This window comes from Amphiprion ocellaris, chromosome 1 (genome assembly GCF_022539595.1).
Source record: "Amphiprion ocellaris isolate individual 3 ecotype Okinawa chromosome 1, ASM2253959v1, whole genome shotgun sequence".
NCBI lineage: Eukaryota > Metazoa > Chordata > Actinopteri > Pomacentridae > Amphiprion > Amphiprion ocellaris.
This window is the reverse complement of record NC_072766.1, coordinates 39,423,640-39,567,818: the sequence shown is the minus strand read 5'-3', so window position 1 is coordinate 39,567,818 and position 144,179 is coordinate 39,423,640. Positions and strand designations below refer to the sequence as shown.

Here is a 144,179-nt window from a genome sequence, read left to right as displayed (position 1 = left end):
ATAAATTATAAAATTTTCCACTTTTTTTTTACAGTTTTTTGGGCCAAATACACAAAAATATAATTAGAAACAAAGCCAGTTTCTTTACCAGCAACATAACATTTAATAAGTCTTTGTTTATTACTTATTTAGCTCATAATTTACCATTTAGCTTAATTGGTAGGATAAGTTGGACCAAGATTCCACTGTATATTCTCAAAGCTTTGGAACACTCTGCAAGTTATTCTCTTTATATGTGTCTGATTCACTTCAAAAAATCATCTATTTTACATCTTTGCCTGTAGTGTCTCAGAAAAGCTTTTTTTCTGCCATTTTATTGCAGTTTTTTTCTCCCACGAGCTTTTTGATCTTCATCTGCTGTATCTGTTGATGTTTTGTCCTTCAGTTTCTGTCACTTCTCCTTCTGCACTGAGTTTATTGTTATTTTACTGAATACAATATTAATTCAATATTAAATGTCACTCGGAATTTAGGTATTTCTCCTCCGAGTATCTCGAAAAATGACAGAAAAGCAAATTATATGGCTACGTTTGTCTTTTTTTATTACACTGACAAACACTAACCAACCCACAAACGACATTCTCGGCTTTTAATGACAGAATGAAGTTGCAGAAAGTGTTCACGAGGGAGTGTTTACACGCTTTACACTGTGCTTTAATGGCTGTTTATAGACTCCAGAGGTACAATGCGTTCAGAAATAGAGGGTTTCAGATTGGCTTTGGTTGGAGAGCATCTGAAGAGGATGCTTTGTCTGTGAAGGATGCGAGTGCTGGAAGATGTGAAAGGCTTCTCGAAAAATCTACAAAAAACCCTCCCAAAACAGGGAATGCTTTCCGACTGTTCTGTGCTGACATCAAATATAGAAATAACTGCAGCTATCACCACACAATCCTTCATCAGAAGATTCAGAAGGGAATAAAATAGATAATTGGTAGTTTATCAGCCTCTTTCCACGAATCCACAAAGACGCATCTTGCTCATCTTTTTTTACTAAAACTTCATAAAAAAAAATACCTTCAGCAATGTCATTAAATGCATATGAAGCTGAATATAACTCAGTATTTGAAGATTTTTACACGTGTGCTGGAGTCATACTGACAAAGTAAGTTTATATCCAGTATATATACATATGAGATGAAGAGTGAGGCTCACTTGTATTAAAAAATTAAGCCTAAGTTTGTCATCTGGACCTTTAGGGAAGGAAAAAAAAGCACAGAAAAGAGCTTCCAACTCTATTGACAGATGGTAACAGATGGAGGAAGAAACTCTTGCAAGTACAGAAAGTTTGTAGAAGACATAAGTAATAGATTTTTTAAAAAGGTGAGATTAATAGAGCTTTACTGCTGCCGTTGATGTGATCCTTTATCGCCACCTAGTGGACATTTAGGGTGCAGGGAAAAATATAGTACTGATTAGGTCTCAGCATCATTATGCAAAAAGCCATTGAAGTGTTACAACTGAATCTTTGGACAAGATTAGTTTATTTATACAAGGCAATTCAAAGTTGCTATATAAGACATCAAAATAATCCAGACAGAGTGTAAAAAGGACATAAAGCAATTTTAAAATGGTATTTCAAGTTATTAAAATGCAGCTTAAAAAACTCAAAAGCCTTAAATTTGACTGAGTTTCTCACTAAAACAAATGAGATCTGCAGTTTGCTAGGAGTTTGTTCCAGATTTATGAGCTGAAAAAATGAGTATTACCTCTCCGTGTTTTATTTTGACATTGGGGACAGAAAGTAGCCAGGAACAGCAATAATGTCCGTAGGGCATGTTGAATTATCCAAAAGTCAGAAACCAAAAAATCCAAATAAACATTACTTGTTGATTACTATGTTTCATTACTAACTCCATTACTAATCATTTCAATCAATATGTAGTGCAGTCATGTTCTTTACCTCTCACCGATCATGATTCAATGAAGATAATTCACTTGTTTTTCATTGAAAAAAAATGTTCAAACTTTTTTAAAATGTACATTGGAAATAGCTACATATAAAATGCAATAGTTTTAAATGTGCTAAGAAAAGAACTTATGCCAACAAAATTTTTTGTTGATCTCATCTCTCACAGCCTTTTAGAAATGTTTTGCATTATGATTAACATTTTTCAGCTTTCAATTAGTCAGTTTTTTTGATTTCTGTCTTACTAGTATTATGTTAATGGACAGTTAGAGAATTCATTATATGTGTATTGAGACTGTTGTTGCAAATTGAGTTATGCTGATCCTACAGTCTGCAGCCCAACAGGTGAAAAGGTGAAGCAATGTCACCATCTAGTGGAAATAATCTGAAAAGATAAATATGAAGTAGCTGCTCAGCTTGAAGCATTTTTTAATCAGTTTATTGTTATGCACTCCTTTAAAACAACAAATAAATACCCATATCTTTATGAATATGATCTGGGTAGATGCTGACAATTTCAGGAAATCTCAGATCATGCAATCGATTATGTAGCATTAATCACGGCAAAGCATGGGAGCAGAAGTTATAGAATATTAATGTAAACACAGCGTAAAATTTTAGCCAAGTTATTTGACAATGCAGTATGTATGAAAAGGCAGCTACAGGAAGTCAAGAGGTGGCCCCAGACTCACCTCTGTGAGGAGAATCCCTTCACTTGGACAATAATCCTGTTAGGGGCATGTTTGACTGTTGGCTAAACATTATGGAGGATCAGCCGACACATCAAAACCCACAATTCACCCCTAGTGATCCTCCACCAGTGTGTCCACTTCTGCTTTGCTTTTCTTTTTCATGAATCTAAGCCACATAACATTTAATTTGTTCATATATGTGGTTTATTTTTGATCACCAAAGCACTGGTTAAATATTAATTAAAACTAAATCTCATTTTTATTTTGGTAGGTGTAAAGAATTGGTATGAAAAGTCCAGATACAAACGCGGCAAAATATCTTCGGTTTGTGCAATGTAATTTTAAAAACAATAAATATTAAATTGCTCTACAGAGTGATGTAATGGGAAAGTTGCTTTGTGCCCTCAGTATAACCCCTGTTCTGATTAACCTCAGTTTAACCCCTCAGTGTAACTTTCACTCTTGTAAACTTTTGAACTCATAAGTCTTACTTCTGGGGATAATTAATGGCTCACAGACAGATCCAGTCTGAAGCTTCTGTGTCTCACCTTGTTGTTCCACAACAGTGATGCGAAAACAGACATTATAATATCATATACAATCACAAACTTTATTGTTCTTGCTTTCACCCTTCCGCCTAAAGACATGAATAGAAAATCCCATGATGCCTTTCATTAAATCTTCTTAGAGACACACCAAGTAAACCCTTTTCTCAACTTGATCACAATGCTAATTTTAGATGCACCCTAAAGGTTCACTTTAAGTCTATTTAAGACAACATTGTCCTGCTTTTAGCTGTGTTGTCTGGGATTTGAAATAATAAAACCATATACAATTTTTGGAACAACATGAAAGTTAGTTAGTTAAAAAAAAAACACACACACACACACACAGACGGGAGAAAGTATTGTAGCTGTCTTACAGATAATACCGGATATTCAAGGTAATTTTGTGTGGTATCGGTATACATATGTAGAGTAACAGTAAAGGCGGGGCAAAAAAACAAAAATACAACCACACAATTAACACAAATTAACCCTCAAATTAGGATCTGGGATTACAGGGCAGAGCTCTGCTTATTTTTACAGGTTAACTAGGCAAGCCCATTACCGGGCCCTGACCTCATCAGCTTCAGTTAAACGGTTCAACAAAGCAGAAGTGTTTGGTTGGTAAAACGCATGGTAACATCTTCACAGTGGAGACCGAGCAGTGGCTTGTTGTGATTTTCTTCCTCTCCTATTAGAGACAGTCAGTAGGACAAAGAGAGCATGGTTTTAATTCCTTGAAGGACGTTTGTCGCTGTAGCACCGAGGCAGAGCAGGAAAGAAAACACTGCAAGCATGAAGACAATACAGACGACAGCCACAGTTTTGAGAAAAACAAATACAAGTAGCATTAAAAGTGCTGTTTTATAAAGATTTCTATTTGTAACCTGCCCTGGTTGTGAGAAGCATTGCATTCAAGTCTGTGTTATGGATAAAATTAAAATGCCAAATGTCCTCTATCGTCCTAATCTTACATTTATGGTTTTCACACACAGACACAAAAATAGCATCAAGCACATAAAACAAATTTCTGTTGGACAAAAATGCAAAGAAGAAGAACAGTCCTACTTACATGTACAACTTGATCATTTTTCACATAGAAACACTTCAATTTTGGATTTAATATCCATTTAAATGCATTCTTGAGCCTCAAATTTATAATTTTCCTTTATTCTAGGGCATTTACAGTATGCATATATTACTTTTAACATGGGTATGTACTACAGTGCGCTCAAAACCTTCTTCCCAGAGTCTGTTTCTGCAGCACTTTGGGAAGCATCTCAGGGCGAGAAAAGATTTACAGATCAAGCCACATAATCAGATCAACAGAAGGAAAAGTAGCCGAGTTGTTTAGGATCACAGCACAGAAAGAAGGAGGAAGTGGTGAAGTGGAATCAAAATATGTTAAAGAAAAAGCAACAAAGTGTTTAAATTGTTAAAATGAGATATCGGGCTACCTTTGACTTTCTGTTTCGGAAATGCTGTCAGAAAAGAATAAAGCAGTAAAATGTTAATCTCTGCTGCAACGTCCAGCATTTGTGCAGTAAATATTGGACATATGCACAAAGAAAGACCATCATGAGAAATGTTGCACATTTAATCACAGGTGTTTTAATTTCCTGATGTCCTTATCTAGGCCTCACGCTGCGTGATAATCTAGACTCAGGGATTTAAGAGTGGATCACACTGTTAATTCAGTGACCACAATCCAACAGACATCAGCATGAAAGGAATCCAAAACTGCTTAGCATTTTAGCAGGCCCCTGTCAATCCAAACTACTTGGGTTTTTTCTTGCGTTTCCTCCCCAGAAACTGCAGTTTCACCATCATGTTACAAAGAAAAACACACCAAGCACCCTACAGTTGCCACCGGCACTATTATATTTCATCAGATCATCTGAAAATGAGAAGAATGATGCAGCGTAAGCCTGAATCTCCTCCAAAGGATGACAGCAAACAGCCGCTAGCAGCTAAGGCTGACTGACAAGCTGCAAGCTCATCCACCAGGCACTTAACATGAGGACTTCATGCTGGCGAGGACGACTTCACTTTGAGGTGCTTTTAGGTGAAATAAGGAAAATTAACACACATTGGCAAATACTTTAAAATCTCAGAAATGGATATTAAGTCTGTGACATAGTAGGAGCGCCATAAAGTTATGAAATTGGAGGGCAGGTGGAGTCAAAAGTCTCCAACATGAGTCTTACAGTAGGTCAGCTGAGTTTCATTTTCACTTACAATCTAGTTATGGTTAGAAATATATCAAGGTTTTTGGGTAAATTGTTGCACCATATGTGAAGTCTTTTCTTCATTTTCTGGGTTACAGACTTTTCTATGACACATCACAAACTGGAAAATATCTTTCCCACAAAACATAACTGAGAATGCATTTTAGTTGTATAGAAATGTCATTTGTAGGCGTCAGAGCTAGGTTTAGGTATGAAAACTACCTTAGAAAAATGTTTTGCTTTGGATCAAAACTGACCCTTTCACAATGTTTACTACATGTTAGGAGCTTCATTGGGTTTAGGTGCCAAAATTACTTGGTTAGCTTAAGGAAAATATAATGCTTTAGGTTAAAATTGACTCTTTTACAATGTTTACTACATGTTAGTAGTTTAGTTAGGTTTAGGTACCAAAAATACTTGGGTAGCTTTGAGAAAATATCATGGTTTTGGTCAAAGAATGATCTTTTAACAACACCATTGTAGCTTCTCATCCATTTTCAGGGTTAGAAACTTTTCTGACACAGATGTTATCCAGAAGAAAATGCAGTTTGGTTGCACAGAAATAGATTTTTAGGAAACCGAGCTGGGTTTAGGCGCCAAACTACCTGGTTAGGTTTAGAAATGATCATGCTTTGAGTTACAGTTTTTCTCAATTGTTAAGACACTAAATTCCATTCACTGCATTCAGCCTCCAACTGACGGCACACATTTCTCAAAAACAGGACTCTGCTGTCCAAATTTTGGACACTATTCATGGTTTGCACACAGTTTCCAAAACTCTTGCACTCTGTTTACAAAAGACGGAATAAGTTTTTTGCTCATTCGAACACACCTTTTTCCACTCATAGTACACATTTTTCAAACCGTGAACACTAGGAAGCAGAATTGGGACACTGTTCCAACACTGCTGTCACAATTAAGACACAACAGGTCAAAACTGAAAACACTTTTACCAATGAACTGCACACTATAAAACCTGCTGGGAAGCAGAATTAGCTGTTCAGAATGGATGTCCCTTTCCCAACATTAACTATATGTTAGGAGTTTGGTTAGGTTCAGGTACCAAAAGTCCTTTAGGTTTGGGAAATTATTGTTGTTTTAGGTAAATGATGACAATTTCACAACATATTTTAAGTTTCTCCTCCATTTTATTGGTTACTAGGGTGACAAGTCCCACCCCATTTAAAATATAATTGGTTGGCCGAAGAAGAGTGACAGTCAGAGTTTAGTTATATAAGAATGTGATTTTTGGGAGACAGGCTGTAGTATGAATTACTGCAACATAATTGCTGTTTCAGGTTTGAATATGAAATAACTCACTAAAATTCTGTAGCATCTAATGAGTAACCAACAGCTCATCCTAAACTGTTGCTGGACACTCGGTTAATTTGCACCCATTGAGGGATCCTGTCACTCAGCAGCACTAATGTAATTAAATGAGATTGATATGCCAATTCCAAATTAGCATGACCTAGAGTGTCTTAATCTCTCAGCTTCTTCTGAGCAGAATAGCAACACTGAGACTGATTAAGGACAGCATTAGATTTGGACATCAGCCATTTGGCAGATAGATTCACAGACACAAGTGTTTATAAGACAGGTGGACAAACACAGTATAGTTTCTCATTCATTAAAGCACAAACTACAGCTAGTGCTGCTGGAAGCATCATTCACTTTGCAGGTATTTTTTCATAAATCAAAGAATTAGGCAAATGTGATGATGGCGATAGAGGAAAAGTTGATGGATTACCAAAAATGAACTAAATGCGATTGATTTTTAGTGCTTTTCATCCTCTTTTGTTCTGGTTTTGTCTGCAAATTAGTGCCAAAAAATGCTAAACCAACACTACTCGATCCAAACAAAACAACAGACAGATGGTTAATAAAGAGGGACATCCAGCAACCAAAGAGCCAGAGATTTTTCTCAGAAGTAACCAAAAGAGAGGAAAAATATGTGTAATTTGGTCTTACAGAAGTGTGTAAAAGTTTTTGGCACTAAAGCTAAAAGTGAAGATACTTTTGAGCATAATGCTGCACAGTTTCATGCAAACAGAAATTAGATAAGCAGCCACTTTCTGTCTGTAAAATGGCATAGCACCAGTTCTCACTTCCAAAGGGATATTTGCACAGTTATTTAGAGTCTCGGTTTCTTCTGTGTCTTCATTTTAGCCCAGACAGAACCACACCATGAATTGCATACCATTCATTTGCATGTTGGGAAAAATGCATGGATCCTAAAAAGTGTGGCCTAGACTCACATTTAGCAGCAGACCTAATTAACCCATTGAGAGGAAACCCAGCCAACTTACCACCACAGTAATCCTGAGGCCACACTAATCACCTCCCTCCTACGCAAACCTGCGCTTTGGGATTCCACGGTGTTATAAAGAACAACTAAGGGTTTGAGACGCCCATTTCAAGGCTGGACACTCCACCGTGGAGACCACACCCAAACACTTCAGCACTATGGACTATTAAATGACAGAGCAGCCATGGGGCAGGCTCAGCAGACAGAGAACAGTGAGGAGATTGATGTCAAAGTGCTGCAGGATATGTACAGGAAGTTTGTCTTAGAGTGCCCAAGTGGAGTACTTTATCTGCACGAGTTCAAGCGTTTCTTTGGTGTGGATCCGACTGGAGAAGCGTCTGAGTATGCGGAGAACATGTTTCGAGCGTTTGACAAAAATGGGGTGAGAGACCAAAGGCAGCTGTTACAGCCTGGTTTACTGTGTTTGTACACAAAATTCAACATGTAACCCAATTTTTCCTCATCGTTTAGGACAACACAATAGATTTCCTCGAGTTTGTGGCTGCACTCAACCTTGTTTTCCGAGGAGACCTGGAGCACAAACTGCGCTGGTCGTTCAAGGTGTACGACAAGGACAGCAACGGCTACATAGACCGGGATGAACTACGATCCATAATAGATGTAAGTGCTTATGTCAACTACAAAGAAATAACTCATAGACTAAAATAACAAGCAAGTAAGCAGATGGTTTCCTGTTCACAGAATGGCTAGATTCCAAATTCCAGAAGCCCCCTGGTGTATTTTCAACATCTTAATCTAGGATGCAGTGTTGTGGATTAGGAGCAGACTGTGGAGTTTGGCTTCACCTCAAGTGTTCCCACATTCACTGACATTCTTTAAATTGCCAGATAACTTCACTTTCTTGCAATGTCACTGTACTTAAATAATTAATGACAGCTCGAGTCCAAAAAGTCTTTAACTTAATTATATAATCCTGTGCTTTTCCTGCTAAATCTAATTTAATCATGTCCATATTTCAAACTTTAACACATGCATCATAATTTAACAGTTAGAAGCCTCATGCTAAGGAAAGATGAAGACGACAAAAACAAACAACTCCTCAAGAATGAATTACACTGCCAGTCAAAAGTGCTTTTTATTTATTTGTGTTATTTTCTACATTGTAGATTAATACTGGAGATTAACACTTTTGTGTTTACAACATATTTTCATATGCATTCTTTTATAGTTTTGATGTCTTCAGTATTAATCTACAATGTGGAAAATAATTAGATAAAAACCACTGAATGAGAAGGTGTGTCCAAACTTTTGGCTGGAATTGGATATAATTAATATAATGCTAATTATATATAATTATTTTTTGTTTTTGTTAAACTGTTCAAACCTTCACTTAAAGTTAGTATAGGTGTATTTTTTCTTCGTGCGTTAGTGATTACATCTTCAAAAAGGGATCAGTAAAAGAGTAATCAAGATGTTTTCTGGATTTATGCCAAAGTGAGCATAATGCTGCTGCTAAATCCTCAGTCATTCTGTTATGTCATTCCTCTAAATAAGCTCCTGTCTTGAACAGTTAATGAAAAGGTCATGCATCCTCATTGCAGTAGCTTTTACTAAAATGGTAGCTGATATGATGCGATTTTCTCTTGTCTTATTAAAATGAAACATCACATTTCTTCATCTTCCCCATTCCAGAGCATCTATCAGGTCAAGAGAGGCTCCAAGACCAACACAGAAGACTCGAAGCTTACAGTCGACGAGGTTGTGAATCGAATATTAGCGGCTGTAGATAGTGATGGAGATGGTGAGCATTTAGTCACATTTAGTGACATTTGCACCACAGTTAAAGACAGACGACAAACCGAATCTGAGAAAATATCAGTCCTTTTTTCTGTTGCCTTTTTCTTGTTCCACAGGTACTATCACCATGGACGAGTTCATTAAAGGTGCACAGGAGGACCCCTGGGTGCTCAGTATGTTGAAGCTGGACATGAATCCGGCCCAGTGGGTCATGGAGCATAGGAGAAAGAGTGCACATTTCTGAAGCATCAAAACACCTCAAGCCTTTCCCATGTGGACAAAAAGTGGAACAATCACGGCTTCAATCCAAACATTTAATTACATCTGAAAAGTATGTCACACGCACAAGTTAACACTCATCTGAAAATCTAGGTTCTTCTTGTCAGCATTTGCAGTTTCATATTTACAGACTGGTCATTGTATTGTTCATGTTGCCATCATTTATCTTTTAGCAAAGGAACACTTATGGATGAGTATGAGCTATCTTACTGAAAAGGGTACATTCACTACTTATTCCTTTGGGTACCGTATTCTGTGACAGCTATACTAATGGTCAAGCTTAATTATGTTATCTTTATTCAAGAAAAACATTGCTGTAATTTTAAACAAGAGGATATACAGTACATGGCATGCTAACTCTAAGTGAGCCTTCCTGTTGTAAAGTGTCAATGTGTAAATAATCAATTATTTTGCTTTTTTATTGTCTTCTTGTTGTTCTTGTTTTTTTTACTATTTTTAGTTTTGCTTGTTGTTAAGCGAATAATGACATTATTGAGACATAATATATCATCACTATGGATACTGAATTACAGTACTGTAAGTAACATTGTTGTACTTTACTTTTAAAGGCATATTTCATGACATATAAATTCAAGTTCAATAAAGAACACGTTCTCATGTCCTGCTTCCAGCTGTACAAATGACTGATTCTCTGTTAGCATTGAGCTGAAACGCTGCTCTTTATTAGATTTTCTTCAATTTTCCTATCTAGAAATAGAGAAGAAAAGAAGCATGCTCTCAGATCACGTGGGACTGGCTAACTGTGTTTAAATGACATGTTTTTATGTGTTAGCATTGGAAAAGTCTAGAAGAACTACCTTAAAGCTTCACTCAAATTTGTTGTTGAGCGCATGGACAAAGAAAAACAGGGCCGTGCAGAGGCCTTTGCAGGGGCAGGCGCTCAGAGTTCAAAGGGGCCACATGGAGCACGAATTTAAAACACCAGACAGAAACATACCTGACAATATAACCGGCTGAATTATAGCAACCCATATTCATAAAGAATGTAACATGGAAGTAGTGGTGCAATAGTGACGTCTCTGGACTACTGAGCAGAAGGTCAGTGGTTCAACCCCTGATGTTGCCACCATCAAGTTGTTATCATTTTGAAGTTGAATTTAGATCACCATTAGACACCGGACTGTCTTTGATAATAAAGTGTGACAGACATTGTAAGTTCATCGCAACCACCTGGTCCCACCTGGTTACAGGTGAAACACCTCGCGAGCTGAACATTTGCTTATCTGGGGAAATTTACCGATTTTCCCTGAACGCCTCGCAGCGCAGACTGCGGTAGAAGCTGCTCAGTGGCTGGTGAACAGACACGTGTGAGAGCAAAATTTACTTTGAAAAGAGTGAGATAAAGTGTCTTCATTTCAGATTAGTCCAAGATGAAAGCGATTGATTTTATCCATGTGTTGTTTTCTATGAGCGGAGAAAACAGTTCATGTGTTCTACGTCTTTTAAAAGCGCAGCACATTTTAAAATTTTAAAGGCCGCAGTCAGTTGTTTTCTTATAGTGGTTAGAGTCTAAAAATCGTGATTGTGATGAATGATTATTTAATTTTGTACAGCACTTGTCTTTCTAATTGTCTCTGGTTCAGTATCTTCCTGCCTGTAGTCTGATCTGTCATCTGCATGAATGAGATGAGCTGCAGGACGTGGATCATTATTATTATTAATATTACCTTTATTTAACCAGGTTTGTCCCACTGAGATCCAAGATCTCTTTTACAAGAGACCTGGCCAAGAATGGCAGGACATACAGTTAAACACAACAATTTTAACACACAATCACATTTAAACATAGACATAAAAAATACAAATAATTAATTTTATAAGATTAGTTAAAATAAAACATGCAAACAGGAATGAGATTTGCTTGGTGAGCTATTTATGGAGGACTAGTGACCTACCTGTTGGAGACCCTTAGCCTATACCCACATTTAGCAGCAGACCTAATTAGCTCAGTGAGGGGAAACCCAGCCAACTTAACACCACAGTAATCCTGAGACCAAACTAATCACCTGCCTCCTACGTAAACCTGCGCTTTGGGATTCCACGGTGTTATGAAAAACAACTAAGAGCTTGAGACGCCCATTTCAAGGCTGGACACTCCACCGTGGAGACCACACCCAAACACTTCAGGACTATAGACTGTTAAATTACAGGTTGTGGAGTGTGGCTTCACCTCAAGTGACCTGGTGTATTTTCAACATCTTAATCTAGGTTGCAGTGTTTTGGATTAGGAGCAGACTGTGGAGTTTGGCTTCACCTCAAGTGCTCCCACATTTACTGACATTCTTTAAATTGTCAAATAACTTTCTTGGCATTTCACTGTACTTCTGACCTAATAATTAATGACAGCTTGACTACAAAAAAAACTTTAATACATTTTGACTTGTCATAGTAAGACAAGCAAAGTCTTTGCCTTAATTATATGATCCTGTGCTTTTCCTGTTGTGAATAAATCTAATTTAATCAAATCTAAATTTCAAACTGTAGCAGGTGGTTTGCAATTTTTAACACATGCATCATAATTTAAGTTAGAAAATTCATGCTAAAGAAGGTTAAGACAGCAGAAAAGAAATCTCCTTCAGAATGAACTCTATAATTAGAATAGTGTTTCTTTTTAATTGACAATTTAGTAAGGCCCTAATGAGGATTAAGCAGTATATAGATAACGGATGGATGGATCGTCATTGCAGTAGCTTTTACTAAAATGGTAGCTGCTATGATAAAATTTTCTTTCTTAGAAAAATGAAGCATCATCTGATGGTGTTAATGATGTGTCGATTTTACCAGGTGACAAGCTATAGATAAGGAAATGTATTCTGACGGAAATTTCCTGGATTTGAACGAACTCTATGCATGTGAGATATGGATAAGTCTATCCCTTAAGATGAGTGCAATTATTATAGGTACACAATATACTGAGGACAACTTCTTCATCATGCTTAATGTGAATGTACATTCCAGTGTTGCTGAAGTTTACATAATGACCACAATATCTCTAACTTAAATATTTATGTAATTAATATAGCAATAATTTAGTATAATTATTCTTTCTCTTTCCTTCTGATGTTGAAACCTTCACTTAAAGTTAATCAAGGGTTTGTTTTTCTTTGTGCTTTAGTGATTACAAACGCATTCAAAACGTGATCAGTCAAAGAGTAATCAAGATGTTTTCTGGATTTATGCCAAAATGAGCGTAATGCTGCCGCTAAATTCTCAGTCATTCTGTTATCTCATTGCTCTTCATAAATTTACATCTTGCGCAGTTGATGAGAAGGTCACGCATCCTCATTGCAAGGCTGCATAGTGCTTCAGTGGTTGGTACTGCCGCCTTGCGGCTAGAAGATCCCCGGTTCGCGACCCAACCAAGGATCTTAGCATGGAGTTTGCATGTTCTCCCTGTGCATGCGTGGGTTTTCTCTGGGTATTCCGGCTTCCTCCCGCAGTCCAAAAATATGCTGAGGTTAATTGGTGATTTGTAGGTGATTCGTAGGTGTGAATGTGAGTGTGATTGTTTGTCTCTATGTGTAGCCCTGTGATAGACTGGTGACCTGTCCAGGGTGTCCCCTGTCTTTGCCCTAAGTCAATTGGGATAGACTCCAGCTCTCCCACAACCCTAATGAGGATTAAGCAGTATATAGATAATGGATGGATGGATCGTCATTGCAGTAGCTTTTACTAAAATGGTAGGTGATATGATGTGATTTTCTCCTGTCTTATAAAAATGAAATATCACATTTCTTTATCTTCCCCATTCCAGAGCATCTATCGGGCCAAGAGAGGCTCCAAGACCAACACAGAAGACTTGAAGCTTACAGTCGACGAGGTTGTAGATCGAATACTGGAGGCTGTAGATAATGATGGAGATGGTGAGCATTTAGTCACATTTAGTGACATTTAAAGACGACATACTGCATCATATTGGGAGAAAATATCTATCCTGTTTTGCCTTTTTCTTGTTCCACAGGTACTATCACCATGGACGAGTTCATTACAGGTGCACAGGAGGACCCTTGGGTGCTCAGTATGTTGAAGCTGGACATGAACCCGGCCCGATGGGTCATGGACCAGCGGAGAAAGAGTGCATACTTCTGAAGCATCAAAACACCTCAAGCCTTTCCCATGTGGACAGAAAGTGGAACAATCATGGCTTCAATCCAGACATTTAATTACATCTGATAAGTGTGTTAAGAACACAAGTTAACACTCATCTGAAAATCTAGGTTCTTCTTGTCAGCATTTGCAGTTTCATATTTACAGACTGGTCATGAAATTGTCCATGTTGCCATCATTTATCTTTTAGTAAAGGAACACTTAGAAATGGGTATGTGCTGAGTAAAAAGTGTATACTCACTACTCATTTCTTGAAGTATGTTATTCTGTGACAGCTATACTAATGATCAAGCTTAATTATATTATCTTTATTCAAGAAAAACATTGCTTTAATTTTAAATGAGTGCATATACAGTTCATGACATGCTAACTCTAAATCTGAGCCTTCCTGTTGTAAAGTGTCAATGAATAAATCATGGATCATTGCGCTTCTTTATTGCCGTGTTGTTGCTGTTACTGTTTTTTTTGTGTGTTGAGTTTGGACGGTACAATGGCACTTAATACTGAACTAAAATAAACAAACAGGATTCTCAGCATTCTTCAGGAAATCCTCAAATGATCAGAGAGAAGGTGAGACCAGTGATGTTATCTGTTTTCTTCGCTCACAGAAAACAACACGTGGATAAAACCAATAGCTTCATCTTGGACAAATCTGAAATGAGGACACTTTATCGCACTCTTTTCAAAATAATTTTTGTTCACACACCTGTCTGAGCACTGCAGCCACTGAGCAGTATCTACCAGTGTGCACTGTGAGGCATTTAGGGAACATCGGTAAATATAGCGTCTGTCGATAAGCAAATATTCAGGTGTTTCACCTCTAACCAGGTTAGGTTAGTCTAGAGTATCGTTATCGGTATCGATATCAGAGATACTGGCCCTGTATTTACTTGGTATTGGATTGATACCAAATCTGGCAGTATCGCACACCACTACTGAATGGTGTGATGAGCACAAAAACAACGCACATCAAATGCTACATGGCCTTTATAGTCACCAGATCTAAACATCGATGTGACGTGTCAGACACATCTCCACCATCATTAAAATACCAAATTATGAAATACCTTTTGGAGGAATTGTGTTCATCCTTCCACTAGATTTCCAGAGACTTTGAGAATCAATGCTAAGGATTCTTGAAGCTTTCTGGTACGCGGTGGCCCAGCATTAAATGTGTTATATCTGTCTTAGGTTATGATGGAATGAAAATATTCTAATGCTGATGATGTTTCTTTTTGTCATGTGGAAACATTATTGTTAAGGAAACCAAGAAATAGACCCAGCTGTTTTAAAGGGGCAATACAGCAAGTCATAATTCAAGAGTTCTTATTTGTCCTATGAATAATGAGGTTAAAGTTCAGTGCAGAGCAGTGTCATTTGGTAGGGAGGCAGGGGAGAGATTCAAAAGAAAGTCAGAAATCAAAGAAAACAAAAGAAGAAATTGTGAGCAGAGAGCAAAATATGATTTTCACTGAGGTTACAAAAACAAACAATCCTTTATGTCATAGAATTCATTCCTTTGAAAATCCTTTTCAACTGGCAAACATGCATGTATTTTGAACCCTTTGTCTCTCTTTGCAAATGCAAGTTTTTTTCTGTCACGAAGACCAAGATAAAGTTTTTTGGGGGGTTGTTTTGTATTTTCTCTGTGACTTTTCAGTGTGACATGTAGAAGTGGAGCCCGTTTAACCCTTTGGTGCACAACATGGGACACTTTTGATCCATGTTGTGCATCAAAGGGTTAAACTCTCCAGAGATTAAGCTAGAAATGCCAGTATAAATTATGTATATACACCAAACTACACCAATTGTGCTTACGCAAGGATATATGTATGTATATCTATATACGCACACTTTGTTGGATGCAGTGATTAGTCTCTCTTTGTGTCTACTGCACATGATCACTAAACATAGACAGTGTTTTTTAAAGCCATATGTATTTAAATCTTGGATTCCTTTGCACAGTTAACAATGAATTAAAAATGACGGCATTTCACTTGTTAGTCTTCGTGTGTCTTTTGTTGTTGTGCATCTATGACACCACACTATAGTTTAGTGTTGAGTTGAATAGGATGTCACAAAGCAACTTTTCCAACTTCTTGCCTCACGTTATGTGTATAATGCCAATGATCAATGCCACACAACATTAAATAGGATTTACAAGAGTCACATTTTTTTGTGGGTTGCACAGTGGCTTGGTAGTTAGCACTTGCAACTAGCAGATCCCCAGCTTGCGTCCCAGAGTTCCTGGGATCTTTCTGCATGGAGTTTGCATGTTTACCCTGTGCATGCATGGGTTTTCTCCGGGTTCTCCGGCTTTCTCCAACCGTCCAGAAACATGCTCAAGTTGATTGATAATTCTAAATTGTCCATATGTGTGAATGCGAGTGTGACTGTTTGTCTCTATATGTAGCTCTATGATAGACTGGTGACCTGTTCAGGATGTCTCCTGCCTTCACCCCAAGTCAGCTGGGATAGACTCCAGCCCCCTGCGACCTTAACGAGTATTAAGTGGTGTATAGATAATGGATGGCTGGATGTTTTTTGGTTGTTTTCTTTTATTTCAGTGCAGAAATAAAATGGCAGTATATATTTCTCGCCAGATCTACACTGGTGGAAAAAAGTTTTTGGACACCCCATACATTTCGGATATATTACATTAACAATCACTCTAAAGTGCGCTCTTCAAGTACAGTTTCTTTTAGTACAATCACAGCCATAATACTAAACAAATCCTTTAAAAAAAAAAAAAAAAACATTAAAAACTTAAAATTGTCTGGTTCCATAAAAATAAGGGATTTTGAGTATTGGGTAATTTCAGTAGAATTTAATTTTGTTACTTTTTCTTGTAAACAATAAAGAAAAAATACATAATTTGTATGTGTTTATGTCTGTCTAATGTAGTCACACCTTTTGAAACACAAAAAAGATTTTTCCACAAATATTTCCTGATAATATTTGAGATAGTGTAAAATTTTAATGGAGTCCGAAAATTTTTTTCCACCATTGTAAATAAAGGAAAAATGACTCTGCAATCCAAATGATAAACTGTTGTAAGACAATACCAACATATTTTATAAAGCATAATATTTCAACTTAAACTCAGGTTTGCAACTGCTATTTAAGATGGTACTGTAAGTATAACAACTTCAGTATACATTCTGTCATTTCTGTACTATTTGCTCTAATGCAAATGCATATTTGGCTCCTAATTCCTAATGTGCCGTGATTCAATTTTACTATCAAGAACACATTATTTTGCTTCACAACTACCTTTCACCAATCATTTTTTACAGGCTCTGAAGCTGAAATTGTCCAGTCTCATAAGTACCTGGTAAATTGACAGAACTGAAGTTTCAATTTGAAATAGCAGGTATCTCAACCGGAACAGAAAATGAACATGAAAGATCTGTTTCTTACATTAAGTTTACCTTAACACAACTTGATGTATTCCATCATTGTGCTTTAGTAAATGGGCAGACTTGCATACACTAGCAAAAACAAAAATAACCACATTCTGTTGGTTTTGTTAAAAATAAAATCTCAGGCAAAAGCTGCCTCACCTCTGAAACATATTGATGCTTCTTCATTGGTCACTTGGTAAATTGCTCCCCCTACAGGTGTTAAAGGTTTACACACTATGTATACAACAAAGACACAGTCCCAGTCAAGTATAATACCTATAAAACCAGTTAATGCCACCAGAGCAGCTTAAGGAGAGCTTTAGAAGAAACAGATTAAGCAGATTCTAAAACAAACACCAGTTGAAGTCCAACCTGCCAAATGCAGAAAAACAGTCTTGAACTGCAGCCGATCTAAATAAAATTGGAGTGTATCTGTTCTGAAACCGTTTCCAGGTAGACACAACTTCTAGAGAATTAAATCAACAGCATGGCCTGATTTCTAGTTTGACTCTGTGCAGTTTACCAGACAACACCGTAAGCTTAGTTTTTGAAGCAGTGCCCAGATTTTAATCAAACTATAAACCTGCTCCATAAGACAGGAAACAGTTCTGTGATCTGTCAGGGCAGAAACTGAAGTTCCTTCCTCAGGATTTTCTGTCACATTACTGCAGGTACAAGTGTGGATTTGCAGAGGAATAAACTGAAATGTGTCATCAGCTTCTCCAGATTCCCCAACCTGATGGAGGTTAATCTGTGCAGGAGCAAGATAATACAGTTTCCTCAGACATAGCACAACTTGCACAAAGTAGAGACACTCTACATGAACTAGAACAACATCAGATCAGTTCCAAAGGGAGTCTTCTCTCACCTTAAAAAGTTAAAGTTCCTAAAATGAATCAGTAATTATTTAGCCAATTATCTGATCTTCATATATAAACCAATCCTACAGCGTCACTTACCTGGACCTTTCCAAGAACTACCTCCAACCACTTGTTGGGCTACAGAAACTGAAGGAGCTTTTAATTGAGATTAATCTACTGACCGAACTCCAGTCTTAATTGCTCAAGAAAGGAACCCACTGAGATGTCCACCAGAGGAGGTCTTTGTTGGAGGGGTCATGGGCATTCAGAGCTATTTCCTTGAATTGGAGGAGAACCTGAACACTCACAGTCCCTGGACAGTTGAGACCATGATCAAAGGCGGAACTAAGCAAATTTTGCAGCTTTGGTGTTCCATCGAGATAGTGACAGGTGGAATTGTTTTGATAGAATGTTTGCACACAATTAGACGAACACTGTGATTAAACAGATGATCCACTAGAAAATAAAATGCTGGGTGGCCTTGCTTCAAAATGTTCTGCACTTCAACTGGAAACAAAGGTTGTAACTCCCATTCTGGGGTGTAACTGTATACTATAAAGCCCAATATCAATGTGCAGAAAAACTCAAATGTTTGAAAGCAGTCAAATGAAACAGAGCCTGGAGAGCCTGGAATTTGTTGCTCTTGTTTCAGGACGATGCATCCATCTACACAGTACAGGTGGCAGAAGCAGCCAAATGTGGCTTTGAATTATTGCAACGTGAACCTTAATCACTCAACCTGTTTCCCAAACTGAAATTCCACTTCCTGGTCGGCCTTTTCAGAGTGATATTGAAGTCCTGCATGCTGTTGAGGAGAATCTGGAGGCTCAAGATGTGACCTTCTTCCAGGAAGAGATCGTGAAGCTTGAACATCAGTGGACTTAGTGCATTGAAGTTAAAGGAGACTGTTAAAAAAAATGATGCACAACCAATCCTTCTTCTTTCTTTTATGAAGTACCCTCGTATATGGGAAGCAGAGATAAAGTCTCCATTAATCACTGCTGGGATTTGTAGTAGTTGTACTTCTAGCTTGGTTATTCATTCCAATAAAAAAACACTATTGGCTATTTACATGGAAGGGAAGCCAGTTATGTAAGAGACACCAGTTGTCACAACAACAGCTAAACTCTTTCTCTCCCTTTATCCAAGAATATTCAAATTCACAAACTGCAGTGTTTCCTCTACATTCATTCAGCAGCGGCGGGCCGCCATTCCTAAATTCTAGTCACCGCTCCTTCAAATTTCTTTTTTTTTTTTTTTTTTGTTATTGTCACAAATCCACCACCGCCGCATGTCTCCACCTTCACAGCAGAGTCTTGCACTGTGTCGGGTTCTCACGAGTACTAAGGTAAACCACAGATAACTATCCTGCTCAGTAGCTACTCTTTGATACGTCGGGTTAATACGACGTTGATGTCGCGAGAGCGCGGCCTTGAAAGTGACGTCACGTCAAGAAACGAGGCAGCAGGGCAGAGAGTCAGAGGAGTGTTGTCTTGGAAAATAGGGCAGCGATTTACCAGAGAAAAGTTATTAGCTTAAGATAACTCATATTTTACAAGTTAAATAAACATTCACAAAATATTGATGTCTAGCTAACGTTACGTAACATATCGGTAGCTTCAGTTAATTGTCCCGGTGCCAACTCAGTGTCGCTACGTGAGTAAACTATTGATAGCATTAAGCTAATATCTACACGCCATGATGTAACTGCTGACTGCATTTTCAGATGAGCTTGTTCAAATATATATCTATATATATTTACAGTCAGCCTTTAAAAAGCCATTTTCAACTGGCCATTCAATAAATAGGTTGTACAAGTAAAATCTGCAGTCAAGTGTTATTTGTTTACGCATCATGGCTCCCTGGAAAGCCTGCAGCCGCTGCTGAAAAAAATCCTAGAGGAAACACTGAACTGTATTTTTAGTCTTTTTGTGACTTCAGGCCATTGTGAGACACGAGGTGCAGAGGGTCTCCAGAGACCTTCTCATGCATGAAGGGGCTCCAGAAGGTCACCCTACACAATGCAGCCTTGTGCATCTTGGTAAAACTGGTAGAATGGAGGTAAAAACCTCTGATCTCGTACAGTTTGAGAGCAAATAACCTGCACAGCCACAGTACTGACAGCTGCTTTCTCTCCTCGGAGTTTTGACAGATGTGGGATCTGATCATGGCGGTGATGTCTGAGCTGTTTGTGGCCTGGACTGGTTCAGCAGGTGCAAACTCCTTATCTGGAGGGCTGGCAGGAACTCAACACTGCTGACTTGAACAACCTGTAAGTGTCAAGATTAGTCAGGGTTGGGCGCTCGTATAGCTCAACGCGTTGAGCGGGCGACCCACGTACAGGGGCTGGTCCCTGACGCAGCTGGCCTGGGTTCGAGTCCCGCTTGCGGCCCTTTGCTGCATGTCTTCCCCTGACTCTTCTCCCATGTCCTGTCTGTCTCTCACTGCATCTATCCAATAAAGCCGATAAAAGGCCAAAAAAAAACTTAAAAAAAAAAAAAAGATTAGTCAGGGTTTCATGAGCCTGATTCACGGAGCGGCACACTTGCTTTTTCTGAAAGACAAATCCCTGCTGCTCTTTCAAAAGCACATAGTCCAGTGTTTTGAAGGTGTTTCCAGTGGCCTACTGGTGGACTGATCATTATTTTGTGCACCTAAATGGAATCAATTCTATATGAAAAGACACCTAAGCACTTAATCTGAAGCAATTTTAGGCCATCTGTCAGAAAAGAAAAACATTCCACAGTTTGTAAAGAAATGAAAAATGCACAAGACATCTAGACTATTTCCAGTGGGGCTTGAATGCAAAAATATGAGTTACTAAAGGAGAAGAAGGTGGCACTGGATTAAAGTTTGTGTGGGAATGTAACAGAACCAATGAAAAAAAAAACATTTCTGGCTTTTGCGTCACACAATATTTTAAATCTATTCACATACAGTTGCGTCTAATTCCTTTTTCAGTGAAGATGGTCATGGCAAAATGCTGGCTTGTTAATTATGTATAGAAATAGTAAACAATATTAATATAGATAATTGGTATGAGATGTATTTGATGCAACATAAACATCTAATGGAGAGAAAGTCACTACAGATGAAAATGTTAGAAACATGGAAGAAAAATGTGGATGGATAAAAATATTTTTCGACCACTGTGGTGGGAACACTCTTTTTGATATAGATTGACAGAACAACAAAAAAATATAATTTGGGGGAAAGTGTCTCATACTTTTAACTATAACAATATTTCACTATGTTGTTTGTTATGTATGTTTTCAACTTTATGTTTAGCATTTTGTAGTAACCACCAAGTCTTGGGAAAATGCCAATTTGTCACATGTGTGTTTTAATCCTAGATGATATTTAATTTTGTTATTTTATTTTGTGTTCTTACATTCTACCCTTTACCTTTAAAGACTGTATTGTGTCTTTCCGTGTGCAGTATTGACCTCTGCTGGATGTTAAGGAGCATGACACACTGTAGCCAAATGTGACATTTCTGTTTGTTGGTTTGTTTTTACACTGAATGAAAGAAAAGAATCTAATAACTTTAATTTCCAACACTGTAAAGTATTTGCTTTCTGGACTAATAAGCTCCTGTTATTTTCGACATCTACATTAGAAATTATACCTGTTTCTTGTAGAACAGTTACACAGTTTTAACTAATATTTTAGATCAGTCTAATCCGATACTGCAGCCTGATTTCCATGTTGTTCATATCCAGCCCTGTTTCTCTCTCATCTGTTTTCCATCCAGTCTCTAGCCCTCTCCTCTCTGTGGGAGCCGGTGCTGCCTTCAGGGTCTCCTCTGAAATGTCAGCATGCAGTGGGTTGTTTATTTACAGTGCTTGTAGGCAGACAAAATCACAGATTATTAATTATACACAGTAACAAAGCAGTTTCCAAGGTGAAGCCTGGTATATTTTGTAAACCTTTGCTGTCCTATAAATAAAGTGCATGTTCAAAATGTTAGCTTTGAGTTAATTTTGGGGGTGGGGGGTGGGGACTATTTTAAGCTGATGATGGCGCGTTCCTGAGATGATAAAGTAGATTTTTAAAGATTTCATGAGGTCCTATTGAGGGGTTTTTTAACCTTCAATTTGAAATGAACTTAAAAATCAGCAACTTTTGGGATTTGCATTTTAAATTGTCTACATATTTTTTTACCTTTAACACCCAAAATCAGAACTGTGAATGTTACTAAATAAAAACTAAAATGGCAAGCCACACTTATTTAACATTTAGGACCATCACTTCTTAGTTGAGTTAATAACAAATGTTGAGGTTTTTGAAGCAATTATCAGTAAATGTTCACTATTTTCTTTAGTTAGTGGATTTTTAGTGGGGTTTTTGTACAAGTGGCTTATTATTGAGGTAAATAAATCCCACACATGAACTCTAAAAGCCACTCTAGAGGAGATTCAAAACTTAAATTAAATCTAAAATCTAAATTTCTTGTTGGAAGACTTTTTAGCATATTTTCTGAATTTAAACATTGGTCTGTTCATGGTCACAATCTGCTCAACATCACACCTTCAGAAGCAAACTGTCCATATAACCGCCTTTATATTCTGCTCAGTGACGGAACATTAACAACCAAAAGGGTTACAACATAAACTGTAGAAAATTAACGCACTACGCGCAAAAACTCAATTCATCAATTCAGGCTTTATATACACTATATTGCCAAAAGTATTGGCTCACCCATCCAAATAATCAGAATCAGGTGTTCCAATCACTTCCATGGCCACAGGTGTATAAAATCAAGCACCTAGGCATGCAGACTGCTTTTACAAACATTTGTGAAAGAATGGCTCGCTCTCAGGAGCTCAGTGAATTCCAGCGTGGAACTGTGATAGGATGCCACCTGTGCAACAAATCCAGTCGTGACATTTCCTCTCTCCTAAGTATTCCACAGTCAACTGTCAGCTGTATTATAAGAAAGTGGAAGTGTGTAGGAACGACAGCAACTCTGCCACCAAGTGGTAGGCCACGTAAACTGACGGAGTGGGGTCAGTGGATGCTGAGGAGCATAGTGCCAAGAGGTGGCCAACTTTCTGCAGAGTCAATCGCTACAGACTTTCAAACTTCATGTGGCCTTCAGATTAGCTCCAGAACAGTGCTTCAGCAGAGAGCTTCATGGAATGGGTTTCCATGGCCCAGCAGCTGCATCCAAGCCATACATCACCAAGTGCAATGCAAAGCATGGGATGCAGTGGTGTAAAGCAGCCACCACTGGACTCTAGAGCAGTGGAGATGCCTTCTCTGGAGTGACCAATCACGCTTCTCCATCTGGCAATCTGATGGACCAGTCTGGGTTTGGTGGTTGCCAGGAGAACCATACTTGTGGGACTGCATTGTGCCAAGTGTAAAGTCTGGTGGAGGGGGGATTATGGTGTGGGCTTGTTTTTCAGGAGCTGGGCTTGGCCCCTTAGTTCCAGTGAAAGGAACTCTGAATGCTTCAGCATACCAAGACATTTTGGACAATTCCATGCTCCCAACTTTGTGGGAACAGTTTGGAGCTGGTCCTTCCTCTTCCAACATGACTGTGCACCAGTGCACAAAGCAAGGTCCATAAAGACATGGATGACAGAGTCTGGTGTGGATGAACTTGACTGGCCTGCACAGAGTCCTGACCTCAACCCCATAGAACACCTTTGGGATGAATTAGAGCGAAGACTGAGAGCCAGACCTTCTGGTCCAACATCAGTGTGTGACCTCACAAATGTGCTTCTGGAAGAATGGTGAAAAATTCCCATAAACACACTCCTAAACCTTGTGGACAGCCTTCCCAGAAGAGTTGAAGCTGTTCTAGCTGCAAAGGGTGGACCCACGTCATATTGAACCCTATGGATTAGGAATGGGATGTCACTTACGTTCATATGCGAGTCAAGGCAGGTGAGCGAATATTTTTGTCAATATAGTGTATGTAAGCAAAACTCTTAATTAGGCTAATAAACATGCCAGGGAGTGTTACCTACAACTGGATGCGACACTCAGGCACTTACAAGGACAGCCTGGTTCTGTGCTGGGGTCCTTTATGCCAGAGCAGGAAACTGTACAATGGGTAGAACAGTATTGAACTGCAGAAAAAAAGAATACACTTCTGTAGTATTTCTGCAAGATTCATGCACTTTGTGGTTGGAAGCACAGCTCAGGAGATGGCAAACTATCAAAGGGTGCTTTTTTTTTTGTTTTTATTTTTTTAATGCAGGACTCTTTAAACTTCATACAGACAACATTTAATTCCCACCAACTTTATTCATTCATTCAGATGAAACTATTGTACCTTTCAGTTTAATAACTCGGATGGAATTCCAGGTGACCTCATGTTTATTTTGACTTCCAAAAAGTGTTTTCTGCAACGTTTCTGATTATCTTACCACTCATGTTTTGACCTAATAGATTGTTGATAGGTATATTTTTATGACTTTTTCTGAGCAATATCTGGCATGAGCATTTCCCCTAAGAAATAATGAAGCTCTATATTGTTATATACTAAAGCTTGTGTGGTGAGTATTGCTCATGTATTAGCAATGAAACATCGTTTGTTATTCTGCATTCTGTAAGTGGGTGCGTTCTTGCTTACAATGATTAATGAGTTCCTAATACATTTTGAAATTGTACCAAATATTTAATATTTGAACTTAGAACTGACTATCAGCTATCTGTGTTCTCTTATTAAAGCTTGTTAAATTACTGATCTTAAAAAGTTTGTTTATTTTTAAAAAATTTATTATAATCATTGATTTTCAGATTTTAAAAAAACACAATAAGCTCTCAATAAATTCAGCAGTCCTGTTAAGTTACCAGTATTATGTACATTTAAAAAAATAAACAAAAACAAGACAAAACAAAGAAGTCCTCAATAAATTTAGGTATCCTACCAGTATTATTTAATCATACTTACAGCTAAAACAATAAAATTATTGATGTTTAGCTTTAAAAAAACGACAAAAATGAAATAATTTCGAAAGAAAAATCAATACATTTAGAAGTCCTGACAAGTTACCAGTATTATTTAGTTATTCTTGCACCCAACACAATTAAATTGTAGATTTTTAGATTTAAAATAATAATATTAAATAATTTAGAAATATTTTGTCATTCTTGCACCCAAACACAATTAGATTATTGATTTTTCGATTTAAATAATAATAATATTTTATTTTATTTTAATACATTGTTTTGTTTTGTTTTTTACAGGAATCAATACATTTCGAAATCCTGACAAGTTACCGGCGTCTTCTCGTCATTCTTGCACATAACATAATTCAGTTTTCATTTTCCCCACAGTCCCTGAAGGCGGCACGGTATCGCGGCATCGGCGGATCTCTCAGGTGTCTGTACCGGCGGCTGCACAGCGGAGCGATGAGAACGGGGCGGCATGGCGGACCGAGACAAGAGGAAAGCCACCCCGCCGTCCGGCCGCAGCGTCCGGGTGAAGTCCCCGGCCAGCTTCAGGTAAGAGCCCCGGGGGGAGGCAACCTGCAGCGGGGCGGCGGAGCTGCTGCTGGCCGCCTGCCTGCTCTTCCTGCCGGGCTTCGGTTCTCTGCAGATCCGGAGCTGCTGATCCAGGCAGCTGCGGCGGCGTTGGGCTGCTGGATACGGAGTGTTGTTGGGCGGCTCGGTGCGTGTTTGGGCGTGTCTGCTCCCGGAGGACGGAGCTCCCTACAGCCACAGAAAACATGTTTTTTAAAGATGTCGCATACTTTTATTTCTCTCTGTTTGCTGATCTGCTCCAGCCAATAATGCTTCCAGCAGCAGCAGCTACAGCGGCTTTACGAGTTGCAGCTTTGAATAATGTCTTTAGCCTCGTATTGGCCTCGTTCCCTGCTTTATAGTATTTTCTTTTTCCTTGCGTCAAGAAGCTTTTACGCACCAATTTGGATACATAGTCTTCTGCAACAACAGCATGATTCAAGCTTAATTTGTCACAAAAATACAGTTTTATTGTTGTCATATCCCTGCAATCAAATCAATTGTGATTTAATTAACAGCTTACAGCATCTTCTATCACTATAATGAGCAATTAGAGGAATTAATGATGTTGATGAGTTGTAGCAATCCAATTAGAGCTACACCTCTATCATTAATTTTCTCATATAAGCTGATATTTTGAATATTTCCATCGAACTTTGAAGTTTGGCAGCATCCTTGTATAAGAAGAGACTCTTGAGTGAGATACAGACAGAAAAAAAGAGCTGCTGTTTAGTTGTTTTCTGAATTAAAGCTGCATATTTGCATTGTAAATGAAGGCTTTTGAATGTATAATTTAGGTGCTGAGCAGTTCACAGTCTGGCCACAGATTTAAATCTGCACACTCACTTATTTGCATGCAATGAGATACTTTTATGACTGTAGTTTGATAGTTTTTGTGCTTTAATCTCATTTTAAATCACTTGTGTTTCGTGCATTGTTGTTCTTGTAGAAAAAGCAGTTATTTCTGTGTGCTTTGGGAGGTAAAAATGGGTGTTTTATTGTGTGGAATTTGAATGGAAACGGTGCTACGCAGGTTCAAGCCAGAGTTCATCAGGTTGGTGATCAGTCAGAATTCAACATGTTGGAGATCTGTGCACGGTTAGAGCTCTGTAGCTGCATGCTGTCACCAGGCTCAGGGTCTCACATGCACTCAGAGACCCTCACAGTGGCGCCTGAGGAGAAGCTGTGATCCTTTGGTGTCGTTACTGAGTGGATGGAGGCCTGTGATCGATATCCCCCCACCGAGGAAGCAACACACCCTCAGGCTCAGTCTGTCTCATTAGCTGAGCTCCACGCAGCCCAATCCACAACCATCCCTCTTTGGGTTTTTATTAGGGTGGCATCAGAGTCGCTCCAGTAAGCGTTTGATTTTGTCTTACAGGAAAATATATAAATATGTGTGGAAGAGAGACAAAAGAGAAGCAGCGGTAGAAGCAGTTGGACACAGAAATGAAGAACATATATTGGAAAGATAATCACAAGTGTTCCTTTTGTAGCTACTGCGCAAAAACATACAGTTGATGCCTTTTAATTAAAAAAGAAATAACAATAACCACTACAAAACAAGACCATAAACAGATAACAGAAGCAATTTTTAAAAACCAGCCAATATGAAAATAATCAATTCCTCATACATGGTTCAAAAGATACCAGAAATGTTGGGAAAAATCTTTCATATGCATGACCCAAACACTTATAAGTGATTTTAATCAATCTTGCAGTACAAAAGATTTAAGATACAAAAAAGTTGGTAAAATGGATTAAAATTATGCACACAACATGTAGACTGATTCAAGTGGGGCTAAATTGCAATACTTTAAAATACTTATTGGTTACCAAAAGGGAAGAATGTGGCATTTAATTAGTTTATATTATAAATATCATGTTTAATATTACGATTCCATGTGCAGCAAATGATTCAGTATTACTTCTTACTTATCTTCAGTAATGTAACGTACTTATATCTTATTGCTTTCTCTGCTTTTCACTGCATTTATTCTCAATTTATAACATTTTATGAGCAATATGTGGCACAAGACTTTCCTTCTGAATTTATAACGTTCTATCTTATTAAAGCCTGTGTGATGAGTGATACCAATATGCTAGTGATTCTTACAGGCCAGTTAAAACATTTAGTAATATATCCTACTTATATCTTATTGCCTTTCTAAGACACTGCAGTTATTCTCATAAAAAATAGGCAGCTAATACTAAAGTAATCAATTCTTTGCTTTAAAAAAAGACTTACATGGTTCAAAAGATACCAGAAATGTTTGCAAAAATCATTTATATGCATGACCCAAACACTTACTTGTAAGCAATTTTGATCAATCTTGAAGTAAAAAAGATTCCACAGTTTCCAAACATACCAAAAACGTTAGCAAAATGGATTGAAATTATGCACAGGACATGGAGACGACTTGAAATGGGGCTAAAGTGGTGCAAAAATATCAAAAGAGAAGAAGGTGGTGTCTAATTATTTTAATATTTTAATTGTCAATATTTCATTTACATGTGCGTCATTACTTTGCTGCTTCATTGCCAGTATTACTTCTTACTTATCTTCAGTATTGTAACATACTTATATCTTATTGCTTTTCTAAGACGCTGCATTTGTTCTCAGTTTATAGCATTTTATGAGCAATAAGTAGCACAAAAATTTCCTTCAGGATTAATAACACTCTATATGATCTTATTAAAGCCTGTGTGGTGAGTAGTGCCAATATATCAGGAACTGTTACAGGCCAGTTAAAGTCTTTAGTGATATATTCTACTTGTATCTTATTGCCTTTCTAAGACACTGCAGTTATTCTCACAAAAAATGCAGTCAGCTAATATGAAAATTATCAGTTCAATGTGTTTTTCTCATCCTGTGTCGCTGTGATTGGAACGTATTGATTGATATTTATGAGTTGCGCTGACTAGAGAAGGGAAGCCAGATAATCTGACCACCTCGGGGTTGGCCTGGTCCCAGATCAGCCATATGTTGGCATGTTTTCCCTCCACATGCTGCGGTCGAATCCTCCGACTGGAGAGCCGATCTGCTGCCGTCTGTGCAGGTTTTATGTCATGTATGTGGAGACATTCAGTGAGTTGGATTCTGGAGCATCCTCCTCCTTCCAGCCTCGGTTCAGTCCGCGGCTTCTCTAGCTTTTTAAATGTGACCCCATTTTCAGGCACCTAAAATATTCAGATTGTGTCAACAGAGAGGAGTCAAGCTGGTTTTTGAGCTGAATTTGAGTGCAAAATGTCTCTGCATTGGACTTAATGAACAGGAAAGGATGATAGATGACTTATTTGGATCAAACTACAGCAAAAACATGCATTAAGTTTAAAGAAATATCAATATTTCAGCTACATAAATGGAAATGAATATTATTGAGGTGGTTTCATGAAGGAGTTGTTTTCAGGGAGGAGCACAGACACAACATGGCTGCTGTTTTTCCTATGACAAGAAACAGTGAGTTATAGTAGCCTATGTAGGACAAAATAATCCTACTCAGTTCAACTGGTGATTAAATACTTATTAAACATCTCATTGCTTGAATATGGAGATTTTCAAATTTTATTTTTACATTGTGGACATTTAATGACACATAAAAATACTCAGATATGGTTTCTCCCATATAATAATGTTTAATGTATTTTATTTCTGTCTTAGAGCCAATACAGATGCTGATTATTGGGAATCGGCAAAGGCCGATAACCGATGTTTGGAACTGATAGAAGATACATGTAATGATTTAACAGCATGTGATAGCAGAGAACCTGTCATTCATAACTAGGCTTCTTCATTAATGAAGGTGACTCTAATTGAATATGTAAAATAGAAATAGGAGTGATTAAATGGCTGCATCAGACCTGAAGTGGCACAGTTCATTTATCAATAATCGGTCAATAATTTACAGATGATCAGAAGAATGCCAAATATCAGGCATGATAATCAGGCAGGCTGATAATTGGTTTATCCCGAGGAGCTGAAACCATTCTACCAGTTAAACGAGTAATTTGATTACTAAAATTCCTCGAGGCAAAATTCTCTGAATCAAGGATTCGTTTAATCCACTACATGCTGGACCCAAGTTCATTAACTGGTGGAACGTGGTCCAAGTCCGGACCTATAATCAATAAATTACCACACCACACCTTTCCGCTTATAGAACCTGTACGCAGAGTGGCGTGTGGGGTTAATGATATGCAGGCTGACAGTGAGCTACGACAGCAGAGTTAAAAATAGTTCAAAGTGGTGCAGTTGGCTGCAAACTGCATTTGAACATCAGTTTCATGTTCATGCAGGAGATGGAGGGAGACTGTTCAAACATCCAGAAAACAGCAGATTCACACCAGCAATCGTTTTTCACAGGTGTTAAAGAAATACAACAGTCATGCTGCACAATATCTAATACAAAATCAAGAAAATACCTGAAAAACACATTAAACAGTCAGCTTTGAGAATCTTTCCTTCCTCTGCAGCTATTCTTTAATATGAGATCAAGTATCTCAATCAGCAGGTTTTTAGGATCTGAGGGAGTAAATCTCTGTATTGTAACTGACTTTTTGTATGCCACATTTCTACAAACTGCTCCTTTAAATTCTCCGGGACTGCATTGATCGTCTGAGGCACGAGAGGGCGCAGCAGGAAATCTGAATCCTTGTGTGTAAAGCTGCATGTAGGAGCGTCTACCCAGTGTGGGATTGCAGTTTATTCTCTAGTGCATTATGGGGGAAAAAAATGGGTTTATCATTTAGTCATGAAGGCATCAGAGACATGAAACCAGAGAGCCCTCCTGAGGCAAAACTAATCCCCTCAAGTGTTCATTATCTTATCTTTAATAGGCCATTATGATAATGTTTGTCAACTTAAATAGGTACTAGTCAACAGTAATGACATGCAGCATTTCTGAGGGCGTGGATTTTTGTTATGTCTCTTTCCACATGTGAAAAAACAGATATCAGGGAGGTGACGTTATTGTTTAGGTGATGTAAATGGGTCATAAGAAGACATCATGTAATTAATCTGACTGCCAACCTGAAATGAAATGTAACACTCAATCAGGAGCAAATAGAGCTGGAATGAACAGCTGATTATTCAGTCAATTGAAAATTACTTGCCAATTATTATTAGAGTTTTAATTTGTTTAATTAATATTTTATACTTGCTATTTCCTGCTTCATAGATAGATAGATAGATGGATAGATAGATCATCCTCTTGGGGAAAATCATGGTATCCAGTTGCTCATACATGTTACATCAATCAATAATCATCAATAAGGAAACTAAAGTGCAAGAGAACGTGCAAATGGTGCTGGTAGAATAAATAAGGTGCAAAATGGTGCTGATATTTACAATAAAAAAGTATTAAAGAGTCTAAAGCATAAAAATAGAAATAAGTATTAAATATGAGGACAATGTGAAATGTGAGGATTTTAAGTTTTTCATTGTTATATATAATAGTAGGAATGGGAAATATTTTATAATTTCCCTGTATTATATAGACAAAATGATTAATAGAAAAAAATGTGGATGTAGTTGTAATATAAAGTTGGTGGTATAATTATATTGATGGTACATGACCAGAGGGGTGTAATGTGAAGTAAGTTCAAAATAGCCAAACTTTCTCTCTTAACTGTCTCAACAAAACCTAGATAAAAATGGTGACTCTCAACATTCTGTTAACCAGATTTCCCTAAAAACTCCCATAAAACGAGTTGTGTAAGTTAACATGTTTATTTAATCTCTTTTTTTTTTTTTTTTACCCTTACATTTACCTTCATACATTTAAACACGATAGTCAAGAGTTGCATTTAGGTCTGACACTGTCCCACAATAGAAGATGTGTGGAAATCACTTTAATATTTGGCAAAATTGAGGTAAAAATCACTGTTACTGATTCAATATTCTCTGTAGTAAATAGACTAATCAGTATTCTAATCAGTGTTCTATTAGCTGCAGTACCAGCAGTGTAAAACAGACTATGGAAGTATAAAAACATATTTATGCATTTTCTGTATCATTAGCTGAATGTCTGTGGGTTCCTGTGGCAACATGATGAATACAGGTTGAGCTCCTGTTACTGCACGGCTTTACTCAGTGGCATTACTGATGTTCAGGTCAATAAGCCTGCAGATGAAACTTATTCCCTGGAGAATCTGTATCGCTCACAGAGAATACAGTCAGGGAAGGAACTGGTGCTTCTTACAGGTGATTTAAATGCCAAACATTGAACATAACCTCCTTCAGAGCAGGTTAACTGTGTAGCATCTGTTACCATGGCGACATACCAGCTTCACTGACACCGAAATCTCTACTGTAGATTCAAGATACCTGCTGTCTCATTAATGTCTGCATTTTTGCTATCCATACACCAAACACCACAGTGGATATAAGTCTTGAATGTTGCTGTCATTCTAAATATTTCATTTTTTAGGGTTTTTTTGTAGTGCAACATTTGGAGCTAAAAATTACGTTTGCATTACACTCATTTGCAACAGCCAATATGTTTTAAAGGAACATGACACAGGCATGATTATATTTTACATTGATGAAATTCTAATTAAGCAGTCTTGTGAAGCTGCAAATTTATTGATGCCCTGCATGATTTGTTTTTCACCAGTATGTCCAGTCTTGCAATAAAATGAATAGAGGGAGTCCTCAGTTTACAACGTCCTCGACTTACAGCGCTTCATCATTACGTCGGAACTGGTTACGGGCGGGTCCTCGGTTTACGACGTACGGTGTTTCATCATTACTGGTTATGTGGAACTAGTTGGGGAGCGGAGTGGACGAATACGACAACATGCAGTGCGATAAGACAGCTTTGTTTGCATTCGCTGGTTGTACGCTACCTTGGATTGTGCTCCATTCTAGGGCTGGACCGAATAGCAATTTCTGGGCTCCAGATATTCAGCCCTGACTAGTGACGAATATCTGAATATTCGGATCGGATTGCACGGTCTGATGGGATGGGGTGTGTGTGTGTGGATATTCGGGTCCAGCCCTACTACATTCACTAACTTTTTGCCCTTCATTATGGCTCCCAAGCATAAGTCAGACTCTTCTGATGGCAGTGCTTCGATGAAAAGGAAAGCCATCTCCACGGAAGTGAAATTTGATATAATAAAATGCTCAGAACAGGGCGAAACACCAACAAACATCGGTCAAATTGGAAAAACAGTGCAACATATTGTAGTGACCTTCTGTGATGAATGAGTGAAGCTTTATCTGGTTCTCTGGTGGTTTATTGAACCTTCATACAGGCTACTGTGGGCCGTACCCAATGCCAAAATGACTACAAAAAACCTATAACTTAGCTCCAGAATTAGCTGCCGTTCCCAGCTCTCTCTACTGCTGACTCTCAGCCAATCAGAGGTGAGCTAACTAAACATGGCACGTTCACTGACATTAGGGAAATCTGGAACTGAACAACAAACATTGAAACCTCAATATCAACAACAATATCAGTCCGTTACAATATTCTGTTACCTTCTTGTAAAATGACTCATACATGCAGGAAAGTCATGACTTTTCCGAAGAACTGATCGATAACTTGATGCACATGTCAGCTTTATTTACATTTTCACCAGAACGTGATGCACGTAACGGCTGTGTTTACATTTTTGCCAGAGTTCCGTCTTGTGCCGAAAATCGACTTGCGTTGATCCGTATGAACAGAACTCCGACTTAAGTTGAAGACCCTCTGTACAGCATTTTTAATGTGATTAAGCATCCCCAGTACTTGATTATGATTAGCAATAGCTTGTGTCTGCTTGTGCCAATCATAGCATTTTCACTATTCTCTGCATTTATTTTGAAATATGTCCTTGTTAATATCTGATACAATCAGACACGTCTTTCAAAACGTACAGATTACTGAATATATCAACAGGAAGCACAGAGGAGTCAGCGATCTGTCCGTCACTCCCTCCGTCTCGCTCCCTTGATTCATTAGCGTTCCCTCTTTCTGTTCTTTCATCTCTTCACTGGCAGCTTCTAAACTGACATGCCTCTGCTGATGAGATCTGCTCCGGCAGATGGTTTCACAGGGTGTGGGATGTGAGAGTGTGAGAGAGGAGAGGCAGCAGATTCTGAAGTGTCAGTTTGTCTGATTCGCAGCATCCGTCTCGCTTTGACTTTGATGATTTCTTTAAAAAACAGATTTAAAAATCTGTGTTTTTAGCAAGATTTCAGCAGATTTTCTTAGTTTTTTTTTTTTTTTTTATCCTCAGAGACAACGAGAGACACAGTGAGGGAATTTAAATGTAGCTGATTTGAATTTCAGCCACAGCAGAAGCTGACAGAGTGGACAGTAATTGCTCCGGTTGCAGTTCCCTTCTGCTGATTATTTACTGCCGTCTCGCTGTTCTGCTGACGGGGCATGTTGCACATGACGGCGACTCCCCTCTGCTTTTACAGTGCACACCCCTCCCTCTCTTTCTAGTTCCCTCTGTTGCTCTTTCTCTCTGCAAAAATACAATACAGTTCTAGATTTTACAGCTGCAAAAGAGGGATGTTTGCTTTGATTTATTTCAGACATCCAACCGTATCATGAAGGCAAAAGATTAAAAAAAAATGAAAATGAAAAACAAAACAGAAACCTAAAATATTGTCTGAAAACAAGTAGCACAGTTTAATTAATTAGCTTCTACCTGCTACATATCTGTACATCTCATATTTTACTGTTTCCTGTTTGCATCAAACTTTATACTTTGATACCTCTTTAGAAACCCCAAGAACATCTTTACTATTCCACATTATATTTTTCAAGCAGGCTTTTTATCAATCAATTTTGTCTGATTTAAAAGGCTTTAATTCCTGTTTTTGTATGTATATTGTTCGAAAATATTTCTTTCCTGTTGTCTGATCTCATGTTTAAACATGGACTAAAATTTGTGTTCTACTTACATCTTGTGTCAGTAAATATAAATGAATATGCATTTTTTAAATTGTTATTAGGATAATAAAGCTATTTTTTGACATGGAAAACAGTGCTTAAACGTTAATCCTCAAAGCAGACATTTCTGATTTTTTTTCAAAGAAAATACTGTTAAAGTTGAGCTACTTTAGATGCAGACTATTATACCCTAACAGAGAAGGAAGGATTTTTGCCTCATGAGCCACTTTCAACAAATTTTTGTGTGTGATGTGTTGAGTTTTAGTGTAAACATAAATAAAGTTTGTAGTTACAGCAAGCATATTGATGTTTATTTGAATGTAACCCTGTTAATTTTAGATGGAACTCTAACTGTACTTTCCATTATCAGTTGATCTAAGTTTTGTCAATCAATCAATTACTCAAAATTGTAAGAAAACTATCCCTTTTTTCTAGCCAATCAATACTCAGCTTATAGTTTGAGTGTATTTTCTGCTGAACTCTGGTGTTCTGACCCTCATAGACATTATAGGGTTAATTTGCTGCTGCTGACAAGCTGAACAAGGATTAAACATCACACAATACTGGGGGGCCTCTCTCTTTCTCTATCTCTCTCTATCTCAATTCTGGCATGAATATTTCTCTCCTAGTAAAAAGCAAATATACATTTGTGCTTTTAATAGCATTTTCTCTTGTTCTTCAGCCTGCACAGTATTTTATTCCCTATCTATACAACATGGCCGGTTGCCAGGTTCTTTCTGTATGGCCATATGGTGGCGTGCTGTTAGCTCAGAGTGTAGAAAGAGAAGGATTCCGTGCCTTTGACCTTGATAAAGTGAAGTGCAGAGTTTGGTTTTCCACGATACAACCTGCATTATATATTATTGCCTGGGTTTGTGTCTGTTAAGTCGCAGTGGATGCAGTAATGGATGTGTTAGCATGTTAAAAAGTTGAAATGCTGCAATTAGTCGAAATAATTGATGCACTTGATGGAGCTACATCAGTAATTCTAACAGTTCCATCTTTTTCTTCAGTTCATTTTGTTAGTTGTTTTTCCACAGTATCATAGTTGTTGCATCATGACATCAGGTGTTTTTGGCTCCAGTCACCAGTTAGATGCTGTCAGTGTGTTAATATTAGACAATGGTGACAGCAAATTTCAACTCCGCTCAGTATAGAAGTTTCCAGAAACCTAAGACTCCACCGTGTCCATGTTGCACTTTAATAGGACTGAACTATATTACAAGCTTCTTTTAAAAACCTGACTTCAATAATAAGCACTCGTTTTTAACTTATTTTTATCCTGTTTGTATACATTTTAATATGTAAATCTTTCTTCACATATTGCACTATTGTTCTGCATTATACGGTCACGGTTTGTCAGAATAAAATGAACTTGAACTGGCATTATTTGCCTATTTGGTAAAATAATCGATTGATTGATAGAAAAGAGTTGGTATAACTTACATAGTTGCCAGAAAACGTATTCAGCAGATCAGTAAGACCAGTATCTTCTCCTTTTATGTTCTGGTTTGGTCTTCTCCACCGCCACTAAAGTTCCATTTTTTTTAAAATAGCTAATTGATTACTTGTTTGCTCTAAACAACTGAATCTTGCTGTAGAAACGGAGGTTGATTAGCAAATCTATTGGCCTAAAGATATGGTTGATAATTCAGTATGCTCGTCATGTTGGATGCTTATGATTAATTATTAATTGATTTATTGCAGGCAATAATTTAACCATTCAAAAGTATATTATTCGATAAAGCAGAAGATGAAGCACTTGCATGTCACTGTGGATTAGCTGTAGTACCTGATAACACCACCAGGTGGAGTCTCTTGTTGTTTAACACTGAGAAGGAGAGCATTGTGGTAGTTTAGCTAGTAAAGGGGCACCATGAGAAGGTCCTCTGTGATGCTTAATGCCCACTTACCTTTTTTTATGCTAATTGAAGTGCGCAAAGACTGTGTGAATGTTCCTTAGTGCCTGATAAACTGTGCCATTGGAATAGCCACATCATGTGGGCTGGAGTGGAGTGCTTTATGTCGTACAAAGGACAGCAGGATGCCTATAGATGATTCCATCTTATCAATCAGTCAATCAAATCTTGATTGATAAGGCTGCTGGTTGTCAGTTAAGAAATTTGTTCAAAATTTGCGTCCTTAGTTCCTCCCCACAAACAACCCTGACCGCTCTGTTCACGTCGTTGCTTCTCTGTGGACATGCTTTGGCCTCTAAGGTGCTGGCAGGAGGTTTTCAGGTCAGCAGCGTTCACAGCGTTAATGAACTGTAGGGTTCACTGTTCATGTGCACAATTCCCGATACGCATTGATTTTTTGAGATGAAGCTTTAGCACCTGCCTGAGCAAGCAGGAACCGGCTCAGGTTAAAAGACAATCATGATTTGTTGAGTGTTTCAGCTTATTTTTGCAGGTTTTTCTGTTATTTCAGGAGGGGAATGTGATTATGAGAAGAAATTGTTGCTTTTTAGCTTGTTAGCATATTAAGATACAGAGAGGTGACAAATCGAAGGAAAAATACAACAAATGGTGCCCGAACAGTTCATCTTGGCATTGATTCTCCAAGTCTCTGAAGCTCTACTGCAGAGACTGAGCAACATTTTTCCTAAATATTCCCTCATTTTGTATTTTACCGGTGATGATTGATACCTACATTTTCCATGTGGGTTGAGTTGTAGTGACTGCAAAGGCTGTAACACATGATTAAATCCTTGTTCTATCCATCAGTGACCTTTCATGCCCTACAGATCCAGCTATAGCTATCCTCTTAATGCCGTTTTGCACTACTGTATTGCACACTTTGACCTTTTGCACCAATAGTATAGCACATGCTTTTTATGAAATGTTTTTCTATATATACCCTTTTTTATATTCAATATTAGTCTGTCTCAGTATGCATGAGTAGATGCTAGTGGTGTTGGAATGTAAATTGTTTAAAAATGGTGCTGGTTAGTGACAAAGGAGCGAAGGATTTCATTGCATTGCTCACTTTTTTTATTGCCGCATATGACAATACAAACCTTCGAATAGGCTTTTTCTTCAACTTCTCACCCGTCTGCAGTCAGCATGTGCCAGATTTACTGTCCCTTATGCTCTCACTTCCCTGCTTCCCCCCCTCTTTCTTCCATCTCCTTTTCCCCCGGACCTTTGCATGAATGTGCACATGACACTGGAATAGTGTCGGGTGGATCAGTCCGAGCCACTTAGCTTCCCATTTACAGAGCCAGGGCTGTGCATGAATGACAGATTTGTGATTTGGATTGGAGTGTTATACTTCAGCTTTAAGTTTATGTCTGAAATATAGGTGTATTGGACAAGAAGTATTTGTAGAGAGACAATCGTGCAGGTTGAAAACAACATCGTAAGTCAGACATATTTGTCAAAGAAAACTAAGGAAAACAGGAAAATTATCACACGTTGTGTCTACACAGATTTCCACCACGGATATCACAGATTCTGAGTTATGATGATAGTTTTGATCCAGTTTAACTTAAAATAAGTGCACTAAATACTCTGGATATACTGTAAGATTGTTTGCAACCTTGCTGATAATCGGATTTCTTGTGTTTTCTGCCCTGTCAGACTTCTTTTAATCAATGTCGCCATGTTCCCAGACCTCAGCATTACCCTTGGAGAGAGCGCTGATGGATGACGATAAGGCAGAGTTTCCATTTAAGAAGAGATGAATAGAGGGAAAGAAAGAGAGAGAGAGAGAGAGAGAGAGAGAGGAAAAAATGGAAAATTAGGAGACGTGCATGATCAGTGGGCTTCATGAATAATTGAGCATGACAGTGTTTTAAAGAGAGAGGGAGTAGTGTCCTCTGTTGCTGATGTTTTTCCTGCTGGGGCTTCCCGTGGCTGATCTGCTAACACCAGCACTTTCCTGCAGTGGTGTAGTAAATCTGATGCTCGCAGGACAGAGTAAACATCACAGAGCGAGAGTACAGAGGGAGAGCGGAGTAGATTATATAACACCGCCTGGTGTCTGGCAGCTTCAGCTTCATATATTTTTCCCCATCTTGTCCCCTCTGGATGAGCGGCGGCAGCAGCAGCAGCAGCAGTAGCGTCGCTCTGAATCCGACGACTCTCCCATCGACCCGGTCGAGCTGCACCCCTCCTCCCTCTCCTCCGGCTGCCTCCCCGTTCGCTCCTCCCTCTCATCTCCACCTCCCTCCTGCCTTCACTTTCCAACCCTCCTGCTCCTTCTCCTCCTCCTTCTCGGCTGTGGATGCCCTCCTCACTTACAGTATGGACTCGGGAGGGGAAGGAGAAGAGGGTTGGATGGAGGACCAGTGGGAGAAATGGTAGGGGAGCTTCTTTCATTTCTTCTCCGGATGTTTCTTTTCCTTACCGGCATGCAGCAAATATGGCAGTGTGTGACCTTGTGAGTGTGGAACTGCTAACATTTATTCCTATACGTCTTCTCCCCGCGTCGTAAAGCTTGGGACAGGCATGCCCTTGAAGGAGAGCTGCTGCATATGGCTGTGTTGTGTGTTTGTGTCTAAATAGTGTGCAGTAGAGGTTCCTGGTGACCAAAAATAGGACCAGAGGCACATCACACTTGACGTTGTGCGTGTGTGTGTTTTAGCAGCATGCCGGTGTGAGAGAAGCACCGTGTGAATGAATCGAGTTTGTTTTCATACAGCGGATGATGTAGGAGGTGGGTGTTTTTGACTCGGATGTGCTGAATGGGATGGGATGGTCGCAGTCCTGATCCTTGTCCCGGTTCCGTCCTTGCAGGAGGGCAGAGCTGATGAATGACTGACAGCATGCGTTCTCGTAATCTCTTAGCGGGAGCATAAGCGTGTGAATTACTGGGGGGGAGAGGTGGGAGGTAAAAAAAAAAAAAAAGATATCTTCAAAATGCAGGGCTTAACAAGTATGTAATGTGATCACAGCTGCACAACACAGATGTCTCATGAGACTGTAACATGGGAGAGCAGAAACATCAATAGTTGCGTGCGTAACGTGATTCTCCTGCTCCTGTGGATGCATTAGCATATGTTGCATGTATGTGGAAGAATTTCACCATTTTGTACTTTATAAATGCTTTTCCTAGGGGGATTTTTAGTCTACAATAAGCAGCATTTTCTCCATATTTTTCTAACACCGGAAGTGGTGTTCTCATCACATCATGACCTTTTTCCACATTTTAAACACAAAACTGTCCTTTTTTTGTTCAAGCAGGACATATGACAACTTGTGGGACTGCGTGGACGTAAAATTTATCATACCATAAAAGAAATCTGTTGCAATAAAACTAAGCATCGTTATCTGTATTTGACCTTGCATGCAACTTGTAAACAAAAACAGTATTTTGAAGCAAGCGGCAGATGAGTACAGTTGAGCTGTTGTCATGGGTCGTAGCTGGATTCAGATAAAGACTAACGAGCTGGACGGGACCGTCGTGGCCTGAGCGTGAGGTCAAGCTGTCCTTCATTAGCACCAGGAGAGAGGCAGGCTGAGGAGACACCAACATGCCAGCAGGCTGCCCTGTCACCTCCCACTGTCAGGACAATGCAGCATTTTGCCCCAGATCCTCGGCGATACAAACTGAAACATCCGTCCCGCAGTGCTGTTAGCATCTGATGTCGTTTTGCAACATAAACTGTTGACAAAGTACCTGATGGCCCTGAACTTTAGCCAGAAAATGACAGGGTAGCAGTGACTACAGCTGGACTTTGACACTGAAAGCGAGAAACAATCAGCTGTCAAACTTTTATGTCATCATTGCTTCTATTATATACAGAAATCAGCATGTAAGTCACAGGTGAACCTTAAAAAACAGGCTGTTTATCAAAACAGGAGTTAAAATATTCATATTCTGGAAGGCCATAAAACATATTCACTGTCATTAATACTGAAGTAGTGGGAGAAAGATCAGACAAGCTTAGATGACATCCAAATCACAGAATAGTGCTTTGAATACTCATACTAATCATGGACAATTGAACTCTTGTGGAAAATAATTCAGGTTTTAGGACATATTTGGAATCATCGAAGAAAATTTGGATTTTCTGGTTCCGTTGCTGACTGTATTTTTGAGACCTACATCCTAAATTGAATCAATGAGACATGATGCTTTATATGAAATATGTGGACATGCTGCATTAGAAGTCTCGATGAATGTAATTCAATGCTAAAACTACAAGCTCCTGCACTGGGTTATGTCGTCTTACACACTGTGTATGTAGAAAAATAGAAAATGTGAAATTTTTAGTTTCCATAATGGAACCAAATTTACTTATTTAACAACATCTGAGCACAGTATGATGCAACAATAATAATAATGAAAACAGTAATAACAAGAAAAGCACTTAAAGAGCGCAGTACACCACCAAGGCTACTTAGTTGTTGTATGATTTCTGACGGATAAGTCTAGATAAGTCCACAGCGGTGGATTTGTAGTAGGATCGCAATCATGTGATCGTCAGCAGGCAGCTGACGGAGTACTCACTTGTTGTCATAGTTACGGTGATGCTGCGCCACTATCTCACACTGATACAGAAATCTTTAACAAATCCGTGGATCCAGACTATAAGCTGCATCACTCCCAAAACCTAATCACTTGGTCCTTGTGTCATTTCTGACCTTCCCTGAAAATTTCATCCAAATCCATTAATCCATTTTTGAGGAATGTTGCTAACAGACAAACAGACAAACCAACGCCGATCGTCACATAACTCTGCCGAGGCTCCACCTCCTTAGTGAGTAATAATGAACACAATAATGAAAATGGGTAATTTTTCCGTTGTACCATTCATAAGCAATGTTACAAAGTGCTTTACAATAAGAAAAATCTCAAATTTGACAAATATTGAAAACTAAATTTTAACAAATTAGATCTTAAGCATGCAATATAACAAGATAAAATAGTGGTTAAATCAATACATTATTCTTAGTAGTATTAGGAATAGTAGTAGTTTTTCTATTTTATTTTATTTCACGTTTTGGCAAACAGTGTCTTCAGTCCTGTTCCTATAAACGGCTGGTCAATGTTTTTGATATTTACCAAAAAACCTTAATCACAGTTAAATGAACGCACTGTGAATCCCTCTCGTGCTCCTGCTACACCTCCACAAATGAGGAAAAATCTAATTTGCCATTCAGCATCATTTAGGCAATAATTGAGTTTCCTTGAGAACCAAGTTACCAGCATTTTGGAGGCAGGATGAGTCCAACAGATGTCACAGTCCTCAACATCTTGACTTGTAAGCTTCAAAACATAACCTGCTTTCACTTATCCGGCCAAAATAACTCCACTAGCAGCTCCTGTCAGGTTCCTCGGTGGTCTTTAGGGTCCTGTGAGGTAACGGCGTCCCAGCGACGGTGCTGTTGGTGTTACTACGACCCAGCCTGATGTTCTGCATCTCAGTTTCAGGGATGATGACACAGTCGATGTGTCACAGTCGGGATCTCTGACCTGCATGGCCTCGTCAGTCTGCTGAGTCAGCTCGCATTGATCAGGGAGGATGTAGTGAGTGTGTGAGAGAGATGATGGGTGGTTGTAGTACAGGAACACAATCCCAGAGGAAACTACCGAGGATATTTATGGATCTGGATTTCTTTCGAATATGGACATGCCTGTGTAGAGTCCATTAGGGAAAATAAATGACGCTTTCCTGAGAATCTTTCTGTGCCAAGTGTTCACAGAAGTACTTGAAAATTATTTCTTACCTCACCTACATTTCCTGTCCATATTCTTACTTAACTAAAGTATATGTACTACAAAACTTTGACAGAGAGTTTGGAGACTTCTGGAGATCTTGGACACTACTGTTGATCTAAGGTGTGAACCAAAAAACTATCGACGAGCTCTGGTGCTTCTTAGCAGTTACTTCTGTTTCAGGCTAGCCTACTGATTATTTTTTCAGTTACTGTTTACATTTTTTGATGCATTAATTGTCAGAAAATAGTCCAAGAACACATCTTCCCATTTTGCTTGACCAGCAGTCCAAAGAAGAGCTAGCATTTAAAAACCTGGAAGCAGCAGTTTTTTTGCCCATTGATTTCACTTGGACTAATCAGGTGAGATGTCCTCAGTATTTGCAATTCAAATAATGCATTTCACAGACTTAACTAACATCAACCATTGGTTGCTGTTTTGGAGAACGTAATGCATTCAAGTGACAAGTATTTTTAGCATTTTGTTCACCCATTTATATCTATAGAGCACATACAGATTTCTACATAAGGCAATTTATTAAACAAGTCACGATCATAGTGTTGAAGCAGCACTTTAGGGCTGTACCTCATTCTGAATTTGTAAGTCAAATCAGATTTAGCTTTTTAACAGGAAGCTTGAACTATGTGTTTCTTTCTTCATATCTACAATCATGAAATCCATTTGTATGAGCTTCAGCAGTGGTAATGATAATAGAAGAGACTTGGGTACATTTTTGAGCATTAAAAGCCAATATAAGATGCATATAAAGTAGTTCTCATTGCTACCATATGAGACGAGCAGAAACACGTGTAGGACTGTTTCTTAAAATTATTTTAATTCAATTTCTCCCTTTATTTGATAGATACATTGGCAAAAGAACAGCAAAATTAGTGAAGTAAAGGTATAGGCTGACTGGGATTCGAACATTTCCCATGTTTGATGTTGTTGAGTGATCAGTGAATTCTTTCATACAGATTTAACTTTTTCAGGGTTGTTTAAATTCCCACAATACTTCGGATTTCTTCCGAGACACTGTCACCCAGTTTACCAACCACTAACCGTCAGGTTTCAGCTTCCCTCATGTTTTATGTTGACTTTTTTCAGCTAGAATTGCTAAAATATAAAAATACATATTTCCTCTTATTTGTAGTTCCTTGTGCATTTTTGTAAGCTTCTGTCTCTTTTATCTATGTGGCTACGTCAACATAGTCAACATGGAAATGCTGAAAACTGCAGCTCCTCAAATGACCACTTGAGACTCCAAAAGTAAGTAAATCCCCATAGACTCCCATGTTAAAACACCCAACTTTACAGCAGAAATAAACATGTTTACAATCTGGTGCAGAGACAGTTTTGGTCTCTGTAGGTAATTTTCACATGTGTGAGAGCTGCACAGGGTTGTACTTTTGATAAAACTCACTCATTTAAATTGTTTTAGAGCTTAAAGTTATGCAAACTTTGCCCAGTTTTTGATTAGCCAGGAGTTCAGAGAAGTTGGGCTCTGCCAAGATGGCAACAGTTGGAGCAAAAACAGTGAGCTGCAAACCTGTTACTCTGGAAACATCACTGAGGGTTTGGTCATCTTTATTTAAAATCATTGGTCTTATCCTGTTATTGCAATACTGACTGACAAAAAAAAAAAACCCAAAACAAAACACTGCTCTGCTAGAAGAATCTTATTCAACTTAAGGAATCGCTGAGAAATGATTAGACTTCATGAGCAGCCCTGTGGCGCTTTTCTAAAACAGTTTCAACCAAAGCTGAACATCCTGACCTTCATTAACAGAACTGGATTTATTGTTGGTACACTTAATACACTGGCTATTTGGGTGGTTTTATGTAGAATCTACTAAGGAATTCAGTGTATAATTCTTTTTTTTTCTTTCTTTCTTTCTTTCTTTCTTTCTTTCTTTATTAATGCATAAATTAGCAGTTCATGTTCTATACTTGTCCCACCAGGAATTAAAATTAGACTTGACCACCATTGTGGGCACTAAAAACACTTTATTGATCCATTTTTGGGGCTACTCAAAGAAGAACACTGGCAATCAAAGTTAATTGAAGATTTCACGCTGGAACTGTGCAGCCGGTTTGTCCTGTGATATAGTCGGAGCCTTGATGTTTGACAGTGTAATTTGCTCTGTATTATACACTCTGTTGGTTCTCTCCGGTGTCCCTACGTACCCACAATTCTCTGCAGCTGAAGGGGTCACACTGTCCTGTGTGGGCGCTTTTATCTCCTCCCTTAATTTTCTCCCCTCCACCCTCCTTCCCTCCATCCCATTTCGTCCCCATGACTCCTTCCATCCTCTCGCTGTCTCCTGCCTCTATTTGCACCTTGCCCCAGTTTTGATTTACAGTCAGGGCCTCTTGTTCTACACTCGGTACGTCCTCCTCCTCTTTTTGTCCTGTTACAGCCCCGGTTACCGGATCAACCCTGCAATCCGGGGTCAAAACAACAGATCATACTTACGGCTGATTGGTGTTCATGCTTTATGTTTCTTCCTTTCTCCTTCTTTCTGTGACGTTGATGCCGGAGGGAGCACTCAGGAGATTATTGATTTTGCCCTTTTCTCGGGAACTGTCTGTGTTGTAATAAATTGCAGCGATGCGATGAGCGTTTAGTTTTTGTTATTCCGAGGCAGAGAAGTGTCCCCTGACCAAAGCCTGCCACTGTGATTCAGTCAGCACGGTAAAAGCTGAGACGACACCTGAAGCCACGTCGTATTTCTCAGTGGCAACCGTGTCTGTTGGGGAAAGACAAGAAAAGCTGGAGACGTATCGGCATAAATAATTTACAGCATCAAGTCTTTCTATTTCAGGCATTTTTGTGCTTCTGCTTTACTAATTTCCTGAAGTGCAAAAATGAGCTTGTGCAGTAGACTTTGCTAAAATCTTCTAATTAAAATAATTGGACATTAAAATAAAGAACCTCAAATGACCATCTGAGAACTCTTCACTTAATTAGTTTATACTCACACAGAGAGGTAAAAGCATTTATAATGTCCTTAAATACAATTTAAGGGGCATTTTTAATGCTAAGTGACACTAATGTGAAACTCAATCAGAGAACTGTGCAGCTTTAAGCCTCTTCTAGTCAACTCCTTTTGATTCTGCAGACCTGCACAGTTGGTGGAGACAGAAAATAAGAGATTTGCATTCATTAAGTGGACAGAAACACGTGGAATGATGATTCTATACATTCACATATGATAGTAGATTGTGTTTTGCTGAAATATTTGAGTAAACCAGTTCATAAACTGATAAGTGCGTTTGTGTGAGCTTGTATTATGAATCTGTTTGGCTTCTTGTGGTCAAAAATACTTGACCAAAGCAAAACAAAGCATTTACGACAGCCCTGTCTCCTAGATAATTAAGTCCCTGTACAGTTAAACTGCATTTATGTTTTGAAGTGCCATAAAGTTTATCAAAGGAGGCAGGAGGGGAGGATGAAAGTCAGCAACAGGACCTGTGGGATCTTTATTTCACTGTCTCGTCTTCACACTGCTTTGTTTGGTGTCTGTAATTCCATATATTATGCCAGTGTTCAATCTTATCCATTTTTTGTAGCTAGACTAAAGGAATATGTGAATAGAGCATTGATGCAACAAAAACAGGAGCAATGATGATTTTATCATCCGTCAGAATATTCATTTTCCTCAAAATATAATTGTTAAGTTGTATAGAATTGTAATGTTTTGGTAGATGGGGCTGATTAAGATTAATGCCAGTGTTGATCCATAATTTATATTTATCAACAAATCCAACTGAAAAGATACAAAACCAGCATGTATTAGTTTTTCTCTCAACTCTCTTGGACTTCCCAAACCGCAAATGTATTTATATAGCATCTTATCATATACAGAGGTTATTAAAATACTTTACAGGCAGATTAAAAAATAAATAAATAAAGCATGCAATCAAAATTTGAGCAATAAATAAACTAATCAAAGTCAGTACAGACAAGTTGGATAAAATGCAGACAGATTTATATAATAATAATTATATTTCATTGATAAAAACAGATATAAAAGACAATTTTAGAGACATAATTCACAATAAAATAAAAAATAAATGAATTAGGGAATAAAATGGTAAACATAGAATAGAATAGAATATAAATACTTTATTTTCATCCCTGAGTAGAATTTTGGTTGCTACAGCAGAAAGCGTTCAGTTCCTACCACCATAAATACAGATTAATAAACAAAAATGTGCAGTAAATAAAAATAAACAATAAGAAAAAAATGTAAAAATTGCATAATATATAAAATGCAAAATGCCCTATGTAGAAACTTATTTGTTTGTCCACACTTTAACCCTATTCGTCCTGGACGCAGCATAATGCTAAAAACAAAATGGCTGATGAATGCGGACAGTTCTTATTTGCTGGTAGCTATTTGGTGCTGTAGTGTGCATTTACAGCAGCAGGTGTACAGTATGTCAGTCCACTTCAAAAGTAGGCTTATTGTTAGTTTTTTCAAGGTAATAAAATAAAGCTCTATCAGTCTTTGGAAACACAAACAACACTTGTCAGTAGGGTCATTTTACAGCTTGTTTTAGTCTTTTTGTGAGATTTGTTGACATTCAGGACACTACAGAACATTGCTGCCTTCGTCTTTCATGAAAACCCGACCAGCAAACTCTGTATCTCCCATCTGAAACCCTTCACTTCCATTTCTGTTTTCGTCTGTTTTCTCTCCACCTGCTCTCCCTCTCCCTCCTCCAGCTCCTCTTTCCCGCCTCCTTCAGGGCCTCATTATGGAGGTAAACAGATGCTTTCATCCAGGCTATTGAACTCCGATACTCGTCCTCCGACACGTGATGGCTAAAGACACTCGCAGCTGTGCTCACATTTGCAGGAGGAGATGAATGCAGTGTGGATGTATCCGGGAATCACATTAGCATCGTGGGAGAATCATGGCCGTCCGGGTTCAGCAGGTTCTTCTGACAGCCTGCTGCTTTGTGATCGCTGTCGTCTTCTCCTTCCTCCCTCTAATAACATTGTCCTGCTCTGACTCCGTTACGCCCAAGAGGCTGCAGGGTAAAGAGATAACAGGCGGACGTAATTGCAGATGGGGAAAACTGAAGCATTGTTTACTGGAAGTTAATTGAATCCTGCCACAGACAGCAGGGCTGCATGTTTCCCTGCCTGACATTGGAGTGATGTCCAGAGCTGCTGCTGCGAGAACAATCAAGAGCTTTTGTTCTGTCCTGTGAAATATAAATGTCTTTTTCCTAATCTTTTATTTTTTGTTTTTTTCTTGACTAACATTAGGATGCAAGGGTGTAGGAAACAGCTGAGGTTATGTTTGTCATTGCAGGACTGTCGCTTGAGGCAGATGCTTTGTAACTGACATGAGGTAGACACTATTTTGTACCTTGCAGCTATTTTGTTGTTGTGAAAGTTCTTCTAGTTGCTCAGCTGGTCTGTCCCTCTGTCTTTTACGTCCTGGCTATCAACAGCCCTGATTGACATAACAGTTAAAGTGGATATTCTTGATCGTCGGATGATAAATCCTTGAGTTTTTGGTCACCTTGGCCTGTTGTCCAGCACTGCCATGATACCAACATTTCTGAAAATTCACATCATGTCTTTATATTTTAATGTGCACATTTGCATAAATTGGACAACCCTATTTCTTCTGTTTGCGCTGCAAAGAAAAAATTGTTGTTTTAAGATATGGATCTCTGTAGAAGTAACTTCAGTCTTATTGTATTTTTTGGGGGGGATGTAGTACAGAAATTGAAGTGATAAAATTAAGACACTCCGACTGGCCAGGCAGATAATCAGTCTATCCCTGTAACATCTGCACTGATACGTTTTCACTGATGTTGTGTAACTTCATCCAGGTTGGTAACTTTTAACCAGCAGCTCTTCTGTTCATGTGATGTGCAACATGTTTTAATTCCTGTGCTGCTGGCGATGAATGAAGTGCTGCCAGTGAAGCATCTTAACTCTCTTCTACACACAGCAGATGGAGATAGACACAGAATTGGCCAACCAATTACTGGAAGCTCAGGGATTAAATAAATGAATAAATGCAGGCGTTGTTCATTGAAGAGGAGAGCTGTAGTGCCATTACACACTCGTATGCTAAATAAATAAGCCAGAAAAATCTGCTGGTGTTAAAATTGCAATACTTGAGCCTTAAGGAGCTCATCTGCACAACAGCATCCATCTAACTTCTGCAGTGCAGCTGGAAACGCTGTATGGAAACTTCCTTCCCTCTTTGCCCAAAGAGATTTAGCATTGTAGCTGAACTTAGGCATCCACTGTATGTTTCAGGGTATTAGTTTTAGTGGTGCATTGCAACAGTTTGCATTGTTTTTTCACTAGGGTGTCATTTAGGACGGGACTCACACTGGTCTGGTCTTGGGTTTGCCTCGGTTCTCGTCCTGCCTTGGTCTCAATTTGGTCTTAACCCCTCTTGGTCATGTCTCAGTCCTGGTACTCTCTGGTCTTGGTTAGGACTTGGACTGTGTCCAAAATCATCCAGTCACTCCCTCCTCCCCGTCTATGAACACTGTATAGTGACCTATTTAGGGAGCAGCTCGACTAAAGTAACATTTTCGGACACTACTTGAGTCTCGGTCCTATTAATTACATCACCGCAGTCGCTCAATTAAAACTTATCAGATCGACGATAGTGAACTTACTGGGATTTGTGTGATAAATTCATCTTATACTGAGCATATTTTTCTAAATAAATACATTAAAATAACCATTTTTCTAATTTTGTGTTGTGATACGTCGCTCTGCTTCCATTAAACATATCAATCCCAATTATTAATTCTAATTTTAATGTTTTCTCGCCATAAGTCTTGGATTTGTCTTGTGAATGTTGTCAATTCAATAAGCTAAACACCTAGTGTTTAAAGGAACCAAGTATTCCACAGAAAATACATCTTAACACTATAAAGTACGTCTTTATACTGTAAAACAGCATCATTAACCTGCGGTAAAGCCACCAATCCTCTATTGACAATGCATGATGGTACATATTGCTGGTTAGTGACCATCGGGTGTACACTACTTTTTACGGTGCATTGTGGGATACTTTGAGTGACTTTATAGAGGGTATCAGTTGTAATTAAACATTGGGTTAGTACTACAAAATGCACACTTTACATTGAGAAGTGACTGAATTTGGACACAGTCTTGTGTCAGGCAAAAACTTCCAGACTGAAACTTGTTGGAGAGGTGAAACATGTGCAAAGGAATGTTTAGTGATGGTGCACATCTGGAGGACTTTTTTTTTTTTTTTTTAAACTGTGAGACATTGGCTGTGGTCAAGATCTGGGTTCTCTGAGAACACTTTAATTCCATCCTTTTTGTGACCCACGTTGACATGTCTGATGTGATTCAGTCATCAACAGATCCTGAGATGTTCAGTGGCCAGAGATGCTGAGGTGCCAAAGGGTTAACTGCCTTTCTTTTCTCCCTTTCCACCAGGTTGACCCATGACATCAGCCTGGATGAGTTCGAAGATGACGACCTGTCAGAGATCACAGAGATCACAGACGAATGTGGGATGAGCCTCAACTGCAACGGCCCAGATATAAAGGTAAGATGTCTCCATAGACAGCTGCTTCTGACTGGATTTCATTGTGCTTCAGAACATAAATTTGATGTTTGACCTCCTACTGATTATTTATCAGCTACAAGTGAACAAAGCTAAAGTATTTGCAAATTATCAGCTTCTCAAATGCTATCCTCTGCTCTGACTGGGAGCTATGCCAGAGGAAGCTCAGCTGTATGCAGCAGTTGTGCAGGTTTATGCTGTCAAAGTGTGCCACCATACCAGAAAAGTCTTACTGTTCCAGCCTCCCTAGTCTCCTTGTTAATTCTCAGTAAACATGCTGTAGTCCTCCAGCGAAGATGTTAAGGTGCTGCTGTGGGAATTAAGAGTTTTAGAGTCTCTTTTAGAATCTCACTGGTTGCTTTCAGGCTCCATCACAGACAACTGTTGTGTCATTTCCTGTGTTTGAGAATGTCACCGACAAACAAGGTCAGATTTGATGCTGAATAAAATCCAGGAGTCACTGAACTTCTGGTTGTGATGCTGTAAAGTGCAGCGTCTTTGCTCTCTCTATAGGAAAACTGTCACTGCTGCACAGAATGATTATATTGTTGTGTTCAGCATTTCTGCAAGTTAAATGTAAGACTCTTAAGACCCCTTTAAAGCCATTATGAATGCAATGTGCAAATGTACATTTTAAATCATTTGTAGACCTTGACAAGTTGTTTTGATCATAGAGTAAAATACTAGATTGTTCAGTTCCAGATAGCTGTGACTGAATGTTTTGTGTCTTTGTAGGTAAATTGTGATCTGTCAGTTGCAATGCAAATGTGTAAATGATCAACTGAGGCATAATACTGTTGAAATTGAATTTGTTTTTCTCAAGAAATTTCAGGGTGATCATAATGTTTTGTAAAAAGATAATTCATTAAATATGAGCATTTTCAAAATGCACTTTTTTGAACTAAAAAAAAAGGGAAAAAGTTGGAGTTGTGATGATTTAGGTTATTATGCTGTTGTTTTACTGGGGCCCACTTGAGATCATATTGAGCTTTATGTGGTCCCTGGACTAAAATGAGTTTGACACCCCTGATCTTTACTGTGAAAAACAACAAAATGGAATCAGACAAAATAACACAGCCCTGCATATTCACGTTTTGATGTAAAAACAGTATATATATATATATATATATATATATATATATATATATATATATATACATACATGGTAAAATGAAATAAGATATGCCTTTATTAATCCCATCCCATTGTTGCAGCAGTAAATGTGATACAGCAGATATACACAAGGAATATTGATACTGCACAGCTTCTACATATATGTACAATTTCAGATATTACACAGATTCCACTGAATGTGAAAAATAATGATGTTGCACAGGTTTATCCTACATGTAGGAAAATACTGCCCTTGCCAACATTCTTGTGTATGTACCAAAAATACACAACACTGTTCAAAAGTTTGGAGTCACTTAGAAATATCCTTATTTTTGAAAGAAAAACAGATAACATTAAATGAATGATAAATCCAGTCTAGACATTGTTAATGTGGTAAATGACTATTGTAGCTGGAAACAGCTGATTTTTAATGGAATATCTCCATAGGGGTACAGAGGAACATTTCCAGCAACCATCACTCCTGTGTTCTAATGCTACATTGTGTTAGATAATGGTGTTGAAAGGCTCATTGATGATTAGAAAACCCTTGTGCAGTTATGTTAACACATGGATAAAAGTGTGAGTTTTCATGGAAAACATGAAATTGTCTGGGTGACCCCAAACTTTTGAACAGTAGTGTATATTGTAGAGTCTTTTTAAGTGGATAAAAATATGCATACGGCACAAATTTGAATGTCTTGATGTTGCACTTGAGTGAAATATGGCACGTTTTCTTTCTGGTTGTGATTGCGCTGTGAAACTGATAGAATGTCAGTTGCTGATTACACACTTTAAATAATAACCAGCTTGTGAGTTGTTGCCTTTTTTAGCAAACTGAACACAACAGTGAGTCATACACATTATTAGACCTCTGTGTCGCCTCTCAGTGATACTCTGTGGAAGTTTGGGCTCAGCTGAGGGTCAGACGCTGCTTTGTGTAGTGTTTTGTTGTGAACAGCTGCAGCGTTCAGCTTCCTGCCAGCAGAAGGAAACAGGCCAGAGGCAGCGAGTCCTGACAGATGGCGACAGAGATGCTGTGTAAAAAACCTTGAGTCTGATTCCGTACGATTGCCCCGCTCCATCCTGGCCATCTAAATAATTCACTCTGAGCTGTTTACTGTTTGTTGAAGGCCTCTGTAAGTTTTGGGGCCACTGGCACCCTGTGTTTTTTTGTTTTCTTTCCTCCAGTGTTCTCAGCATAGAAGTGAGCGGGTCATTATCAAAACTGGAGCAAGAGATGTTGGGGGAGAATATAGGCAGAGGTAAATTTATTATTCTGTCAGATCTCGCCCGCACTGTTCCCAGTGAAACCATCATCACGTCCTCCACCTCCATTCAGCTCAGCCGTAACCTAGGCAACAGGAGGGTTGAGGGGCTTTTTATGAGCAGCTGAGTGATTTTTTTTTTTCTTTTCTGTGACTCTTATTTGATGGTCTCTCGTGAATCAGTGACCCGAGCGACAGAATAATCGCTCTGATACCGCAGAGTGCCTGGGAGTATTTTTAGGTTTAAAAGCCAGTCCTTCGCTCCTTTCACTGCCTTTTTTTTTCTGGTCTTTCTATCCGGGGAGCTAATTATAGCCCAGATTACTGAATGCGAGCTCTCTGCTGGAGGTGTGTGTGTGATGACTCATCCCCTTGCAGGGGTCTGGCAGAGATCAGAATCTGAAATGGCTTCTGGACCGGTGAACGTTGGGCCGTTCTGACAGCGGCAGCAGCAACAAACCTCACGTGTCACGGAGCGTCATCACTGTCAGGACATGGAGCTAACCGGCCGCCGTGTCCGCAGGGAGGGTCGAGGACATGTTGGTTAAAGGGAAAGAGCAGGCTCTGCTGGTTACACTCCATACTGTGGTTTTCCTTCCTGGGTCTGTTTGTCTTGTTGCACATCAGTTTTTGAATTCAACAGCTCAGAAAGACATAAGAGATGAGGTTAGAGTCAGGATTAACAGCAGATTTTCAGTAAATTTAACAAAAATGAAAACCCATGGAAGGCTGAATGAAGGCTTTGTTACATCTTAGTGCTTGTTTTTTAATTGTTTTATATATTTTTTTATTTAGCAGCAGTATTTCCTCGAGTATCTTCTTTTAACTAAACCTGCTTTACTGTATTAAAATAAGATAAGATAAAACTTTATTAATCCTGTAGGAAATCTTGTGCCAGATGTTGCTTAGAAAAAAAAAACAATGACATAAGCAATGCAGTGCATAAATGTACAAAAGCAATAAGACATAAATATGATGCATCACTGAGATTATTGAAGTAAGTGAGACTAGAATAGAGCAATAAAAAGTTATGTTGGCAAATATACAGGAGAAATAAGTGATATAACACTTGATAATGGAAAAAATTATGAATTGCACCTGAAAAATTTAATTAAAATGAAATATTACATATATTGACTTGCTGTACATTGAAGTAAATATTGCATATGTAATCAAAAAGGTGCAAATAAAAATTAAATATTGCACATGATAATGAAATGTTACACATTAAACTGATATATTACACTTGAGAAATAAAAAAATATGAAATATTGCACATGAAATAAAATGCTATAAATGATGCAGAAGCTAATATTGCACAAATTATTGAGAAGTAATATATACAATATTATATTTTTGATCAATTAAAACAGTTTTATCTGATTTTAAAATATGTGCATTCAGACAGTTGTATATATTTTCCTTCATAAATATATAAGTTTAGTGTTTTGCTTTTTGTTTTTTAATTTGAGCTGATTCATTATAGGATCTTTTTGGGTGATTTTCTGGCTTTTGCTGTTCTGGATCCACAAGTGGGAGGATTGTTGTAATTTCACTGAACTTATGCCAAGGCTTCTTTGAGTCTGTAAGTGGAGGTATGTTTGTAGAAAATGACCAAAAATCCAGATTAAACTTATTTCATGCTATAATATTACATTAGATAGGTTGTTATTCATAATTAATTGCACTTCACAATCTCAGGCTTGATATTTTTGATGGTAAAATGGTATTTTTTTTAGATCATTTTTGTGGAGTTTTAAACACTAATCTGTGAAATCCTCAAGTAAAATTACACCATAAATAATAGTCTTAATCCCAGCATTTACACTTTAGTGATGCCAATCACATTTGTTTTTACTGGAAGGTGCTTTGACACAATGTCTTAATGTGCTATGGATAAAACTGACTTGGTTTAACTATTTTTTCTTGTTTTTATTACACGTTTGGGACCTTATATGTGTGAATTTGTTTTTATTATTCGTCTAATTTGACATTTGTAAAGCAGTTTGTAGCTTTGTTTTGGAAGGTTTTGGATAACTTAAAAACAAACATGGTTTGTTCTTGCTTTTCTAAGCTCCCTTCCTCTGCATATGTACAGTTAGTAATAGTAGTGTTGAGGTTTATGAACAACATATAGATTTTAAGCTCCACTGTGTGAGCAGTATTCTTTGTTAAATGTGGTGTTTTTATAGGAAAACTATAATCCCGTTGTGTAAACCTTAATAATGCTGACTTCCAGAAACTTCCAAGATAAGCTTCTTATAACAAGTAATTGCAGGTCAGAGTCAGATAATTGTCCAAGCTAATGGACAACAAGATGCATCGGCTTTCTGATTTAAAAGAATAGCTTGTGTAACTTGTTCACTCATCTACAAATGAGCTAGTTTCTCAGATGCTGTTGAGCATTATGCTGAAGTCAAATCCCAAAATGAGGCATGAGGACTGTTTGTTTCCTGAGCATTTAATCCATATGGACAACAGATGGAGCAGCTTGTAGGAAAAGACAAAAAATAAAAAACACAACAAATTACATCATAGTGTTTATTTTATTGTCACTGTAGCTCTGCACCCAGTTGTAGCTTTTTGATTCTTTTAGTTCATATTTTAGGTTCAGCAGTTGCATGAAGTCCAGCTGTTCCAGAGGAGGTTCTGTTCAGAGTTTAGGATTTAAATCACCTGTAAAAACGCCAGTTTTTGTGGTCCTATGAATGCATCCATGTCATTATTTTGCGTCGAAATAACAAAAAATACAATCTTATCTTGCTATACTTGGCACACATCAAAATCTACTGATGTTAGAAGCCTCAAAAGTTGGTGAATTGTCAAGTAAAGACTGTATTTTTAGCAGAAAATATGGATACATCCATGAACGTACACTTCCAGGAACTTTGTAAAGCCCTAAAACTGCTTGTTTGAAAAGGGCCAATAAGCAAAGTTCTGGCCTCTGCTGGTGGCACTTAATCATTTGGATCTGCTGGAAACCAGGCTGTCTGTGTCCTCACCAAATGTCATGGCTATGGGGGTTTTATTTCTGGAGATATTGAACTTTTAAAATGGCTTTCAAGGTTTTTGGGGGCTTTTTTGAAGGAAAAAATACAAAAAATCAGAGGTCTGAAAACATCCAAAATTCTCAGAAGTCGTCCAAAATATTTTACAGAATCAGAAATAACCAATATATAAACTTGGCTGACTGGTTGGTTGGTGGAGGTATGCAATTGCAATACAGAAATTCTAATTATTTTTAACTTCTTATCATTTTTCATGCAGATTTATCCTGTATTTGAAAACAGTTACTCAGATTGTTGACACAAGAAATCAGGGGTGAGGATCAGAGCCTGAATGAGCTGATCACACAGACTGACATCTTCCCTCCTCCTCTGTCAGATTCTGTCATCACAGTGACACGCCTTTATCTTTGCGCTCCTTTTAGAAGTGTTTGATGGAGCCCCGGCCTCTTTAAACATGTATGAGGAGGCAGGAAGCCCTCAGTGTGTTCACACAGCGAGCGGTGACCTCATCAGTGAGCTCATCACCTCGGGGGAAGCTTCAGGACGCATCATCAATAATGGACGGTCACATGGAGGCAGAATCACACATTCAGACAGATGTGGCATCTGAATCTGCCGGGGGGAGGGGGGGGATGTGGATGTGTGTTTTTAGATTGTTTTTAGATTGTTGAACACCACAACAAGACGAAAAACACATACATTTCCTTTTCTTCTGCTCTTTTGATGCTAGAAATGTGCATCACTGCCATTCAAAATTTGGTTCACTCCAACTTTGTTCCTAAAGGTTTTCTGCAATTGAGAACTTTTTCAGTTGCAATAATCTTTCCAAAAAAATGTTTTTAGGACATCAAGAACCCCATTTCAGCTACCAGAGTTGGTACTTATCTCAAATCAGACAAATAACTAATTGAAAACTATGTAGACTGTTCAAGGCTCATGCACTCATTTTTATGCTTTTTATTATTATTATTATTATTATTATTATTATTATTATTATTATTATTATTATTATTATTATTATTATTATTATTATTATTATTATTATTATTATTGTTATTAATGAACATTTAGGTACAAAAAGAATCTTCTTCAGTCATAATTCATAATTCTAGCTGCTCCAACTTTCTTCCTAAAAGTTTTCTGCAGTTGAATTTGTGACATTTTTCAGTTACAAAAATCTTTTCAGAAAATCTTTTCAGAACCTCAGGAACCCTGTTTCAACTCCTAGGTTTAGTACTTGTCCCGCATTGGATTAATAATAAATGGAAAACTATGCAAGCTGTTAAAAGCTCACAAACTATAATATAGATTTTTTTTTTTATTAATGGACATTTAGATACAAAAAGATTCTTCTTTATCTACATCTGTTGTAGTTTCTTCGAGACTGGAAACCCCCATGTAGACACGCTGCTCCCTTATTATCTGCAGAAACTGCAGGACCTTTTTGGGGAAAAATAACTTAACCTGCATCTCTGATGAAGGAACCAAGTTCTAAATTTAGTTTCTAGGCCAAAATACAATGATTTTCCTGCAGCAGCTCTGTCCTTTAGGAAGTGGAGTTATGCAGTGCTGCACTGGACAGTATTTATTCACAACATTGAACATAATTTAGTTTATTAATTGCAGTAAAGCAGGAAAACAACCAGTGAATCCTCAGAAGATTGTCCCTTATTTGCAGGGAGTTTTCTCACTTTTAATTAATGAATAAAAACAGTCAGTGATTTAGTCTTTTCCAACAATGCTGATATTTTTTGATCTTTTCTCAACCTAATGTACCAAAAATCCTTGTGCTTCAGTTAAATATGTATACATGTTCCTCCTATTTAGATTCACAAAGATGCAAAATTAAGACTAGAAGCCAAACATATCATCACTGCTGCAAATATGACTTCTCAGATTGAATTTGAAGATCAGTTTTTAGTACCAGAAAAGGTCCTATATGGTGGAAAATCAGTTCTTATTGTGTTTTGTGCTTGTTATAAACTCAGTTTTTGAAATTATAAACTAATAATATATGAAGACGTTTACTTCTTCCATTACAAGTCCTCCAAACAGTTTTTTACAAGCCAGTAAGACGTCAACTTAAGCATTACCTCTCACTGGGTTAACCAATAGTCCTCTAGCTGGCTGATTTTAAGAGCAAAACAGTCCTAAAACCAGATAATGAGTCATCTTTGCAGTGTTTTGACCTGAAAAACTGAAAGACACACTGTGGAAACATGTGAGACTTAATTAATTCGCTGAAAAGAGGCACAATGTGGAGCTTTGAAGTAAAATACTTAATTGAGGTCCTTGATTTGTGCGATCTGAGGAGTGATCTGGTAAAGTTCACTGGTCAGCATCATACCTGGCGTTCTAATGGAAGAAGAATTCAGGTTTCAGAGCCCACAGAAACAGTGTGAAAGCGACGAAACACACTCAAACTGAGATACAGGACATTTGTGCAGCAGACAGCTTTAGCAGATCTGCACACAATCTGGAGCTACTTGAGAAGGAGGGCAGAGTTCAGATGGACAGCAGTGTAGAATCTGAACGTGTTGCTGTCAAATTGAAAGACCACACTCCTGTATAAAGACAAGAAAGACACTATTCTGAAAAGGCCGAGCGTTTGTAGACAGAAGCAAAGAGAAGCAGAATGGATTATCATCTGAATTAGCTGCTAGCACATGGCGGCAGTCATGAGAGGTTAATGTGGAGCAGCTTCAGTCCAGAAATGAAACAAAGAGATGTGATGCTTCTCCGAGACATAAAATGACAACATGCATTATCACGGCCACTCAGGAGAGAGGAGAGAGCTTCCACGCTTGTGTTTCAGGGTGAATGGATTTGATTAGCAGTCATTTGTCGTGTGTGGATAGTAGCAACGGTCGTGTGTCAGGGTGAGGTCAGAGAGAATGAGGCAATTACATTAAAGTGACTGCAGAAAGCCACACACATTAACACAGTATGTACACTCAGGTTTACTGTATGAGGCCTGTTCTTCCGTCTGGATTGTCACAAAATAACACTACATGTTAGCAAAATTAGAAAATCCAGGAAGAAGTTTGTTGAAATGGAACACATCACACAGGTTTTCTCCAACAAATCATGCCTTTTTCAGGTTGTTGTTATGTATTTCAGGTTCTGTTTGTTCTATTTTTAACCAACGTTTAGTTCTGTCATCCATGAATCCCCACAGATAGAACATATTTAAAGCATTATACTGCATTTTAGTCATCTTGTATGTATGAAATTTGATTGAAAACATTTTAATATGCTGTTTAGAATATATACATTTGTAAAATCTGGATAGTTTTGCAAACATTTGAAATATTTATGATGAGGTCTTGTGTACATAAGTCCGTTCGACCTTATTTATTTGATTGGATCCCAAGCAGTTTTGCGGCATTATAGGCTCCTGTTACATTTTTACTCACTGTTGGCTCATTTTTACTGCAATATAAACCTCTGTGGAAACAGCATAACCACAGCTAAAAGCAGAAAGAACTCAAAACTGTCTTTTTGTGCAGTAAAGTGCAGTTGTAATGCCATGAATTTATTATAAAAAACTAAAGGAAAGTTGAATTTCTTTTATTTATTTAGCAAAAATTAAAAAAAATAACTGTAATCAACATGTATTTTTTTTTAAAGTGACCACATGTTTTACCAACACTGGAAAAAATCGTGAATCTACACATTATGGACAAATTGCTACTTACATTTTTAATTTGTTTCCGTACTTGTCTCCTGTCTCCTCTGTCTAAACACAGCCTGCAGTTCTGCCAAGTTCAGTTGAATTTTTATCATGTGACGGCTGGTTGCAGCTGAGTCACTTTTAGTTTCAGAGTTACATCAAGATGTGGAGAATTTTTTGTTTTTTACAGAATGTTTTTAGCACACTTAATTTTTGGTATTTTTTTTTATATGGTATGTCAAACAAAGTGATTTTTAAATGAATTATTACAATTTTGGGTTTCAGTTTGGAATATAGTTCAAGAACCATGAGAAGGTTGAAGATTTGACAATTCATGTTGTTTTTGCAGTTCCTGGCTAATGATTTGTAGTGCTGAATTTTGGCAATTTTCAGAGATAACAAGCTTGTTGGGGTTCAGTTCCGATTCAGGTGAAATTATTGGTATTTGTAGTGTATTTCAGAGCTTTGGCAATATTATTTTAAACCTCATGCGCCCATAAAGATGATTGATTTTATTTAAAACTCTTTAATTTTATAGCAAGGCAAAATGGTATTGAAAACATTAGTAACACTGATCTTATTAACCCAGAAAAGGAAGAGGAGGGAGATGTACAACAAGAGAGTGAGTTAGAGAGAGAGAGAGGTTAGAAATGTGTGAGAGAGAGTCCAGCCAAACGTTTACAAGAGCAGAATCAGACCTATTTCCATGGCAACAGTGTCTCTCTCACCTACTGTATGTGTCAAAGCTGAAAACACACACACACACACACACACACACACACACACACACACACACACACACACACACACACACACACACACTCACGCTGCTCCCATGGATACTGCTCACGTCATCTCATCCCCTCGTGGTAACAGCAGAGACGGAGCTGCTTCGTCAGTGCAAACAGAAGCCGGACAGGCCTTGTTTGTGTCTGGTTCCGTTTAGAGCATCATCCGCTGTCATACCGGTTGTTGCCGTTTACTGACATTTGCTGACATTTCTGCGTTTCCATGGAAACCAGCGCTCTGTTTGCTGCAGCTGATCTGTTAGATCAGCATTAGTAATGTCCGCTGTTGACATAGTTTGAAGTGAAGGGATGTTTTCTGTCTGCGTGGATCCTTTTAGAGCTACAATAACAGATTTTCTCACAACAGCAGCATATTATCTTCTTTGTTTAAAAAACTACCATTTTACATGTTAGGAAACAATTACATACCCAGCAGATAAGGAGCAACACTAGCATTCACTTGGGGTCATGTTTTAGCTCACATACAATATTCAATATTATTTTAGCTCTGTTTATTCTCCTCCAACCTGCAAAAAACATTTGTCTGGCAGCTGTCTGTTCCATTTTTCCTGCAGCTAGTTTACAAGACGGTCTGTCAAATAACTTTCAGTGCTGCTTCCTGTTGCTGCTATATGTGAGATTGATGCAATGAGCTAAAATCGGCTTCGTACTCTAGAGAACAGAGGTATTTCTGCTTGTTTTTTGGTGGGTCTGTAATTAAACATGACTCATTTCAAGTTACACAAAGTTATTTTCTTCACTGCAATTGAAATATTTAAATAAAAAGTTATCAGAGCAGCTAGAAGAATCTCTATATGTGCTGGAGCAGCTTTGTGAAAAGCCTGCAGACTGACATTAAACTACAAAACCTACATATGATTTTATCTGAAAAGTACAACTTTGAATCCTTGAGATTTCTTTAATTTGCCATTTGCCTTCTCATCCTTTCAAAGTGCATCTATTTAGGTTTCAGATATTGCAACAGATCTTCACTTTGTTTTATCTTTTTAATTCTATACTGTGCTGGTTCTCGATCCCAGCAGCAGGTTTGTAGTGATGTAGCATTCCTAGCCTCGTCCTGTGTTGATGTATTAGACCTGTTGGCTGCGTGCTTCCTCCACTCGGGACGCTCTGATTGGATGAGAGCCGAGCATCAGAGCGTCTTTGGGGCAGCACCATCTCCACCGAGCTCCTTGTCTCCTAGCAACAGGGGGCAGGGCTGTCTTAAAGGGGCCGGTCGTTATTATGAGAGGCAGAGTAGCAACACGCCGCATTAACGGGTATTAATGTGTAGCAGGTGATGATGGGGGAGGACGAGAGGAGAGAAATAACGGTGGGAGGATGGTTGTCATTGGAGATGCAGGAAGATATTGATATGAGGCAGCTTAGCTGAAAATACAGGAGGAGGAAGAGTGGCAGGATCATTTACTCACAGAACTCATCACATAGGAGAGTTATTAATATGTACTTATGGGACGGATGGAGACAGATGAATGATAGATGGACAAGTTGATGGACAGGCGAATGAGTGGATGGAGAGAGTCATGGATGTACGATGACTGGATGATGAGCAGATGGGTGAAAGATGGATGATTGCTAGATGGATAGATGAAGGGATGAAAGGTGGATGGAAGAACATCTGGGTGGCAGATAGATGGATGATTGATAGACTGGTGGACAGGATGAGCAGGATGAGCAGGATGGATGGATGCAAAAATGGATGGATGGATGCGAAAACAGATGAATGTATGGGCAGCTGGGCGGTTGATCGATTCATGGATAGATGAAAGAACAGAGAAGTAGATAGATGGATGATTGATGGACTGGTGGACAGGCTGGATGGATGGATGGATGGATGGATGGATGGATGGATGGATGGATGCATGCTTGATTAATCCACAGATAGATGGATGACTGTCTACTTTAAGGTGTTCTAAAGTATAAGGTTTTAAACAGGAAACAGTTAAACTTAGTTAAACTTCATCCTACTCAATTTGGGCTCTGTTTTTTGTTTTTAATGTTTTGTTTTTTTATTTTTCTGTTTTCATTGCCTCTAAAATACTGGATGGATGGATGGATGGATGGATGGATGGATGGATGGTGAATCCGTTGATAGAAAGATGAATATCTACTTTAGGGGTTCTACAGAGGTGTATAAATGTAAGGTTTGAAACAGGAAACAGTAAGATATGAGATGTTTATAATGGATAGGAATTAATGAGTTGAACTTCATCCTACTCAATTTGGGCTCTGGTTTTTGTTTTTAATGTTTTGGTTTTTCATTTTTCTCTTTTTGTTGCCTCAAAAATACTGGCTGGATGGATGGATGGATGGATGGATGGATGGATGGATGGATGATAAATCCATGGATAGAAAGATGAATATCGACTTTAGGGGTTCTACAGAGGTGTATAAGTGTAAGGTTTGAAACAGGAAACAGTAAGATATGAGATGTTTATAATGGATATGAATTCATCCTACTCAGCTTGGGTTCTGGTTTCTGTTTGCTTTTAATGTTTTGTTTTTAATTTTTTTGTGTGTTTTAATTTCCTCCTTTTTTTGCCGTTAAAACACTGGATGTAATTTTGGATGGATGGGTGGATGGTGAATGGAAAGATTGACATACGAAAAAAATACATGTCAAAATAATATTAGTAATAATAAAAACACAGTTTGTTTATGGAGAATCCAGGAGATCCTTGGATTTGTTGGATTTTCATGTTTGTTTTTGTAGGATCACAATCAGTGTTCTAAATTAGTCTGATTAATCACTATGATTAAAAATAATAGAGTCTTAGCTTAATATTTATATAGTAAAAATATTTTAAAATCATTTTTTAAAGGTTTTACCCCTTAATATTTAAATTACTCCAGTAAATTGACATTTTAAAAATCACTGTAGGGTCTTAATATTTAAACTTGTTAGTTTAATTATATATTTTTTTTCTACAGGGAAGCACTTTGGTGCAACAGCTACTGTAAGAAATAAACTGTAAAAAAAAAATCTAAATAAAAAATGAATAAATTCGGCAGCAAGGATGCCAGAAAAATATGGAAAAATATATATATAGTAGTGGCACATATCTGTGAGATAATAATGTTTTTGCTGATTTCAATATAAAAACCTGTATTTTTACAGTCACACATTGTTAAAAAATATAGAGAGATTTTCACATACAGACCAGATCATTATGTATACCTTTTCTTTGTGTTTGTTTTTGTTTTTACTGTTAGTATGTAAACTAATACTTTTTTCTGGGATTTTACAAGATATGATCTGCAATTTAACAAATCAGGGAAAATCTATAAAATAACAAATTAAAAACTTATTTACCAATTTTCTATTTTTATTTCAAATAGCAAATATATGTAAAAACTACAATTTTTTTTCTGTTTTATGAACAGTAAAAAACTTTGTAATTTTACTGTCAAACTTTGTAGAAGAATAAATTACCGTTTATAAAAATGCAGACATTTGATGAAGACATTGTTTAGTTTTGGCCTTTTTTACAGCATTTGACATTGAAATTAATACTCTTTTCTTTTATCTTACTAGTTATAATTTAACAAAAGAGTGACAAAGTGTTCAAAAAATCATTTATTTCTACAGTGTAATATGACTTAATGTATGGTAGATTAAATTATGATTTCATTATGAACTCACTTTCCAAAGAGAACATCACTATTTAATGATTAGGAATAAGTATTATCCTTACAGTATTTATTCAGATGTATTTTGCTTCATATATATATATATATATATATATATATATATATATATATATATATATATATATATATATATATATATAACAATGTTTACTGCACTGATGCAGAAAGTTTACCTTTGGTTTCAGTCCTTTAGTGTCCTGCAGAATCATCCAGTTGTGACATCTTTTATTCTAACACCGAATGTTCTACAACTGAAGCAGTAAATCAAAAATTACTCATGCACACCTGAAATGTCATGAACTCTGTGTTGTTTCTGCACCCTGACAGCTACTACGTTGTGCTTATGTGTGTATTTTTTTTGAATAGCTTCTGCTTTTGTTCTAGATTTTCATTGAAAACAATCATTTGGTTCTATTATTCACAGCTCATAGTGCTGTTCTAGTGGCGCAGATCATATGATGTGTTTACATGTGACTGATGATAGATACCCCACGGCCACGTGATGTTTCCGGATGTTACCAGATAAAATGCTGCCTGAATGCACTTTTTAAAAAAGCTGCATTTCTGGCCTTTATAAAGGAAACATTTTTTTGTAGTTCTGATAGGAACGCAGCTACGTAAACATTTCCCGCTGTTGTCCACATTCAAAGGTTTTTGGCTTTTTATCAAACCATTAAAGCAATCCTCTCCTTAAAAACACACAGGCTGCTTTCTTTCTTGGGAGGGAGGGAGGAATCTGGATATCTGGGATGAGTGTTTCGCTGCATACAAATGTGCTTGAAGGCAACACTTAGCCAACAGAAGTGGATTAACCTCCATCCCATTCAGCCACTGTGGGTTTGTTCACCATCTGCAGCTGAGCTCACACGTGTTGATACCTGCTCAGCTTCATCTACAAAGGAAAGACACACATGCTGTCTATTATAACAAAGGTTAAATAGACCGATCAGACGATTTTGGTTACAGATTCATATGTGCAGATGATTTTTTCTGAGGATATGTACAGTTCACTGCTGTCATTTATAGCTGCAGTTAATGTAGTTGTTATGACAGTTATCTTCTGGGTCTAGTATGTCGCTTACAAAGAGCATTTCACGAACAATTATGAATAATTTGCACATGTAAAAACCCTGTACAAGATCTGTTTTTCTACATATACAACATTATTATGACTATTTTTTCACTTTCAGAGAAGTCTGAGTCTCAGTCATCATGTTCCATTCATATCTGTTGCATATTTTCATGTGATTGCATCGCCCGAGTGATGTCTATTTATTTGATGTTGTCATTTAAACTGTAGCTTCTAAGGATATACTGGTCAAAATTTTTTTTCTGTCATTTTACAGAATATATCCCATTTGCGCCCCATATTACTCAGAGAAGTACAATATTAATACTTCTCTGAGTATTTCTGTTTTGAAAGAATCTGCAATACCACCAATATGTGGAAAACTGGGGGAAAAAATGGTTTTTTTTATGTTTTTATTTTTCTACTTATATTCCTCAAATGTTTGCATGCTGTTGTAATATTGCAAATTTCACCACTATGGGATGAAAACAAACTTATCTTTAGTTTTTTTGGGTTTTTTTCTCCACATTACTCAGATCCAAAGAAGGTGTAAAAATGCATATATCTGTCTGCTATTTATATATTTTTATACTATTATATTCTAGAAAGCCCGAGACTCAGTCTAGGGCTCTCCTACTGGGGTTTAAAAGGCGAAATGTCCATATATTTGGATTATCTTTAACTATGACCTGCATTTTTTAATGCAGAATTTCAGCTTTATGTGCTTGTGAACAGTGACTCCCACCTGCTGATTTATTGTTTATATGTAATTTCTGATTCTGCATGTGTTGCAGTTGTTATTGAGGCCACAGATTAAGACTTTGTGGATATCTACATGTATATGTTGTTTGTATTCTCTTCCTGTATCTGTGTTTGTATATGCATGCGAAGCCGAGAGGGAGCTTAAGACTATAATAAGCTTAGCAGTGAGTCCGGAGTCCATGTCAAAGCATTTACATCAGCTCAGGAGTTACTGTCTAAGCGTGTGTCTGTGTGTGTGGTCTGTGTGTGTGTGTGTGTGTGTGTGTGTGTGTGTGTGTGTGTGTGTGTGTGTGTGTGTGTGTGTGTGTGTGTGTGTGTGTGTGTGTGTGTGTGTGTGTGTGTGTGTGTGTGTGTGTGTGTGTGTGTGTGTGTGTGTGTGTGTGTGTGTGTGTGTGTGTGTGTGTGTGTGTGTGTGTGTGAGATGGTGATGGTAAGTAAAGCTGACTGTACTAACCCAGTGCCCTCTGACTTACTGTCTCCCAAGTGGTGCTCATACGTGTCAAAATGAATCTCGTCACAAAATTAAACAACTGCTCTGATTTATTTTTGGCTGAAATGTCGTGTGGAATATTATCTCAGCCCTGGCCAGTGAACTTAGTAACAGTTTACTGTGTAGAATTTGGCTAAGTGGTCTGAAAAACACACAGAAAAACTGGCAGATTGCAATTTGGTGCAACATGAAGGCATTCAAACAAGTGCAATCAGCAATATTTGGTACAATTAGAAGAAAAAAATCCCTGTGCAATAACAGTATTTAATATATGTGCATATTGTTATTATTATTATATTTGAGATTATCATATTGCCTATTTATGTATATTTCTTGTTTATTTTTATTGACCTTTTTGCATGCTACCCTTTCCTGCTGTAACACTGCAAATCTCCCCCATTGTGGGATTAATAACAGATTATCCTAATAAATGAAAGTGTCTAGTAGCTCTTGTGTCTTAGATTTAGTTAAATGTAATTTAATGCATTTATTGTTTAACTTGTTAGCAGCTAATTAGCAACTGAGTCAGTGTAGTTTTGGAGATACTTGGTCATAAAAGCATTGAAGAAATAGAAATTTTGCACTGGTGGTGATGCTGGATTTAAGTTACTACAGTTTAGGAACCATGAGTGCCTGTATCTCATTTCATAGACCATTAAAAAACACACACAAAACAAAAATGTCAACCCCACTATGCCAGTTGAGGAAAAGTCTGGGAAACATCAAAGTCAGTAGGAGTTTTTGTCTTGGTATCATGAATGCATTTACAAAATTATGTGCTAATCCAATATGTAGATGTGATAATTCATAATATTGAGACATTTGAAATTTGTGGGGTGAAAAAAAGACATGACGTTGAAAGTTTAAATACTAACGGAGACCAGGAATCACCACAGTCAGTAGCATTTATCCTCTGGGGATTGTGAAATGTCATGGCAATCCAATGACGTGACATTTTTAAGCAAACATAGTCATATTTTGGCTTTTAATGGCAGAAAAATGGCAATAAACTTGATTACGATGGCTTCCATGTCAAATGCAAATCATGCCACTGATATGTCCATCACAAGTGATTGGTTCAGGCGAAATAACTCTAAAATATCATGACCAAAATCTAAATGGAGTCTGATTATCAGGCGAGGTGGGAAATGAAAATGAAGTTTATCTGCTGTCTGCATCAAAAGACTGAGACTGAAATGAAAAAAAAAAACAAGAAAAGTGAGCACTGGGAAGCAGAGCAGAGGGAGTTTTCATTTTCACCTCATTACTGCAGGTGACTGCTGTCACGAGATGCTGGAAATAAATCTGTGCTTGAAGCAGCCAAATGTTGGCAATGAGAGTGTTGTTGCTGAAGACAGAGCAGCTTCTAATTGGCCGGCTCAGTCTCCTCATCCCATCCTCACACATTCTCTCTCTCTCTCTCTTCCTCTGACCTGACTGATTCCGTGTTTCCTCCAATCCCTGCAGGGCCGTGTGAGGCGAGGAACCAATAGCATGTCGGGGAAGGCGGAGCTGGGAGCTGTCGGCCAGCTTCAGGCAGAGATGCTGCATTTGGACCTCATCGACGGTGCTGACGGTTACCGCGGTGAGAAAGAGTCCTCCAAGCCGTCCGCCATCGCAGCCCCGCCAGTCACCAAGGACCCCGCAGCACCTGTTACCATGGATACTTACCGGCCCAAGAGACCCACGACCCTTAACCTCTTCCCGATCGTGCCACGCACACAGGTAGGGCCTGAATCAACCTCATCTACATCCACAAACACACACTCCAGCTTCTGGCAGATGGCCGGATATTGATCAGAAACCGGGAAGATTGGAGAAAATGTCGTCTCGTGGGATTGATTTTTTTCCATCTGTCTGGTCTCTTCATGACACACAGATATTACATTTTAAAACGACAACGTGAACGGATAAACAGAGCGTCCGGACATCACCACTGGATCCACTACAATTGTTTCTCTGACAGGATGTGTTTTCTGGACTGAACAATAGCCTCAATTGTCAAGACACACTGATTTTTTTTTTTCCTTGGTGCTTGTCTCTGTTTGTGCTTGAATGTTGCTGGAGCTTGTGACTGTGTGTGTGTGTGTGTGTGTGTGTGTGTGTGTGTGTGTGTGTGTGTGTGTGTGTGTGTGTGTGTGTGTGCACGGACGTCAATCTTTGTGAGAACCAACCTTCAATAAGGAGGACATTTTGTCTCGGTTTTAGCATTTAGCATAGGGAACGTATGGAATCAATAAGCGGCGTAAGCATACAAACAGGGATATGTGTGTTTGGGAGAGGTTGTGTGTCCGAGAGTGTAGGTATGCGTGGAAAATTGTTCGTATACGCACTCTACAACACCACATACAAGCATTTTCTGATGTGAAGTCCCTTTCCTGACAAAGATGCCATTGATTTGTGGCTATAAATGTTGAAAATCACAGTTTAAAATCAATTTTGTGACATGGCAAGACTATGGTAAAGGTTTGGTTACGTGTAGGCATCAAAACTGCATGGTTAGGGTTAGGGAAAGATGATAGTTTGGGTTCAAGTGTATAAGGAAAAGGGAAAGATTCTGAAAGCTTTGTTGTCATGGTTACAATGATAAACGTGTTCAAATTTTGGCAACAGAAAGTGAGCAGCGATGTCTTATGTCAAATATTCTGCACCTCCAGCCTCCTCATGAACTTTCTGGCTCTATTATAACTTCATCTGCTTCTGTAATAACCCCCGAGGCAGCTAAAGGGCTACTCACTTCAACTTAAATATATATTATTACATGACGCTTGCTGACAGTGTTGTTCGTCTTTGGAGGAAGGTCTGCATGAAACACATGCAAGAAATCCTTTAGTTCAGTAGTTCAGGTTAATACAACTTTGGCCTGCGATTCTATTTTGTTCTGAAAACATTCAGCAGCCAAATGCTCCACTTTCAGCTCCAGCTACTCACTAACCTCGTCTTTAATGCCGGGCAGGTGGTGCAGAGTGGGTTTATCAGATCTTGTTAGGTGAAACGAGGCGTCTGGTGCGGCAGACGCCAAAGTTGATTAGAGAAGCTCAGTCAACTGTTGAGTGAATGAGCCGTAAAACCAAAACTATGTGTTAAAATGGCCTGAAAGTGTCTACAAAGCTGCAGAGTTCAGCGTTTTTGTATTAATCATTGTTATTTGACCCAGCTTTAGGATCATATGAGATAAAGTTTATTGACTTCTTACTTGGGAAATTCATGTTACAGCAGATTTTGTAAGAAACAAGACAAGAAATACACAAAGTACAATGGCAAAGTAGAAGTATAATAAAGGGTCTGACACCTTTTGTTGTGGAAGTTCAGCGAAGTTGAGACAGGATGAGGATGAAGACACAGAGAGACACACTGGAGACTCAGATGACTTAGGTTGTGAGTAAGGTTAACTGATATCAGGGGAAGTGACACCGACAGAGCTGCAGTACATGCAAGCAATGCCAGCACCAGTTCTGATGATTCTCTCTGATCTTTTGGTATACAGTAGGTCCTCGGTTTATAACATCCTCGACCTACAGCGTTTACTGGTTATGTCGCCATCTCTCATAAATTTACTGAGAAACTGTTGTTCCATCAGTACGACGTTTGCGACATTAAACAAATTTTGCGCGGGAGCTAGTTGGCGAGCAGAGCATACGAATACGTCATCATGCGACGCTGTACGAGGAAGATGGTTTAGTTTACATTCACCGGTTGTACACCACATACGTCACAATATGTCAGTTCCGACTTATGGCAAAAATCGAGTTACGTCGTGCCGTAGGAATGGAATTCCGTTGTAAGTCGAGGACCCCATGTGTATTATAGTTGGGAGAGGGGTCAGATTTAGATTACAGACCAATATGGAGACAACTCATCTGCTTGGTCACGTCAGAATAGACGATATCTATCCTTGGCCATAGCAGAGAGTCCATATCTTCCTCCCACAGCGTCTACCTGTCTGAAGATAATTTGGGATAAAGTCAGCTAACAGCTGCAAGGAAATACCTTAGAAGTCGGAAAGAGTCATTTTTCCTTCACACTTTTCACATGTGCAGATATGGCATGATGGGTATGCATCAAACTGTAGGACACACCAATGTGTAGAACTGTACTTAAATTAACAAGTAACTGTGCTGCAATCCTGTTGTTGCACTTGAAAAGCTAAAGAGAGAAAAGACCAGAGTTACATTATGTTGTTGTACTTGTAGAGCTACAAGAAACAAACAGTTTTACGTGATGCTTGCATGATTGTCCTAAAACCATTCAAACCATGCAAATATTAGTTGAAGAAAATGAATTCTGTCACTTTACAGACAAATTAAATCTAAAACAAAGCTTTCACCCTTCTGCCAACACCTAATAACTTGAGGGAATTAACTTGTTCGAGGACAAGATTGAGTAATTCAGGCCATGAATAATTAATCCAAGGGATCAAATTAAATGCGTTTCATTCAAGCGCTACTCATGTCACACCCATTTATGCAATGAATTTAGAGAAAATGTACTTAAATAGAACAGTGAATGCCTGTATGGTAGTCCTGTTATGCAACTTGGATGTTAACGTGTACGTTGGTGAGTTTTCCTGCGACTCGAACACGAACGCCCCCACGGTGCAGCCTGTCAACATGATCAACTAAGCAGCTCTATATTTGTCTGTGCTTTGTTCTTTGCCCAGTTTCCATGAAGTGGAAACAAGCTTACTGTACTTCGCCTCTGTGCCTTTTGTTCTTGTGTGTGTTGTTTGAGCTGTCAGAGTAGGGAAGTGTAAAGGAAACAATTGCTCTCGAACGTTTTTTCTTCTTGGGAGGTCTTCCTGTCTGCTGGTGCGTTGTTTACCCCCTTTGTGCAACACCTAGGAAAGAAAATGAACATTTAATTGTATAAATAAATGAAGATTCCCTAAAATGTATCTTTTTATAAAATTGAAGACATGAATCCATCTGCAGAAGATATTAATGCTTCAGGTTGTAGCTTGGTCACAGTTACAGATGCTTTTTTGTTTTTTTTCTGGAGTTTATCAGTTTAATGTGAGCATTTAGCTGTGCATCTGTGAATCATTGTTTTAAAGTTTTCATTCTTCAGCTAACATCTTAAGCTATCAGAGAAGCTTTTTCCTGGACATTTGGCATTTGACTTTGGAATCTTAATCGCAAACAGTAAAGAATAAGGTCAACTATATGAACATTTTTGGTATAAAATGAGAACATATAGAACAATGTTGCCATAAATCCCAATAACAATACAGAGCAGAGATGATTTCTTGGAAATTGCCAAGGATCGACCATTAGGTTGTTGTTTTGTTTTGTTTTTTAGGGCCAATACAAATGCCTATTATTGCTAACCAAGACAGACCAATAACTGATATTTGTAACTGATGGATATTACACGTTTTATTTTAGCAGCATGTGATGACAAGAAACCTGTTATTCATAACTGGGCTTTTTCATTAATGAGGATTACCATAACATAATGAATATGCTGGGAACATACGTTAGCAATAGGAGGCTGCAGCTACCTCCTAGCTTAGCTGCTAGCTGTTAGCCGTAGCCCCTATGAATGTAGCTTATTTCCTGGTTTGTGGAGATGGCTAGTGTTTCTTGTTCAGTTTTTGTGAGTTGTATCTCTGCTGGAGACATTACTGAGACCAGGGAGTTAATGCAGACAGAGACAGACTCAAAGTAGTGCATTTGATTAATCAGTTGTCTGTTAATAAAAATAACAGTACCGATAATCACAGAAATGCCTTATTCGTGCCTCGTTGATATCATGAAAAGAAGCTTGGACACTCCCCTGGTGCATGTTTATGTGTTCATCAGGTTATTATGGAGGTGCAGAGCAGATTCATATAGTCTATATCCTAAAAATGCTGATAAACTGTACAGATTCAGACCATATGGCGATTAAAATCAAACAACCAAATTGATTTTGCATCAGTAAAATAGGCTCAGAACAAAGATGGTGTTTGATGGAGGCTTTTTGTTCTCCGGCTCACCTCTGATTGAGACACTGCAGCAGCTCAACCATTTGAAGCAGAGCCGACAGTGATGTTTATTCAGGCAGCGCAGACAAAACAAAGATGGGAGAGATGATTGCTGATGATTTCCAGTCAGTTTTCCACAGACTGTTACTGTTAGAAGATAGGGAGGGAAAGAGACAGCACACTGGATGACTGTTTCCAGGTCAGCGGATGAGTAAAAATGCAAAATATACATTTGGCTCTGCATCATTTGGCAGAGTTCTGTGGTTGAACAAAAGCAGCCTTGAACACTGCTCAGGGTTGCAGGCCTTTGAAGAGCAATATTTTTAGATCCCTCTGTGCCAATTTGCCAAACTTGGATGAAAATCCTAGTTATTTTTGATGCTGAGCAGGTCAGAATATATTTGGTACCAATTTAAAAACAATCACTACTAATTATAAATGCAAAGAAAGAAAAAACATTTGAAAACTGAAGTAGACAAATCTGTGCAGTGCAACGAGCCATTTGCGCGAATGGGGAAAGTTTTATTTCACAGACTGAGTGAGTTAATGGACAGAAAGACAGACGTCAGGAGGGATTCTTCCGTCCTAATCCGAGTCCGACTCTAATCGCTCATCTGGCACATTCCTTATGTTCAACTGATTGAGGGTGTCAGTGTGTGTTCTTTGAAAATATTGTATATTTATATGCAACACTCCAAGTTCTGCCCAAATACAGCAGGAAATTAGCAAAATCAAACTCTAGAATCAGGTGAAAAAGAGGCATATTTATTAGAATCATTTCATTTATATTTCTTAATAGTTTGAAGGTGCATCTGCTAATTAAAACAGCAGATTTGTTTATCATTTAGAGCCTTTCAGTGGAAATACACTATAAATACAGCTGGCACAGTTGGTCATTCACCTCCAGTTTTGAAATTACAGAACAAATTAAATCCAAATGTGGTCAATTTTGCTCAAAAATCAAAGTGTACAAAAGGCTGAGACAACTGTCAATCCAGACATACACCATCCCAGTTAAGTCCAGTGTTTTATCAGTTTTAATAACCTGCTAGAGAACGTCGTCCGGTTGTTACAGTCGTGCCTCATCACGGTCACGTCCATGCACAGTTGAGTCACTGAAACACTCACACCAGCAGTGATCTTCAGACTTCAGATCAATGCTGCTGTTTCCCACCTGCTGATTCACTCATTACCATGGCAACAGCCCTGTCTCCGCCTGGTACGCGTAGACAGGAAGTGAGTCATGCGTGGTGGGTGGACAGAGGAGGAGGACCAGAATCTTATTTTTGGACGTTTTGTCGTCACAGGAGTTTCCAGTTCTCTTTCTGCCTGTTCAACATCTACCTTTTACCATCTTCTCTCATCCAAAGCCGAGTATCAAAACCACCGTCTTCTTCTGACACTGAAACGTCGAGACACAAAAAGTGGGAGATACTGAAAGCTTGTCTCAGATGATTTGTAACCTTGGTTCACGGCTTTTGAAACATTATCATATTGACATGTCATCCCTTTTAGTTGCTTCTTCACACATGCAGCAGTGATGATCTGAGCAATGCTGTGATTCATTTGACATTTTGTCCAATGTCGACGCTCTCGTAGCTGTTTTGTTAGCCTCTACCAATCCCTGAGAAATATATCTGGCTCTTTAGCTGCTAAATTCTCCATTGTTTTCATTTTTCACTGGTTTAATCACTTTCTGTCTCCTGTTTGAGGCTGGGTAGGTAGTGCACATGGGGTATTTTAGAGTTTTTTTTCACTAGCCAAAAACTATGAAAACAGTGAGAGTGAATTAAAACGGTAAACTTGCAGAAAAGAAAAACTGAACAGCTTTAATTACCAGTTGTTATATTGAAATGAATGTACTGGCACTAGCTATATGTATCAGTTTAAACAATACACAGTCTTCTCTGGTTTTCACACCTTCTTTTCACATGAAACAAATGTGTTTTCTTGAGATTTTATGTTACTTTTATGTGTGACTTTTCAAAGTATTTTGGCACTTTTGCATTTACTTTTAGTGACACTGTACCACAGTCAAGGATGGAAGAAGTATTTGAATCACTTGTTATACGTAGCAATACCAGTAAGTAGATAAACTTTACTACATGTTAAAGTCAGACATTTAGAAGTTTTCTTTAATGACAGACCAAAGGTATCAGGATTAAAATACACTTCAAATGCCAAAGATGAACTCAAAGAAGAAGTATTTAATATGCAAACTGGCTAATTCGAGAGTCATATATTAGGCATCACTCTGATATGTAAGTATAAGACTTTACTCCAACGCATAAGGGTGTCATTAGTGGCATATATTTGCCCTTATTCCGACTCTCTGTTCGCAAGATTACACAAAAACTACCAAAATATGTGTAACAAAACTTCTTCAACAATTCTAGTGTGAAGTTTCAAGACAGGGCACTGATCTTTTCTATTGAGAAGCTCAATCTGCAAAGCCGATAAAGCTTTACAGTATGACTGTGTGACATAGCTGAAAAGTTGATGATACAGTTTTTCATTTCAGTCGATATTGGTAACTATTAACGATTCTTCATGACAATTTTTTATGACCAATTTTTTTTAAATGTCCAGGAGAAACAAGGTTTTATTTCAATTTAACTACCTTAGCCTATTTTTTTAAAGTACACTGGTAACAATTTTATAGTAAACACAACAATAAATAAATAAATACACATTAAATAAATTAAGTATAAGGATAAAGGACGGATTTTACCTTGGCATTCATTAAATAAGAAAGCAAATAAAACCTGTAGGTACACATCGTTGCCGTTTTATCACCCAGGTTTACTTTTAAATAAAAGCTGTGGAATAAAAAGTTCAATGTTTGCGTGTAAAACGCAACATAGTAGAAGTACCTCAGCATTCCTATTTAAATTTATTTGGTTATTTCTCTCCACCAGTTTGAACTTTGTGCTATTGTTAGAATCTGTGACCGGAATGTTTTTACAACTCAAATTGAAATAATTTTAATTATAAATATTTTCCATTACACCTTTGTGGTCTAATCTAATCCAAATACAATGACTTTGCCATGAATTCTTCTACCTTCCTCTCATGTATAGTAATGGGATGGGAAATATTAGAAATACTTTCAAACACCCACTATGTCCTCAAGAACAAACATACAATAGAATCACCTCTTTTTTGACAACTTTAACAAATACTCGAAGAAGGCTAATATGAGGATTAAAAATACAATTTTGATGTGCAAGTATTACACCTTATTCCAAGGCAAAAGCGTGTTATTATACTTATTTATTTATCTGTTTGTCTCTCTGTTAGCAAGATTATGCAAAAACTTCCAAATATATATTCTATATATTCAATGAAACATGGTGGAGAGGTGGAGATGGGCTTAAGAAGAACTTGTTATATTCTGGTGTGAATCTGGACCACTTCTGTTAAAACTGCAAGACTTTGACCTGTGCAGATAATTCTGCTTTTATGAGGTTCCTATCTTCCTGTCATGTATAGTAATGTGGTGTCCAAAATATTAGGAATGCTTTCAAACCACCCACTATGTTGTATGAATAGAATCACCCCCTTTTTGGACGGCTTTAATAAAAACTGTAGAAGCTGCAAAAAAGCTGATTTTCTAAATCAAAGAGCTATTATAAGTGTATTCTCTAGTAGTGTGGCTGCTGTTTTTGTCTTCTATGGTGTGACGGCTCCACTCAGATGACCATTATAAATCACTCACTTACGACTTTCTCATTAAAAATATGACTAAATAAAATTTTCATACAGCACTTAGAGAATAACTTAACCCTGGGCTGCATTGAAGTGTTCCACTGCCCCCTCTGGCTGTTGCATCTCAGACTGGGTGTGGCTGCTTTGGGTCACAAGTGCACTGGGTTGAATCTAACAACACTGAACAGGGACATCGCTGCCATTGAAAACAAACCTTAATACTCTTCTAAATCACTGCTGAGCTGCTAATTCTGCATTATTCAGTCTGACTCCTCTATTTATTAATCACACTATCCATGCATCTTTTCCTGGATAACATTTGTTAGTTTATTATCTGTATTTATGAATGAAACTGAGGCAAAATTTTTACTTCTTGCGTGTGGTTTGGGTAAAGTGACCTTTTAGAGTTTGAAAGGAGGTACTTGAGAACCATCCTGGTTTCTGTCGGCAACTACAGACTGTGTGTGTTCCCAGTAGCTCTGCTAAAACGTCTGGTCCCTTTAAATGCACACCACGGAGCACAGACAAAAGAAGCCCTGCTCATTCAACGGAATAAAAGGTTTGTGTGTGTGTGTGAGAGAGAAAGAGGAGGGGAGAGACAAAAAAAGTTGTATACATTGTGTCAGGATACCAAACTTTTCTCTCACGTCTCTGTTTCTCTGTCTAAACTCTGCATCCATTTCTCACCACTCCCTTCTTCTTCTTCCTCCTTTTTTTTTCTTTCCAGGACACATTAAACAACAACTCTTTTGGCAAGAAATACAGCTGGCAGGAGAAGGTTTCGGGCTCGTCCTCGCCTCTGAAAACAGGTGAGCGTTTCCTTTCCCAACACATCTTTATAACGTCAAGTTCACCTTTTAGTTCAGCGGCTTCAAGTTTCTCATTTAGCTGGTAAAAAGTGGGATTTGCAGACCAGATTGCGGTAATATTCTTTCCAAATGCATGTGTGATTTGCATTCTGTGCGTCTCTCTGGTCCTTAGGGACACTGTTGAGGCTCGGATTAGCTGCTAGCCGAGGCTCTTCTACACACTCTGTTCAGTTTATATAGCTGGGAGCTGTCATAGCTCATTGTTACGGCTCTTTTCAAAACACCATGTGAGGCGAAAACTGACCAAACTCATTGAAAACTGTTGGGAAATGGAAATGTTACTTGCTATTAGAATCATTTCAAAACACAACTGAGAAGAAAGAATAAAAATGAGGACTTTAATGCTTTATTCAAGTCATGATTCATTGCTGAAGTTGTTTTTAAAATGCTAAAATCAACCAAAAGCAAACTGAGTTTTTAATCATTTGCTGTAATCTGTATCAGGAGAGTTCATTTTGGCTTTATATAGAGGTGCCTGCCAGTGTTGCACCTGTTTTGCCATTTGGTAAAAATAAGGATTACAGTCTCTAAAAAAGAAATCTTTCTAACGAGGAAGTGTTTATTTGGACGTACGCCCAATTCAGCAGTGCCTCAGGCGCTCACTTTCCATCAGTCATTTTCACAGTCACAGTTATTTCCTCCTCACACCAACAATTCTTAGACCTACTGTGTTTCTAATGAATAGAAATGGGGCTATTAGGCAAATGTAATTATTCGCAAATGACATCCTGTGGCCTTACAAGCACCAAAAACTCATTTTAAGTTTGTTTTATGAGTCTCCTGATAAAACTCGTTTAAATCTGAATTGCAAATCAAAGCGATTCAGTGCAGAAGTTCTCCACGAGGAGTTCCCCGGCTGTCGTTTTGAACATGAGAAGAGGATTAATTGTTGCATCAAATGCTGTCTGTGATGATGCGTTGACAAATGTGCAGACTTTAACTCTTTTGAGGAGAAACATCCTCCATAAAAACAATCACCTGTTGGCTGCGGTCATGTGGCCTCAGACACCAGAGCTGCATCATTCACAGCAGAAATAAATATTATGCCTGGATTATGACATAACGCATCAATCACCTTCTCCTGGCTGCACTCTGAATTTGATAAGTAATGGGGATTTAGCTGCGTAATCCTGATTCCTGACATGCGTTACCTAACCATTTCTACTTTTCTCCCTCCGTGCTTCACTTTATCTGCCTGTGCATTCGCTGCCATGTCTGCCTTCACGTCCGCCGGTCATGTCTGCATCTCATGTGTTTTTGCTGTGTGTGTGCGTCTGGCCGTTGTGCGTCTGCGTTTGTGTGGTCGTCTGCATGTTTCTGTTCGTGTCTGCTCTCCCTCCAGGTGACCTGACGCCTCCACGTGAGCACAGCTGCCTGAGCGACGAGGACAAGGTTCAGGGCGGCGGAGCGCAGACCAAAGACCGAGGGACCTCCACCGACGCCCCCTGCAGGCACAGCCACACCTCGGGACACTCGCACGGCTCGTCCACGGCCTCCGCGACACGTTCGAAGCTCCAGGAGAAGCCGCCCGCACCGCCGCCGCCGCAGAACTACACACCAGCTCCTCTGTACCCGACGGGGAAGGCGGATGGCGGCGGGCACCACCGGGAGAGGATCCGGTACCACACGGATGTTCACCTGGAGCCCACAGAGGAGATCTATCTGACTCCTGTGCAACGTTCTGCCGACTCCCTGGAACCAACCAACGCCCAGGACCGGCCGTTCCTCTCGCAGCAGACTGAGCAGGGCCGCATGTCCATCAGCTCCGACACAGAGGGTCCACCTCCTTATCAGCCCCTTCCAGACCGGACCAACCCTTCCATCTTCGAGGAGGACGAGGTCTACGTCGCCCCACCTTCGTATGCTTCCTGCGTAGAGTCCCTCATCACGCCACCCAGCATGGCCGTCTCAGCTCGCTCCTCCCTCGCCCTGGACCTCAGCCTGAAGGGGACAGGGGCCGGGGCCATGCTGAGAGGCGGCTCGTCGGTGGAATACGTCGACGCCACGGACGACAGCTACTGTGGGGAGGATGAGGACGTGGACAGGATAATAATGGACAGAAGGATGAGGAAGGGGGGAGGAAAGGGAGACGGTGGCGGCAGCAGAGCTGTCCCACTGAGGACTTCCATGAGCTCGGAGGCCAGCGGTTTATCATATGACTCAGTCAAATACACACTGGTGGTGGACGAGCACGCTCAGCTGGAGCTCGTCAGTCTCCGGCAGTGTTACCAAGGCTACAGCGACGACAGCGATTCGGCCACCATCTACGACAACTGCGTCTCCTCCCCCTACGAGTCGGCCATTGGGGAGGAGTACGAGGAGGAAGACGAGGACGATGAGCATCGAATAGGAGGAGTCCGGAGGGAGGCCACAGCCTGCCTCTCTGAAGACTCTACTCCAGAGGCAGACCTCCATTTCTCCAAGAAGTTCCTCAACGTCTTCATGAATGGACAGTCTCGCTCCTCCAGTAAGTCCCTGCTATGCCCTGATAACAGATAATTACAAAAGTAAACAAATGGACAAGCTCAAATTTTTAAAGTTTGTTTGCAGACTTGCACAAGTGAGGGTAGTTGGAAGTGTTTAGTTTCAATTTTTGCTCTGCAACTGGAAAGACCAACATCATGCAAAGACATTCCCTCTACTTTGCCTATGGGGCAGCATCATAATGCTTCTTTTAATGTGTGTTCTGATTCACTAACTACATTTCTGTGACTTTATTTTACAAACTATATACCTTCATCCAAATATGTAAAGCTGCAATATGCAAGAACATACATATAGCATTGGTATAGCAGCAAACAGCTATGAGCTATGTAAAGATGTAGTGGAGTAATGACGGCTTTAGTAGAGAGTGAAGTCACACTAGTTGTGTGTGGGTGTAATCCAATAGCTTCTCTGATTTTGGCATCCGATCTGGCCACATGTCCATGTTAGTGCATGAGTCCCTTCTTTTTATAACTGATGCCTCTTCCTATATTTCAAAAACAGACTGAGGCGACCTCCTATTCTGTTTAAAGTGGAGTCTGGATTTAAAAACATCATTTCATTTAGCTAATTTGTGCACACTTGTTTAATTTCAGTTTTGTGTGGGAGCCTTTACTGCCATTTTGTAGCGCTCTCTTTCTTTGCCTTATCTTTATTCCGCCAAGAAGGCGGAGCTTCGGCGGAATTATGTGACAATAAGCGTTGGTCTGTCTGTCTGTCTGTTAGCAACATTACTGAAAAATGGACTAATGGATTTGGATGAAATTTTCAGGGAAGGTCAGAAATGACACAGTGATTAGATTTTGGCAGCGATGCAGCTTATAGTCTGGATCCACAGATCTGTTAAATATTTCCTTAGTATTTTGAGATAGCGGCACGGCATCACTGTAGCTATGACTACAAGTGAACACTACGTCAGCTGCCTGCTGACGATCACATGATTGCGATTCTACTACAAATCAACCATCGTGGACTTAGCGGGACTTATTTGTCGGAAATGATACTAGGAACAATTGATTAAATTGTGGGAGTGTTTCTGAGTCCCATCAATTCCTGCCTGCTATGTATTTAGGTCACGTGATTCGGTGTCCGCATATAAGGTACACATGCATAACACATGCCTGTGCTCAGTGCAAGGTCATTTCTTTGTGCTTTTCTTGGTGTTTTTTGATGTTTTCTTATGTCCTGTCTGGAGCACAATTGGTCAAGTGGTGAAATTGTGTCCACCTGGCTCTTGAAAACGTCCTTTCTGGTTGTAAAGGAATCATACAATGAGGGTGAAAAGTGTGGCTTGCACTCCCATTTTGTTTTCGTTCCGAGAGGCTGGAACTTTAGCAACATCCAGTGGTCCTGAATGTTGCATACAGAAGCTTTAAATTCCCCATAAATGTATGTGTGAAACAGCCAAAGAAGCACAACAGCACTGAAGGTTGTTGTTTTGTGTAATTCCCTTTAAACGTACAATAACACTGCAGTGAATGCTGTCTAGCCAAATTGGCAGCATGGTGTTCAAGGCTTAAAGCAGTGGAGCTGATGAAGCAGAGCCACAGAGATGCTCAGAAACTGGAATTTTCTCGCATGGCACAGAAGATCATCCACCCTGACATTCTGTAGGTTCACAACACTGACGTAGCTGAACCGACGATGACTAAAGGTTTTGCCAGTAGCATTGAACGACAGTGTTCCATTTGCGTTTATACATTTTTAGAGCAGTTGTATTATTTAATGCTGTCGCTTCAGCTTCTCGGCCTTGTAAGTAAAAGCTGCAGTTTGTGCTGCTTTGTTGATGTTGTTATCAGCAGTCTGACAGCAGCAGAAACCCAGCTGGACAGTCAAACTGCCTGCAGGGTGAAAGGACACTGAGCCAAAAACAGCTTGCACTTTCTTGGATTTGCCTTCTCACCTCCTCTGCCGACTGGATCAAACGCAGTCTTTTTCTTGGCATTTGCGGTTCTCAGGATGGTATCTGGAAACACCGGGGAGGGAAAAAAGGCAATGACATGTTTACCGAGCTGAAGCTGCCAAATCTTTTGTTGCTACCCAGAGCTTGTTACAACATATGTGCCAGTTTTGTTGAAGACTGTCTTCTGTAGTGTTTGGTGTTCGCTAATCCCCAGAAGCTGCAGTGCTAACAGACACATTGGATTTTCGACAGAGAGTTATGCACAAACTCAGGGAGCTGTATTGTTAAAAGAAAAAAATAGTCCATCAGTTTAATGGTGGTCTAATTGGGATAAAGATCAATGCAACAGAACTAGAAGCAACACTTTTTCAATGCTTTTCTTTTCAAAAATTGGCGCCTACATTACCCACAATGCAACTCGACTGCTGCTAGTTTGCTCAGTGATTTTAGGGTTGTTTTTTTTTGTTTGTTTGTTTTTTTGCAGTTTCAATCCACGAGCCATAAGCAGGGAGAATTTAAAATATGTAATCCTCAGACGGTCAGTTCAGAGACTTCTCATGACTGTATCTCTGTCCTCTCCGCCGTGGGAAAGAAAATGCAGGACTGAGAAGGGAGAGGATGATCCTCTGATGAAGGATTGTAGGTTTTACCTTCATTAGGCTGGCTCTCACCTTGGAGGAAACACTGGGACATTCACTGACCCGCAGCTCGGTGTCAATGCGTGGGAGAATTCATGTGAGAGGAGACCGAGGCGGAGGGATTTGCTTTTCTGTGTGGTTGTTTCCTCTAATCGTCCTGGCTGCGCTCTTGGATGCCGTCCATGTATTCTACAGACTCATTAGAAACACCACAGCAGCAGTTTATCCGAGTAGGCGGTCACGGCCGTCTCTGGGGGGATGTAGGTAGAAATACACAAAGCTCATCGTTTCAAGCCTAATTAAAGTGTGATTTATAGCTCCTAAGGAATGCATGTGTGCTTAAAAGTGAACTCAAAGTTCCCCCCCGATTGTGTTTTCTGTTTGTATGTGACGGACTTTTGTTGCTATTTGAAGCCATTCGTTAATCTTTAATACAGAATCCGACACACATGCTTTTTTCTTTTTTATTCAAGGTGCAGAGTCCTTTGGATTATATTCCTGTATCATAAACGGAGAAGAGAAGGATCAGAGCCACAGAGCAGTTTACAGGTGAGGAAGAACTGCACCATCATCATCATCTCCTACACTAACGCTCAAAAGTTTGGGGTCACCCAGGCAATTTCACCTTTTCCATGAAAACTCACACTTTTATCCATGTGCTAACATAATTGCACAAGGGTTTTCTAATCATCAATGAGTCTTTCAACACCATTAGCTAACACAATGTAGCATTAGAACACAGGAGTGATGGTTGCTGGAAATGTTCCTCTGTACCCCTATGGAGATATTCCATTAAAAATCAGCTGTTTCCAGCTAGAATAGTCATTTACCACATTAACAATGTCTACACTGGATTTATCATTCATTTAATGTTATCTTCATTAAAAAAAATTGTTCTTCTTTGAAAAATAAGAACATTTTTAAGTGACCCCAAACTTTTGAATGGTAGTTTACATGCATGATAATTCCATTAAAACAAATTGAGTTTTATCTTATTGAATGTGAAAATGATAAAGGATATGCAAAACAACCAAGGAAACATGCATCAATGAAGTCATATTTTGGCAAATTCTTGTATGCTTGCTTTCATATATTGAAGCAAAATGTGACAGTCATCATTAGAAACACTGCAGATTCTGCGATTCCTGTCCAGGCTTTTATATTTTTAATCAGACAGGTTGAAAACGTCACTTCTTTTGATTTTACTTTTATTTTTATATGAATTCATGATTTCAGATCCGTTATTCCACATTGAGAGTTTATTGTTTTTATGAATTAGCATATGTATACACTACCGTTAAAAAGTTTGGGTTCACTTAGAAATGTCCTAATTTTTGAAAGAAAATCAGTTGTTTTGTAGATAACGATAACATTAAATTAATTATAAATCCAGTGTAGACATTGTTAATGTGGTAAATGACTATTGTAGCTGGAAACAGCTGATTTTTAATGGAATATCTCCATAGAGGTACAGAGGAACATTTCCAGCAACCATCACTCCTGTGTTCTAATGCTACATTGTGTTAGCTAATGGTGTTGAAAGGCTCATTGATGATTAGAAAACCCTTGTGCAGTTATGTTAGCACATGAATAAAAGTGTGAGTTTTCATGGAAAACATGAAATTGCCTGGATGACTCCAAACTTTTGAACAGTAGTGCATATATATTTGTATGCATGCAGACTACGCTATGTACTCTATGTGTCTATTAGGTTTTTCGAGACTCTTTGGACAGTTCTGGTGTGTGTGAGAGGGAGATATTTATGGTTTTTTGCATTATTTATATGAAATGACGACTTTCTATCACAGTTTGACAATAGGAAACTAAGCACAGCTCACTCTTTGCTGTGTTGTTACCTTATGAATTTTCTCTTTTCTGCAGCTCAGCTCACTTAGCAGGCTACAGTAAATAAGGAAGATACTGTCAGCTCAACTATAATTAACCAATATTTGTTAAGACAGATGAATGAAATAAGCATGAAGTGTGAAGATCGCTGTTGGTAGTGTATAGTGTTGGTGTGTGTGAGGTGCGGTGCAAAACAAAACCACAGCATAGTGCAAACAAAAGCACGGTGTGGAGACAGACACACTTCTACAATTCTACAATTTCATTTAACAGATGCTTTTATCCAAAGCAGCGCACATGTGAGAGTAGATACAACACAAGCAAGGATCTAGTCAGGAGAAAGCAACCTGGATAAATGCCATAAAAGTTGTCAGTGTGCAGGTGGAGTAAAAATAACCTTGTACAACGCTGGCCATGCGTTCTTCATTACAGTCAGTTACACTCAGATGAAACCCTGCAACACAAATAACACACAGCACTGCAGCAGTACGGCCTGTAACAAGGGTCAGGGCACCTGGAGTATTCATTAAAATGTTCAGTGCTCATATTGACTAATGCATTTTAAATATTCAAATAAGTATTTGAGATAATAGGCCTCTGGAGTCAGAAGAGGTTTGTCTGAATGCTCTTCTCTCTTGCTCTGTCAGATTTATTTTCAGCAAAGGTGAGATTTTTGTGAATCTCATAATCGTAATTTTAGTTACAAAGTCTATACCTGTATATTCTGTATAAATATTATTGTATTCCACAGACACTGGTTGCTGACATTAGTTAAAAAGTTGATGCACATTCAGCATTTCTCAGATTCTTTTGAAGTCAAATGTTAGTAAAATTATAGCCCAGTGTCTATAAAGCTATTTTTCTCAGACATTTAATAGTGAAATCAGGCTTGAATCATCACTAGCAAAGTGAGAAAAGGTTTCCAAGTGACAGTTTAATGCTTTAAACCCTTTTACATGTCTGATCATCTGACAGCGACTCTCAGCAATGACAAGAATGCTTCTCAGGAGAGGTGTAATTATGTCAACCATGTATTAAAAACTGGAATTCTCCTTTAAGACCTCCATCTCCATCACTCACTTCCCTTTTTTTTCTCTCTTTGAGCACCAAAATACACAGAATTTCTTTATATATCCTCAATAAGTCACACTCCAGTTAACAGCGAGGACTTACAGCTGCTGTAAAGACCTCAGGCTGATTAAAAAAGAGAAAAACATTGGTGAGAAACAGCGATGCATTCATGCGAACAGGAGCATCTCTGTGCACCAACACATCATATGACGGTATGGAACATTAGCATCACAGCTGACTAGCCAGCTGTAGCTTGGTCTTATCATTATTTCATGTTTTATCTTCAATGGAATGTCAAAAATTGGATGTGAAAAAAAATTTTTTTTTTTCGATTAAAAGCAGGCATTGAGTCCTGTGTTTTGAGCTGTTTATGAGAGAATAATGACTATATTTGAGGAATGTCTCCGGAGCAGAAGCTGCATAAGGTGGTCATCCAGCTCATAACATCTGTCTCGTCAGGTTCGTGCCTCGACACGACGATGAGCTGGAGCTGGAGGTGGACGACCCGCTGCTGGTGGAGGTCCAGGCGGAGGATTACTGGTACGAAGGTTACAACATGCGGACCGGCGCCCGTGGGATCTTCCCCGCCTACTACGCCATAGAGGTGACCAAGGACGCCGAGAGCTACAAAGGTACTGGTCCTGCCGGGATTGGGAGGAGGCCAACTCTGAATGTTACAATAAAGATGCTGAAATGTCCTCTGACACTCAAACCATGCACAAAACCACTGTTTAATGAAGCATTTCTAAGGCCAGATGTTTAGTTTCGTTTTAGAGAAATCATGCTTTGAACATTAGAAATGACCACAGTAGTGATACAACTTTTCACATCATTTGTTCAACACCAGACAATATTTTTCTCTGTTTATTACTTCCGTTGGTCTCTAACTGGTCTGTTTTCTGAGATGAACGAGAATCTGTTTTGACACCGACAAGGCAATTCAAACGCCTAATTTCAACAAGTATAAAACAGTAATACTGTCAGCATTCATTGCGAGTCGAAGTTGAGTTATTAAAAAAAATATGAGATAGTAAAATGTAACTATCACTACAGATATAGACTTTTTATTTTTATATACCTTTATGCAGTATCATGTTTTAGCATTTCAGAATAAAATAGATTCACGGAATGCTAATTTACCTGGAAGCACAAGAGAACTTTGGCTGTGTGTTCACAGCTGTAGCGCTGCCTCAGGCTTTGTTGTGTTTTTGTACAAACGCATTTATAAACGTATTTGTGGGGAATCCTGTATGGAGGATGCTCTGATATGTCGGTTAAAGTGAACTCTGAAGAGCATTAAGTCCTGCTTCTGGAGCTCCTCACTGTCCGATTAATCGTCTAGAGGCAGGAGTAAAACAGATGAAATGATACATGTGGGTAAAACATGCAAAAATACTACAGAGCTGTAACAGAGTTTGAATCATTGGAACTGATCAACAACCCAGCAACTTATTTTTAAGCTACTAAAATCTCATCTGAATTTCAGTACTTTAATATATTAATGCGATGTGTTATGTAATGCCATGTTGTTTATTGCCTTAGGTTTTTATTTCCTGAGTTTTGGCTCTAATCCTGTTTTTCCTCTCTTCTTTATGCAGTTAAAAGCAGCGAATGGATGGACAGATATCGGCTCAAGTTCCTGGGCTCAGTTCAGGTTCCCTACCACAAAGGAAACGATGTTCTGTGTGCAGCGATGCAGAAGGTAAAACACCCATTTTCTCTACATTTGTGTGTGTCTGCAGGTATGAAAACAACATTAAAGAGAAAAATCTATGAATAAATCTATGAATACATATAAGACGCTTTCAAAAAGTTCAGAGACAGCACCTAAAATACAATCTAAATCCATACTCGATTTAAATTTGGCTGCTGTCCGCTTTAAAGCAGTCTCCTTGTCCAACAACACAAACCCTTCCAGAGCTGTTGTCATACTTGGAACGCTCCCTGGAAGTCCCCTTATGTAAGCACGTCGAGCACCATCTGCGACGGGCGCCCAATCTCCTAAACTGTGTCAAAACAGCAATCCGTCAATTTGGATTTCATTTTGGGGAAGAGGAAGAAGTCGCAGAGAGCCAAATGTGGCAGGTAGTGGAGGCACGTGGAGAGACGGTCGTGTTCTTGTAGCCAAAAAACCAATATGTAGTCACAGCGCTGTGACTTTTGGAGCAGTACCATCCCAAATGTTCTCCGTCAGACGTCTCAGGACGTTACAGTAGAACTCAGCCTCAACAGTCTGACCCTGGAGGACGAATTCATGATGCACAACCTTGTGAATGTCAAAGAAAAAAACAAGCGTGCTCTTTGTGTCGTCCTTAGTCTGGTTTCAGAAACTGCAGCTCTATCACTGTGAAAACACTGTTTGGTCTCTGAGTCAGAGCCACAGATTTACAACCTGTCATTAGTAGAGATTAACCAATATGGGGTTTGAGGGCCAATAATGATGCCAATTATTCAAGAAAGGCAGAGAACCGATATACATTAAATGTGATGTTTTATCAGCATGCCATTCATAACTAGGCTTCTTCTTTAATAAGGGTGACTATACCTGAATACGTAAAATAGAAATAGGAGTGATTAAATTAGGACATTCTCCTCTGTTTATGCAGGATCGACTGAGATTGATCAGTTTTTCTCCTGCTGTTCTCTATTTTCTTCATCTTTCAGTGTTCTATCACTTTTATTGTCCACTAAAATCCAGATCTTAAAGCTTTATTAATTATTGTTTTCCAGACTCTGTTTCAGGTTAATCTGTGGCTGCCTAGCATAGCTGCTAGCCATTAGCGTAGCCTAAGCCACTGTGAGAGAAGCTAACTTCCTGGTTTGTGTCTCTTGTTTAGTTTTTACAGTCTCTGCTTGAGAGACATTTCTGAGACCAGAGTCTATACTAATACAGACAATCGTAATAATATCAGCAAAGATAAAGAGCCAGATCGATAATCAGCTGATCCCTAGCCACCAGTGATGACTCTGGACATAATGTTTGGATCATATTAGGCTACTGACAAAACAGGATGTGTTCTGAATCACATACTTTGTCTTTTCATTCTGTATACATACTACAGCTTCCCTTGCAAAGTATTTAGTGCTTTATGTTGCATGCATTAAAAGGGCACAAAATAATACCTTATCCTTTAATCGTCACAGTTGGTGGTGAAAGATATGCTGTTTGTGCACTGTTGCTGCCTCGAGCATGTTTAAATTTACCACCACCACAACATATGTGATGTAACTACACAGAGGATTGTGGGTCTGAATGGCCAGAAAAGCATGCTGGCTTTTCTACATACTTTAAATTCCAACTGGATGTAGTAGGACATGCTACATATTGGGACATACTACATCTGTTTCTGGCATATTATATAGCATGGAAGTCTCTGAACTTCTTGATCACCCCTCATATGCAGCCTTTGTCCCTTAAAACATGTGGAAGCATGTTTAAGGAGGAACTGACATGTTACGTATCTGTATTTGTTTGTTCTAAGCACTTTATAGATGACTTTAGTGTGTCCTCAGTGGAAAAATAACTTCATACATAGCTTATAAAACTGAGAAAATCAATCAGACTACACTTCAGGAATGTGGCAGAGTTAAAGACACCTCACACAGCTGACAACACCCAAGAAGAAGAATTTCTATCACTGGATACACAGCAATAGACTGTTACGTTTTTAATCTTTGAACTGACGGGATTTTTACGCATCACAGTTTGTCAGCACTTTCGTATTACTGTCATATTAATATCTAGTAGGAAATTACTTATTGCATTTTTGTTTGCATTTGTCTTGCAGATTGCCACCAACAGAAGGATGACAGTGAAGCACAACCCGCCTTCCTCCTGCATCCTGGAGATCAGCGTGAAAGGCATCAAGCTTGCAGTTCAGGAGGATTATTACGCCTGTGACCGAGTAAGACTCTTACTGTCCCTTTGTGTGTCTAAAGTGAAAGAACTTAAGTGCAGCTTTGTGGCCTTCTGTCAAACAAAAGCTCATATTCACACCAGAATCTGATTCAACAATTGAGGCACGTCTCCCCCATGTGGCTGCAAACAGAAACTGCAAGCAAAGATGCAGAGGAGGAGATCTCACTGAATCATTTCCATTTCCAGCACCTTTAAACTTGATATCGCTCAACAGTTCTTGGAGAAATATTAAAACATTTGTGTCTGCTACATTTATTTGACAACTTGTCATTTGTTACTTTTCACATTTAAGTTTTAAATGTTGAACATGTGCTAAATTTTAATGCAAAAGTGAACATAACTTATGAGATACATCTTGTAAAAGTATTGCATCTGTTTAAAAAATGAAAGAAATTATGTTAAATTAGCTTTGGAGCAATCCAAAATCCAAATCAGTCTAGTTTACAGTCATATTTAACATAGAAAAACAGAACAATTGAGAACATTTTTGGCATATTTGCTAGAGTAAATGACTCAAACAGTCCTCTTGATTTATTCTGCATGTGTTTTCTGTGTCCTGCTGACAGAGTAACGAATGCAGTCACTTCTTCCAGTTAAAGAACGTCTCCTTCTGCGGCTATCACCCCAAAAACAGCAAGTAAGTGACGGCAGGAGTCAAATGTTTTGTACTGTCTGACTAGAGCAAAAGAAACACTGTCAAAAACTACAACATTTTCACACCCTGCTGCTGTTTATCTGCAGAGAACAGATCCAAATTCAACTGCAGTTCAAAACTAACTAATGCAAAAACAGCAGTTGATGACTGATATGTGACACAAAGAATTAAGTGCTGTGATGAATGCCCTCTTTGATGTGTTTTTTTCGTCCTCTCTGCAGGTATTTTGGTTTCATTACGAAGCACCCAGCGGACCAGAGATTTGCCTGCCATGTGTTTGTGTCTGAAAACTCCACCAAACCCCTTGCAGAGTCAGTAGGGTGAGTTGCATGTATTAGTTAAATGAATACTCTTCATGCAGGAGATTTGCGTATTTGCTTAGTCTCTGCTGACAAATACAGATGTAAACTCTGGATTAAGGCTGCTCTGATCTGCAGTGTAGTCCTGCAAGCTCAGTGAACCGCAGTGTGGGAAAACACAAGCAAATTAAGAGAATCTCCAATTTGACAACACAGGCACAGCATTAAGAAAAAAATAACATGACCAATTATAGAAGCAAGCTGCTAAAAACACAAACAAATATGGATCATCTTACTAAATATGGAAATCACAACCAAATACAGAGACATGCTGCAAATAGTGAAGACTACAATGAATTTTTTTTTAGGTAAAATTTGATGGATAGGGTTGGAACACACTTGTTTGTTGTCATTTTTCAAACTGTTGCTATTTTTGCAGTGCTTCTGTTGTCTTTTCTGTATTTGCAGTAGGCTAGCTTCTGCATCTGTCTGTTTTTGCAGTGGCAAAACTGGACATGATTCTATTTAGTCACTAGGAGTTTAACCGTATACAGGGGGTCCTCAAATTACATCTGAGTTCTGCTCCTACAGATCAACTTAAGTCGATTGTCGCTGTAAATCAGAACTCTGCTGAAAATGTAAACAAAGCCATTACGTATATTAAGATATCAATCACTTATTTAGAAAAGTCATGAATACCAATAACTTTCATGCATGTATGAGTCACTTTACAAGAGGATAACACAATATGTAGCACTGTTTTTACAACTTGAGCATTTTATTCTGTCTAATTTCACGTCCATGGAGATGGCTTTCCTCTTCTTCGAAGCACTGCCATCAGAAGAGTCTGATTTATGCTTGGGAGCCATAATGAAGGGTAAAAAGTTAGCGAATGTAGCACAATCCAAGGTGGCGTACAACCGGAGAATGTAAACAAAGCCGTTTCACAGCACAGCATGATGACGTATTCGTCCACTCCGCTCGCCTACGAGTTCCATGTAACCAGTTCCGATGGAACGCCGTACGTCATAAACTGAGGACCCGCCCGTAACCAGTTCCAACGTAACAACGAAACGCCATAGGTCGAGGACGTCCTAAAACTGAGGACCTCCTGTATAAAATTAAAGGTTTGATAAAAACCTCAGTTTTCCAGTAATGGTTTAGTAATGGATGAGAGGTGAAGCGTCTTCAAGAACCAAATAGAATTTCAGTTGCCTTCCATTGGAGTGCTAAGATTTATCATGACCTGTTTTTCAAAATACAGCATACATTTAAACTGATATAGTCTTTGTACATAAACCTTTTTTTAAGGTTGATAAAATACATTTTGCTGCTGACCCAGTCCACAGCAGTACACTGCTGAACTGTGCGTTTATCCAAACTAGAGGCATGCCAAACGCCATTTACTTTAGGTTATACACCACCTATGGATAAACAATGGATATAGAACCCAGAAAAGGAAACTAAACTTTCTCTTTAAATGCAGCTTCATTTTAATGCAAAGCTACATTTTGATCCATCAAACAAGAACTAGAAATGACTATGTTGCATGTTCTTTTTGTTTTTCAGGAAAGCCTTCCAGTTGTACTATAAAGAGTTTGTGGAGTTCTCGTGCCCTACAGAGGACATCTACCTGGAATAGCCCTGCCTTTAACCACAGCCCTGTACAGTACACCTGTATCATAACATAATGTTGCATGAAGGACAGACATACCTAAATTAAAAAGAAAAGAAAAAAAATTAACACATCTGACAAATGAGCAGGAAAAAGATGGATCAAGTATTGGAACTGCAGCAACAAGAGATGAAAATGAGCCAAATGAGGAGCGTCTTACGAAAAGAAAATATGCAAAATGCCGTCGGTGATGAGGTGGTGACCGCAGGCTGTCAGTGGAAAGCACAAACCTTGTATCTCTACAGCCTTTGGCAGCGCTAGTTAGCCTGTAGCATCATCTTAGTAGGTGCAACACTGAAAAGCCCAGGAGATGTACTGGACTGCACTACACTGTACTTGCACTCGAGAAGAAAAACATCTGCTGAGATTTGGGGGAAATTAACAAGCAATGAGTTTAATATCAACAGTCTAGAAAGAGAGAGGTGTATATTTACTAAACAACATCCTCACACTGAAAATGTACACTAAGTGAAATAAAAATCCATGTAGAAACGGTGAATTTTATCCTTTTAGCACACCACATATAAGGGTGTTATTCACATTGTTGAAACTACAAAATCCACCTAAATCACTGTTAATAAAACAGCTATAAGTGATGTCCGCTGCATTTTTGGGTCCTTTAGACGTTTTCCGAGGAGGGACAACTGTCACTGTCAAATCCAGACACAGCTGTATGAGGCACAAGAGTAGCATAGGCTCGTGTTACTATTCACCTTAGTCTGGAACTATTTTTAATAGCTGATGAAGTCATTTGAAGTGATAATGCCAAAAATGACCTGGTTTCAGCTCCTATATCAGTGGTAAACAGTCAGATGGAGAGATTTCAACACACAAAAAATGCAGGCAGTAGATTAGGATGCAAAACAACACTTCCCATGCTACTGGCTCATCACAAATTAAAGTAGGAGTAGACAAGGTGTGCTAGACTAAATTCTATGGATGTCCTGATCGAGTGTTTTGGCCCCAATGTGATCCAAGTCGCTTGATATTTAGCATCTGCCAATGCAACGCCATTTTCCTTGGTATTACACACTTCTAGAATTGCAGATTGGCTGTAATACCTGGTAACACCACCAGGTGGAGCCTCTTGTTGTTTGATACTGAGGAGGTCACTCGGCCTAGGGGCAGTTCCATGTTGGCTAGTCGAGAGCATTTTTGAGAATTTAGCTAGCAATGGGCACCATGACAAAGACTACTGTGACGGTTAATAGCCTCCGGATAGAGCTTGCCAATACAATACTATTTTCCTAGCTAAAACACACTTCTAGTATTGCAGACTGGCTGTACTACATCTCTTATTGTTTAATGCTGTAGCAACCAGAGGAGGTGGTCACTGACTTCAGGCAGTTCTGTGTTGGCTAGTAGAGAGCATTGTAAGAGTTTAGCTAGCAACAGGCACCATGACAAAGTCTCCTGCACTGCTTAATGACCTCCTGTTAAAGCTTGTGTTTGAAAAAAAACATTTGTGTTATCAAATTATTACTGATTGAGAATTCTGCATTTATGAAAATGTATCAAAATTTGCATCCCTACTCTACTGTCTTGTCACTAATTGTGCTCTCCCTTTACACCACCAGGGTGACAGCAGACACTAACAAAGGATCAAGGTAAACTTCATGCCAATACTGATCAGTTTTTTAAAAAATCTCTGGATCGGATTGGGACATCCCCAGTAAAAACCCGAAATCGTAAATAAATCCTAAAATGCACTGTGCGTCACTTGGCTACGAAAAAACAAAGAAAAAAACAGTGTGAGGGTGTACGGGTGTGGATTTTTCCTTTCAAACTTTTAGCAGCTTCTGTTGGTTGTGTGCTAAGCTAAAGAGCCCCCACCATAGGCCCAGTAAAGCCTTAGTCCTCGAGTCCTAGTCTAATGCCAGACACACTGCGCTTCTTTAATGTGTCTTCTAACTAGGTGTGAAAGCAGAGACAAAGATGTTAAATAGGGGGATAAAGATGAGGTCCAACATACAGAATCTCCTTCATGTGGTGTTTTAGAAACTTGCTCTTCAGTTTCCACATCAGAAATAAGAAATGCTCTCAGTGTAGCAGCGGTAAGATAAAGATGAGGCCGACGCTTGGTACAGGAGGTGCAGGTGCTAACAGGGGAGCAGAAACAAAACTCTGGTGTCTTCAGATCTTCACTAGTAGTGCCTCTTTTTCATCAGATCATTGTAAGCTTCCTCAGTGAACATTACCACGACGTTTTAAGGGATTGCCATTGAGTGTGTGTTGCGTTTGAATGCAAATTGAGAGGTTTTGCTGTGACATTGCTTTTAAATCCACTGCAATAAATGTGCTGTACTGTGCCTGTGCTGTTAAACCCAAGTCTTGTTTTTCATCGGTTTGTTTTGGTGCAAATTTCATGTAAAGTGCAGAGTGTGTCTGTTACCCAAAAGCAAGAATTTGAACAGACAAGATTGAAAAAGTGTAACAAGTCCAAGAAAATTATGTATGATGCAAGTATGTAGGAGAGAAAAATACAAGGTCCAAAAATATGCAGGAAATTCCATTCTAGACAATATTCATACCTTTGTTGAGCAAATTATGCACATTTGATCAGTTGTAGAAGAATCTCTGTGTCATTAGCTGGTGACTAGCAGTAAGCGAACCAGGTCTGAGGCACCACTTTCACTTTTACCCAGTGGTTGCTTAAAACAAAACACTACAAGCTTTAAACTATACAAAGGCAGACATCTAGACGTCAGCGTAGTATTGCTCTTCTAACCAATTACCACATCATTATCAGTACAAAAAAAATCTTTAATAAACAAGCAAACGTTGGCTCGGCCTACCCAAACGTGTGTCCTGCCCACACAGTTTAAAGTTAAGTAGGAAAAAGGTCTATCGCTAATGGAAAATTGGTCAAGAAGATACCATTTCTAACTTCTGGTTGCTGAACAGGCTACAGCATCCCACAGAGAGTCTTTTGGATCATGCAAAGCAAGTATAAGCACAAACATGGTCCCACTGCTCATGAAAACTCACAAATACCCTGCTTAGTCCTGTATGAACTGGAACAAGTCAATGGTTTCAGTAGTCAGGGATCAACAAAAACACCAAACTAGCCTCAACACCTACCACTTAAGTGATAAAGCAGAACCAGCTCCGTCTACTACCGAGCAAGTAAAATGCCAAATAAATCAACATATACAGAATACTAAATGTTCCTTTTTGCTTGAGATTGGTCACTGTTTAACCATGTGACCTAGAACCAATGAGGTCAGAGCCTTGACTGTAGATTACAGTTGATTTTTTTTTTTAGAAAACAACAGTTCTAAAAATGTGCTAAACACCCAAGTAGTTGACACCTATGCTTGAGACTTACACTTAAGACAGTCCTTACAAAAATTGGACGTAAATCATTGGATAAAACTTGGAATGTGAAATGTTAAGAGACTTAACTTGCTTGAGATTGGAAAGCAGAACTACCAAATGCCCCATTTCCGATCTGGTGAAAACCTGCGAATATTTAAATAAAAGATGGCAACAGACAGGTTTTGGAAAACCAAATGCCATGTATAAATTAGTAAAGGCTTTGATGTCAGACATGAAAAACATCGTTAATGCAGAGTTAAACGGAAAGCAGTAATAACATCTTCCTGGTGAGCATTGAGATATCTGAAAGATTTGCATCTCAGTTTGCTGTTAGCTCATTAAAATTACTAGATTAGTCCAGCAACAGACAAATAAAATCTAAACCTTTTAATATTCCAATCCTTTCCAAATTAAAATCATTTTTGCAGCTGCTGACCTGACACCTGACCTGCCTTGACCCCAGAAAACCAAAGGATCGCCTTTTTTTTCTTTCCTTTACATCATAATGGGTGCAACACAAGTACAGCACAATTGTTTTGAAGTGAAAAGCAAAATGTTCTTCATCATTTATCACATTTAACACTGATTTGTAACAGATTATTTCATGTGATCTATATTTAACAGAGGATGTAATGCCTGAAAACGAAAGCTTAACTAATGAAGGATATGGAAATTTTGTATTCAGCCATCTCACCAGTTCCCACAGTTTATCAAAGACCAGAGACACAAAAGAAATCTCAAAATAAACACACAAGTCGTCTGCTGTTGTTGAAAGCCATTGTGTTGGCATCAAGAGATCAACACTCACTTTTATATGAATTCCCTTCTCAAGAGCCGACCAGGCCCGACAGGAGAAAATGTACTGTAGTGGGGGCTTATAAGGGTGTACAGACATGCCATATATAAATACATAATTTAATATCTGTAATTATAAATATGACATTGTATTGATTCAACATGTAGTATGTGAAATTTCTTTTTATTTTGGATTTTTTTAATTATTATTTTTAGCTGTGAATTATTCTTGATTTATAAATTTTAATGCAGATCTCACGGTGTCCTGTCATTATTCTGCTGCCATCACTTAGTAGAATATTACATCAATAATGTCGCAATGCAACGTCCTGCTGGAAAACCTCGAGTCCTGGCATGTTAGGAATCATTCTGATGCCTTCGCTCCCAACTTGATCCAATTGAATGAACATTAAAAGTTTTACTACATTATACAGAAGACAAATAATAATAAATAAAAAAACTGAATGAATTATCAGAGTCGATCTGAAGCTGCATGTCATAAAACTACTTTCTTTTCAGGCACTACTGGTAAAATAGGACACCAAATATTTTTGATTTAAAAAAAAACATTTAGAACGATAAATAGTGTGAACATTTTACCACACAGTGAAAATACAACACAAGTGAAGTACGTATGATGACTATTAAAATGTTTTTAGCATTTCTTTGCCTTTCTGTTTTTTAATCAAAACACTGTGGTTTATCAAACTATTTTGACCAGGGCCACCTCAAAAGCCTATTCATTAGTTAGCTAAAAAAAAATCTGTGTATAATTATTGGTTACTTGTTACACATGCCATTGACAAAACGGAACAATAACATAATTTGCATTGTTCAATAGTGCAAAAAGAGTGTAGAATTAATTCTTAGTGGTTTTGATTCATAATTACATTCCATTTCAAAATAAAATGTAATCAAACACTGAATATTTGTTTTAATTCATAAGGTTAGCCATTTTAATATCAGCACACTGTCAACTCCAAAAGATTCAATCAGACTTCTGCACATTGTTTAACTTGCAAAGATATGTGCATTCAGAGATCTTCATCAGGCTTTTTTTTTTTTAATAAATGTATCTGTAAATTAGACATTGATTCAGTCTTTAGGCTGTGCTAGTCCCTCTTATGTAATGGGTCTGTGAAGAGTTCCTTTGGTGTAGAACAATAAACGCCATGTCATGTCAGTTATCACTGTGGTTCTGGCATCAAATGTGATTGTACGTGATGCCAAAACTGATTTTATGACGTCACACTCATGAGAACTTTTTCTTCATCAAATGCCTTCTCAGCACTGCTTAAGCAGTTTAGGGTTACTGTATGTACTCCTTAAAAAATAACTGTCCCGATTTGCCAGGTGTTCTAGTTGAACAATATTCACCCTACGATCCACCTATACATTGATCCAGACCAAGAACATCCAATCATGGCAGCGTCAGTCCCCACCTGAAGCTGCCATCCCAGCAGGACAATGCAACTCACTACAGGAGCCATTCCTGAGTGGTTTTTGTTCAAAATTAAGATGAAAAAACATCCAAGACAAGGATACAGTCTTCAAACTCCCCAGATCTGATCAGACCAATAGGTCATCTGTGGGATTCACCAGAACAAACCCATGTCAGACACCACCAGACACCCCCAGAGGTCCAGAGTCCACATAGAGGTGCTACCTATTATTATGCAGGTGGTTTTAATGTTGTATAATCACTGCCATGCCACTGCTGCTGTCTGACTCAAGCTTTACTGATTGTTACTGCATCCCTCAAATTTCAAGCTTGGGAGTGAAATGCAATAACGAAGTTAAACTTGCTACTCAACCTGTGCCTCCAGTAATAACATACATTGTTATTCTTTGTTGCTGTTATGACCACTTGCAGTTGTTTTATCAGTTACTGATAAAAACCAGTAGCATACAGTAGTTGGCAGCTTTATCCATCTCTGGAAATAATTTCAGTGTTTGTTGATAAGGGCCAAGATAAAAACCAAGCCACCAAGTACAAAGACCTCTATAGAACTCCACAATAAAAGTGATGAGGCATAAATCTGAGCATTCCACAGGCACACTGGTGTATAATTGTGAAAAGGAAAAGGTCTGGAACCACCGGAGCTCTTCATAGAGTTCACCATCAGGTCAAACTAAGCAACCAAGCAAGTAGCTGCTTGGTCAGGGAGGTGACCAATGACTCTTCATCTGTAGCTTTTGTTGTTATTTTAGCTTTGGTGGCTACCTGGTAACTGTGAACCAGAGCGACCCCTCAGCTTCTTTTAAGTTTCAGAAGAAGCTAAGTGAAGGTGCACAGAATTAAGTCTTGATAAACGTGTGGCCATTTTTCTATCCAGCCATTCCCACCCCAACACCTCCTGTTATCCCCACCCCTCTCTTCCCCACTTTCACCCAACCGGTCGAGGCAGATGGCTGCCTTCCCTGTGCCTGGTTCTGTTGGAGGTTCCTTTTTTCCCGCCCTTTTTTCATTCCTTTCCACAGTTGCTCATAGGGAATCCATAGGCACTTTTGAATTGTTGGGTTTTCTCCGTTCTCTGTTTATTATTTGAAAGGTCTTACTTTACCTTACTATGCTAAGCGCTCTGAGATGACATATGTTGTGAAACTGCACTATATAAATAAAATTGATTGAAAAATGTATTTTCAATTAATGGCTGCACAGTGGCTTGGTGGTTAGCACTTTCGCCTTGAAGCTAGAAGATCCCCAGTTCACGTTCCGGCATTCCTGGGATCTGTCTGCATGGAGTTTGCATGTTCTCCCTGTCCATGAGTGGGTTTTCTCCGGGTACTCCGGCTTCCTCCCACAGTCCAAAAAATATTCTAAGGTTAACTGGTGATTCTAAATTGTCTGTAGATGTGAGTGTGAGTGTGATTGTTTGTCTGTATTTGTTGCCCTGCGACAGACTGGCGCTCAGTCCAGGGTGTCTTCTGCCTTCCCTCCAAGCCAGCTGGGATAGACTCCAGCCCCTCTGTCCTCAACACTAATGAGGATTAAGCACTGTATAGATAATGGATGGATGATGAATGATTCAATTATCACTTAAAATGAAAAGAGAATGCACACACAGCCAGGTTGGGTGTAACATAACATTACTGTTATCAGTAACATTTATGAAAAACAGCAACATGGTTTATGGCACAGCAGTGGAGAAGCCATAGCTAGGAGTTAGAGCCCATGAGGGAAAACTTTGCCACAAATACTAACCTAAATCTCAAAATCTTATGCTATTGTTCTTAACAGGACAACATTACAAGGACAGACCCATCCATCCATTATCTATGCACCGCTTAATCCTCATTAGGGTAGTGGAGGGGCTGGAGTCTATCCCAGCTGACTCAGGTGAAGGCAGGGGACACCCTAGACAGGTCACCAGTCTGTCACAGGGATACAAGGAACCATGCCAAGCTTTTTTTTAGAAATCTGTTTTTATTCTAATATGCTTTTTTCTGCTGGGTTTCTGTAGTATTAGTAGTAATCATCCTCAAAGTCAGGTTGATTTTCAGTGTTGGGTGGCAGTGGGGGAGGGAAAGGCCTTTCACCATAATCTGCAGCAAAACAGAATAAAATGATGACATGGATGGAAAGTGTCCAATAAATGTACTTGCTAGCATCACATATAGCTCTAATCACATCCAGTTTATCAGAGTTGCCTTTGTTTACAGGTTTTTTTTGGATAAAAATTGATATCTTATTTAAAACAGCATCATGTAATTCAAAATGTTGCGTTGCTAAGTGGCCTCAAACCCTAATAAAATAGTGTCTCTCTTACCATCAGTGAGGCTAATGTGATGTTTGAGGAAATCAGGGTCAAACAGCAGCTCTAACTCCTGTGTACTTCCATCATATCTGTTAGAAGAATACACAACACTGGATGAAAACAGACTGGCTTTGTCACACTTGGTATCAGAAATGCAAACAAATGTGTCTGGCTATTTAGTTATGTAAATAGTTTGATCTCTGTTGCAATGCTGTGTAAAGAAAGACAAACACAGGAAAGCTGGATGAAAAACTATGATAGAGGAATATAGATACAGGGATAGAAAACAAATGCAAATCAGAAAAATCCAACTTGTTTGCAGTACAAATGTAACAATGAACACATTTGTAAGTTCAAACTGTCGCATGATGGGACATTTCCTTAATTACGCAAATCTAAAATAAAGGCCTAACCTAGTTTTTAGTTACTAAATATTTACACCTACTGGCTATTAAATGGAACTGTTACATACACGCCAACTGCCAAATAGTTTCACAGGAATAAAAACACAACAAGACAAACACGCTGACCGACTGCACCAATTTTATATTTACAGAGGTGTGGATTCAAACGTGAGCAGAAATAACAATCTGTAGAAAAGTTTACCACTAATTGAAACTGTATTAGTGGCTATTTCACACATTGCTAAAGGCAGGGTTTGATTGGTTCAACCCAATTTGGAAAATGAAACTTGCTATTAGCTGCTCAGAACTTCAGGCATAAGCTTAGATGTATTTACAAACCGCTGGTGCCAATAAAAGATGGATGTATCAACCATGACGTCACCTGTTGGTCTGTTTTGAAGCTTCAAATTGTATCTTTGGTCGTCAAAATTTTGGTCATTTAAAAACAGAATCAACGAGCCGGGGTAAATCTGACTGAGAGGACACTGTGTATAGTGATACCTTAGCAACATATCAAATACAAGTTAGCTTCACCCTAAGACATGCCTTATCTTTGATTATCCTCTTAATGGGACCATAATTTACAAACCGAGCATCATGTTGTGTTCAAAAACTCGTGAAACTAGTGATTGAAACCATAAACCTATCAGGCAAATCTTCACTGAGGTCATTTGAGTGAGAAGTAGGCTCATTTTCTCATACATTTCCATATAATCTGACTTTATCTTGCTATCCAAGGAGTCGCCTCCTGCTGGTCATTAGAGAGAATGCAGTTGTAAGACAGTTCTGCGTTGACTTCACATTTCATTTCTACAGGATGAGTAAAGCTTTAACATACAGTCCAAAATTAACTTAGCAGAAAAACCTTATTTCAGATAACACTGACATAGCTTTATTTAGTGCGTCATATGGTTCACTACTAATAATGTTCATGTGATTTTAAAATCTAGCTCTGGTTCCTTTTAAAATAGCATGCAACTATTATGAGTTGCTTTGGGGAAAAATTAGAAAAAAATAAATATCTTAAAGTAGCAGCAGCTGTCAGACACATGGTTGCAATATATTTCATTATATTTCTTCAACTAGCACAAGCACATTCACCATATTTTAGACTGTGCACACACATATACAAGGATTTTTAAAACGTGTTTTGGCAATTTGCAAACACGGTTAAGCCCATTAAAAACTGACTTTTTGGAAGAGTATCACAGTAATGATTTCAGGCTAGTCGAACACGAGGAAACAGACTTTTGGAAACCACGTTAGCATCCTCCTGATTGGGTTTCATCAGTCACTGTGTTCATATCTGATTCACCATGTGACTCTACAACTAAGCAACTAACTTTCTGCTATCTGATAACATGTGCATGCACATGCCAAGTGTTTGTGAATGGTCATGTGATATGTGTTTTTAGGGTGTAGAGTGAATGGACATTATTTCTGACCTGATTCTCATGATCTGGGCAGAGATCGTTCTTGTTTCAAAAGGCCACTTTAAAAGAAGACTGTAATTGTGAGTGTAGTCTTAGACTGAAGTCACTGCTAGACTCTGCTAAACAACATACTGTGGTCACATGCAGCACATAGCAAGTCATTATCTGGTGTATTTTGGAACATTTCAGGATGTTTGACATGTAAAACGAGAATTTTGGAATTTTCAGTATATACAGTTGCACCTGGAGGCATTTGGACAGTGGTTCATTTTTCACTATGTAGTCTCTGTGGACCACCACACTGGATTTGAAAAGAAGCAGTCAAGATGTGATTCATGCGTAGACTTTCAGCTGTAATTTAAGGGGTTGAACACAAAATATATCTGTAACAATTCAGGAAGTACAGACATCTTTACATAGTCATGCCGTCTTTACAGGCTGCCTTCAGTAGCTGCTTGTTTGTGGGTCTTTCTGCCTTCAGTTCTGTCTTCAGTAAGTGTGTGTGTGTGCGTGCGTGCGTGCATGCATGTGCGTCTGTGTGTGTGTGTGTGTGTGTGTGTGTGTGTGTGTGTGTCTATGGGAGGATGATTGGTCATAGGTGCGTTTAGCCCCACCTAAACGAGACCAGCGAGTCTAACTCCACCTGACTGAGGAAGCTGACAGTTGAGCCCAGGAGGGAAGGCTTGAGAACCAGCTGCAACAGCATCTGGGTGTGGCTGAGGAAGGCAAACAGTTTTTTGACCATACGGCTGCATCAAGGAAATAGGCCTTAACCCTTTGATGTGTAGACCACATGAGGAGATACCCATTTTCCATTGGATTTGGGTCACTTTTGACCCAGGTTATGCATCAAAGGGTTAAAGACTCTTTAAATTTAAAGCTTTTTGATTTTATTTCAACTTCTGTATTTTAACAACAATAAATGCAATAAATGGTCATTGGGACCAACTGGATCCACTCCTCATATTTCATCTGCATGTGTCAAGACAAAATCCAACTCAGCCATCAGTAGCAGTCAAGCAGCAGATTAAAGGGGTTTGCAGAAATTGCTAATACACTGGTGATTGACTTATGAAGCTCTTGGGTAGGTATCACAGTATGTTTTGGGACACTATGCATCTGTGCTGTGAAACATTGTCTTAACAGTTTTGTAGCACTGACTGATTGTGAGCAGAAAGTGTAGCTCTGCATACTTTGGAAACCATCTTGTATCTTATAACACAACTGAGTAGGGTTTTTTTTTTCAGATGTTTTCCAGCAAAGTCTAATCTTTACTTTCTGTTCTTGAGCTTTATCAGTGGTTTACATCTGGGAGTAAACTCTCAGTATTTACATAAATGAAGGCGTCTCTTGATTGTAAAATTTGCCATTAAGATCCACTGAAAACCTTGAGAGTGTACTTGACTTGGTTCGATGTTGTGAAGGGTTTTTTTCTTCACTTTACTTGTCTCTCATGGTCTCTGAGGCTGATCGGTGTTGCTGAGCTCACCAACACATTTCTTCTTTGTAAGACTCTACTTTAAAGCTGATTTGGCGACTCCTAAAGGTTCTGTGGCAAACACGACACTTGGAATGACATTTGCCATTTGATAAAACAAGGAAACAGGCCACACCTGAACACCACTGCTTATCAGATTGCACTCTTGCATCAGTTAAATCCATGCAAATTGTCATCAGTGCTGCAGAGTGGAGAATAGCCAGAAGTAATGAAGTAACTTCATTCAAGACATTCAAATAACTTTAGCCTGTCTGCCTTCTTCATTTTTATTGATATTGCTGTAGAAGTATATACCTTTGTATGTGGTATAAAGAGGTCAGAGATAGGACTGGCAGAGCCTTAAAGGTGATCAGTAAAATCTTAAAATATATTCTAATATATACTGGGAGCCAGTTTAAAGAGGCTAAACAATTTTATAAATGGATTTGTAGATCAGGCAGGTATTAAAGACTGTTTTAGTGATCAAGAAATGATGAGAGGAAAGCGTGTAAAATAGTGTCTGGGTCTTTAAAAGTTAGGATACAATTACTTTAAAAATAAGACAATAAATTATTGCACACGCTTTGCCGGATGCTCCTCAAAACTTGGATTACTGTCAAAATGAAACACTAAGATTCCCTGCAACAGGCTACAAAAGTGAGCCAGATGATGGCAGAATTTGTTTTTCTTAAATGCCTTCATGGCTGCAGCCAGTTAAATATGTCTCTATTAAAAAAACAAAAACACACACATGCCCTCATCTTTGCAACTAGGATTTGCTTTGTGTCCTGTGTTTGCTTTGTAACCCCCTCTGCTACAAAATATTTACACAAAACACACACTGAATGAATTTCTTTCAGCTTCCATTGTGTGTGAATTGAATGAAGCTGATGCACAATGAAATGTGCCAGTAGAATATATTGTAAGCAGTTGAAGTAAAGAAGACCCACCTGCTCAGTACAGGTGCAGACAGGCATCCATCAATCAGAAGAAAGGTAAGAATGAGGACGGCTGACACGTCCTTGTTGATCTTGGCTGGCCACATTTTTAACAGTGACTTGAGCAAACCGTTAAAACAGATGATAACAAAAGGCATCTGATTCTAGAATGAATAACTGCATCTGTTAAAGTGCAGTTGCTAAGACAGAAAATCTCAAAAGAGCACAACTTTCAGGTCTCTGCTGTGGCTCCAAACCTCCCAACCCATTTTACAAAGCAGGCTATTACTCCACTGCCTTACCTGTAGAGTTGTCTTATCACACAGTGAGATTTGTTTTCTAATAGGGATGTTCTGATCCAGTCTCAGAGATCAGGATCGGGGTTGGTAAAGGTATTTTTTTAACAGATCAGTATCACCACAAACCTTCCTTTAAGTCTGCTGTCACACCAGCATCGTAAAGGGCAATTTGTGGCAGGACTTTAGAGGTAAAACTTTGAATACTTTTCTTCTTCATAAACCAGCAGTTTTATCAATAGCTATTTAACTGATAACACAAACTTAGCTAAGAAGACATTCATCAGTCAACAGACACATAATTTGAGGTAGCTCTGTTACATACACCATTGGAATTGAAGACTTCTGTTCTGGTCGATCCCAGCTTGAATTCAACACATTAACTCTGGCTGGATGTCATTAAGAGTCACAGAGGTCTTTGTCATGGTGCCTGTTGCTAGCTAACCCCCCACAATGATCTCTGCATGTCAACACAAAGCTATCAGCAGTCTGAGTGGCAACCTCTTCTGGTTGCTACAGTATTAAACACTAAGAGGTTCCACCTTTATCTCGTAGTTTTCACAACAGGCATTTAACTGACTATTAGCATATTAGCATTAGCATTGCTGTATGTATACATTTGACCCAGCACATTTTGTCATATTCCCAGAAGACCTGTAATAAATCTATGAAACGACCGAAATAAATGACTGTTTTATTGTGATATAGACCCATGTAATTATAGCTATGTGAAGCCAAATGTCACATTTTTGATGTTTCGTTTAGTTTCGCCAGTTATGATTACCTTATGAATCTGTGTGACTGTGCCGCTGTCTGACCTGGATTGAGCACCTGAGAGATGAAGTTGAAAGAGTTGAATTTTATGGTGATGGACAATTAAAGAGCTGTGTAGGTGACAAGATAAAGAGACAAAGGTGTGGAAGTTCAGTTGAGTTTAGCTATATTGTTCTGCAGGTGGAGTTACACTGGCCTTTGTTAATGTAGGTCACAGTGTCTGTTTGCAGAGAGCATATGTGTGCAAACAGCATGTTAAATGTAGTCACACAGCAGAATGTATATTTTAAAAGCTAAAAGTATAAGTAATCTCCTAAATTATTATTTTAACAGGTCAGTTTTTCATTCAAAAGGGCTCTCCACTGATCTCACACATTAAATATCAATTTAATTGTGCAGTGAATTTAAATAAAATGTCAAGAAAACTATTGTACAATGGCTGTCAATTTAAAATTTTTCAAAACACTGCAGAATTAAAACAAATTCAAGGGATGCGGTTAAACTGTGCTTAATTTTTAGATGAAGTTATTTAATTTATTATTATTATTATTATTATTATTATTATTATTATTATTATTATTATTATTATTATTATTATTATTATTATTATTATTATTATTACTACTACAATCACTGCTCACACCTTTGAAGCTAATGATCCAAAGTTGAACTCTGCTGAACTAATTGAAATGTTGGTGAGAGGATCAAAAGAAAAGTAATTTTTGTGCAATTTATTAAAGCATGGACATCATGTGCAGGGTATATTAGTCACAGGTTGCTCACTAATTGGTGTAGCAGTAAATTCCTGGCAGCAGCAGCTTGAACAGCAGAGATGGACAGATGCTTTCAGAAGAGTTCTGGTCTCACAGTAAAGTGACTATTAAGACAAAAAAAATAAAAAAAAATGTTAAGAACTTTGGAGCTCTGTCGCCTTAATTGAAGACACTGAAAAAAGACAGAGAGAAATGTTCAGTGAGGCAGCGGTGGAGGTGCGAAAAGCTCCAGACCCATGACATAATGGTGCGTCATGATGGATTTATCTTGATAAAAATGTCTTGATAGCTCTGGTGGAGTTCAGGATTCATCCAGAGAAACATTTCCACCATAAGAGGCTTGAATCAGTGAATATCAGCTGATCTGTGGGAGGTTCACATAAACACGCAGCACTATTCACCGTCAGATCCAGAAGTATTTCAAAAAGGAACAACTGCAGTTTGTGGTAATTATATTTGGGGTGAAAAGGTGAAGCTTATTGAGACAGAGCCAATAGTTGTTGTTTTTTAATCTTAACAATGAAACAAATATCTGAAATAATGGAACAGTTGGCTGCTAAAGAGACTCCACAACTGCAGTTCAAGCATCCAAGCATCCATCCATCCATCCATCCATCCATCCATCCATCACAGTTAATTTAGAAAAAAAGAGAAGGACCCAACCTGGACAAACCGCCAGTCCATCACAAGCAAACACAGAGAGACAGACAGCCATGCACGCTCACACTCACAACGTTATAAATTAAATGACCGCATGCCTTTGGACTGTGGGACTAGTTTTCAGAGAGAGCACTCAAACTAAACAAAGCCGGAGATTCGGACTATTTGCCAGATGTGCCACGTGCGTAAACGCGCACACCCCTTTCAAATTCAAGAAGTGCTCTTTGTTTGATTGTAAGATCCGGACATTATTCTGACACGCTGTGAGTCCCATTCTGTATTTCGGACATGGACATGTAACTGATGTGGCGCATTGGTCACTGTCGACACTGGATTTCTCTCCACACGTGTACGACATCACTTAATAGAGATCATTTCCTCATAAGGAATGCAATAGAGGAGGAACCAGAAAACCAACCTGCCACTAAACCGTATCAAAAAGGAACCACTTCCCGTCGGTTCCCTGCCTGTGTGGAACGCCGCTATCTCCAGTTACCGTCTGAAGGCTGTGGATGTAGATCTGTGAAGGCGATCTGCAGGTAAGTCAGGTCTTGCTTTAATTACCTCTCAAAATCAAGCCTTTTCCCAAACAATCCCGTGATTTAAAACAAAAACAAACAAACAAAAACTTTACTTCATTGGGAATAAGCCATTTGTTTGCCATGTATTTAAGCTACTCATAAAATCACGAAGTGCATAAGCTGTATGCATGGAAATACAGTTTTGTTTGGGGTGTCTTAAGCGTTAGAAAAATGTGTTTTTACGCACATGTCCGTTATGGTGCGTAGTTGACCACAGGTGATAGACTGCGGATACAATTGAGCTGCTGCCCTTTTGTTCATGAGTGCCAAGATGTAAACTTTAATTTCGTTTTTAGCCAGTATGGACTTCAATCCAGTCATGGCACAGAGAGAAAACAGTTGATCTCGCTGGAGCACGCAATACATACTGTACATTTTACAATGACATGTATTATTAATTCGTTTTAAGTAACTATCCAGATAGTATTAAACAACTTTTTCATGTACTTTGACACTACATATTCCCCACTATCTTCTGTAACGTGTGAGTGTGTGACTGCGTCACTGTTTTGGGACAAAGATTGTTGCGCACCCGTATTATGGAAACCTGCAGTCTCTTTGTAGATGTAATGCAAGTTCCAGGAATGTAGATTATTGAACATAAACGGCAGATCGAAGTGACAGGTTTAAGTTAGGGTTAGAGGAAAAGGTTGTGAACAAAAGTTTACATACACTTGTAAAAGCCATGTTTGTCACGGCAGAGCTTGAGTTTTCAACAACCTCTATAACGCTTAATTTCCCATGATGGAATCATTGAAGCACATCTGTCATTGTCACACAAAAAAAAAAAACATCATGCCTTTTTTTAGTTATTTCACAAATTGATGATAAGTCTTCTGGAAATGTGACAAAATGTGCTGGATCAAAAGTGTATATACAGTAATTTGAATGTAGACAGTTCTGTTAACCCTCCTATTATCATTGGGGTGAATCTGACTCCATTCAATGTTTAACGTCTCTAAATAAATGATTCACATAATTTTTTTCTTCATATTTAATGACTTTTCCTAGTTTAATGGGGACAACTGGGTAAATATAAAATTAACATGATGATATGTTTTCAATGTCCTGTCCACATGTTGTATGCTTCAGTGTTCTTTGGGGTTAATTTGACCCCAGGCTTTTAGCTGCAAAACATATAAGAAATATCAACATTTTACACAATTTTTTTGGTTGTTTTGGATGATACTGAGGTCATTATAACATGCACTTTTATAATCTTCAAACAACTTTAAGGCCCTAATCTTTTTGAAATTGTTTTCATTCTTCCTGGGATCAAATTGACCCCAAACATAATACATGGTACTATTCTTGATAACAGAAATAGTTTTTCATTCCAAATGTTATAGATAACAAAAACATGTACTTTGAAATAATATAAAGCCATTAAAACACCAATCTCTCTCCAATTTTAGGTTAGTCAGTCAGATTTTATTGTGCTCTGAAAATGTCTCCATAGTCGTGTACCAAGTATTGTGGATGTATGTGGGTGGGGAGTTGTTTTATTGAAAGAGCGATTAAGGTAGTCAACAAAAAGACGTAAAGTACCTGACACAAAACTTGGAACAATTTTAATCATAATAATTGTTCTGGAGGTGTTAATTGCTGGAGTGAAATTGACACCAAGGATAAAAGATGTTACTAAATTTGAAGGTAATAGGAGGTTTAATCTAATTTTCTTTTGTGCCTATTAACTTTCCCTGAATGATTAGAATTGACTACACATGTTGACTTCTCAAAGCCAATTAATTAGGGCCAATTTGATCCACTCTTTAGGCTCAGCCACAAGCACTACAATAGGAAAATATGAGGAACAGTACATTCAGTACATTTCTGAAGAAGCAAATCCTTCTCTTAAATCAGCCAAGTTGCTTGGTATCATTTCAAGGCAGCTATAGAGCCCAGAATAAACTGGGCAAACATGTTTTGTATTTTCTTCCTGATCATGGCAGTGACACATGGTTCCATACTCTGTATGTAGGAACTTATGTCACTGGCAAAATGTGGGGTACTGGCTCAAAAACTTTATTACATTATTGGCAAGTTATTGGCTTTATTACATCAAAAATGGCCGAATTTCTTACATTATTGGTAGGTATTACGTTCTTGGCTGTTATTGGCTGCTACATGCTGTTGAGAGAAAATTGGTGCAAGAAAGGAAGTTCTTCTTCTAGAAGCAGCACCTTAAGAATCAACTAAAATTTGCTGCTGATCACATGGACAAAGAAAAGGCCTTCTGGAAGAAAGTTCTGTGATTGGTTGGAAGAAAAAATGAGCAGAAACACATTTGGAGGGGAGAAGGTAAGGCCTTCAACCCCAAGAACACCAAACCTCCTGTCAAGTATGGTGGTGGCGGTACTTTGGGTTTTCTTTGCTGCCAATGGAACTGGAGCTTTACACAAAGTAATGAAACAATTAAGGAGGTGGATTACCTCCACATTCTTCAAGATGACCTAAAATTATCAGCCAGAAGGTTGGTCTTGGACACATTTGGGTGTTTTTAAAAGACAACGAGCCTTAACACATTCAAAAGTGGTAAAGAAATGGCTAAATTGGCTAGAATTAAGGTTTTAGACTGGTCTCTTCAAAGTCCTTACTTAAACCCCATCAAGAACATGTGGACTGTGATGAAGAAACTTGTCTGTGCCAGAAAGCTGAAAAATGTAGTTTAATTGCACCAATTCTGTCAAGAGAAGGCAAAGATAAACCACAAGCTTGTTGACAGCTACCAAAAGTGCTTGAGGTAAAATTGTCAAAGGATATAATGGCTTTTGACAGCTGTTGTATTTGCGCATTAAACAAATTTAGGTTTTTTTTTGTTTGTTTGTTTGTTTGGGTTGGGCTATATTCGCAGCCCTTTATGCGCAGTTTCAAAATGCCAGTTGGATCTGCTGGGCAACAGGTTTGCTGATCTGTGCAGAAATGTTTGTGCTTTTCTTTTAGGTGTATTTTATTCCCCAGCCAGCATATCGCTCTGACATTGCCTGCCTGGCTAATGAAAGGGCAATTTCTCAAAGCCATGAGGTACTGTGTCCCTTCTCTTCCGGATAGCTTTGCAAATATTTTCTGTAGTCAAGCTCATGATAAAAGCAGCTCATGTTACTCAAGCAAAAAAAAAAAAAAAAAATTTACATGTTATAAAAAGGCACAAATACAAGGTCTGTGAATTATGCAAAAGGACCATGTTTGCTGATTCTAATCATGCTAATTTTTTATCGTTTAAATTTCACACTGCTAGTCTTATGGATAAGTATTTCGCTTCCTTCTTTAAATTGGCAAACTGGGCAAAGAGATGATGAAAACATGACCTCTATACCATGCAAGGTATAGTATATCATTTCAATGTCACCTCAATAATGGCGTTCCCTCTAAGTTGAACAGTATTTTCAAACTAACATTAAAAAAACAGGCCCCAAAATGGAAATTCAGTGCAGTTAAAATCAGCACACCCTCCACTACAGAGATTCAAATCTTCTACTTTTTCAACTCTTCATATGTCCAACTTTACTTTTGAATACAGACTTAATCCCCTTCATACCAACCTTCTGGGATAAGTTGTGCCATTCTTCGGACACAATGTTTTCTAGCTGCTCTTTGTTGGAGACATTTTGTTGCACAACTTTTCTCCACCCCAAAGGTGTAGAGTCATTTCAGGTGATGGTGTTTGCATTCGTCATCTTAGCAAACTCCGAAGTCATTTTGACAGTTTGCTTTGGGTTAACACAGTAGATTCTTGGCTGAGTTGCTTGCTGGCTAGGATTATGTGATATGAACCAGTTTGTCTTGATGTTTTCCGGCCAAAGAATGTTGTCCGAGATTTATCAGGTTTCTGTTCACGCTGAGTCTTGTGCTGAAGAGCAAGTGGAGGTTTTTGTGTTAGTGGTTAATGAACAGTCACTTGCCACGTTTGCACATTTTTAGAGCTTGGTTATGCAACTAGTGCACTGTCAGAGGCATCATTTTGGGACGGCAGACTATGAGTGGCCTTGTGCCTCATTCTGTAGCTCCTAAATACAGTACTTCTCCAACTATGTTTTGATTGACTTTTAGCTGGCCAACAATCAGACTGTATGTGTCTCATGTTTTGAAGACTCACTATCTGAATTTTCGATCCCACTGGCAGATATGTAAAATATCTTGCGTTTCCATCAAATTTTATACCCATTTTTCAGCCAGTTAGGCTTATCGGAAATCAGAAGTACGGAGTTTCATTTCAGGGATCACAAGCTTTTTTTTTTTTTTTTTTTTTTAAATCTTGCATATCATCGATCACAGACTTACTCCCTTCTGTCGCATTGCATTTCTACTTTGGAGCCTGTATTTGCAATATCATCTTTCCACGACATATGTTTTTGCTTACAAGTTGAAATACTGTTCCTCTTAGAAATAATGCAATTATTGAGAAGTGATGGACTGTTGTTAATGGTCTATACATTGAATTAAGAGTCCAAATCAAGGCCAGAATTGATCACACAAGTTAACGTTTGCATTAGTCTTTTGCCCTCATACAACTTTCTGTCCCTGCATGCTCAGTATAATATCATACACTTAATTTAAAACCATACAGGCTAAACTGAAGCGTTTTCTTCTTTTGTTTTTTTTGTTCGTCTGCTTTTGCGTGATCCCAGTGGGCACATTCTGAGAGGAAGAAATATCTGGATCTTCTGCTGTCTTGTGCTGCTTGTTCTTGGTGTCATTTCCTTAAACTCAAGGTGTGTATAAAAAGGCACAAACAAGGCAATATCTGCAAGAATTTCTACCAAGAAATGTTGTCACAGTAACATGGCAGTCATTGTTTTTTCCAATACTAGGTATTTAACAGACACTGTCCAGAGGATGGATCTGCCAGTGGCCAGTACAGAACCACCAAGACATTTTGTTAATGTGGACGACACACTCAACTTTGGGTAAGAGATCTACAAAATAATAACAATACTAATAATTGGAGTCATTGTGTTTTAACTCTAACTTTTCTCACTTGCAAAATTAGGTAGAAGTCATGTTAACTATGGAGGACTAAAAGTGCCAAAATTAAATAAATAAATACATCATTAAATAATTAATTAAATGTCATTAATTAATTAAACTTGAAATCAAATATGTCATTAATTAAAATAGGAATTAAATACTTAAATGTGTTGTGAAATAAATACATCATTAAATAATTAAATATGTCATTAATTAATTCAAATTGAAATCAAATATGTAATTAATTAATTACAATTGGAATTAAATACATAAATGTGTTATTAAATATGTCATTAATTCATTAAAATACCAATTCATTTTAGGTAAAAAACATATATTATTATTTCACTATTTAATTACTTATTTCATGGTCTTTGTGTTGCAGTGGATCATGAATTTATCTGTCAACCTCGCCCGTCAAAGTCGGTGGGCGGGACTAACGCGAATCTAGTCTAATCCACTGCTTTTGTCTGCCTTGAAACCGGAAGTAGAAGAAGTCTTTCTAAACATGGAGGCTGTGTTGAGGGAGGATCTCCGTGAACTTTCTAGAGAGTTGGTGAGAGATATTTTAGACCTTGCAGAGTATGTGGAAGCAGAACCTGCGGACCCCGAGCATGTAGCGTGTAAAGCAGAGGAATTTATTGAAGTTGTTGGAGTTATTTCCGCACTTTCCGACCACGATGTTGACCGTAGAGTGACTGCAAATTTAGAAGAAGTACTCCGCCGCTTTTCTGGTACCAGGGTGCAACAGGAGCACACACAGTGACCAGGGCGTTTGGCGTTTGGCATACCGAGGGAAGTTCTGGAACATCACGTTCTTTGTGGATTACCAGCCTGTCAAATTGCAGCGATGCTCCGAGTGTCCAGGGCTTTTCCTTTAGGACCTACTCGGCGCGGCACGGCTCGGCTCGTCTTTGTTTAGCCGCGATTCCACAAGCATCTACTCGGCACGGTACGGCTCGGCTCATCTTTGTTTGCGAGCGTTTCTATACGGACTAGTGCCTGGTACCAGGCACTATTTTCAGCACCCCCTCGGCTGAGGTTCCCAGCGAGATGAGATGAGCCGATAATGTGACGTCTACATAGTGCAGGCCACTGATTGGACAGGAGTGCAGGCCACTGATTGGACAGGGAGTGACGACACACAGAGCAACTCCAGCACGAAAACATCTGTAAACAGCGACGGTGTGCATTGCTCTTCACGAAACTCTCTGTTCTTCATAATTTTAATGTGACAGCCAGACCTGTACCGTGGGTGAATGAAGAGGTCGAGACTTTGTCTTTGGTGGTGGACCAAAGAATACAGAGAGAGCTGGACGGAGAAAGTTTATCAGGAGGTCTCTGAGCGGATGGCCGCTCACATATACAGTAGACTGTATATAAAGAGGACAGAAGCAGTGTAGGAAGAAGATGAAAAAGCTCAAAAGTGACTATCGGTCCACCAAGGACCACAACGGCCGGCGTGGGTCAACCAGGAGGTGCTGGAAGAGGTTTAATGGAAGCTATTTACTGGCACCGCACCGCCAGCAACAGGAGGGAGACTCAGCCGCTGCATTGTTGGAGACGTTCGAGGACGGTGAGTGTTTTGTGACTTCAAGAAACTTACACATCATTTATCCCATTGGTGGCAAGCTTGTTTTAAGCAAACTAGTATATTTAGAAAGTAACGTCGTTGTCTCCTGTAGCAGACAATAAGATAGCTAGTTAGCCATCAGCGCTAGCTAGTTAGCCATCAGCGCTAGCTAGTTAGCCATCAGCGCTAGCTCCGTGCTCCGCTTGTATTTCGTGCTGCTGTTTCTAACGTTTAGCTCTCAGAAGCTAATACTTCAGTCAGCATGTCGTGTTTTTCGTGTACTTATGGTGAGTGTTTATTTCTGTTTAAGAATCCCTTTCCACATGCGAAGCCTGCTCCACCTCCGTCATGCAGCCCCCAGCTCCCCTGCCTCCTCTCCAGCACCAGCTTCGACACCAGTACCGGCTCTGACACCGACCCTGTCAACATCAACCTCCAGCACGTCACAGCAACGACTTATCACCGGTAAGACACGGTAAACAGAGAGCATGGTTGATTTTCGCATCATTATTATTATTACTACAGGTGTAAATGCCTGCAAGCATGATCAGAACAACGAGACCAATGACCAAGAATTCAGGCAGGTGTAAATGCAAACTGTGCAGCAGCCAGCTCAGGAACGCCTGATGAAAGCTACATGTAGCTACAGAGACACATAACCAGAACACATGCAGCTCCTTTTTTTTTTTTCCATTGACTTAACAAGTAAGTCACTCTAATTTACGTTCTGGTGCAGTGTAGTATTGCAACCATTCTTCTTATATTTACTAGGCAACTGTGAAACTGAATGACTAGATGAAAGTATATATAAAAATAAGAAAACACAGCTGTTCTTACCAACTCCAAAATGTGCACAGGATGAAATGAAGTTCACACCATGTTTTATTTATGGTGGAGGAGGTACTGCTTGTGCTTTGGTTAAAGCGAAGAGTGCCAGAAGTTTATTAAAGTATGGAAGACATGATCATGATTGAAAATCAATGGACGGGTGGCTAAAGACATCACATCATAGCTGTGGAGTCCTTCAAGCTCCTGGGGACTACAATCTTTCAGGACCTGCAGTGGGAGACGAATATCCACTCCATCCTGAAAAAGGCTCAGCAGAGGATGTATTTCCTACGACAGCTGAGGAGACATGGCCTGCTGCAGGAGCTGTTGATCCAGTTCTACACTGCAGTCATCCGATCTGTCCTGTGCACCTCTGGATCAGCCACACAGCAGGACAGAAACAGACTACAGCCTATAGTACGGACTGCAGAAAACATCATCAGAGACCCCACTCAGCCTGGACATAAACCGTTTCCCCCCTCCCCTCTAGCAGGCGCTACAGAGCTCTGTACACAGAAATCACCAGACACAAAAACAGTTTCTTCCCCACTGCCATCACTGTAATAAACAGCTGAGCCATTCCTAAACACCTGTACAATAGTCACTATTCCAATGGACATGTACAGTATTTTTTTCACCATGAACAGCATTCTCTGCTTTTTGCACTACTGTGTTTATAGCAATTACCATTTTGCTAATGTGTTCATATATTCCAGTCTAGCTGTACATTTCTGTTTATATTGTCTTCTATTTTACTACTATTTCTTTTCCTCCCTGTTCCTCTTTCTATTATTTCTTTATTTTATATTATTCTCTTCCATATTCCTAGGATGACACCAACAGCCGAAACCAAATTCCGTGTATATTGTGTACTTACTTGGCCATTAAAACTGACTCTGATCACTTTTCTGTCTTTGGTCTAGGCAAGAGGAAAAGGGGCCACAGAAAATTGGACCTTCCAAGCGTACTTGTGGAGATGCAGGCTGAGGAGGAGTGGAGTCATGCCCAGCATGATGAGAACATCTGGTTGCTCCTCAGCGAGGCAAGAGAGAATGAAGCGGCCTTGCAGTGGGAGGAGATGGTCCAGAATGCTGCCTTCAACCAGTCATTCCTGGGTGTGCTGGGGCAGCTGGGGTAGCTGGGTAGGCAGTGGGCAGCTGGCGAGTGTGAGCGAGTCCACCTCCCATAGACTTGAGATTTACAAGTGCTGGTCATATAATTAGAATATCATGAAAAAGCTTAGAGGTGTCTTCAATATTGAACCTTTCCATAATATTCTAATTTTCTGAGATACCAAATTTGGGATTTTCGTTAGTATTCAGGTATAATCATCAAAGTTAAGAGAAATAAACATTTGAAATATATCAGTCTCTGTGTAATGAATGAATATAATATACAAGTTTCACTTTTTGAATGGAGTTACTGAAATAAACTTTTTCATGATATTCTAATTATATGACCAGCACCTGTAGTTGTATATAGTTTTACTTTTAGCCCTCCACTGTAGGAGAGGCCCACCACAGTTTGTACTTTGCACATTGTAAATAGTTTTGATTTTGCTGCTGACTAATAAACTATTTTGTGACTTATGTGATTGCATCATAACTTTTCATTTTGTCTGTTAAGACACTGGGAGGAAAAGTGTCAACAGTCTGAACCAAACAATTCTGTATTCCCTAATAATGTATTTGTGTTTAATGGGATTTAACATGTTTTAACACAAACTACTTTATGGTTCATAATTCCGTTGACTGAATTACACCAAAGCAATACTGATTTATCAAACTGGAATTTTCTTAAAACAGCTGTTTTAATGTTTTGGTGTTTAATTTCTCATTTAATCTTGCTAACCTTCACAAATAAACAATAGCATAGGCACATCTGCAAAAGGTACAAAAGTTTATTGTCAGAATTGCATTCAAGAAAACAATAGTGGTCCGGGGACAGAAAAACAGAAGTATAACAAGAAGAATAACTTTGCATGACACGTACTGCATCAGTGCATCCTGTACATCTGTCCTCCTCCTCTACACCTTGTGCCACTGCAGGCTCATGTGCTGCTGCTTCAGGTAAATCCCATGAAGTCTCATCAGAGAGCATCTGAAACACATACACAGCATACATATTTTAATACCTAATAGCGATAAACTGCAGCCATTACAGGGTCGTTCACAGGACTGATACACGATAGCTAGCGAACTAGCATTAGCTTACCCTCACATGTCGTCTAGTTCATATCCTCTTGTCTTCAGCTTGATTCTGCTGCATCGCCTCCCAGACTCTCCTGTGTGTCTCCTGAGTGTTTCGACTCGCCGCTCTCAGCTTTCTCCGACTCTTCTATTACTCTGAATCTGACAGAAAGCCACAGACCGAGCAGCAGGTGTACTATCGCCTCCATGTACATTGTTGCATTGCGTTTGTGTCGCACAGAAATGACGGTAAGGGACTTTCGGGCCACCGTGCTATGACGACTCAACCCACGATGAGGTGGTACTCAATGTAATGGAAAAACAACTGAACCGAGACGAGCCGTGGCGCGCCAAGTAGGTGCTAAAGGAAAATTTGTCTTGCACCGCGCTGTATCAACATTTGGGCAAGAGGACCGAGTCTTTAGCGGTTGCCAATAAAGTTTTGTTTAATAGAGTATCCAAACCAACGTAGAGGTGAATAGCGCCACCCAGTGTATCGGAATGTGTTCACAAGCTCTGCATCAATCCATTATCTGGAATCGATTTGCCTTGACTTGATGTGCAGGGTAACCAATCAGGTGTTAGGATCCGCCCACCGACTTTGACGGACGAGGTTGACAGATAAAATAAATTCATGATACACTGCAACACAAGGACCATGAAATAATTAATTAATTAGTGAAATAATAATATATGTTTTTTACTTAAAATGAATTGGTATTTTAATGAATTAATGACATATTTAAGAACACATGTATTTAATTCCAATTTTAATGAATTAATGACATTTGATTTCAATTTTAATTAATTAATGACATATTTAATTATTTAATGATGTATTTATTTCATAACACATTTAAGTATTTAATTCCAATTTTAATTAATTAATGACGTTTGATTTCAATTTTAATTAATGACAGATTTAATTAATTATTTAATGATGTATTTATTTATTTAATTTTGGCACTTTTAGTCCTCCATAGTTATCGACCCATAAAGTCTGAAAAGGTGAATGGATGGGTTGACAAAACATCCAACTTTAACATGAAGGCAACTGTTTGTTTACCGTTTCACACCAGTGTTGTTTCTTTCGACTTCTCCATTGAGCATGTGTATTATTGTAGCCATGACAACAAAGAGCCTCGAACCCTAATCCTTTGAGTGCTATTGGAGGTTATTATTAGGGTAATTTCATTACCATTACTTTGAAGTTCTTATTGTGTTTATTATAAGAGCTAGTGCATGCTAGTGCTAATGCATGTCATCTTGTTTTTGTGTCAGAACAGTCCAGGTTATCCAACTCTTTCATCACTTTATATGATTATAGTTGTATATTTTTGTTATACACTACAGTTTGGGGTCACCCAGACGATTTCATGTTTTCCATGAAAACTCACATTTTTATTCACATGCTAACATAATTGCACAAGGGTTTTCTGATCATCATTTAGCCTTTCAACACCGTTAGCTAACGCAATGTAGCATTAGAACACAGGAGTGATGGTTGCTGGAAATGTTCCTCTGTACCCCTATGGAGATATTCCATTAAAAATCAGGCATTTCCAGCTAGAATAGTCATTTACCACATTAACCCTCCTGTTGTCCTCATTTACGGGCACCAGAAAATATTGGTTCCTTGTCTGAAAAAAATCCAAAAATTCAGCAGAAAAAATTCCTCACATTTCAGAAAATTTTCAAAACCTTCAGGAAGAAAATTCCAATAATTCCTTAAAAGTTTCCCTTGAAAGTTTTATTTTTTTAAAAATCCCCCAAATTTGGCAAGAAAATTCTTGTAAATATTTTTCAAAAAATGAGTAAAAATCTTCCCAAAAATATCTAAAGTGATTCCATATATATCAGTAAAACTTCTAATATTTTCTTAAAGAACATTAAAAAAAAAAAAAAAAAGAAATATCAACCAAAATCCAGCAAAATTCGCTGCATTTTGGTTGATTTTGTTTTTTTTTTTTAGTGAATGTTCTTAAACATTTTTAACATTTCTTATTTTCCCACCAAAAAATGTTCAAAGATTTCCCAAAAATGTTGAAAATGAGGACATCAGAAGTTTCACTGTAAAAATATATTTTATTTCCCACATTTTCAAACTTTAAAACGGGTCAATTTTGACCCGCAGGACGACATGAGGGTTGACAGTGTCTAGACTGTGTTTCTGATTAATTTAATGTTGCCTTCATTGGAAAAAAAATGCTTTTCTTTCAAAAGTAAGGACATTTCTAAGTGACCCCAAATGTTTGACGGGTAGTGTATATTTGTATGAAGGGAAAAACATTCCATTTTATGAAAAAGTTCTGTATTTTCATGTATCTCACTATAAATTACCACTAGCAGTAGAGGAACTTTTTTAGAATTGTCTGGGAGATTAATAGGAATCTCTGGGACAGTGTGGCTTACGATGTGAAACGTGATGAGTTTATGAGTAAGAAAAGAGTGATGGGTGTCGAGATGGTTGCAACTATGATTAGATTCTATTTACATTCCTAACTTTTATTTTCTCGCCCACACTTTGCTGCACACGCAAGCAGCGACAGGTGTAAGATCATTAGAATATTACTGATGAGAGTTTAGCAGCCAGCTCTGGGAACATATACATTTTGAGTCGCTTATGTTTTTAAATCACCTTCAATACACCATTACAGTCCCACAACTGATATCTGATATACCTTCATCAGTGGTGAATGAAGTCATATATGATCAGATGTAAATTAGAGGAATGAAGTCCTCTGGAAAGAAGCAAAAATGCTCATCCCTCTGCAAAAGGTTTTCCAGTTTAGCACAGTGCATGCTCCTGCTAAGATTTGTTTTATGGTACTGTTTTGTTTGTTTTGGTTTCATATGCCTCTTAGTAACATGGTGGCAGACACTCATATGTACGTGCACACTACAAGGGCTACTTTTCTGCAAATGCTTAATTCCTCAAATGTGGGCTCTAGACAGGAGCTGTATCTTTAAAACTAACTCGGGTCACCTTTTGTTAGCACTATCACTTGGTGTCTCTTTGTTGTGTTTTATGGATTTAACTTATATCTATATATATTATCTTGTTTATGGGTACGGTTAGTGTGACAGTTAACTGGACTAGTTTGAGCCCAGTTTGTTTTTCAGACCAAATGAAATAATTGACAAACTGGAACTTGTTCTATGGCGCCTATCCAGGTTGTTTTCTCCTGACGAGATCCTTGCTTTTGTTGGATCTCCTCTCAGATGCACATCGCTTTGAATAAAGGCATCTGCTAAATGAAATTTTAGAACTGAATGACACACAAACCAGGCTAACACATAAGCTCACAACTCAGTGACGTGTCACATATTAATCACTGACAAAAACATAATCTCCCTCCCAGATATGACGTAATTCTAGGGAAAACGGGCACGTGTTATATGAAGAAATCTGTTCTTTACCCGTGAGAGTTTGAGATATGTCAGGTTCACACTTTGATGTGATCCCACCTGGAAACAATAATATGCAGGTCACGCAATATGACAAAAGCTCTCGCCTCCTTGGCTTTCATGCACTGACAAACTAACTGCCAGCCCTACATAAAGATATATTCAACATTAAACAGGGGTATAAAGTTACTTGGCTATTGTGTGATAATATTTCAGTGACACTAAGCAAAAACAGGTTAGTCTTGGAGTCAGGTCTCATTTTTTCTGTTGCTTACTCAATGCAAAGGGTTCAGTGATGCATAGGACAATAGCATAAGGAAAGGTCATGATACTCTAAGCAAGCAAGCTGCACAAAGGACAAAAAATCCCTGAGGGCACAGGTTTTTCTCGAGGTTTGGCATGGATTTAGTCTGAAATGGTTAAACAAGGTATAGACTTCGTCATGTGCATGTACTGTAGCTGCATTTGTGGAATTAATCAACTAGCAAGCTGATTAGTTTATTCGTTGCAAACGCCACTGACAGACTGGAATATTTCTGACCTTTGGGTTGTTCTGAATCATGTGGCCTCACCAAGAGGAAAACACAAATACCAATAGTCTTAACTTTACATAGTTTTTAATAAGAAATGAAGCTGTTGGTAAAGAGGTACAACTGGAACTTTCACGAACTTGATTAGACAAATACTGAACTATGCAAATTGCATTTCTCACATACAGTTAACTTTGAATAATCCAGTAACACTCTGTGGAGGAAGGAACTGTGTGAGAAATAACAAGCTTGGTATAAAAACAAAATCCTCAGGCTGAAAAATGTCAATAAAGGGGGATAGTTCCACATATTTGAAGACAATGAACAGATGCACAAGTACACAAAATGGATATATGGAAGGAGGAAGTATCCAAATCCAAGCAAACAACAAACCAGCTATTCAGTCAGCGGTGACACTTTGCAACATTTTTTTGACTTGCCAGCTATGTAAACGAAGAAGTTTCTCCTGCCATCTGAACAGGAACCACTGTAGAGGAACAAATTTTTTAAGATTCTATTGATTACATTTAAAGTCTGTCAGCATTATGCTATGTAACAGAAATGGCAGACCCCATATGATTCAGTTCCAGCCTTAGATCCTCCGGTGAAACCCTTTTGAGTGTTCGAAATCCACAGCTTAAATCTAAGCCTGACCTTACTTTTGCCATCAGGACCCCTCAGCTTTGGAATGACTTTCTTCTCGTCTTTTAAATCATTTCTTAAAAGGATAACGTTATTTTTTTTACACTGACAAATCAGTAAAAGGATTGTTTTACTTTGCTGATATGTTTCAACTGCATCTGCAGTCTTCTTCAGCCTGTCATCCGACGTGTAAAAAAATAACATTATCCTAGAATAATAAATGAAAAAATGAACATAATACAACCATTTCTTAAAAGGTCATTATATGGACTTGTTTTAATTTTAAGTTATACCTTTTACCATTTATTTTTATTTATTTTTTTTTACTATTTTATTTTATCCATATTTTCTTCCTTCAGTTAATATGCTATGGATTTTTTGGTGCTTTTATTATTTTATCTGTATCAATTGGGATTTGCCCTATTAATTTATGTCTTTGACTATTTCTACAGAAGTGTACATTTCAACATAAATAATCTTAAGTTTAGAACTGATGTTAAATCAACCAACTCTGAAGTTATATGCATTGAAATTTTGAGGTTTTTTTCTGTAATAGTGCTAAGGAGGCAGATTAACTCAACAATGAATCTGCATGTATTGTGGTGGTGCTTTTATTTTTATAATTTCCTTTGGTAATATCGTCCTATATACTGTGCAAATTTTACCCCGAACCTGTGAGTATCTGATAATTTGTAAAATGTATTTCATTGGTTTGGTTTGTTTAAGTTGCATCATTAGGGAGGTGAAACTTTAAAATGATAAAGAGTTGTACAGTAATGTTAATAATTAACTTACCTGTAAAAACATTTTTAAAGAAAAACAACAAACTTACAATTATGAGACCTTTAAAGTGCCTAAACTGTGTGGAAATGCAATGTATACAATCCTAGTTTCAATGAAAATAATTGTTTCATTTAAATTAGAAAACAATGAGGTTGGTTAAACAAAAACAAATAATTAACTTCCTTTGTCCTCCTTTCAAAATTACAGTATCTTTGCTTTCTTCTTCCATTTAAAGAGCCAGACCAGCAGTTCAGACACGCACATCTTGGAGAGCTCCGATCATCTGGGAGGGAATGTTTGACCCCAAAGTTTTCGACCAAAAGCACATCCAAGAAAATTCAACTGTGGCCCTCACTGTGTTTGCTGTGGGAAGGTTTGTTGTGTCAACACTGACTGTCAGAACATTGCCACAATTATGAGAGGCGTTCAGTGGCAGATATACGCTTTATTAAACACCTAAATGCAAGTCAAGTAACCATACCAGTACAAGAACTAATGGTGGGTTGTCCAGGCTCACTTTAAAGCTGCATAGTGTCGAGGTACAGCTGTGGAAAGATGCTAGATTAATGACCGTAATCACTTAGGATGAATAAAAAGGCAGGTATACCTGTGCCTGAATCGATTCAGGTTTATCTACTGTGCAACACATCATGTTTACCCAAGATCTCCCTACCAGTGTTTGCTCTAGCTTAAACAGGCTTTATTTCCGCTGCTAGGGTTGCGTTCTGTAAATGGAAATAATACAAAGAGCTGGTTAGGTTCAAGGCTCATCATTTTACTTAATGATGGCCAACCTAACCACAAGGAATCATACAGTTGTGAAAAATGGATATCACATCTGGACAAGTAAACATTGCATCCTCTTGGAAATATTTCCGACAGATAAAATGTGAAGTAAATGAAATATTCTCATTCATTTATTCAATAAAAATATCTACAGATGTAATGTACTTCTGTGGAAAATCTAAGTTGCCTCAGAAGCTAGTACCATAAATAATGTCTTGTTGCTGATTTAGATCGTCCACCCAACTTTGACATTGTTTTACTGATTTTTTTTGACCACTCTTCAATACAAACTTCTCTCAGTTGCAAGATATTTGAGGTTTTTCAAATCTCCTCACAACAAGAATCTAATCGGACCTTTATTATTCTGCCTTTGGATCCATTCCTTGGTGAATGTTAGTGTAGTTATGATCATTATAATAGGAAAGGCTCCAGTTCAACTTTTGTACATATGGCCTCTCATTATCTGCAGAATTCTTAGTTTACCATAACCCATAAGAATTCCACCACCATGCTTCGACTGGAATGAGGTTCTTCTTCTTGAAAGCTGGCCTTGTTCTGATGCAAACATGTCTACTGGCTGACCAGCTGTCTTTTATTTATCTGTCCAGAGCAGATTATTACAAAAGACCTAGTATTTGCCTTTATGTTCTTTGGCAGTGGTTTTACTTTGGTGTACTTTTTGGAACCACTATTTAATGGCATGCCATCTGATTATAGAACCAAATTTTGACACCAACAGTTGCAAGAGTTGCCTTCAGATTATGTGACAAAACTCTGGGTTTCTTGGAGACTTGTTGGTGCATCTAATGAAATGCTCTTGGGCTGAAATTTCTGGGACAGCCAATCCTGGACAAATCAGCAGTCGACAGAATGCCATTCGTTGCTGATTTTCTTTGCAGTGCCATTATTCAGATCATTTTAAATTCCTTTACAGACTGATAAGAATCCACATTTTTTAAATCTCTTTACATCTTGGCATATTGACATCGCACACAAAGCAAAGAAAGCACCAGATCCTTGATATAAGAGGTTTAAACCCGTCACTTCTTAAGGACATTTGAATCATTAGCAACTAATGTGAACTTCTGCTTCTAATTTAATGGCTCGTTGTACAAGTTATAAAAATGACAACAAAATATAAAATTTTCAAAGGTTCAAATGTTCGCTTGTTTGAGTATGTTGACAAAGGATGTACTTACTTTCTTACATGACAACCCTGACTTGCCTGGAAACATGTCATCGAAGTCAAACCCATTTGTAGTATCAATCTATATATATTTTTTAAAAATACTACAAATGTTGTGGCAGTTCAGAGAGGATGAGGAGGCAGACACAGACAGACACCGGAGAATCTGATGACTTGTGGTGTGAGTAATGTTTACTGATATCAGGAGAAGTGACACCGACAGAGCAGCAGTACATGCAAGCAATGCCAACATCAGTTTTTCAGGATTCTCTCTGATGTTCGGGTACATAGCGTAGTTCGGAGAAGGTCAGATTTAGATTACAGGCCAATATGGAGACAACTCGTCTGCTTAGTCACGTCAGAATAGATATCTAACCTTGACCAGAGCAGAGAGTCCTGGCATATCTGTCAGAAGATAGTTTGGGATGATGTCAGCTAACATCTGCAAGGAAATACCTCAGAAAGGAGACACAGTAATTTTTCCTTCACAATAAATATTTCTTTTCTCTGTGAATTATCGTACAACAAATTAGTGGACTTTGTTTTTGCAATAGTTTTGCCAGTGGGATTATTTCCATTCAAGTTTGATCTTTAAATAAAATGTCATGATCCATCCGATTCAGTTTTACACCTGTTTGTCTCTGTCTCTACTTAAGGTACCTGGATGCGTATATCAAGACTTTCCTCACGTCAGCAGAACAGCATTTTATGTTGGGATTACCGGTGACGTATTATGTGTTCACGGATTTACCAGACAAGGTGCCGAACATCACAGTCGCTCCTCAGCGAAGCCTTAGAGTCATGCAGGTGTCGAAGCACAACCGGTGGCAGGACATCTCCATGATGCGAATGAAGACGATATCGGAAGTGATCGAGTTGGAGCTCCGCCACCACTTCAGATATGTCTTCTGCTTTGACGTGGATCAGGAGTTTAAGGGGAGGTTTGGCTCTGAGGCTCTGGGGGATTCTGTGGCTTTGCTCCATGCCCACTATTACAAAGCAGAAGAGCCTGCTTTCACCTACGACAGAAATGTCAAATCCAAAGCCTTCATGAAAACCGGAGATTACTACTACCACGCTGCCATCTTTGGAGGCACATGGGAAAATGTGAAGCATTTGGTGGATGCCTGCTATCTGAACATCATGGTGGATAAAATGCATGATGTGGAGGCTCTGTGGCACGACGAGAGTCATCTAAACAAATACTTTTGGATTCATAAACCAAGCAAGCTGCTCTCCCCCGAGTACTGCTGGGATGAAAGCATTGGTGACAAGTCAGACATCCACGTCTTCCGCCTTGTATGGGCGCCAAAGCATTACGACACACTTCGTACTAAGTAGAACGGCAAGACAATCAGAACAGAATAATCTTTGTGAGAAAAGTGTACAGTTGTTTACTATAAGTTTTGGATCGGTTCTTAGGTTGAGGAAAGTCGACTGGTAGAAAAACACAAGTAATTTTAAGCACTTGTAAGTCTTTATGAGACTTTGTCCTTGTGTTTAAGCATGTTCTAGGAGTTTTTCTTTTTTTTTTACATATCTACACTGTATTATTATGTACGTAATATAAAATATTTTTCTAGAAATCTTTTGGAACCAGGTTAGAGATAAAGCAACCTATCCAAGCACAGCTAAATGTCGGAGAGGAAAGTTGATGAATTAACGCACAAACGCACCTCTGTGATTTGTTAAAGAAAAAAAATGTGATATTAAATTGCACTATTTTGTTTATTTTTGGAGTATTTTTCCTACTGTATTTATTGGGATAATTGCTGAATACATCCAAGGGAAAGTTAAAATCCCCAATTTATCTAGCATACAGGGGTGGATCTACTGGGGTGGAATAGGGTGGTAACTGCCACCCCTAGAAGATGCCTTGCCACCCTGGCTGCCACCCCAGTTCTGAACGATCTAATTCAAAAATATGTATATGAAAGTTTGTGGCCAGCCGTAAAGAGCGGAAGTCCAGGAAAGACGAATAACGAGTGAAACTCCGATGTCCGAGTGCTTTCGAATGCAACATGTAGACGTCACGTCCTGTACAGTCTATGCTGCTACAGATACGAGGTGACACGCCCCCCCTGAGGAGCTGATCTTAGATCTCACTCATGTGGATGACAGCTGGACTTCGGTGTGACAGTAAGACACTACTTAGACTGGGTTAGACTACATGCTAATATAACTGTTCACAATGTATTAAATGCTAATAGTGTCTAAATTCACATAAAGTGTTTGTTTGCGAGACGAGCCACGGTTTCCAGTGAGCCTGGGCCTTGCTAATTTTTACTTCTGTAGCTAGCTAATGTTAGAGAACAGCCACAGAAGGATGGTGGGGGATCGTCTGTGGAAGTTTTTCTTTTCTCTTTTTGATAATTACAACCTGTGGTTCTTCTGATAATAGGCTCTAAGTCAAAAGAAATCACACATTCACTCAGACTTTACATGACATTAAAGTGTAACTAAAGTTCCAGTCACAGCAGGTTTTCATGCACTGTTTGAAAACTACATTCTGCTTGTTTAATGTTGGTTTTTATAATATTGGTGTCAAGATCATAATAACACCAACATTGACGTGTTTAGTACAGTCATATCATTTAGTTTACAGCTGAAAAAACGTTTACATGTGTCAAGTGGGGCCTAGTTTTGAGATCCCAGAAGCAACCACTACCAGAGGTTACTAAAAAGGTCATAAGCAGATTAATAAAAGCAGACTAATAGAGATCTACAAGAGAAACTACATAAGGTAACTACATGATTATGCTTGAGCAGAACAATGATTTTCATAGGCTGATATATATTCTGAAATGTTGAAGTTTTTAAGTAAAAGGTGAATAGTAGTGATTTAAATAGGTAATTTTTCATAAAATGTTTAAAATGTTTTAAGATAAGAATGTGATGATTGAAAGAAATGATTATAAGTAACTAGTACTGTGTCTGAAAAGAAGAAGTTGATTTTAAACTGCGCACTTACAAGAAAGAGGAGCTAAAGTATTAGCCAATGATGAGAAATGCTTGGTTTCTGCAGGGCAATGCCCTTTGCAGGATACAGTTCCAAATATGGTTATAAGAAGTACTGGTGTTGATCAATGAGTCAAAATGAAGTATGTTAATGTGTGCGTATGTACAATGTGTGTAATCAAACTGAAATGTAATGTAATCAAAGTACAATCACTGAGTGTGTAGTAGAAGTGTGTAACTGTGTAACCAGTGTGAGTCTAGTAGTTGAGAAACTGAGCGTGCAGATAGTGTGTGTGTGTGTGTGTGTGTGTGTGTGTGTGTGTGTGTGTGTGTGTGTGTGTGTGTGTGTGTGTGTGTGTGTATATATTAGGAGATGAGAGTATAAAAAGGGGAGACAGAGACACAGTATTCGGAGTTCTAGGAGTTTTCCGTGGACTTAACACGGAGTTAAGTCTGTCAGAGTTCTTTGAGGACATCGTTAGATACAAAGTTTTTCTGACTTTGTTCAAGAGAAGAGGACCAAACTCTGCTGAAAGAAGAGTTCCAGTCAGTCTGCAGTTTTACTGAGGGGAGAAAAGAGAAAGACATCTGCAACACCCAAGAAGGCAACGGAGGCGACAGCAGGGAGCTGGTCTCACCCAGAGACGGGAGAGTCGGGGACTCTCCACCTCGTCAGCTGGGGACTTTGAATCTCTCCCACTGCCGTTCCATCTTCTGCTATCAAAAACTACTGCACGACCAAGATTGGTTTTTGGGACTTTTCCGCTCCCCCTGCTGAGGAAGGACACTTTTTGGACTAAAAGAGACTTTGTACGGAGTTTCCAGATCCACTACAGAGTTTGCCCAGACGCAGGTTAAGACCGGATGTGGCAGCTAAGGCCAAGCTGTCCGTCCTCTCTGTCTCCTAAGTTATACAAATTAGAGAAGATTTCTTAGAAAGGCTCAGTTCTAATAGTTTTTAGTTATTATTGATTAACTTTGATTATGATTGATACACTGCCCAATCATGAGCTGATGCTATGCCCTTGCTGATTTTATTCAATAAAATGCTATATTGCATTTAAAGAGAAGATTTATGTATTCCTTAAAACTCATTTACTCCGCATGCTAGTAAAAAGTTAATTGTGTGCATAAGATCTAAAGGTTCCTATAGGTTTCTTTAGTCCTAACAGTTATATTAAATCTTACCCCTGGGGTTTTCTGTTCCTAACCTCTAAAACTAACCTAGGAAAATCACCAAGTGCAACCAGACGTAAGAGGAAAGCTGTCGTGACAGACGTGACTGATAGATAGCTCTGCTACTGAGGCTACTTAGCGGGGTTGTACATCAGAGTAAGAGGGGTAAAACGTTTGGAAGTAGACAGTAAGATTCTAGGCGAGTATTCCTCGACACCAGCTTAATCATTCTGCTGAATCCTGTCAGGTGAATCACTAATAGGCAGATAGAATCTGACCCTAGAGACGGAGAGCTGGTCCTGAATTATCCTGTAGAGTTTAAGGAAGGCATATCTGAAAACACGTTAAGTATCTCTTTAAAGGTTTCAATTGTACACATCAGATTGTATCATAGTTAATAATGAAAATTATCAAAGGAAAAAACATAGTTCAGTCAATGTGATTCTTGTAGGAGACGGTAAACAATGAAGAGGAAGGGAACCACCAGCAGCTTTTCCCAGCCTAAAAGACGAGAGGACGAAGAGCATCCCAGAGAGGAGATGGAGGAGGAAGAGTTCAGAGAGAGAGAAAGAAATGAAGGCATGCAGAGCTCAGACAGTGAAAGGTAAATCAGACTATCTCTGGTCCAGCTGGTCCACATGCTATGAATATTGCTTTAGTACAGTGTTTCTCAAATAGTGGGGCGCGCCCCCCTGGGGGGGGCACAGAGGCATGTCAGGGGGGGCGCGGGCGACTGGGAGGAAAAGGTCCTTCAACGCGGAACTAATTAGCTGAACTATTGTTTTAACGTCGGCCTGTTTTTCGCGGCGTACAACAATACTGAAATTGTGCTGGCCCCATAGACTGTATATGCCATAGATATAAATAATAATAATAATGATCTTCTGTATATATCTATGGTATATGCACTGGCCGTTCAGACTCCGAAGTACAGACTCCAGAGAACGGGAGAACGCATCGTTAATGTGCAGTCGGAACACCAGCGTACTCGATCACGTCACGTACTCGGCTCATCTCCTCTGATTATTTTTACCAGCAATGTCAAACATACGGCCTGTGGGCCAAAACCGGCTCACCAGACGGTCCATTCGGCCCGCGGGATGACTTTACAAATGATAAAAATCACAACAACATTAACTGTAAATTGTAAATTTATAAAACTGTAAATTTAAAATAATTTCTAGAACTTGACAAGTTGTTCTGATCATGAAGTAAAATACTAGATTGTTCAGTTCCAGATACCTGTGACTGAATGTTTTGTGTTTTTGTAGATAAACTGTTATCTGGCAGTTACAATGCATGTGTGAATGATGAACTGAGGCATAATAGGCTACTGTTGAAATTGAACTTGTTTTCCTTAAGAAATTTCAGATTCATAATATTTTGTAAAAAGATAGTTCATTAAATGTGAACACTTTCAGAATGTACTTTTTTTTTTTAAACTAAAACAAAGGGGAAAAGTTGGAGTTGTGGTTAATTATAGGTTATTATGCTGTGATTTTACTGGTGGGACCCACTGGAGATCGGATTGGGTTTATGTGGTCCCTGGACTAAAATGAGTTTGACACCCCTGATCTTTACTGTGAAAAACAACAAAATGGAATCAGATAAAATAACACAGCCCTGCATATTCATGTTTTCACAGTTTTTATTTTTATATATATATATATATATATATATATATATATATATATATATATATACAAGGTACCAAATACCTTCATAACAAACAGCATTCACACCAGTCTCACCGTGTATTTTGTGCCAGCTATGTTCACATATTGAAGGAACTTGGGATCATGTTACCATGGTGGTATTAATCTTTAGCTCTGCTGTGGCTAATGTATAAGCGTTCTCACACAGCTATTAGCAGGCTGTGGACTGCAACGTTCACTTATAAAGAGTCATGAATTCTGTGATTTACTTTTGCACCAGTGATTCAGCCAGACAACTTTCATGTCCATCAGAGCTCCTGCAATCTGGCACTTAACACTGAATTATCAGATTTAATTGTCGGCTAGACTCTGCTAGCATTTTGTGGAAGTTTAAGACACTCCTTAAGATAGCTCTACATCAGTATCCATCGTGATCAGCAATCCTACCTGGCTGATCAATACACAGATCTCTAAAAGCTGATTTGAAGTCGGGGGGGGACTGATGGTATCGAACCTCAGGCTACATCATCTCATCACAGAGAAGGGCATTCAACAGTCATTGTTTCACACTGTAATGGAGATGTGTTATCTTACGGTGATAAAGTCTACTTGTCGGTGATGTCTACTTCCTCATTCCTCCAGTATACTTTATCCCGATGACTTTGTGACCCAATAAACTTCAGAAATGTGCACTTTAGTGAGAGACTGTTTGAAATGCATACAGCTAACCAAAGATGCTTTAAGACAAGCACAGAATGTATGATTTTCAATGTAAAAGACTCTTAGTGAAGCACTGCTTCATCAAAACATTCCCGTCACCACTGTCAACCATGTTGTGGGTCATTTGTATGCTGCACAAACAGTAGCGTTGACTCTACAAGAGCTGTGGAGGTGGCCTCTGGTATCCGGTACCAGGAAGTCTGCCTCAGATCCTTACTACATCATCGCCTCCTGCCCCTCATCCAACAAACCACTGCTCATCTTCACCCCCACAACAAGAGGAGTGGCCTCCACTCCCAACAGGAGGATATTTTCAACCTCAACCAGCAGAAACCCCCGCTAACTGTCCGCCCTCCCCAGCCAGTCTCTCTCCCTCCCCCACTCATCTGGATTTCACAGATGAGATGAAAAGGCGTGTCAATGCTGGAACAAAACTGACACCGCGCTGAAATCCCATATGCTTACCAACTAGTCTTGTCTGAAAGTTCAGTCTCTCATGTCTGATATGTGCCAGGTCCAGGCTTCAAAGCTAATATTAATGTTTTCAACCAGAAAAAGCCGACGCCTTATGGAAATCAGGTAGCCAGTATCTCTGTCCTAATAGGCAACAGAAAAAGAAAGGTGGCTATGTCAAGACACAGAAAGAAAAAGCTTTTAAATATAGACCATATTGTGAGCCACAAACAACTCCCACTCACATGGCAGGCAAAGCTCCTCAAACATTAAAGATGGCTCTATTAAATATTAGATCTTTAGCAGGGAAGACATATTTAATCAATGATTTTATTATTGAGCACAATCTTGATTTTATGTTTTTAACTGAAACTCGGTTAGACCAAAATAACGGTGCAGCTGTTCTCATCGAGTCGACCCCTCCCAACTTTAGTTTTATCAGTGAGGCCAGGGTGCAAAAGAGAGGGGGCGGTGTTGCAATTTTATTCAATGAATCATTTCAATATCAGCAATTATCCTCTGAACATTTCTCCTCGTTTGAGTACGTAGCTCTTCAGCTGAAGTCCTCATCTCAAGTTGTGCTACTTAATATTTACAGGCCTCCTAAATGCTGTGCAAACTTTTTTGATGATTTTAGTGAACTGCTGTCTATGATCTGCATTGATTTTGACTGTGTAATTATTGCTGGCGACTTTAACATCCATGTTGACAATCCCCAGGACAAAGGGACTAAAGACCTGTGCAACACTCTTGACAACTTTGGGCTGGTCCAGCATGTAACAGAGGCCACACATGACAAAGGGCATACGTTAGACCTACTTATCTCCAAGGGTCTGAGTATTTCCAACGTCACAGTGTCTGATGTTGGCCTTTCTGATCATTCCTGTGTTTTCTTTGAGAGCACCGTCTCAGTGCAATCGACAGTTTTTACAGAGGTAACCAAAAAACGGTGTATTACTGAAAGCACCTCTGAGATATTTAACCAGGCTTTCTCTTCAACACCAGCTTTGTCTTGGGGTTCAGTCGATGAGCTGATAGCTAGCTTTAATGCTAAAATTGTAAACATTATGGATGCCATTGCTCCAACTAAGGTGAAAGTGATCTCTGGTAAGAAAAAATCTCCATGGAGAAATGCCACACTGGTCAGAAATAACAAAAGAGAGTGTTGGAAAGCTGAACGCAGATGGCGAAAATCAAAGCTTCAGGTTCATTATAACATTTATAAAGAGAAACTGTACACTTACAATTTACAACTGAGGAATGCAAGACAATCTTATTTCTCAGCTATAATCACCAAAAACAGTCACAATACACAATTATTTGCTACTGTGGACACGCTAACAAACACTCGTGTTTCAGTAGCCCCTGAGTTACATTCTACCAGGGCCTGCAACGACTTTGCATCATTCTTTATAGAGAAAATCCAAAACATTAGACAAGCAGTTAGTGCCTCCACAGCAGGTTCAGGACATGTAAAACCAATTTAAACACCATGACACAATTTAATCCTATCAATCACAAAAACCTGGAGGACATTATACATCAACTAAACTCCTCCTCCTGCTGTCTGGATATTCTGCCTACAAGGTTTCACAAAAAAGTTTCCCAGGTACTGCTGACAGATCATTTATGGATTGTGAACTTGTCTCTTATGTCAGGCATCTTTCCTCAGGCTTTAAAAACTGCTGTAATTAAGCCACTTCTAAAAAAGAGCAACCTCGACAAGTCACAAATGAACAGCTACAGACCAATCTCTAATCTCCCATTTTTAAGTAAGATCATTGAAAAAGCAGTTTTTCAACAGCTAAACAATTACCTAACAAAAAGTAACAGTTTCAATGTTTTTCAGTCAGGCTTTCAGCAGCACCACAGCACTGAGACAGCTCTTATTAAGGTGATTAATGACATCCGTTTTAATACAGACAGCGGCAGGATATCAGTCTTAGTGCTGCTGGATCTAAGTGCTGCGTTTGACACAGTCGACCACAATATATTACTCAACCAACTGGAGAACTGGGTGGGACTGTCCAGCACAGTACTCAACTGGTTCAAATCTTACCTAAAGGACAGGAATACTTTGTGTCTATAGGTAATTTTACGTCTGAGCAGACAGTAATTACATGTGGAGTTCCGCAAGGTTCCATCCTGGGGCCTCTTCTGTTTAACATCTACATGCTCCCACTGGCTCAGACTATTGAAAACAATAACTTAAGTTACCACAACTATGCAAATGATACGCAGATCTACATTACAATGTCCCCAGGAGACCATGGCCCTATACAGGTGCTGGGAAAGTGTATTGAACAGATAAATGAGTGGCTGTGTCAGACCTTTCTTCAGTTAAATAAAGACAAAACTGAGGTTATGGTTTTTGGAGCCAAGGAGAGACGATTAAAAGTGGGCTTAGAGCTTCAGTCTCTACAGCTAAAAACCACAGACCAGGCCAGAAGTCTGGGTGTGGTGATGGACTCAGAACTCAGTTTTGAAAAACACATCAAAGCAATTACAAAGTCGGCTTACTATCATTTAAAAAATATCTCAAGAATTAAAGGACTGATGTCTCAGCAGGACCTGGAAAAGCTCGTCCATGCGTTCATCTTCAGTCGGCTTGATTACTGTAACAGTATCTTTACAGGTTTACCTAAAAAAACACTCAGACAACTGCAGCTGATCCAAAACTCTGCTGCTTGAGTTCTCACTAAGACCAAGAAAATAGATCACATCACTCCAGTTCTAAAGTCTTTACACTGGCTTCCTGTCACTCAGAGGGTAGATTTTAAAGTCCTGCTGCTGGTCTATAAAGCTTTAAATGGTGTAGGACCAAAATACATCAGAGACCTCCTGACTCAGTATATACCAACCAGACCACTCAGGTCATCTGGATCGGGTCTTCCATTAGTTCACAGAGTGAAAACCAAACATGGAGAAGCTGTATTCAGCTTCTATGCTCCACATATCTGGAACAAACTCCCAGAAAACTGTAGATCAGCTGAAAATCTCAGCACATTTAAGTCCATTCTGAAGACTTACCTGTTCTCAGCTGCTTTTGACTAACATTCTTTTAACAGTTACTTTAAATCTTATTTTGTGAGAAACTCCACAGTGTGACTTTTAAAATGTCCTTGTTTCCTAACTTCTGTTTTTGATCCTTTTACTCTTCTGCATCCTTAAATTTTAATGACCCTTTTAATGATTTTATAAATGTGTCTTCTTTCTTTTTATAATTGTGTTTTCATCTGTTTTAATGTCTTTGTGAAGCACTTTGAATTGCCTTGTTGTTGAAATGTGCTATATAAATAAACTTAAAGTTAAAGTTACTGAAATTAACACCTGTTGCAACACTTTCTCCAAGACCCTGGTGCTGAGTCATGGATCACTGCCTGTAGGTTCTCACTACTGCGTCCTACAAGCCTTGGTGTTTTAGAAATGCTATGACTCAGGCGTCCGACCAAAACAATTTGTCGAGGTTGCTCGGGACACTTTGCCATTTCTGCTTCAAACAGGAAGTACGAGAACCAACAGTTCACTTAATGTCTAATGTATACCATCCTTGTTGCTGTTACAAGATGAAGAATGTTATTTGCTTTTACTGTCAGTGGCCTTTTTTTACTCAGTTGTGTAATCTATTGTAACAATAAACAACAATAACAATATTGTAACAATATAATATATCCTTTCGGTTTGTGTACTAGTGCTTCAAGTGACAAATTCATTAAGACACGTCCACAAAGACAAAATAGTACTATAGTGGTCCAAAGAAATAACAAAAAATTAAAGAAATGGCAGCAATTTGTCCAAGTTGTAAAACCGGACCAGTCATTTTCTATCCCAGTATGAGTCTGCTTACTGTCTGCATCTTTACTTCCTTGTAGAGGGTTCAGGTCTCACAGTGACTCCACAAGCAAATCGTAAGTCTATGGAAATGTTTTATGCAAGTTTCCATGTCAGCTGTATTAGCTGCTTTGCATTTGAAATGGACAATAGAGAACAAGACTTAAGATATTCTGCTTAGGAAAAGCTACAAATTAAGCCAAACACTTTACAATCAAATAAAGGTATGGAATTATCAGTAACTGTTTAAGTGTTACAAAACACATATCTGCAAATTTCTTGGTGTTCTGAATGTAAAATAGCACATAGTTGCCTTAAAAAAAACATCAAATTTGCTAAAATATATAAACTTTTCTTTTGTGCAAAACAACTAAACCACTTTTGTACATGTTTACTAAAGGGCTGCGCTGAGGTTTTGGTCAGATAAAATGAAATAAAAACAGCTCTATTCAGCTGTTCATACAATATGTATTTTAAGCCCTTTTATCTTCTGTTTATAAGAAAAAAAGCCTGAAATATTTCTCAAACCTTGTTATTCCTTACGTTCCCTGATCACTATTTCCTTTAAGAGCAACATTGAACAAGGAATTGTTAGGAAAAGTGAAGATTTTCTTCTCAAGACAGTTTTCTAGGTTCCCCATGTAAAATATTTGAGGAGGCACAACACCTCAGACTAATATTTACTCACATATATAGCTAAACCAGAAATGTTTTCAGGTCCAAAAGTATCTTGTCTTGGACCAATTTCCTAAGTTCAGAATTTAATAACTTGTTTCTTTGCACTCTTTCTGTCTCTTTTAGCACATTTAACACAAACCAAATGAGTTGTGACTGGATTTTATTATTTCTGCCATCTCTGTAAGTACTCAACTAAACTCCACATTTGCGGCAAGTTTGGTAAATATGCTTCTAAGAAAGGTTTGTGCAATTAGACACATCTATAAAGTTTTTTTAAAAAATATGCAAAAAATTAAAAATAAGCCTTTTGCCAGTTTTTGCATTTTTGTTTCATCCTTCTACTTGTAATATTTCTCAAAGTAGAACTAACTTAACTTAAGACTCATTACTGTTTAACAATACTTAAAAATATTGGAGCACAGTGTTTACACATACAAAACAGCCATTTTACCAACCTAATGATAAACTTAATTAAGAGAAAGAGAGACTGCAATAGCTTATGGGAGAAGGCATTATTGGTGAGCCTTATTATTACAACCGTCTCATCTCAGACTGTCTCAAGAAAAAATGCGTCTTTTTTGTGTTTTCTGTTATGTTTAAGGATAAACATTGGTGGTCAATGTAGAAAAAAAGCCTGATATTTATGTTTTGCCCCATGTACAGAAAAATCCTGTTGAATCTGTCACTCCTGTATTACTGAAGGAGTGGTTTTAAAGCTGTGTCTTATTTGTTTGGTCAGCATGATTCAGCCTCTCAGCCCTGCCAAACCCCAACCTGCTGCATTTCTTTCCACTGTTTACCAGAGCCAAATGGTAAGACCCCACCCACATATGGTAAGACTGCAGATCTCATCTTTGCAGCACCAACAACAGAAAGAAATGACGCCTGCATATTGGTATTATCACGTCAGCCCGGCTCACCCCTGGGTGGCCGACCCCGAGTCGCTCAGCATGAAGCACACCTGTGTCATTCAGCTGACCTCGGATCAGCTTGGACCTGTCTGGCTGAAGCTAATGATGTATTATTCATAGACTGCCACCATCTGGCACAGCAGCACACTGAGCCACTTCAGCACTCGGCCTGCCAAAGACACACGAGCAAGAAAAGGGCGGAATATTATCAGAACAAGTGCCTGATTTAGAGCCTTGGTGTTCAGGCTGAATGAAGAATTATAGTTTGAAGGTGTGTTATGCATTGGAACATTTATCCAACAGAAAAGTTCTGAAGGGACAGTATGGGCAAGAAAATGTAATCAAATGCTCACACACAATTATATCTAATGTAGATTTGTTTCTGATAGATACTACTTTGCTTCGTAGTCATTGTGTAGCTCATTTAAAACATGGAGAACTGCCACATGAGACACCATCAAAAGCATGTTGTCACAAGAAGTACAACATTGAATCTGTAGTTTAAATCCTGGCTAGTAAATATATGAGGTGTGGCTTTTAAACAATTAATCTGGGATCATGCCAGGTCAACCACAGCATGCATACATGAGCTATATGTACATGTTGAATAATAGGCAACAACTTTATAGCCAATACAACTAAATTACAGCAGTTAATCAGCTAATCATTACATTATAATTTAATAGAGGCAGCTCACACGTTGTAGCTTGTATAGTTGTTGTATATTGCGGCTTTTGTGATTTGCTAGTTGCAATGTCTCAATTTGGAATAGATTAGCTGTTCCCAGTACATATTGAACCAGTGGACACCACTTTTGTCAAATAGTTCAAACACAGAATACAGCACTGCTTCATAGTTAATGCCTGTCAATTCAAACTGGGAGAAGCTGAAACCTCATAGAAAGAAGAAGCATTCACACAGGTGCTCCACTCAGCCGGGGCGGAACCAATCTGCGGCTGCAGGTTTGCTACCTGCAGCATAAAAAGGGACACACGCAGCACTGAGGAGGAACGGAGAATGAATGAGCTCCTCAAACAAAGTGGCTGTGAGCGTGATGATCTGCGGCAAACTGTGCAGGACTGCTTCATCTACAGAAATCCAGGTAGCAGCCGGTAAGAGCAGAACCATGAAAGATCTGGGAGACTGTTTAACCTGCAGATGTGAGCCGCTGCAGAACGTGTTAGCTTTAGCTTTAGCATTAGCCACGGAGCGGCTGGTTGTTAACTTTCTGATGTCTGTATGCCAATTATTGCTGTGTGTTTGTAATTGCTCAACTGAAAATAAGATTGCAGGCTAACTGGTGCTAATTAGAGGTTTTCCAGCTAAGGTTAAAAAAAACAGTTAATTCATTCTGTTCGTAATGGTGGGTTTGTACTATGCACTTTATTCTATTTGTTTATTTATTGGATCTGGAACGGAATGCACTTTAAAAGTCACTTTATGCACTTTAAATAATTTTAAAAATATGAATTTAAAAGTATAAAAATAGTTTAAAAAGTCTGATAGAAATGTTGAGTAAAATTTGTTAAAATGTGATTAAAATCAACTCTTTAAAATGCAGGTAAATTCATGTGTGGCATAGGATTTGTTTGAAAATTGGTCATGCCATGATTTGTTGCTTCAGTTATTTGATGATGAGGTTAACAAACATAAATTGAGCAGCATTTACTAATGAGGTGAAATTGTACATGGGGAATGGCTGTTACTATCTGCTGAATGCAATATTGTGAACATTGTTCTTTTGTGTTTTGTTTAAAGGTTTTTCACCTAAACCTATCAACTAACCCTGTCAACTAAACCTATCAACTAAGTTGCCATCTTTGTATTCCATTACTTTGCGACCATTGCAAAATAAAAGAGAAAGAAAAGAGAGCAACTGTCTGACTCATGAGTGGAGTCCAGCTCACAACCTGGGTAGATGAAAGATCCTTTTTAAGTGGGGAAACTGCACACAAACCCTCAAAAATCATCAATGATATTCACGCGAACACGACAATGCCAGATATTAAGAAAAACAATATAAGGAAGTACAGTTTGGCAAGCCACCACTTGAGGTCGCTACAGTCAAATCTTTGATACTGTTTGAACTCCGATGCTTCACAAGCACAAAAAAGCACCAGCAGGATTTCATCAAATAATCTGACAGCCATTTCTAATCTCACTCGGCGAACGTCAGCGCTGATATTTTGCAGCTTCTTGGACTCCTGCACATTTAATCACCTCTGACCCACTTGTCTGTCCAGAGTTCTTCATGGTGTGGAAGAAAAATACTGTCTTTAGTTGAGTATCATTATTTCTAGTGCTTCTAATAATACAGCAAACAAATCTCCAGCTCATCAAGTCAATTTAGTGCGTTACTGAGTCTGCAAAACCCTTTGATTTTAAAACAATCATTTATAGCCAAATTGATTCAAAAATATTTCGGAATAATGTGTATTTTTTTCTAAGTTCTTGTGCTATGATCTGATTCATTCTGCGGCAAGATACTGACACTCACTTCAAGAAACTTTGTGGAGCAGATTGACATTTAGGATGATGAAAAATTAATATAGTACTGAGAATTGGGCTGTACATAATTTATTTGAAAGACAAGATTTCAGAGTATGCAGCTGAGATCTGACGTTTTTTCCACTTCAAACTGCATCATCCTTTTTAGCCGTCCATACTGAGAACTGAGCAATGCTTTGTTTAGGAAGATAAAAACAAATTCTGACTTTGTAAGTATGGATAATGCATAAAGACTGAGCTGGCTGTTCACACATAAATCAGTCCAGGACCTGGAGAAAGCCTGGAAGAAGAGATAATATCCCTTTAGAGGATAATCTGTAGATACAAAACAGTTCGATTCTGTGTAAACTTCAATGGAATTTCTTTTTCTTTTTGCTTTTGTACCAGAAGACCTCACAGACATATAAAACAACCTCAAAGGGGCGCAAAACAACTTCGGACATGCAAAAAAAAAGCCTCATACAGACATAAAACAACACAGAAGAGATGCAAAAGGGACTCAAAACAACCTCTAAGAGACACAAAATAACCTCAGAGACTCAAAGCAACCTCTGAGAGACACAAAACACCTAAAAGAGGCACAAAACAAACTAAAAGAGAGTTTAAAAAGCCTCAAACGCTTAAACACACACAAAAAAACTTCCAAGGGATGCATGACAATCTAAAAGAGACTCAACCTCAAAGCGATGCAAAACAACCTCACAGATGCAAAACAACCCAATAGAGACACAAAACAACTTCAAAGGCACACAGAACAACCTAAAACCTACTCAAAACAACCTAAAAGACACAAAACAGCCTAAAGAGAAAAAACAAAGCCGTAAATATAATTTAAATTTACAATTTTTACAATTTAAAATAAGCTTGGAAAGAAATCACTGGTTAAATCTGTAACTCTGTGTTACATTTTTACGTTTTCTAAAATTGCAGATTCTAGATTACATACAAATAGAAAAAAAAAACAAAATCATGCTAAATTTATAGACAGAAATAACACCGTAAGACTGTATAGGGTGGAACATACTGTACTGTGTGCAAAAACTCACTTCAACCTGAGAAAAACACCACATGGTGGCGCTCAAAGCAAACAGTAACAGGGCAGCAATTACTCTGCAGAAAGACATTAGTATAAAATAAAATTTAAAAAAAATCAGCAATGCTATGCCAGAAGAAGTTCAATCTGTCGGATGAATAATGACCTTAGAAAGTTTGGCTTTATTCTTCTATTAGTCCAGTGTGCAGAGTTTTTAAATCACGTCAATATACAAGCTGGTTTCTAAAAGTGGCTCTGATGCCCGACCATGAGGACAAAACACCAACCTGACAAATAATTCATCTTCATTCACAACTGCAGAGTGATGAAACGTGTTTTTCCTCAGAGGATCATCTTCATATTCACCTGAAAGATCACCAGCCAGCTGCAGCTACACAACAGCAAGCGCTTTAAATGCTCCCTCCTCTTCACCGAGCTTCATTCTGACATTACTGAGCGCCAAGCATCTCTAGTGAAGCTCACACTTGTCTGCAGCTCTTGATATCTGTTTCTTAATTACAGAAACAAGCAGGAAATGTGACTTTGTTTCACATGACTGTTCCGCTGCAGAGCACGGGAAGAAGCAGCTAACAATACAAACTGTTTGTGTCCTCGTTTGTGCTGAAAATAGAAGCAGTGAGAGGGCTGAGGTGGGGCCACATGGAGACGGCATGTGTTGTTGTTCAAGGAGCCAAAATAAAAAGCTGGAATGAAGAGTCAAGTCAACACGTCGAGCAGCCGGATGCGTTTCTCTGCCGAGGTGACGTCGCTTCCACTGAGGTGATACAACTAAACATTTAAGCACAGTCTCTAGCTTTTAAAAGTGATAATGTGCTGACATGATGAGTAAATCATCAAAATAACCAACAGTTCCCATGGGGGAGGAAATGTTCCACTTACTGAGGATTTGCTACTCCATAAGTTTGTCATCACTGTTAATTGAATATACATTTAAAACCATGAATATGAAGAAAAACAGAACAGGCACTTGTAAAGAGTGTAGTCACTCAAATTCAAGCACGTTTCTGGAAGTACGTTTTGTTCATGATTTAGTTATTTGTTGTTTGGAACCCAAAACTAAGATCTGGTTCAAAATCTCAAGAAATAAAACTCCCACAGCCTTGAAATTTGGTGAGGACACAGACAGAATGGTTTCCAGCAGATCTTAATGATTAAATAGCTCCAACAGAGGCCATATTTTAAATTATTAGCCCTTAAAAATGGAAAACATTTTCAAAATAAGTGTTGTATTGGGGTTTCAGAAAGTTTCCTATAAGTGTGTATATATGGCTGTATCCATATTTTCTACTAAAATACAGTCTTTGGTCGACATTTCACCAACTTTTGAAGCCTCTAACATCAGTAGAATTTTATTTGTGGCAGGTATGGCAAAAAAAGATTCCAGATTTTTGCAATATTGACAAAATGGTGACTTAAAATCATTGGTGGGGCCATAAAAAGCTGGTGTTCATTGGGATCTATGTGTTGTCTTTATATGTGCAAAGTTACAAGCTGTTTCCATGTTGTCCATGTTGAAACTTAATCTACAAGGTTTATTTTGTGTGACTGAATATTCTTTATAAATACTTGAAATGAACACTAAACAGGAACTGATAATGTAGCACACATCACAATAAATGTCCGACAAAAACGGCATTTTAGTAGGAAAAAGGATACATTCATACACTTACAGGTACTTTTTGGAATCCCAAAGCCACTCTCCTTTCCATTTTTTTAAGAGTCAATAATTAAAAATTTGGCCCCTACTTGAGCCATTCAATCCTTTGGATCCACTGGAAACATATTTATTGGTCTCCTCACCAAATATCATGGCTGTGGGAGTTTTATTTCTGGAGATATTGAACCCTAAATATGGCTTCCCAAATAATTAAATCTGAGATGGTGGAGCAGCGCTGCTATCTGTATTGACATGAACTGCCCTTTAGATGCCGTTTTTCTTCATTAAATGGCCGAATAATAATAAATAACATGCAGATTAATCAATAATGAAAACTCTAACTGTCAAAACTAAGTATTAAATACTTAAAATAGACATTCACTGAGATGTCAAAGTAAATTTCCATATCCAAAATCTTCAAGTATGTATCAAATACATGAGAATCCACTTTATAGTCCATTTATTTACAGTAGCCATGTTTACAAAAGTCACAGATAAAATGGAAAAAATCTCAAAAGCAGCTCCAAAGTAGACTTTTCATACAGGCAACACTCGATAAATTACAGATAAAACATGAAAAATCAAACCATATTTGTGCAGCAGCTTTTGAATGAATTGCTACAAGTGAAACAATCCACGACTATCGCACTAAAGTAATTAATTTTTAAACTGATGAAAAAGTTACCATAAAACCAATCAAAATACTTTCAAAATAAAAGAGAATAAAACTTAATAATTTAAACATAATTTAATAATTTTAACAAAATAAATCTGGGGGAAAAATTACTAAGAAGGAAAAATAAATTAATAAATGATGAAATTAAATAAATAATGTCCATTAAAAAAAATTATAAAGCTGCCAAGCTTAAAAAAGGTAGGCTTTTAGGCTGCACTTTAAAATGACTAAAAGACTGAAAGGGTCAGAGGTTCACACAGACAAGTCGGCTGCTGCACGACCATAAAGTGCTTTAAAGGTAAGTGAAAACACTTTAAGATTCAGTTCCAGACCCTGACAGACACCTAATGGAAGGAGTTCAAAATAGGTGTAATGCGTTTTCTCCTTCTGGTTCTAGTCAGGCAGCAAAGTTCTGAATCAAATGCAACTGATTTATAAGTTTTTGGGCCGGACCAGATGGAGAGCATTACAATAGTCTGGCCCGCTGGATAATAAAAGTGTGCACTGGTCTCAGCGTGTCACTCAGATGGAGAAATGGCTGCACTGGAGCTTTATTTCTGTGATGATAAACAGCAGATTTGGTGACGTGCCCCACTAAAGCCCTACAGTTTGATTCAGAGTCAGAAATGACACCAAGGTTTCCCTGATAATTTGATTTTGTGGTCGGTTTGTGTCTCTGAGCCTGTAATTAAAATTCCCGTTTTATCCTGATGGAATCTGGAACAGATGAGTGAAAATAAACTCAGAATGTGTGTGGGATCCGATCCTGGTTACTGTCACTGTAGGTTGCACAAAGTTTAACTTCAGCTTCAAGACCCACAGCAACATAACACCCAAGACTGCCCAGCAAATAGACACATCCACAGCTGCACACCAGGCATTAGACAGACAGACTGCATATCTGACTCACCTGACTAGACGTTGATTCTCTTGCTCTGTTATTAATCCATCCCCAGATATTTTCAACGACAACCACCCTAGTTTCATTTAGGTGTCAACTTCCCAACTTTTCATTTGCTTCGGGGTCAAAGTGAAGCTTCCTTCAGGAAATCCTCTCTGTTAACAGTTTCCTTGTTACATTTGTAGTGGACTCACTTCATGTTTTGAAATTTAGTGATTTTATATTTGAGAAAAAAGATGTCATCTCCACCTATCCTGATCTGACAGCTGATTGCGTTTGTCAACTCTGCAGAAATCGAGATTCATCAAACCAGGCAATGACTCTGTGTAAATTGTAGCCTCAGTTTCCCGTTTTCAGCTAACAGCGTTGTCACTCTATGTGGTGTCCTGCTGCTGTAGTCCATCTGCTTAGGGTTTGATGTGTTGGCCACTCAGAGATGGTTATGTGAGTTACTGTTGCCTGTCTATCATCTTAAACCAGTTAGACCATTCTCCTACTGACCTCTGGAATCAACAAGGCCCAGAAAACTGCTGCTCACTGGATTATTTTCTCCTTTTTTTTGATCATTCTCTGTAAATCCTAGAGACAAAGTGTTTTAAACTGGGGAATGCTTTGTTTTCTTCTAATATGCATATCTGTATATACAGTACATGTGGTCAATAGAAGAGCAACTCACAACAGCTTTAGGAAGAAGGGGGATGAGCTGGTACAACATTGGAGATCTCTGCAGAAGAGTTCAGTCCAAAGAACAGCTGAGATACTGAACAGAACCTTCAAACTCCCAGAACGCTGATGGAAATACATAGCTGCCCTCCATGTGGTGCCGACAGGGAGATTTTTAAACGTACATACATCTTAGCTCATTTTCCAACACTTCCAACTGTCAGTTAGTCAACGTCAGCAACTTCATGCGTCACTATGGCAACAGCAAGCAAGTCCCAGTCGTGTTCATTACTATTTAGTCTCCCCTGGAAACATTTCCGCTGCAGTCTGTACCAGGCAGTCTGTGTGCTTTCTGGAGGCTATTTGCAGTTCCTTTCTCTATTTGGTTGTGCTTTCTTGCATTGCAGTATTTTTCTAAACATTCCTTGTACTTTATCTGTGCTTTGTCTTGTTGCTTTGTACATTTAACTTTTAGAAGCCTCACAGTCAAGGAGCCGTTTCAAGATACAAGTGGAGCAATGCAATAAGATGTTAGGCAATCAAAGTTTTAAATAAATATCTTTACTAAAATAGTAATTGTGTGTCAGATCGAGTTTATTTGCACAGCAACCTGAGTTCACCAAAGTCCTGTACATGTTATAAGACATGCAACAAAAAACAAGACAGAAAACTGAGTAAATAGTTAAAAAAAAGACTACAACTCATAAGATCATTTTATTAAGAAAATAACTGTTTTAATAAAAAACTTGGCATTAAAATACTGAAATGTTAAGCATACTGAGCACAACCAAAAGCTGTTGAAAATATGCACACCTTGACATTTTTCTTATAAATGCCAATGAAGGTGGAACATTTGATTGAAAGAGGACAGCTGTTTGAAAGTTTGAAACTGCCATCACAAAGGCAGCTTTTCTGAATTCCAGATTGAATGTATTCCTTCTACAAACATTTTGAGAGTGTTCTGCAAAGTCCTAGTGATGCTTTTAATGGTGAGTTCTCTTTTAGTTACCAGAATGTTCAATTTGAAGCTGGAATAACTACAGACATTCTGAAAATGTTTGGTGTTGTTAGAACATTATGCTTTTATGAATGTTGCAGAAAGAATGTCCTTCCTTTGTTGTCATGTAACATTACAGAACTTTTTGAGAATGTCTTCTAAAAGTGATGTGTTAGCTCAACAACATCCTCAAAAAAATGTTCTGTCATCTGAGGCATTGATTACAACTTGAAAACATCCTTTGAAATTTGGTTTAAGAACGTGCTTCATTATTGCATAATGTAATCTGTGGCCCTGCAGCTGAATTGATGTCTTAGTTCACTTTTAAACTTGTAGGAACATTATTTGAAAATCTGAATATCCTCAAAACGTTCTTTGAGCATTAGATTGAAACTTATAGCTGATGTCAGTGGGGGAACTTCAACTTCTATAGTTGGGATGTTGCTCCAAACTGGGACCAAAAGTGCAAGACTAAGGTAATCCACATATGTGATAAACAGAGATGAGGACATTTTATGTGCTATATGTATGAACTATATGTAACATGAAAATCAGTTGATCTTAATCTTTTCCATTTACTTCACACATGCTCTATGTTCAAATTTTTACCCTGAGCCATTTTCTATGTGTGTTTTTCATGT

At 38.6% G+C, this 144,179-nt stretch overlaps 3 protein-coding genes and 1 long non-coding RNA gene across 8 annotated transcripts in view; all 4 read left to right on the top strand.

Annotated features, from left to right (window-relative positions):
* Nucleotides 1–7,780: 7,780 nt before the first annotated feature.
* Nucleotides 7,781–10,353, top strand: LOC111574912 (guanylyl cyclase-activating protein 2-like). 2 transcript variants are annotated; one of them, XM_023279734.3, is made up of 4 exons: nucleotides 7,781–8,061; nucleotides 8,151–8,300; nucleotides 9,333–9,441; nucleotides 9,554–10,353. In XM_023279734.3, exons 1-4 carry the CDS (start codon nucleotides 7,864–7,866, stop codon nucleotides 9,679–9,681), a joined length of 585 nt encoding a protein of 194 aa, XP_023135502.1. In that variant the 5' UTR covers nucleotides 7,781–7,863; the 3' UTR covers nucleotides 9,682–10,353. The 2 variants fall into 2 exon arrangements, with proteins under 2 accessions (XP_023135502.1, XP_035808500.1); XM_035952607.2 differs by having other exon boundaries at nucleotides 9,333–10,353.
* A 15,064-nt stretch (nucleotides 10,354–25,417) lies between these two features.
* On the top strand, nucleotides 25,418–94,966 carry mapk8ip1b (mitogen-activated protein kinase 8 interacting protein 1b). Of its 2 annotated transcripts, none has more exons than XM_023279731.3 (12): nucleotides 25,418–25,569; nucleotides 49,600–49,711; nucleotides 67,037–67,294; nucleotides 75,970–76,051; nucleotides 77,454–78,578; nucleotides 81,610–81,685; nucleotides 84,512–84,684; nucleotides 85,651–85,754; nucleotides 87,841–87,957; nucleotides 88,538–88,608; nucleotides 88,848–88,946; nucleotides 90,495–94,966. In XM_023279731.3, exons 1-12 carry the CDS (start codon nucleotides 25,493–25,495, stop codon nucleotides 90,565–90,567), a joined length of 2,367 nt encoding a protein of 788 aa, XP_023135499.2. In that variant the 5' UTR covers nucleotides 25,418–25,492; the 3' UTR covers nucleotides 90,568–94,966. The 2 variants fall into 2 exon arrangements, with proteins under 2 accessions (XP_023135499.2, XP_023135500.3); XM_023279732.3 differs by lacking the exon at nucleotides 25,418–25,569 and adding an exon at nucleotides 38,495–38,781.
* A 10,375-nt stretch (nucleotides 94,967–105,341) lies between these two features.
* Nucleotides 105,342–126,717, top strand: LOC111574913 (alpha-1,3-galactosyltransferase 2-like). Of its 2 annotated transcripts, XM_023279735.3 has the most exons (6): nucleotides 105,343–105,765; nucleotides 108,751–108,831; nucleotides 110,436–110,519; nucleotides 110,619–110,714; nucleotides 120,964–121,101; nucleotides 123,357–126,717. In XM_023279735.3, the coding sequence occupies exons 1-6, from the start codon at nucleotides 105,530–105,532 to the stop codon at nucleotides 124,039–124,041; spliced, it is 1,320 nt and encodes a 439-aa protein (XP_023135503.3). In that variant the 5' UTR covers nucleotides 105,343–105,529; the 3' UTR covers nucleotides 124,042–126,717. The 2 variants fall into 2 exon arrangements, with proteins under 2 accessions (XP_035808499.2, XP_023135503.3); XM_035952606.2 differs by lacking the exon at nucleotides 108,751–108,831 and having other exon boundaries at nucleotides 105,342–105,765.
* A 9,270-nt stretch (nucleotides 126,718–135,987) lies between these two features.
* LOC129348612 (uncharacterized) overlaps nucleotides 135,988–144,179 on the top strand; it is a 22,498-nt gene continuing 14,306 nt past the window's right edge. Inside the window, exons 1-2 of one of the 2 annotated variants that reach the window (XR_008601232.1) lie at nucleotides 135,988–136,194; nucleotides 139,255–139,403. This is a non-coding gene — a long non-coding RNA (uncharacterized LOC129348612). The remainder of the gene's footprint in view (nucleotides 136,195–139,254; nucleotides 139,404–144,179) is intronic. The other variant, XR_008601229.1, reaches the window with a different exon arrangement.

Coding starts and splice junctions, on each gene's coding strand:
- LOC111574912 (XM_035952607.2), top strand. CDS start 7,864: ATGGGGCAGGCTCAGCAGACAGAGAACAGTGAGGAGATTGATGTCAAA. Junction 8,062..8,150: donor GAGCGTTTGACAAAAATGGG/GTGAGAGACCAA, acceptor CTCATCGTTTAG/GACAACACAATAGATTTCCT. Junction 8,301..9,332: donor AACTACGATCCATAATAGAT/GTAAGTGCTTAT, acceptor TCCCCATTCCAG/AGCATCTATCAGGTCAAGAG.
- mapk8ip1b (XM_023279732.3), top strand. CDS start 38,510: ATGAGCGGCGGCAGCAGCAGCAGCAGCAGTAGCGTCGCTCTGAATCCG. Junction 85,755..87,840: donor TGTGTGCAGCGATGCAGAAG/GTAAAACACCCA, acceptor TTTGTCTTGCAG/ATTGCCACCAACAGAAGGAT. Junction 88,947..90,494: donor CCCCTTGCAGAGTCAGTAGG/GTGAGTTGCATG, acceptor TTTGTTTTTCAG/GAAAGCCTTCCAGTTGTACT.
- LOC111574913 (XM_023279735.3), top strand. CDS start 105,530: ATGTGGCGCATTGGTCACTGTCGACACTGGATTTCTCTCCACACGTGT. Junction 108,832..110,435: donor CAATTTCTCAAAGCCATGAG/GTACTGTGTCCC, acceptor GCGTGATCCCAG/TGGGCACATTCTGAGAGGAA. Junction 121,102..123,356: donor ACTGTGTTTGCTGTGGGAAG/GTTTGTTGTGTC, acceptor TCTCTACTTAAG/GTACCTGGATGCGTATATCA.